Source organism: Toxotes jaculatrix, chromosome 24 (assembly GCF_017976425.1).
Source record: "Toxotes jaculatrix isolate fToxJac2 chromosome 24, fToxJac2.pri, whole genome shotgun sequence".
NCBI classification, from domain to species: domain Eukaryota; kingdom Metazoa; phylum Chordata; class Actinopteri; family Toxotidae; genus Toxotes; species Toxotes jaculatrix.
In genome coordinates this window covers 1,339,187-1,478,586 of record NC_054417.1, presented here as the reverse complement: position 1 = coordinate 1,478,586, position 139,400 = coordinate 1,339,187, and the positions used below count along the sequence as shown (strand labels likewise).

The 139,400-nt window shown below is 44.8% G+C and overlaps 9 protein-coding genes and 1 long non-coding RNA gene across 20 annotated transcripts in view; 7 read left to right on the top strand and 3 right to left on the bottom strand.

Annotated features, from left to right (window-relative positions):
• LOC121177915 (leucine-rich repeat-containing protein 4C) overlaps positions 1 to 11,744 on the top strand; it is a 14,216-nt gene extending 2,472 nt beyond the window's left edge. The window contains 4 exon segments of the mRNA XM_041032352.1: positions 1 to 107; positions 9,824 to 9,928; positions 10,312 to 11,326; positions 11,328 to 11,744. The exon segment at positions 1 to 107 is cut by the window's left edge and continues 28 nt beyond it. Coding sequence (XP_040888286.1) covers positions 10,325 to 11,326; positions 11,328 to 11,465 — 1,140 coding nt within the window. The 5' untranslated portion in view covers positions 1 to 107; positions 9,824 to 9,928; positions 10,312 to 10,324 and the 3' untranslated portion in view covers positions 11,466 to 11,744.
• Positions 11,745 to 12,418: 674 nt separating this feature from the next.
• LOC121177873 (major facilitator superfamily domain-containing protein 6-A-like) lies at positions 12,419 to 22,631 on the top strand. Of its 2 annotated transcripts, XM_041032278.1 has the most exons (8): positions 12,419 to 12,673; positions 13,844 to 15,353; positions 17,300 to 17,397; positions 18,778 to 18,939; positions 19,129 to 19,227; positions 19,418 to 19,710; positions 20,110 to 20,113; positions 21,328 to 21,464. In XM_041032278.1, the coding sequence occupies exons 2-8, from the start codon at positions 13,846 to 13,848 to the stop codon at positions 21,333 to 21,335; spliced, it is 2,172 nt and encodes a 723-aa protein (XP_040888212.1). In that variant the 5' UTR covers positions 12,419 to 12,673; positions 13,844 to 13,845; the 3' UTR covers positions 21,336 to 21,464. The 2 variants fall into 2 exon arrangements, with proteins under 2 accessions (XP_040888212.1, XP_040888211.1); XM_041032277.1 differs by lacking the exon at positions 20,110 to 20,113 and having other exon boundaries at positions 21,328 to 22,631.
• Positions 22,632 to 25,998: 3,367 nt separating this feature from the next.
• On the top strand, positions 25,999 to 29,217 carry LOC121177968. Of its 2 annotated transcripts, XR_005893424.1 has the most exons (5): positions 25,999 to 26,092; positions 26,225 to 26,295; positions 27,544 to 28,174; positions 28,624 to 28,700; positions 28,822 to 29,217. It is a non-coding gene; the product is annotated as an uncharacterized LOC121177968 (long non-coding RNA). The 2 variants fall into 2 exon arrangements; XR_005893423.1 differs by having other exon boundaries at positions 27,544 to 28,700.
• A 12,191-nt stretch (positions 29,218 to 41,408) lies between these two features.
• On the top strand, positions 41,409 to 56,039 carry nab1a (NGFI-A binding protein 1a (EGR1 binding protein 1)). The gene is made up of 8 exons (XM_041032326.1): positions 41,409 to 41,591; positions 47,723 to 48,525; positions 48,631 to 48,764; positions 49,004 to 49,055; positions 49,894 to 50,013; positions 51,547 to 51,715; positions 53,235 to 53,402; positions 53,540 to 56,039. The coding sequence occupies exons 2-8, from the start codon at positions 47,725 to 47,727 to the stop codon at positions 53,614 to 53,616; spliced, it is 1,521 nt and encodes a 506-aa protein (XP_040888260.1). The 5' UTR covers positions 41,409 to 41,591; positions 47,723 to 47,724; the 3' UTR covers positions 53,617 to 56,039.
• Positions 56,040 to 60,196: 4,157 nt separating this feature from the next.
• On the top strand, positions 60,197 to 77,846 carry glsa (glutaminase a). 4 transcript variants are annotated; one of them, XM_041032297.1, is made up of 19 exons: positions 60,197 to 60,566; positions 66,191 to 66,287; positions 66,961 to 67,079; positions 68,497 to 68,626; positions 68,909 to 68,988; positions 69,169 to 69,332; positions 70,249 to 70,307; positions 72,609 to 72,641; positions 72,989 to 73,047; positions 73,277 to 73,343; positions 73,659 to 73,709; positions 73,897 to 74,073; positions 74,164 to 74,295; positions 74,463 to 74,555; positions 75,050 to 75,111; positions 75,208 to 75,284; positions 75,380 to 75,443; positions 75,534 to 75,691; positions 75,863 to 77,846. In XM_041032297.1, the coding sequence occupies exons 1-18, from the start codon at positions 60,298 to 60,300 to the stop codon at positions 75,679 to 75,681; spliced, it is 1,881 nt and encodes a 626-aa protein (XP_040888231.1). In that variant the 5' UTR covers positions 60,197 to 60,297; the 3' UTR covers positions 75,682 to 75,691; positions 75,863 to 77,846. The 4 variants fall into 4 exon arrangements, with proteins under 4 accessions (XP_040888231.1, XP_040888232.1, XP_040888230.1 ...); XM_041032298.1 differs by having other exon boundaries at positions 66,197 to 66,287; positions 75,534 to 77,846; XM_041032296.1 differs by having other exon boundaries at positions 75,534 to 77,846.
• On the bottom strand, positions 77,655 to 85,380 carry stat1a (signal transducer and activator of transcription 1a). 5 transcript variants are annotated; one of them, XM_041032282.1, is made up of 25 exons: positions 85,243 to 85,380; positions 84,093 to 84,226; positions 83,792 to 83,936; positions 83,561 to 83,656; positions 83,389 to 83,475; positions 83,197 to 83,275; positions 82,858 to 82,949; positions 82,370 to 82,521; positions 82,091 to 82,249; positions 81,853 to 81,945; positions 81,609 to 81,668; positions 81,494 to 81,514; positions 81,243 to 81,333; positions 81,087 to 81,128; positions 80,717 to 80,806; positions 80,423 to 80,521; positions 80,178 to 80,313; positions 79,965 to 80,020; positions 79,743 to 79,840; positions 79,517 to 79,656; positions 79,191 to 79,379; positions 78,999 to 79,074; positions 78,825 to 78,921; positions 78,618 to 78,656; positions 77,655 to 78,163 (listed from the first exon to the last, which is right to left on the bottom strand). In XM_041032282.1, exons 2-25 carry the CDS (start codon positions 84,218 to 84,220, stop codon positions 78,134 to 78,136), a joined length of 2,295 nt encoding a protein of 764 aa, XP_040888216.1. In that variant the 5' UTR covers positions 84,221 to 84,226; positions 85,243 to 85,380; the 3' UTR covers positions 77,655 to 78,133. The 5 variants fall into 5 exon arrangements, with proteins under 5 accessions (XP_040888216.1, XP_040888215.1, XP_040888217.1 ...); XM_041032281.1 differs by having other exon boundaries at positions 84,093 to 84,223; positions 85,243 to 85,379; XM_041032283.1 differs by having other exon boundaries at positions 79,743 to 79,837; positions 84,093 to 84,223; positions 85,243 to 85,379.
• Positions 85,381 to 88,096: 2,716 nt separating this feature from the next.
• On the bottom strand, positions 88,097 to 90,223 carry mstna (myostatin a). The gene is made up of 3 exons (XM_041032357.1): positions 89,896 to 90,223; positions 88,799 to 89,169; positions 88,097 to 88,490 (listed from the first exon to the last, which is right to left on the bottom strand). Exons 1-3 carry the CDS (start codon positions 90,221 to 90,223, stop codon positions 88,110 to 88,112), a joined length of 1,080 nt encoding a protein of 359 aa, XP_040888291.1. The 3' UTR covers positions 88,097 to 88,109.
• Positions 90,224 to 91,672: 1,449 nt separating this feature from the next.
• Positions 91,673 to 91,990, top strand: LOC121178226 (small membrane A-kinase anchor protein-like). Its single transcript, XM_041032789.1, has one exon. The coding sequence runs from the start codon at positions 91,673 to 91,675 to the stop codon at positions 91,988 to 91,990; it is 318 nt and encodes a 105-aa protein (XP_040888723.1).
• A 712-nt stretch (positions 91,991 to 92,702) lies between these two features.
• Positions 92,703 to 94,698, bottom strand: LOC121177935. Of its 2 annotated transcripts, XR_005893408.1 has the most exons (5): positions 94,577 to 94,698; positions 93,944 to 94,013; positions 93,174 to 93,801; positions 92,819 to 93,014; positions 92,703 to 92,754 (listed from the first exon to the last, which is right to left on the bottom strand). XR_005893408.1 is itself a non-coding variant. In XM_041032379.1 (4 exons), exons 3-4 carry the CDS (start codon positions 93,736 to 93,738, stop codon positions 92,932 to 92,934), a joined length of 648 nt encoding a protein of 215 aa, XP_040888313.1. In that variant the 5' UTR covers positions 93,739 to 93,801; positions 93,944 to 94,013; positions 94,577 to 94,698; the 3' UTR covers positions 92,703 to 92,931. The 2 variants fall into 2 exon arrangements, 1 of the variants encoding a protein (XP_040888313.1); XM_041032379.1 differs by having other exon boundaries at positions 92,703 to 93,014.
• Positions 94,699 to 96,595: 1,897 nt separating this feature from the next.
• senp7b (SUMO specific peptidase 7b) lies at positions 96,596 to 108,819 on the top strand. Its single transcript, XM_041032274.1, has 22 exons — positions 96,596 to 96,964; positions 97,092 to 97,199; positions 97,576 to 97,652; positions 97,733 to 97,913; positions 98,365 to 98,459; positions 98,732 to 98,895; positions 99,331 to 99,676; positions 99,977 to 100,104; positions 101,181 to 101,330; positions 102,325 to 102,358; positions 102,653 to 102,853; positions 103,892 to 104,106; positions 104,387 to 104,469; positions 104,669 to 104,785; positions 105,048 to 105,164; positions 105,395 to 105,487; positions 106,039 to 106,115; positions 106,918 to 106,982; positions 107,290 to 107,333; positions 107,421 to 107,489; positions 107,600 to 107,750; positions 108,290 to 108,819. The coding sequence occupies exons 4-22, from the start codon at positions 97,780 to 97,782 to the stop codon at positions 108,416 to 108,418; spliced, it is 2,412 nt and encodes an 803-aa protein (XP_040888208.1). The 5' UTR covers positions 96,596 to 96,964; positions 97,092 to 97,199; positions 97,576 to 97,652; positions 97,733 to 97,779; the 3' UTR covers positions 108,419 to 108,819.
• The last annotated feature ends 30,581 nt before the right edge of the window (positions 108,820 to 139,400 follow it).

Here is a 139,400-nt window from a genome sequence, read left to right as displayed (position 1 = left end):
CTCTGTCTCTGCACACACCCCGTCTCCACCCGTCGGGCTGTCAATGTGCATTACCTCCACCCCAGCAGATACCCCTGCACTTCCTCTGCTCTCCCTCCTGCATCAAGGTAAAACACACTCCTTCTCAGTGATAAAAGACACAGGAAAAAGCTCTGTGAGAGGCAACAATAAATAATGGACATCAACTTTATTTGTGGTAGCACTTTAATAGGTACAAAGCGTTTTACAGACAATAAAACATGAATAAATAAAGTTGAAACAATGAAACTGGACAGGAATTCAGGATTGAGACTAAAATTTGAGATTTGGAAAAGAATAGAATTTAAAAAGGTTCGGTTTTAATCTGCTGCACTGCGCAGTGACCTCTGTGAGGCTGCGCACCAGCGACAAACCTCCCTTAATTTATGGCCATCACGTTGTCTCTGCTGCTGAATGACACAGAAATGTCCAGAGGGCCGAGCAGAGCGCAGTGTACGCTGCCATAAAGGTTTAAACACAGAGCTAATGGCCGGTGTTAGCAGGCAGGGGAGGCTTTTAGGGAAGAAACACCCCCCTCTGCCCCCGCCTCCACCTCCACCTCCACCTCCCATCACTGGAACCCAGATCTGAGCTCTGACTCCCTGCAGACTGCTCACACTCAGACACAGCTCTGATTAGAGACAGATCCAGCTCATTCTCATATCAAGCGAGCTTGAGTTTTCACTGTTTCTGTCAGTAATCATAACTTCTCCTGTGACTACAGAGGTTTACTTATTTTCTTATTATTTTACTGGTTTTACTGTAGAGTGTAGTTTTTGGTAAATACTGATCTTTAAATACCTTTATAACTTCAGTATGTAATCCATCATTTTCACTTGGAGGACAGCAGGACACTTTTTGTGCTTTCTGTGACTGAGACTCGGATCAGACCAGATTTTAGTCTGTTTCCTAAAACCCTGCTTCAGAAGTTGTCAAAGTCGACGTGCAGCAAGCTAAAAGGTCACAAAACCTCCAGAGGATGTGTGTGTGTGTGTGTGTGTGTGCGTGTGTGCGTGCGTGTGTCTGCAGGACACTGCAGTTGAATGTCCTGACCTTTCCTGAGTGTCGGTGTTCAGCCTGTGGGCTTCGACCTCAGCGTGACGCACCACAGAGTTTCTGTGTGGACCAGAGTGTCGACTGACAGCTCACTGACACGCCCACCAAACTGTGAGGCTTCACGAACACAGAAACACCATCTTCATTAACACTTCCTCCGTCTCTTAAGGATTCTGAATACATGCACCTGATAAACACAGGTGATGCAAATGGAAACACATTTTCTATCATTTTAAATATCAGAATAAATAAGTGGTGTGTCGTTCCTATGAGGTGGAACTCTAAAAGGACGACAGCCAAAATTTGTGCGATGCAAAGAACAAAAAGTGCAACATATGATTTGTTTACACCGACTGTAAATATGTGGCCATGTAAACAAAGTGATGATGCAGCAGCTGCAGGCTGAGGGACTGTTTACTTTCTGTTGTGATTTTGTTTGACAGGAAAATGTTTCTCTGTGTTTTCTCTCCCTGTGACGCTTCACTGAGCACCTTCACCCGCACGGTTTGACCTTTAACCCCCGCTTTCAAATACACACACACACAGCACACACTCTCCTCAGTGGTTTGTGTGTTGTTGTGGGTCACGAGGCTGATGTTACCCCATCCTCCACGTCAATATGCCAAAACAGGTTGGATCAGGGCGTTTGTTTTGTCAGCCCCAGCAGATGAGGTGGGTGGATAGGTCATCAAATATTGATGGCAGAAGCTGAAAGACACAACTGCTCCCCTCTGACCAAAAAAATGACCCGTTCAACACAAGTTTATCTGATGATTCACTTTGCTTGACTCTGTTTGTCCAAACACTTTTGAGTTTGAAGTGGAAACAGAAAACTTTTGGTTGTGCGGTCGTAAACGCATCTTCTCTGTGTCGTGTCCCGAGAGATTTCAAACAAAGTTTACAGCATACAGAACCTAAAAAACTGTCACTGACATCTGTGTCCTGAAGCTTTGAGTCCAGTTCACAGTGTCACGATGATAATAAGAAAAAGAAGAGTGGTCTAGAAGAATCTAACAACTTTCACAGACGCCACCAGCCAATCAGAAAGCAGCGTTTTACGCAGTCACGCTATAAAACAAATTCCCTGAGCGTGTCTGTAACCAAACAACTGCAGCCTTCGCTAAATCCTCCATGGGTCCAACAGGCGAACAGACTGATGGTTTGTGTTTATAAGACTTAAATAAGATTTCTTTAGTCTCCGGTTGGTTGATGTGTTGACTGTGACCTGATGATGCTGAATAATTCAGAGTAATTTCGGTGTCCTGCTGCTGCTTTTTCAGTTTCCCAGGAAGCTGCTGAAACTCACAGATCTGCCTGACCTAAAAGCTCTGACATCTCAAGGGGCGATCACACACTGAGCTGCCAAAAATACTCTGAGCGTGTGTGTGTGTGTGTGTGTGTGTGTGTGCTCTCCAGTCTAGAGAGCAGAAACACAACCTTGACCTAGATACTGAAAAAACAACCAGAGGAAGGTTCAAGGAGAGGAGGAGGAGGAAGGAGAGGAAGAGAAAGGAGGAAAAGAAAAAGCATGAACGAAAGGGGACAAAAGGTTTCATTCATGATAATAATAGTAGTGTAGGTAGGTTGCAATAGTGGAGGCAGTGGTTATGGTAGTGATAGTATTTTTGCAGATTTAGTGGCAGTTATAGTCGCAGTGGATTTAGTGCAGCAGCAGCAGCAGAGCCTGAGTGGTGCAGGCGTTTCAGCAGGAGTGGTACAGTCACAGTTGTTGTAGTACTTCACCCACGTTTTCCACAGCTCTGAGGAGAGGGTAGACATGCAGGGAGAAGGAAAAGGAGATGAGGAAGAAGAAGGAGAGGAGATGAGTGATGAAGAGAGGAAAGAGGAGGAAAAGATGAAAGGAGACGGAGGAGAAGTGAAGAGATGAGTGTTGGTTTGGAGGTCACAGCCTCCCCCCTGTGGTCTGATGGATCCACACTGACAACCAGAGACCACTGGAGACTCTGTGTGTGTGTGTGTGTGTGTGTGTGTGTGTGTGTGTGTGTGTGTGTGTGTGTGTGTGTGTGTGTGTGTGTGTGTGAGAGAGAGAGAGAAAGATTGAGTTAGAGTACACACACTTCTTTTCCCAGTTTCCCTGGAGGTGTTTTCTTTATTGACTGTGGCTTTGTCTGGAAACTCTATCTCTTACACACACACACACGCGCACACACACACACACACAGAGGTCAGAGGTCACACAGGAAATATTTCACCCCTACAGATGGCAGGTTTCACATCCATCAGAGTGTGAAAGGTCAGAGAACAGCAGCAGAACCCGTAGCAGTGTTAGTGACAGCCTGTGCAGGTTTCACTGTATGTTAGCTAACGAACTAACTGTACCAGAATTGGTGGCAGGAGTTCTTGCAGTTTTTGCAGTAATACTCGCAGCAGTAGTGTGAGGACTGTATTCAGTGATATAATGGGAATATATCAGCTGCTGTGTTTGAAGTAGTATTATAACTGTATGTGCAGAAGCAGCAGTGGTGGAAATGTAGTTTTACTAGTAGCAGCAGTACTGTCATCAGTGGCATCAGTGGCATCAGTGGCATCAGTGGCATCAGTGGCATCAGTAGCATCAGTGTCATCAGTAGCATCAGTGGCATCAGTGGCATCAGTAGCATCAGTGGCATCAGTAGCATCAGTGGCATCAGTGGCATCAGTGGCATCAGTAGCATCAGTGGCATCAGTGGCATCAGTGGCATCAGTGGCATCAGTAGCATCAGTGTCATCAGTAGCATCAGTGGCATCAGTGGCATCAGTAGCATCAGTGTCATCAGTAGCATCAGTGGCATCAGTGGCATCAGTAGCATCAGTGTCATCAGTAGCATCAGTGGCATCAGTGGCATCAGTAGCATCAGTGGCATCAGTAGCATCAGTGGCATCAGTGGCATCAGTAGCATCAGTGGCATCAGTGGCATCAGTGGCATCAGCTGCAGTAGTTGCAGTAGTTGCAATAGTTGCAGTAGTGGCAGTAGTGGCAGTAGTTGCAGTAGTGGCAGTAGTTGCAGTAGTTGCAGTAGTTGCAGTAGTGGCAGTAGTTGCAGTAGTTGCAGTAGTTGCAGTAGTGGCAGTAGTTGCAGTAGTGGCAGTAGTTGCAGTAGTTGCAGTAGTTGCAGTAGTGGCAGTAGTTGCAGTAGTTGCAGTAGTTGCAGTAGTGGCAGTAGTTGCAGTAGCTGCAGTAGTTGCAGTAGTTGCAGTAGTTGCAGTAGTTGCAGTAGTGGCAGTAGTGGCAGTAGTTGCAGTAGTGGCAGTAGTGGCAGTAGTGGCAGTAGTGGCAGTAGTTGCAGTAGTGGCAGTAGTGGCAGTAGTTGCAGTAGTTGCAGTAGTGGCAGTAGTGGCAGTAGTTGCAGTAGCTGCAGTAGTTGCAGTAGTTGCAGTAGTTGCAGTAGTGGCAGTAGTGGCAGTAGTTGCAGTAGTGGCAGTAGTTGCAGTAGTTGCAGTAGCTGCAGTAGTTGCAGTAGTTGCAGTAGTTGCAGTGCGACCCTTCTCCTCTCAGTTGTTTCTGCTCCTCCAGTCGTACTAATGTAAATATTTGTGTATGAATCAGATCCTCACTGACCTTTTCCCCTGTTCTGTTTCCCCAGAGGCTTCAGGACACACACACACACACACACACACGAACTCAGTCACCCCTTCAAAATAAAAGCCGAGCTTTGGGACTTCATCTCTCTTCTTGCTTTTTCTTGTCCAAATCTCTCCAGGACTTTCCAGGACCGGACTCAAAAGTCAAGGCTGTGGCAGATATATCCTGTTTACACTGTCAGTCCTGATTTAACTATACTGAGTCCCTGATGTGCAAGGTCAGTTTGGAATCAGAGGTTGGGAAATCACTGGCTCTCATTCATGGTGAAGAAAGAATGCAGTGTTTCTAACTGTCCCCATCCACTCTGATATTTACTGACGTTTACAGGCGTTCTGTGAGCCAGTCTCTGTACCACTGCTGTGTGCAGTTTCCCCAAATTAACTTTCCCACCATCCCTCTCCACAGTGAGACTGTCTCACCAAAACTTCTGTCTCCCACCAAGTCCAGAATCCCCCTGGCATGCACTGTGGAGGTCTGCATCTTTCAGGTCAATTAACTTCAATTAAGTTGAACTGTGGCTGCAAAACCTGGAGGAAGATCGGCATTGTGCTCTCTCCATTGGATAGAATGGCTTTGCTTTGTGATGGTGTGAAAGCCCTGTGGGTTTTTTAGCAGAGAAAATAAAGTGATGGAGTCATCTTTTTAGACTCAGTACAGGTTAAATAATTCACTTGTTAGAACTGATATATTTTCACATTCCAGTAATGATCTTGTGGGACCGCCGGGTGGGAAACTCAACCCTGCCAAACCCTGGCTGCTCTGGAACAGGCTGCGTTCCTGTCGAGAAATTACCCAGCTCTCCAGGGAAGTTCACAGTGCATTTTATCTCTTTGATTTCTTTCCTCAAAACAGTTTCAGCTCATTCTTTCCTTGGCCTCTGCAGCGTTGTTGTTATTCAGAGCATCGTTAGCTCAGCTCAGCGCTGAAATTGATTTGACAAACAGCGAATACGTGAGTCATAGATGAAATTTCCCACCTTGGCGGAGCTTCGGGCCCCTTCGTTCCTCGACGGTTTGGGCTGTAATGGATGCTGTTATGACTGTGAAGAGGAGGGAAAACACCCGGCAAAGTCCAAACTTTCCCTCTGAGCTTTTTTAATGCCCTCTGCCGTCCTAACCCTGCCAGGCGAGCAGCAGAGTAGCACACTAAGCTAATTTTAGCTGAGCTGTTGTAATGCTGCTGTGGTGTGTGTGTGTGTGTGTGTGTGTGTGTGTGTGTGTGTGTTCATTAACAAGCGTCACACGGTTTTAATTTGGGGGTTTTATGAGCCGATAAACACACAGACACGTTGTATTTACTCTGCCACTCAGGCTGTGTGTGTGTGTGTGTGTGTGTGTGTGTGTCAGGTTTTGGGGGACCGACCCTTGGGACGAACTCCACCGGCACAGACTGTTATTACTGCTGTTATACACACACACTGTGGCTCGTCTGGCCTCTCTGCTCATCTGGGGTTGATTAACATCACCACTTTCCTACACACACACACACACACACACACACACACTTCAGCTTGATTCCTTCACAGGAGTTTTGTGTTTTGGAAGTTGAACTCAACCTTCATTAAAATGAAGACAGAGTGACACTGATGATGATGATGAAGATGGTGACACATGGATGACAGCGCCAACACTCACAGTGATGATGATGATGGTGGTGGTGGTGGTAACGACAGCAGTGATGATGTTTATTCACAGAAATGGGTTCACACTCAGTGAGGAGTCTGTCTCAGAGTGCTGTCCTGTCATCACCAGATGGACGTGTGTGACCTGAGACCAGTTTGTAGTGTGGCAGACTGGAGGACAGGGCTTCAGCTTGGAGCCCCTCCCATCACAAACCTTTGCCAGCGTCTGTGTTCGTGTCGTTGTAGGATCACTGTGTGAGTCTGCCGTCGGTGATGAGGCACAGACGGCTTGAACACTTTTAAAAACACAGAAACTTTGTGCAAACATCAGATTGAAGATGAGAGCCGGAGGAAATTCCCGCCAACGCGCTCTCAAAGGCTTCTATTGTGCTCTGATAATCCACTGAACCTGGACGCTTTGGTTCACGTTTGCACCAACAGCTTCCTGTTTGCTTTACAGCACAGGCTGCAGTAACAGGTTCAGATAAATCTCTGCAGCTGAAGCCCTCAGACATCTGAGGAAGAAGCAGATAACCTCTGACCTCTCTGAGTCTCTTCCTGTCAGAGATGTGAGGAGGAGCGGGAACGAGCCGCCACGCTGTCGCATTCATTAACACACTGTACACGTCTGCACACACCTACAGGTCGACTGTTTGCTGACTGCACTGCTCTGTAGAGCAGCCAAAAACACACTGAGAGCGAGTGACAGAGGGTGGGATGACTGACAGCTGATGGTCCTGTTCATAGTAAAACATATCACAGGGCCACAGCCAGGAAGTCTGAGCCCTGCAGGACTCGCTCAGCTGCTCTGCAGCCTCCTCTCCTCTCTAACAGTCCTGTTTCGCCACCTGCTGGGCGACAGTACAAACTACAGTTTGGATGCTGCACATGACTCATGACACCTCAGCAACCTCAGCAACCTCAACAACCACAGGCAACAGAAAGGATGGACAAACGCTTCTAATCACAAAGTGCAGACTTATTGTGCAAAACTTTTGTTTCTCACAAATGAGTGTAACGTGGTGTGATGATCCCAGGCACAGTAAATCTGTGTGGAATACTTCATAACCACAAAAGTGAAAAATCCTAATGCAGAAAATCAGAGAAATGACAATGAATATCAAAAGGAAACAGGAAGTGAAGTCCATCAGAAGTGAGCTATATGAAGACAGAGTGAGACTTTAATGTTCCAACATGGAGGTAATCCTCATCCACAGGGATTAACGATTAGCGTCTTCGCTGAGACCGGAGCAGCTTTCATTCGCTTCACTGTCAGTGTTTCTGTCTTACTGTAATCCTCCTGCTCTCCCACAGTGTGACGAGCAGAAACACACCCACTGCCCTCAGCTGGTCACGTCTGAGCACATACCACTGGACCAGGGCAACAGCTGCACACAGGACACACACAGGAACACACACTGACCAATTTCTAGATGATAGAAATGAACAGCAAACATGCACCTTTGCCACAGACGTTTGTATTTCACTTGTTCATAGATAAATCATCTCTAATCAGTTATTTAAATGTGTTCTGGCGCTCATCTCTCATGATCCCATGGATCTGACGCAGTGTGGTTTATCACATGCTGACTGAAGAACTGGAGAACAGCAGAGGTAGAAGTATTCATAGATAGATAGAAGTAGAATGAGTGTGAGGAGAAGTACGAGCGCAGGTAATTGAGCAGTGGGGAGGAAACTGAAGCACTTTCCAGCTGCTGTTATTGTTCAGCACAATTATCCAGGTCACGTCAAAGGCCGCTGTGAAACTGGATCCCTGCAGACACCCAATATCTGTGAGAGGAAACACCACTGTACCATCACTGTCCGGAGGGAGGAAGTGAAGGGTCTGAACAAGGCTAGGCTAACTGTTTCCAGTCTTTATGCTAAGCTAAGCTAAGCTAACTGGCTGCTTCATGAAAGTAAATATGCATCCTTCCCAAAAAGAGAATTTATCCATTTAAGATCTTGATTGATTAAAGGATTAAAAACACAGCATTACACCAAATTTACATTATTCACGTTTGCATTTATGTTCTGTGTGACTTCAGTTGCATTTTCAATGGCTGCTGCAAGGAAAGTAAAACTCCCTTCAAGGACTGAAGAAACGCCTGAGATATTTAACTCACTAAAAGCTAAAAAAGCCAAATACAATTTGGGTTAAAAAGCTGCGGGACAAACCGGGCTACGCGCTGTCGGTCCTCGATTAATGGACGTGGACGGACGACGGCGGCAGAGAGTGGTTTATCTGGGCCGGGGATTTGAACGGCATTAGTGTAATCTTTCTCTCTGTGACCAACAGGTCTGCTCATCATTTATCCAATACATCCCTGCTTCATCCTACAGATGAGAATAAATAATGGCACATCTGGGCTGCGGCTCTCTTCTGATATCTGTCAGTAAAGATATTTGGAAATGAAAGGTTGTGTAAACGTTTTCTCTTTGGTTCCACGTGGATTCCTTTGTCCTAATCAACAAGTTTCTCCACTGTTAGTCATCGTTTTTTTTTATATGTGACACCGTTAAACATCTGTCTTTGTAGATTTCTGTCTCTTTATCCAGTGGAGTCACGAGAAAATCACAGGGCACCTAAAGGAGCAGGCCCTGACCTTTGACCTCTTTAATAAGGTTTCTTGTCACGCTGTCAGGAACCACTCTGCGTATTTTAATCCACAGGTGGAGCTTAAATTTTTACTCTTGCACATTTTCTTATGCAACTCTCATCACTTGGAAACGATCAATAAATTGTACAATACAAAAAGCTGCATAGTTTGTTGGTGTTGCTGGTTGTTGTTGGTTGTTGCTGGTTGTTGCTGGTTGTTGTTGGTTGTTGCTGGTTGTTGTTGGTTGTTGTTGGTTGTTGTTGGTTGTTGCTGGTTGTTGCTGGTTGTTGTTGGTTGTTGTTGGTTGTTGCTGGTTGTTGTTGGTTGTTGCTGGTTGTTGTTGGTTGTTGCTGGTTGTTGCTGGCTGTTGCTGGTTGTTGCTGGTTGTTGCTGGTTGTCGCTGGCTGTTGCTGGCTGTTGCTGGTTGTTGCTGGTCAGCTCTAGCTTGCGCTGCTACATCAGGAAGAAAAATACGTGATAACATACAGTACAATGATATAAACAAAAAATAAGCGAACAAAGCAAACATTACAACAAATAAACAAATGCATATACATAACACAATAATGACATAACATTTTTTTAACCTTTTAAAGCTTCTTTTTTTCATTCATCCTGATCAAGACATTATTAAAAACCTGTTGTGATTAAATGTATAAATCTATAAATAAACCTGGGAACAACCTGGAGATAAACACCCTCTGCCTGCAGTCAATCAAATCTGTCCAGACCCTCTAATTCTCAGCTCTGTGGCCCAGTTTGGCTCCAATCTCTTAAAGCTCCCCTCGGCTCTCATAACCCCCTCCCACAACACAACCACAGCGCTGCATGGTGAATAATTGACAAGCTCTCCCTCTCCTCCCCTCCCCTCTCCTCCCCTCCCTTCCCCTCTCTGTGTCTCTTTCCATCACTCTGTCTTTGTGGTGTCGCTCGTTTTCCGGACAGTGACAACCCTCCCTCTCCTCCATCATGTCCAGTTTCCACCTGCTGCCGGCTGCATGTTGACGACTCCCAGCAGGTAAACAGACGGAAACACAGGAGCAGCTGCTGGTAAGACAAGACGCAGAGCGTTAGAGCAGGAGAGGAGGCTGCTTAGAGTTTTAGCTGTTTACATTTTTCAGGACAGTTCAGCTGCTGTTTGTCATGTCGGGAAACAGCAGACACAGCTTTTCCTCCCTTCTTCTTTCTTCTGGACTCTACAGATTATCATCGCGAGCAGACTGGACCTTTATGAGAATATTAAGATAAAATAAAAACAAATCCTGGATTAAAACACCTGAGTAGTTGAGGATCCAGAAGACAATTGGAGTGTTTGATCAGCAGCCTGACAAACTTTTCAAACTTTTATTTTTTAATGAAGTGATAAAACAGTAAAATGATTAAACACTAAAAATGTCCCTAAATATTAAACTGCTCACTCTGGTTGTTTTCAGAGCTGTTGGAGTCATGAAGGAGTTGGTGTTCCTCCTGCTGGTGGTGACGGAGGCGTCCCACAGGGGGTGTGAGAAGGGCTGCTACTGTCGAGGAGACCTGAGGTTCACCATCTGCTCTCGGGCTCTGTTCACTCAGCTGCCCCGCAGAGTCCCCCGCAGCACTGAGCTCCTCGACCTGTCCGACAACCACATCTCCATCATCCCCCAACGCTCCTTCATAGAGAACCGCAAACTCAGAGTCCTCCTGCTGCAGAACAACAGCATCAGCGTGGTGGAGGACGGCGGCTTCTCTGAGCTGGAGTTCCTGCAGAAACTGGACCTAAGCTGGAACCAGATCTCCTCCCTGACTGAGGGTTTCTCCATCGGTCTGGCTTCGCTGCGGGAGCTGCAGCTCGCCCACAACCGCCTGACAACCCTGGACAGCACGAGCTTCGTGCACCTGGACAGCCTCCAGAGGTTAAGCCTGACCAGCAACGCCATCCACACCATCCATGTGAGGTCGTTCTCGTCCATGAGCACCCTGCGGCAGCTCCACCTGGAGGACAACCGACTGACGTCTCTGCAGAGCGGCATCTTCTCCATGCTGCGCTCCCTGGAGGTCCTCAACCTGGCCGAAAACTGGATCAACGAGATGGAGATGTCCGTCTTCAAGCCGCTCATCAGCATGACTTTGCTCAACCTCTCTGACAACCAGCTGTCCACCATCTACTTCAAGACGTTCCAGAGCATCCACACCTACAGCACCCACATCCTGCTGAAGGGGAACCCCTGGAACTGCGACTGCGACCTGCAGAGACTTTTCCGGAAGCTGCAGAGCATCCACAGGCTCTTCCTGGACGACTACTACAACCTCACCTGCAAGGCTCCGCCCGTCCTCCAGGACTACCGGCTGATGGACGTGGACACGGAGCTGTGCATCGCAGAGACGGTCACCGTGCTCATCATCACCGTCACCGTGGTAATCACCGTGCTGGCCGCTATGCTGATGGGCGAGAGGAAGAGGAAGAAGAGGAAGAAGGGGAAGCACTGGACACAGCAGGACGAGCTGTCGGATGAGTCGGACTACTGAAACACGTCCTCCCCCTCTGCTCCTGTCCGAGATGAACCACAGTTCACAGTCCGTCCTTTTTACTCTCTTTACTTTCAGGAACTGAGCGTTGTTGCTTAAATCCCACAGGAACACTCTGCGCGCCTGGGAACAGATTTCAAACACTCAGCATCTGCTTCTTAAAAACTCTTTCATTTTCTTAAAAACTGCTTTATATTTCTGAAGTTGCTCTCCCTTCGTTTGCCTGGTACATGAATGAAAAATGTTTGTTTTCTCAGCTCAAACGTTTGAATGGTAAATATAATTGTATATGTGAAGGGATGTGATGAAGTTAATGCTCCAGATGTGACTCTGCTTTGACAAAACATTAAATCGGATGCTGTGACATGTAACTGTATGAAGTTTCTCATTTAAGACAAAACACTTGTCAGCGCACATCAGCTGTTTACACTGACCTACAGCGACCCCCGCAGGCAGCTTTTTTATGACATTTGATTTCCATTTATTTTGCATACCCCGCCCATCTGGTTCTCTCATACTCAGATGAGAGCTTGTTTCCTGAAAGGACAGAGCCATCCATTAGGGTTTTATATACGATTAATAACCAACAACATTAAAAAAAATAACAAAGCAAATCATGACTGTCATGGATTTCTACTTATTATGATTCTATTTTTCATATAATACCCCTACCGGATATCGACAAAATAAAAGCATAGCACACACCCCGACAGGAAACCTACAACAACGGTGAAGCTGTGTTGAAATGAACATTGAACAACGTGCTGTACCGTTGTTTTCACTATCACTTTAAATTATGTCCAACCAACAGTGTAAAACCCAAACATATTCAGTATGCACATTCATGCAACAACACAGCAACAGTTTCTCACATTCAAGGTGTGGAAGCCCGTTGTTTTTAGTATTATTTTCAGCGTATTTGCTCAAAAGATGGTTAAAACGATTCACTGTTTATTTCCTGAAGTTAAAAATAAGACGACACAAAAACACAATAGTGAGTTTTATTTTGACACTAACCGGAAGACGACTTGCCGGTTGATGGCAGCGTCAGAACAGGTGCGAGCTCCGGTTCAACGAGCCGCCGTTGTTCTGTACACAAAGAGGGCAGAGCCGGAGAAACTCTTCTAATTCACGTTACAATTCAAACGTCAACTCTTTGACGTGAATTCAGACGTTAACCGCGTAACGGAAGTCACGGTTATGATCGGTTTTCTGAGCGACATGTCCCAGCGAAGAGAGAAAATTTCAGCAGACTGCGCAGTCATAGTTTAATGGGAGTGGTGACCTGAGCAGGTGAGAAAATCAACGTGCTGTGCCTTTGAATTACGCGTTTTTATTTTCCATTGACTGTTTTTTTCATATGTTGAAAGATGTTAATTGAGCTTATAACAGACTAAATGATAGAAGCCCGAACGTTAGAGTCGTTTCATGCCCGTTTAACCGGTTTATTTCGTCAAGCAACGACATTTTATCTAATTTCCTTAAATTCTCCTTTAAATGAATTGAGTTCGGTTCGTTTATAGCTGCAGTAAACTGCAGCTTTATTCAAGCTCTGTTATCAAGCACTTCCGCAAAGGATGGTCGGTGGCAGCCAGAGACGGACAGACGGTTTCCAAACTGAGGTGCGAGGACCCCCAGCGGTCCCTGAAGGATCACCTTACCAGTTCAGTTTATCATTGCTGCGTGGATAAGTTTTCAGTAGCACTTTACTCAGGCCAGGTCAGATCTGGGGTAGAATCACAGGCAGACCTCAGAGACTGTTCAGAGCACAGGTACAGATCTGTGGAACCTTTATTCTCATGCTGACAACAGAAAAAGTTGCTTTCAGGACTGTTACACAGTTGTGTTGTTGTGTGTCTTTGGACTTCAGAAGCTAAAATAACTTTACTGACTGTGCTTTTGTTTTCAAAGTGAGAAAGAGGAGGTTGTTAAACATCATTAGAATGACTCACAGCAAAACAACCAACTGCAGCTCATACAATACTAGTTCTTATTGTTCATGCATCATCAGTGGATCATAAATCGAACGATTCACAGATCAGTTATTAGCTCAGTGGGCTGTCAAATGTTAAATAAGTTGAACCTGATCTGTTTCTGTGTAGCAGCCATTCATCAGCTGAGTGAGGGTGTGTGCAGTATTTAAAGCTCAGTGAATGTCCCTGTAAAGACTGATGTATTTATATTGGCAGTTGCATTAATGGCAGAGTTAGAGAGGCACTGATGTTGGAAAATCTCCAGAGTAATAAACCTTTCTGTAGGAAGAGACGGAGACACCCAGTGACATTTTCTTGCACAGGATCTATTCCTGAACATGGTGTTCACAGTGGAGGACCATGAAATCAGGTTTGGTTTCCAGTACAACATGATAATGTTTGGCAGAGTACACAAACCTTCCAGCTAAAGGACGAGTTCAGGATCTGTTCTCCCTGCAGCCTCGCTCACTCTCATTTCCTTATCTTCCAGATATGGCAGCTGACGACAAGGTTGCCATCCTGACAGACGACGAGGAGGAGCAGAAGAGGAAGTATGTGCTGGCCGAGCCGTTCAACACCGTGTCGGTGGAGCGGCAGGGTGGGGTCTCCACGACGCCTGCGCCCACCACGGACGCTCCACCCGGAGAGCCCCCGTCCTCGCAGCCTGACTCCATCGACTGCTGCGAGAGGATGTGCCTTCGCATCAACAGCCACCTCCTCATCTCCAAAGTGTTCTACTTCTTCTTCTACGCCGCTTACGGCTCGCTGCACCCTCTGCTGGCCGTGTACTACAAGCAGCTCGGCATGTCGGCCAGCCGCAGTGGGCTGCTCGTCGGCATCCGCTACTTCATAGAGTTCTGCAGCGCCCCCTTTTGGGGCGTGGTGGCCGACCGCTTCAAGAAGGGGAAGGCCGTCCTGCTGTTCTCTGTGCTCTGCTGGTTGGTGTTCAACTGCGGCATCGGCTTTGTCAGACCGGCTGAGATGAAGTGCGAGGAGAAAGGTGCTGCTCCTGTGACGCCTGTGACGACGACTCTCCCTCACGGTAACATGACACATCCGAGCAACTCCACCAACCACACCAGGACTCGCCGAAGCTTTCTAGATCTCCCTGCGTTTCCTGAACTCCTCAACTTCAGCGAGCTCCACAGACATGAACGAAGCGCTGACGCCAACACGTCACCCCCCTCCAAGCTGGATAACACTACCCAGCTCACACCAAACACCACCCGACCCACCAGCACCACAACCACCACCTCCCCTGCTCCAACCAAAGCCAAGGAGTACCAGATCATCTACAACCAGGACCAGGTGGAGACCATCTTCCTCCTCATCCTCCTCGTCATCATCGTGGGCGAGTTCTTCAGCGCCCCGGCCGTCACCATCGTGGACACTGTCACGCTGCAGTACCTGGGTAAAGCCCGCGACCGCTACGGCCTGCAGAGGATGTGGGGCTCCCTGGGCTGGGGTCTGGCCATGCTGCTGGTGGGCATCTGGATCGACCACACGCACATCACGGTCGTGATCGACGGTGTCGGCTGCATCCTGCCCGACTACCGCCTGCACAACTACCAGATCGCCTTCATCGTCTTTGGTGTGCTGATGGGCGTGGCATTTGTTGTTGCCACTCAGTTCTACTTTGAAAAAGGCGGTGACTACCATCAGGAGCTTCCAGAGGGGGCGGTGGAGCAGGTGGACAGCCCGAGGTCAATACCAGAGTCCAGCTCCTCGGACCAGACTCCCGTGAGTCCCAGTGCCGCTGAGGAGTTCCACTACAGTGATCTGCTGAGGCTGCTCTGCAGCGTGCGCTACAGCTCTGTCCTGTTCGTCGCCTGGTTCATGGGCTTCGGCTACGGCTTCGTCTTCAGCTTCCTCTACTGGCACTTGGAGGACCTGAAGGGGACGACCACGCTGTTCGGAGTCTGCTCCGTCCTGAGCCACGTCTCAGAGCTCGCCGCTTATTTCACCAGCCACAAGTTCATCGAGCTGGTCGGACACGTCAGGTGAGACACATGATCCACAGTTAGCACAAACCTGCTGCATCAAATCAAGTTCAGTTCAGTTCAGTATACAGACAGAATGAAAACACATTTATCTTTCTGTCGGTTTGTGTTGTAAATCTTTCCTTGCAGATTTATTTGACCCCAGTAAATCCTGACGGTAAAATACTTTCTTTATTCATCACAGTAAATAAGTGCTACAGGTTTAAACGGGTAAATCCGTCCTCTGCTCTGCAGCGGCGGCTGCAGTCGGTTGTTGTATCCGGTGTCAGAGCTGTGAAGAGTGAATGTGCCTCTCAGAGACAATGGGGTCGTTGATGCTCGGGGTTTCTGTCGGAGTGAATTGGAGGCCGGACCTCGCGGGCAGCAGGGACATTTGAGAGCGTGGTGTTAGATGTCAGGCCCTGCACAGGACACACACGGCGTCTCTGACTCCAAAACAGCCCCCGAGTCAACAGGAGGGGAGGTGAAAGGGGAAGGACGGGCAGTTTATAACAAGGTTTTAAGTTAATCACTGACGGGATGTTTAATCACTCTTCATCTGTCATTAGAGGCTGAAAAGATAAAAAATAAGTCATTTACAAGAGAAAAGGAAAAAAGGTCATGACCCCTATTTTCGTCCTACTTATATTTTCTTTAGAATAACAGGGTGTATTTGAAAATGAAGTCTGATGTGTGTTATTGCTTTCAGGATTTATGATGTGTCTGCTTTATCAGGCACATCTGTACCATCTAATCCAATCCAGTGCAACTTCCCTGCCATAAAGTGGACTTTTACCTGGCCTGTTATTAAATATTAGTGCTGTACTATTATCCTGTTACTTTACAGTAAAACATGGAATAAATGACTAAAAACACAGCAGCACACGCAGTTAGACACAGAAACTGTAGAGTTCAGAGTGTTGAGGACGTTAACCTCTCGCTGTGTGTTCTTCACGTTGTCGAGTCTTCAGGGTGTGAGGATGTGCCACTCTGCTGCAGACACACTTCCTGTTTTACTGGAACGTAGACAGAAACCAGCTCACGAGCAGAGCAGGCTGCAGCTTCAGCATCCTGCTCCGCTGGTCACTTATCTTTTTATAGCTGGGAGGATGTTAATAAGTCACCTGAGGCTGCAGGTGTCCTCTGTTGACTCTGTCAAACCACCTGTGGAAAGATCACCTGCTGACAAACCAGTGAAGTCAGGCTGCGTCAGCGTCCTCCAGTCAGCGTCCTCCAGTCAGCTGATGTCTTAAATGTAAACATATGTCAGGATAGGGGATTTGGAAGACCTGATGTGTCCTGTTAGATTTCTCCTGAAGGAACAGCAGGTTCCTGATCTGATTTTTAAATGTACAGAACACACGCTTCATCACAGAGTGTTTCCAACCTGTTTTTATGCACAAGATATTCCATTTTCTTTGTCAAGATCTTAAAAGTCTCAGGAAACACAAATTAGCACAAATTAACCTCTGTAAATCGAATCTTCTGTGTGTGTGTGTGTGTGTGTGTTCAGCAAACCGTCTGTTCATGAACAAACACTGAAATCATGCTGTCGGGTGATGAACACCTGGACTGACTGTGCTCGGTTTGCCTGCTCTGTTCTCTCAGAAGAAGCAGTGTTAACACATCAGCTCCGACTCTGGGAACTTGTATCTTCACGTGTCATCATTTTTTATTGTTTTCTGTATTAAACAATAGAAAAGAAGGAAAAAAATCTGACACAGAAGGAGAAAGACGAGCAGAACCGAACGAACTAATGCTCATTCTCAGTCAGCGTGTATTTGTCTGATTGAATATTTAAATGTACAGAAAGTTTCCTCTAATTTTCACTCGGGTTCAGACCAAAGACAAGTTGTACACGTGTCAAAGTGTCCCTCAGACAATGATTTATTCAGTTCAGATGAATGAATGTTTTGTAATATATTAACACCCCTGTCCCCCTCCGTCCCCCGTCCCCTCTCCCTCAGGGTGCTGTACATCGGCCTGGCCTGCAACACGGCTCGTTACCTGTACATCTCCTACCTGCAGAACGCCTGGACCGTCCTGCCCATGGAGGTCCTTCAAGGTAACATCTGTTCATTTCCCTGTCTGCAGGGAGGGTTGGGAAAGCTAGGACCCCGGGGACGAGACAGGAACCTGCCGTTAGTCTAACAGGACGCTTATCAGGCGGCCGTCTTCCTCCCGCAGCCCAGATCACTAACAACAGGATGGGTTTATACACAGAGAGGAAGCTGTAAAATACATTTACATGCTCATTATTAGTGGATAAATCAAACTGAAGGAAGGCAACAAAACAAGAGACGACTTAAAGAAAGAACAGGGAACAGAAATGAAAATAAAGTGGACAGTGAGAGACATGAGTGGGGGCAGCTTCTGTGTGAGCCTGGGTGGTTTGTTTGAGACGTCCGCCCTGAGAAAACACCGACGCCTCACAGAATAAACAAGTCAAAACTCGCTCAGAGCTTTAGCTTCAAGTCCACTGCCTGTTCTCACTGTGAAGCCGAGCAGTGAAAACAGGGAGAAGCTGGAAAGATAGATGTTACTCTGCATTCAGTGTGAGCTGGTAACAGAGGAGACCAGACAGAGCCCAGCTTTCACAGGCCCATTACCTTTTTACTGTTGTTTACATTCAGTGCTTAACGTGTGATAAGCTGCGACCGGCTCTCTGCTAAGGCGTGGTGGTCATGTGACATGTTATGTTTTAGTCAGACAGGAAGCTAGACTGCTGGCAAAATAAAAGTGTTATCGCAGGTTTAGAAAACCGAACAAGCCCTGGTCGAGGTCCTGATCCGACAGTCACGTAAAACCAAGTGGACAGATCAGAGTGAAATAAAATGAAGAGACCAACAAAAGACACAGTGTAAGACAATGAAAAAATGCAGGTAATCTGCTGCAAAAGATTTGAACGAAGCTGTGCACGTAGGCGGGACAGTTCTGCTGATCACTGCCAGTGTCACTGTTGAATCACATTTTACTTTGTGATACGCTGTGATCTCAGTTTCAGTAACCCTGATAAACAACGTGTGATTTTTACTGCTGAAATCTGAGCCAAAGACAAACGTGGACACTCTGCTCGTCTCTCAGAGACGGGAAATATTAACAGAAGACACGTCTGAACAGAACCGACAAGAAAAACACAAAGGAATCAACACTGAAATTAGTTTGACAGATTTGGAGCCGTAGCTGTTTTGGAGTAGCTGATAAATTGATGGACGGTGGAGAGTCTTGTTTAAATGAAGCATCATTCTTAACTTTTTTCAGCGTATAATAATCTGCTGACAGTTCAGAGAAGATGGAGATCGGCCTATTTTTCCCAAACTCACTGAATCACACACAGCTTCCAGTTGATATATAAAACTCATTTTACATTTAGTGTCACAGAAAAGTGTAGTTCATGTCATGCTCCTCCAGCTGTGACCCACACCTGTCCCTGTGTGTCCTCCAGGTGTGACCCACGCCTCAGTTTGGGCAGCTTGTATCTCGTTCCTGAGCGCTGCGGTGCCGCCTGCACTGAGGACGTCGGCGCAGGGGATCCTGCAGGGCCTCCACCTCGGTCTGGGCCGCGGCTGTGGAGCCATGGTGGGAGGAGTGTTCGTCAGTTATTTTGGTACGAAACAAAACCGCGGTGCTCGCACACAGGAGGAGGTTTTAAGGTGCATTATGTGTTTGTTTTTGGCCACACACCGATGGTTCCAGCTTTAAATAAAACCGACTTCTCCCATAAAGCTGAGATATTTATACTTCAGAATGTGAGTAACTCTTCCCACCACTGACCATTTCCCCGTTTGCTTTGCAGGTGCTGCAGCTACCTTCCGAGGAATCGGCATGGCCTCCCTCGTCATCCTCCTCATCTTCTCCTTTATCCAGTGTTTGACTGGAGAGACAGAGGAGAAAGGTGGGAAAACCCTGGTCCCCTCCGTCCAAACATACACTTCACATTTGAGAAAATGTGGTGAAAGATGTAAAAGATATGTCTGGATTCCTAAGGGGAAAGAATCTGAATGAGAAGGCACATATTTTTAAAATAATGTGAATCTATCTGAAAAACAGGATATTTTCTAATTTCCTCTTTTATTTTTTCTCAGAGGACAAAATATTAGCAGAGAACATCCCTGTCCCCTCCAGCCCGGTTCCCATCGCCACCATTGATCTGGTGCAGAGTCAGAACGCCGTCGGTAGCCCGGCCCCGTCCCGCCAGGCCGCCGTCTTACCCGTCAAGAAGACCAAGCACCAGGAGGATCAGGAGGACGTGACCCGGCCGGCCTGGGTGCTGTCTGGAGCCCCGTGGGTCACCATCGCCTTCGCCCTCGTTCAGATCAAAGAAATGATGAACATGGCAAAGACCGGGGGACCGCCACCAGAGACGCACCCGCTGCAGGTGAGCACAGTCACAGCTCACATCATGTTCAGTACTGTCATTAGAAGACTAGAGGACAGGGGGGCACCAGAGGACAGGCTAACATGTTCACATGATAGCATTCAGCCTGTAGCATGACTCAGAGGAGTCTCTTTGCATAATATCTATGATAAATTCGTAAAACTAACATTTTCGATTCAGATTGATGTTTAAAGGTGAGACTCGTGTGTACAGATGTTACATCATCATCATCATAATAATAATAATAATAATAATAATAATAACAATAATAACATGGTGTTTCCATCTGCTGTGTCTGTCTGATAGTTTAATGACTGTGTGGGAAATGTTTCTTTAACTTGAACTAATCTGAGCCTTCTGACGTTTCCTCCTCTAACCTGCTGCCCACACACACTGAAGAAAGGTGAGGCGTTTTTACGTGCAAAGGTCGATGGAAAATTACCGTGTGTGTGTGTGTGTGTGTGGAGGGGGGGGGGTGTACAGGGTTGCCTCTCTGTATATGTGCGTGTGTTACATGTGGTGATAACAGTGACTCATTTATACCTGAGCGTTTGTGTGTGGTATGTGGGCGTGTACATGCATGCATACGTCTCTGTGTCTGTGAAAACTCCCACGCCCCGATCGTGACGTCCTGTGATGTGCATGCATTCCTGAATTATTCCCCAGTGATGTCAAACCCAGTGGACATTTGAGTGGAGGTATTCAGCCACGGAGCAGCTGTACAGATGTGTTGAAGCACACTTCTGTGTACATACTATAGTTATTTAGATCCCAGACAAGAAGAATCTCCTCGTGGTTTTCTGATTTCATTTTTTCGCTCTATGTCTTTGGGACATGTGGGACTGCTGCGCCCCGCATCACCAGCAAAGGTAGTCTGCCCGCGCCAGTTATTAAAAGTATTAAAAGAGCTTTACCCAGAATAAATTAGAAATACCAAAGAGAGTCTGCATGACTCCGTCACGTGGTATTCCCTCTGACTTTACCTGTTCACCAGCAGTGGGCTGTTCAGAGGTGTTTCTGTGAGCCCACAGTGTCTCTGCTCTGAATGATGAACTGTTTACTTCAGAAATCTTCAGTCTGTGGAAGTGTTTGCTTCCAGCTTCCAGTAAATATGTTGTCATCTCGAGCAGACTGTAGACCGTCTGTGAGATCACACACACACCTTTAGAGATGCAGAGAAACTGCTAACAGGTAAAGACATTTGTCTGGGATTATTTTGGGAACTGATCACAAAGTAGCGTACGGAGTGCAGAGGACACGAGTGAGGCTTCAGATGGTCCAGAGTCATGCAGGTCAGTGCAGCTGATGAATTCATTCTAAGCCTGATTATTTGTAAGATTTCAATTATAGTGAGAATTTATCTCTGTTGATCCAGTTAGTGTTCTAGTTAGCAAATCTAGGAGAAGCTAACACTAATAGTTAGTGTTAAAATAAAGTTTTTTTTCTGGTTAGTTAGTTAGCCAGGCAGCAACAGGTATTTCCAGTTAGACCTCTGTTAGACACAGTATTTATGCTAAATACAGTGAAAGACGGTTCTGAAATGTTCCCCGGTGATGGTGCCAGATGTGATGCAGGTTCTTATCAAACACAATCACTGTTTACTCCTCTTGTTGCCAGGCACCTAATGAGCGGGCGTCAGCCGAGTACGAGGTGGTGGTGACGTCACGCAGAAATTCAAGTGATGACGGCACAGATCCACCGCCAGCCATCTCAGAACCACCCACGCAGCCAGACACCGCCCACCCTAACAAAGACCAAACGCACCCGTCCTCAGACAGAGGAGGGCCTAAAGAGAAGCCGGCCTTGGCAGCAGAAAACACACACTGACTTTATGTTTGGAAACTATTTAATTTACTCACACTGAGCTTTAAACTCGGTGTCAGCATTGTATAGGTTTATTGTAAAAACATTTTGCCTGTATATGATCATGAAATAGGGAAGTAACGTCCAGAGACAATTGGAAATGTTACTAGAATTAATTTGTTGATTGAGTTAAATGGTTTAAACTTATTTTAATGAGTTGTTTTTGCAGCTGGGACTTTGGCCTAAATGTTTGGATGAAAGAGAAGGTGTTTGGGGGTTGGTTGCACCTCAGAGGTAACCAAATCCAACACACCTCCGAGCTCTATGCACTATTTGAACTGCCCTTCATCATCTTCTATCCTGGTACTGGTCTGTGGCCTGGTACTGGTCTGTGACCTGGTACTGGTCTGTGGCCTGGTACTGGTCTGTGACCTGGTACTGGTCTGTGACCTGGTACTGGTCTGTGACCTGGTACTGGTCTGTGGCCTGGTACTGGTACTAGTACTAAAATAAAACAGTGTTTTGCAAATTCTTTAAATTAATTTAATCTTATTCCAGCGCTGGAAAGACGTCACTTCCTTGGTTTCAGATTTCATCTCCTCTTTCTTGTCCTTGAAGCCTCAGCGGAGGACGAGCTGCTGTCTGAGGGGGACGGGTGAACGCTGTATACTTGTATAATTTTCTGAGGAGCAAACCGAAGGAGTTGTATGAAGAAGTGCCTCTCTTAAACCTACTGTAAGCCTCTTAATCATCATTGTTGTTCCAAGTTATTCTCACATGATGTCAAGCAAGGTTCCCTTTACTGTAACACTCCTACAGAATGAGCTGTCGTCCTCAGTGTGGGATATCTGAGGGGTTTTTAAAGGTGCATTCCACTGTTTTTGTATTGAAACTGCCAATAACTGACACACACTATATCTCTGATCTTTGTGATCTTCATGCCAAACAGTTCCCAGTATTGATCGTTTTTGTGTGGTCTGAGAAGGAAAACCTGAGGAATAACTGTCATAGAAAATGAAAGCTGTCATGAAGGCCAATATCAGCCCTTTAATGCAGTATCAGTGTAATCTCACTCATGTTGGTAAAAACTGTTATTAAATGTTGTGTTGATAACGTAACACAGATCTGTCCTGTCCTGAATTGTAGCTGGAGCTTCATGTGTCCGTCTGTGTTTCTGTCTGACGTTGGATACTTGAACTGGGCAACTCCAGCCCCTGAAGAAGATCATGTGCTGTGATTGAAAGCTCTAGAACAGTCTCTTCTCTCTGGAGTTTGTTGTGACTGTGAAAAGTTCAGAATCAGGGTTTGAAAGTGCCAGAATGCATTCATGTGCTCAGCTGTTGTACATGAAGTGGAGGAAATCTGCTGGTTTTCATGCAGCTGTTGTGTTTAGAAGCAGACACTTGATGGCAGTAGTGTTCTGAGAGTGTTAGTGTGTCTGAAATGGACTAAACCAGCCTCTATATATATGTGTGTGTGTGTGTGTGAGTGTGGAGGGTTATTGAGGTCGTGGTGCGCCTGCTACTGATGGGTGTGTGTGGGAGGACAGTAATAGGCTTCCTCAAAAAGTAGACTGTGCTGTCGTAAAAAAAATCAAAATAATAAAATCCAAACTGTCTTGGCACACTCAGCCTGTCTGATATCCACGGAGACATTTCAGCAGCCCCTCTGCTGTGGATGCTGTTGCTGTTGTTGTTGTTGTTGTTGATTTGTCTTGCGTGGTCCTCAGTAATGAACAGTATAATAGTGTAGTTTTTCTTTTGAAGGTGTCACGACCATGAGCTGCAGAACAACACTACATATTTCAGTTTAAATGACTCCGAGGGTCGAGGCGTGTCGGGCTCTTTATTCTCCGACACGCCTCAGAAGATTGCAGGGACTTACTGCAGCGCTGACCTGCAGACGTTTCCAATCACCGCAACATATGTTAATCATTGCAGTGTCTTGCTTGTGGGCACTTTGGCAGGACACATGGACAATGTTATGATTTAGCTAAATGTGGACTCATGACTTTTCTTCCACTGGACAGTCTGTTCCTGACCTAATCAGCTGTAAAAATGCCAGTAATCTTAATCTTTTTCTGATAATTAATGTATAAATGTATATTGCTTTAAAATCATTGTTTACATCTAAGGTTTAGAAGCAAAGTAAGGCCTATGTACCTGAAAAGAAAGGACACCGCAGGACATTTTCCACCGTCTCAGCTTCTGAACGTCCTGTTTTTTTCAGCCACCCAAACTAATCAGTCAACTCACGCACAGAAAGATGCTTTTATCCACAACCTCTGCATGTACCTGGGCATTAGAAGGATTCAAATCTGATGTTAATATCCCATCAATGGCACAATCACCTCGTCAAAACACAATATCTCCTCATCCAGAGCCCATTCCGTTAATTGTACCCAATTACCATCAATATTAAAAAGCATGCATATCATGCTAATCATTCACTTCCAGCCAACCGCTGCCCAGATGCAACCTGAAGCTATTTTTAGCCACTTGTTCTTCCCTGTGCCGTGATGGAAAGGCGAGCCAGACACCCTGAAGAAAAAGTGATGACAGCTCCTTGTGTCCTCCCAGTCTCTTGAGAGATCAGCGACCTTTATGAGCTTAAACAGGGCGTCTGTATCACCCAGAAGCACCTTGGGAACCACAGTATACCTGATGGACTCAGTGGTCCAACAAGTGATTGTTCAGTTTCTCTCAGAAGCAGCAATTTGTTCACAGGAAGTTTTCAGGAAACTTTTTGATGAACCGTTTTGGTTCAGTTTTGGTTCTGTGATCGTACTTTGTACACCAAAAACAATGTCCCCCCCAAAAAAAGTAATAAAAAGGAGATAACGTGGCTCATTATCACTAATGATGCTCCTACTCAGCATGTAAATGTGGGATTTGTGGTCCAATGGCTCCTTCCTGCTTAGTGATAGGTAATATTACTGTAACCAGGAGATTAGAAATATTGAGATCATGGGTCTAAATTCCCCCCAGCACAACCACAACCCTGAGAACATTTTCACCGAGGCAAGTTTGCAAAGTTTTGTTTCCACACTTCAAAATGTACCTGTGTGTACGTTTTCACAGTGGGTCACAAACTTATCGGCTTGTGATCTCATCAGCTTCATCTTCTTTCAGTGATGGCAAGGAGTTTGAATGATTTTAGATTCCTGAAAAGGTGAAAATATCTCGTATTTAAAAAGAAAAACAAAGGCTGAAAGGTTGTGGGTATATTTCTGGAATTCTTTTATTCTGTTTTCACTCACTCATTTCGATTCACTCACATCAGTGAAATATAAAAGAGATCAGAATAAAAACACACCATGTGTCACAGCTAACTGTAGAATATAATCTGTTTATCAGGTTGTAAACATACAGGAACAATACAGAGCATATGTAGATAATATAGACATTAAACAGTGCTTATATGATAGTAACTAAGATCACACATGCTCCATTATTTCTCACCAAAGCCACAGACTGCCATCATGTTTTGTTTTGACTGTTCGGGGCTCTCTGTGTTGTACCAGGTGGTGAAACTAGCGTCAGTGTTTACTTGTAACAGGAACCTGCAGACTCTTCGCCCTGCAAGGCGAACTGCTGGAGACCACCGAGCTAAACGGTTTAACTGTGCAGTGTAACCGAACAGACAACAGAGCGGCTCACAGGTTAAAGATGAGCCTCGTGTTGATGCTGTTCCAGAAAACCCCCAGACGACCCTGGTTAGACCCCCTGCAGCGCTGCGATCAGGACCACCTCAGTCAAAGTCTGAGTCAGACTACAGACCACAGCGAGTCATGTTATTGGCAGGAAGCTGCAGACTAAATCTCACATGGCTGCATGCCTCTCACTCTGTTTAGATTGAAAAATTTGAGCCTATTTTAAAACACATATGCTGATTTTAGTTATGAGACTAAGAACAGTCTGGTTAGATATGTATGTTACCACTGCAAATTTCCCATTTGGTGCTCGCCTCATATTTCTGCACAGTTTGTACCACAGTTACACAGTTACATAATCATGACTGCATTTGTAAACATGAAATGCCAAAGACTTGTCTTGTTTGCGTGATTATCTACAGAAAACTGGAACCTAAATCCAGCTTTCATGGGTTTCCCCAAAGTTTTTGTTTAGGCGATGAGATAACTCATCGCACCATCGATTCACAGCCTAGGGTTATAACCATACTCACTAACTGAATATAGGTCTCTTTATTTCATAAAAGTATCTCTGTTTTTTCTAAAGGTATCGAGTCTGAAAAACTAAAAATGAATACTACATGTGTAATATATCATTTTATCAGAAAGGCAAAAATGTAAATTGGAATATGCACAAATATCATACATAATTATTTGTAATTTATGTTTATTTTGAAGCTTCAGACCCCTCTGCTGCTGTGGGATTTACCCCTGAACTTAGCACCTCCTGTTTGCTGTTACAGTAACGTTAACAGTATCTGTGTGCAGAGCAGCTGCAGTGTGAACCGGGTGCAGCAGACTAAGACATATCCGAGCAGACAGCTGTCATGGTCGGTCTGGCATCACCCCACTGGCTGTGTTCTTACAGCCTCTGTTTACCCAGGGAAAGTGAGGATGCCGCACTGTTACCTGTCCGAGTACAGCACAGCTTCATGTTTTATTGGACGCTGACCTAATTGTGCATTCATGATCCTTATTTGATTCACTAATGTTTATTATGACTTGTGTTTTTCGATGCAGGGAGGGGTTTGGACACTGGCTGGAGTTCATCATATTCATGACCACAGTTGTTCCACTGGACCAAATCGATGGTAAGTGTTCGGTTCAGTTGCACGTCATAGGTTGTTGTTGAGTAGCTGCAGGTCTTTATTAGTCAAACGTCCGAAAATTGTCCAGGAAGTCCAGGGTTTCAGGCTCCTGACCAGTTCTCTCATTAGTTGGCTTCGTGACAACAGGTTTGAAAATAAAACTAAAACCCCTCATGTGTTTCCACAGGCTTTTATTGGTTAAGGTTTTACAAGTAATCCAGCCCAAAATACAGAGACAGCTCTTACAACACAGGCCATTGTGTTTAAATGTAGAGCTGTAAACATAAATGGTGATAAAATAATTGTTGTTGATTTAATAACCAAACACAGCTAATAATCTCCTCCCTCACCAGGAAGCAAATCCCACGAGAGCTGTAACGTCTCACAGATGCCTCAAATTACCTTTGTTTTAAAGACCTTTAATCCTGGGGCTCCTCAGGGATCCACCCCAGGTCCCCCTGTGGTTTTAATCTGAAAAACCTTAAAGGTTTCCTTCAGGGCCTTTTATGTTTCACAGTGTGCAAGCATGGTAATGTATTTTAAAACATCTTAAGCACATTACAAGCGTGTTGCACAGCATTCTGTTTGTATAATCACATTTGGAAATGACATGCATCGTTATCAAGGGAGGAAATTAACATTTTCATCCACCGGCCACAATGGCTGGTGCCTTCCAAATTTTGCCAGAGCCTTTGACTGATTCACCAGCCAAATATGATCCGAAAGCAAAAGAGTCTCAGCAGGACGGGAGGTTACCGACGTTCAGCTGCAGGCTGCTGATGTTTTCCTACCTTAAACAGATTAGTGTTTGCAGACAGAGTGTTTGCTTTTTCATTTTATATCATTACCGTCAAGTTAACCAAAAAAATGAAAACTGAGACAAGTCATGTAAAGAAACGATGACTGAGAATTACATAGAATGAAAAACAAACAAAACAACTCAGAATAGAACAACATCCCTTTTCTTGGCATCAGTAATCTATTCATTTGTTCAGTGCTGTGCTTGAATCATGTATAAATACCTTCATAATGTAGATTAGACAACAGAGTGTTCTCCTAATGGACATACATTATTAATCATTAAAAATCCATGAGAGCAGGCGGACTAAAGGCCATATTGTAGCTCTATGATGTGGTTAATGATGGATTATGATGATAATTACCATGAGATGAGAAAGCAGTGGATCCAGCGCGACAGAGAAGTGATGTGTCACTAACCGGACTAATTACAAAGAAATCTCTCTTTCCCAGATGCATCGACACCTGCGGCCTCCAACAGATGCTGCTGTCAGACGGAGAGGACGGGGCTGCATCTGTGAGGAGGAGTTTACACTTCATCTCTGGCTGCAGGTACAGTACACTGAGGCTGAAACCTGGCTGTTTTCCTTCCATCAACCACGTGGTGAAGACTTTTTTCCTGCTGGAACTGAAATACTTGATCTTTGGCTCTCAAGCAAACACACATTTAAAGGATAATTAGTGTTGTTTCAGTGTGAAGTGGTAACACTGCTCATGTTTAATGCCGTGTTAGACTCCATTGTGGTGATGTTGCCATGTTCCCAGATCACAGTGTGACCTGCATTATGAGAAACAGGAATCATCCTGTAAGAATGAACTGGATACCCGTCCAGTCACTTTGCATAGTTTGCCTTAAACAGCGAAGTTGAGTTTTAGTGAATCATTGCTGCGTTTCGGGAATTATTCTCGTCGACATCATAAACGCCTCATTGACTTGGTCCTGGCGACGTTCTGGCGTCTCTGCGCAATTTCATCTTTCTGAGAAGACTTTCATCGATTTTGTGGGAAGAGTCCTGTTTGGTAGGAGCTGCTTTAATGAAGCCGCCGGGCAGAGCTTCAGTGAACCTGCACCTCTCAAACGAAGGTAAGACCAAACTCCTTGGTTCTTCTTTTGTAAGCCATCTGCATTTCAAACATTGTTTCATACATAATTTTACACGTGCCATGAGCTGCAACCCTGTATGTTGATGGTGTTTTATATATTTTAACCAATAAAAAAAAACAAGACTCATACAAAAAAGTAATTCCTTGTGATTGTGATTATTTCACTTACACAGACCTTTTATTTACATTATGTACAGTAAAAAAAGTTTTAATGCAGACTATGAAAGGGTTTCATTGTGGGGCAAATATTGATGTTAGAGGGGCAGCTTTGTCCCATGGCTCCCATGATTGGCTCTGAGCTACTTCTTATTCTGCAGTTATTCTTTATAATTCTGTGTCTGGCTGTGGTGACGTTATCAAACAAACCTGCACACTCGTAGAAAAAAAGAAAAAAATGCATCTTTGCAGTAACTTTTGTTTCTTTAACAGGTTTCAAGCCCAAAATTTTCCAAAACTCCCTCAATGCATAAAAGTCAGCGTCAAACCCACGCCACCAAAAACTGAAGGTACTTTTTTTTTTTCCTCAGCAGCTGATAAACAGCTCAGCCCGATGTGGCTCAGCCGTCATACATATTATAAAGTATAAAAGATGTGTGCTCTGTAGCTGTGACCTTTCCCCCTCTCCAGGCAAACACCTCCACAACGAACCCACAGCAGCAGCAGCAGCCACCCCCCTCCCAACGCACGGCAGCCTGGACTTCAAAGGAGAAAGACTGGCGTGATACCAGAGGCGTACTACAGCACGCTACACAAAATTCACCTGACTGCTTTTTCAACTTTTCCATTTTCCACAGTTGTCTCACCAAACGGCATCGGTTAATGGAAACTTCATGAAAACTGCTAACGTTAGCTGATACATTCATTTAGACATACATATTCATCCCTGATCGTGACCTTTGACCTCCTTGGTTGCTGTTGTTTTTCAGTGGATGTCTGCAGCAGCCATGTCTGCCATGCTTTCTAATGTTAATGTCTTTAACATTAAACAAGGGATAAATTAGCAGAGCTGTCTTTATCCAAGGGATAAAGAATTTTAAGGAGACATGAAACCAAACCAGATGAGGCTGGAAAGGATCATTTAATGCTGAATGGAAGGTAGTTACTGACTGGAATAATTCACTGATTTCTATGATAAATGCACTTAATAAAATACATTTACTGAACAGCTTTGTAATGAGTCAGAGCGAAAGTTTTCAGATCCTGCACTCACAGTAGAAGCAGCACGGTGTGAAAATACTCCGTAAGTAAAAGTCCTGAAAACTTTACACCTGTAAAAGCAAAAACCAACATGTACTCAAAGTATTTAAAGGAAACGTACTAAGAAAAATAAATAGGAATAAAGTAGTATAAAGTAGTATATAATAGTCATACTAAAGGAAAGTACAAGTAGCATTTGCAAATGTGTAAGCCGTTGCCTGAAGAGTGAGTAAGATGAGAGGGGTGGGGGTGCTGTAATATCAGTGTAGTAGTAGTGGAGTGGTGTAGTACAACACTCTTTGCTGCAGTGAATCTGAGCACGTTTTTCTTTCCTGCTGCTGGTTGAGCAGGACAACAGGGAGACTTTTTGTCCTGGCTGGGATCAATCGCTCCATAGATGACGCCCACCCGGCCAGGCCTCTCCGTGGGCGGTCAGCGGCCCAGCAGAACGGCCCGGACCGGCCCCGCCTGGGCCCTCCTCCGGCCCCCGCAGCCTGCAGGGCCAGCACACAGCAGGAGAGCTGCGCTTCAGCTGACACCCCAGTGAACTTTAAAGTCAGTGCTTTCTTATTGTGATCTACTTCCTGCTGAAGGAGGGATTATTCACAACCAGTGGGATGTCAGTGAGACAAAGAAAGGCAATTTGACTGGACAGAAAGGGTAACTATTCAAAAGTCAGTGAGCTTTCCTGAGAAGAAAAAACTTAAATGTATTAAAGAAGGTTTCCTCTGCCACCCAAACTTCAGTCCGTTTTGTGTAGGAATTTTAAGAACGTTCCGACTTCAGGTATTTATCCAAACGTACCGCATATTTCCAGAAAGCCGGCAAAAGAAAATTCACATTTCCAGCACTGCTGTTGTGTGAATATCAGTTCGCTGGTTGACGGAGCTCTAGAGCTTTCGCTCACATCACATGATCTTCATCAGCAGATGGAGATTTAAATGTAGGGTGAGGGCGTTATGGTTAAAACACGGTTTGGACCTTTAAATATTCTATATTGCAGGTAGATCATTTCCAGTTTGATGCATTTGCTGATACTAAACTTACAGTGAATAAATACAAGAGAACACACAGCACACAGACTGTAGCTGCCTACAGTCTATAAACATTTACAGTTGAATTGAATCAAGGTGTCAGCTGAATTCCTCCAGCTTCACGAAGCACCGCACAAGGTTGTATTAAACAGAGATTACAGAAAAACAAGCAGACACAGAGAGAGCAGATGGAAACGAAACACAGCTCAACGTGAGGACCGTGCAGTGAAGGGCAGGCTCTGTGGAAGTGGCAGTTTAGGAGTTTTTCTGCAGCTGATGCTTTTGTCTGCTCTCTGTTTGCACGGTCAGTGTGGATTTTGTTTTCCTGCCTGCATCTGTTGCTGTGGTAACCATATAGGTGAGAGCAGGTATGCTAGCTGATGATATGGTTTGACGGTACAGTACAAGCAGTCACACCTGACAGCGTCACTGATGGCGGAGGGTGATGTGCGTGTGCAGCATGTTTCGTGCTGCAGTCACTAAGCTCTGAATTGTGCTGCGCTGCAGTGGAGGACAGCGTGTGGAGCAGCCAGACCGAGGCAGTCTTCATCTGAACACTGGATTATTTTAGACAGTGTCTGTCAGGGACACAGTGAGACGCTGCCAAAGGGACACCAGATCTTCCAAACCAGTAATGAATGACACAGCTGTGAAATATGTCCTAATATAAAGAGTCATCATTATAGATAAATGCATTGATAAACACTGTGAATGTCCTGATACCTGATGAGAACTACATTACACTGTAGTGTAAATGAACTGAGGCTTTATGCTGAGCGAGCTTCAGTTCCTGGATCACCAACATTAGAATCTAACAACAAAAAGGACTTTTCCATTTCTAATTTAAGCGTGTGCTCGTAGCTGACTCTCTGATCCATCTGACCTGATGCAGGGCGACTTCTAATGAGAACAACATCACAGCGAGCTACACCCACATCACAACCAACTAACACTGAGCACATTTACATTCCAGTGACTGATCCAACGCTGTTGTGTGCAGATTAGATTCACCGGTCATTCACAGTCAGGACATTCACGTTTATATTTGCATTTTACTCACTTAGCTGGAGCTTTTTTACCTGGAGGGACTTCCAGTAAGTCTGTCTCACTTCCTAGATGGCGGACATGACCGGGAAGCAGTGACCGACACAAAGCTGAGTTTATCCTCAGAGGTGAGAGCGAAAAAGGTCACCCTGCTCTGTGTTGGTGTCGCTGAGTGAAAACCACAGAACTAGGACAGGTTTTAGCAGAAAGACAGAGAGGAGGGATGATAGTTAAATTCCTTGTTTGGTTCAACTTTGTCTTTATTTGTGAAAAGCGATATCTTTAGCAGAGGTCAGTTCCACTGCGTGTACGCTGGTTGGTTTAAAGCAAAGCAGACACAGGAAGCAGGACGTAAAGACTCTGCAGTCTCCAGCTTTAGTCCTGAGATTTGTACGTCCACCCTTCATTACCTCCCTGTGTGTGTGAGAGTGTAGCACTTCTATTAACCACAACCACAGTATTTCCCTCAGCTTAACCAAGTCTGACAGCTTCCTAACCTTAACCTTAAACATGTTGTGGCCTTGCACAGTCACCACAGAAAGTCATCATTTTACAAACACTGGCACTGAATGTACAAGGATCGGCCTTGAACATTATCCAGGGTTTTGCAGAATCATCCAGTACTGGCTTGTTCCTTATTTTGTGATGTTGTACTGAAGAACCAGTTTTAGGAGACAGGGTTGCACTGGTGCTTAGTATTTAAGTTTTGAAAAGCCTCTGAAACATGAAACAGACCATCACGAGACTCTAAAACTCTCCAGTGAAACCAAAATGCTCCAAAATCTCTTTCGGTTTTAGGTCATGCTGCTGCCTCTAAGTGGAGCATTAGTTAGAACAACACCACTGACCAGTGAAATGGACAAAGCTCGTGTGCAGAGACGATCAGTCGTCATGTTTCTGCCGTTTCTCTGCAGCTTCACACAGGCAGTAACCACGGCGGATGATATCTGATATTTAATTACAGACAGATAAATCTTTATTTCCTCTGCGTGTTCGGCCCTGTTGTCTCGGCACTGTCTTATCAGTGTGTACATTAGTTGTCAGCATGTCTCTGCATTAATGTCGCCACGACAAATCCCTGTGCATTCATTGTGCTGGGCGATTAAAGTGATGCCGGTTGTGATGTGCTGCAGGGACGTGGGCAGGGCGATGTGGGTACTTGTGCGTGAGGAGCCCTAAGTTGCAGAGGTTTTTTTCTAATTGAGTCAGGGACTTATGCTGGCAAGGTAGGCGTGTGAGTGGGGGGGAGACTAATCCCAAGCTGCTGTTGTTTTTCGTGCCTGCTGGCTTGAGATCAAAAACTTAACAGCAATAATCATGCAAAATGTGTGGCTTCACTTCAAAGCCTGCCTCAACTTTGCTCACACCCTTGTAGCTCGCATTGTTTCATCATTTCTTCTCTTTCCTCTCCTGCAAGCGATTTTTTTTCCCCCTTTATTGTTCAGCACGTCAGCTGGCGAGGTTTGATGGCGATCTGATAGGCAGTCGTGACCTTTCTTCGGCAGCTTCAAATTATTACATTTAACAGATTAATCACACCTTCAGATTAGCTGAGGTGTTTTTGTCATGCACAGACGCACACACATCAGGGGCCGGGTGGTTTCTCTCTGACTGCACTGTGTGGTCGTGGAGGAGGGAGTGACAGCCTCCACCTGGAGATAGCAGACATGTCAGACGTCAGCAGCACTCTCAGGGTGAGGATGCCGTGGGCGGCGAGGGTCGCTGAGGCCCATACGTGGCCAAAATGGGCAAATCCCCTCCACGTCAGCCCACGGCCCGTCAGCAGGGAGCCACAGGGCTTCCCACTTAAGCTTTAAAGGTGCAACGCGTAGCATTTTAAGTCCAGTAAAAACTCCAGCACATTAATGACGCTTGGCCCATTTTTTTTCTGAACCCACAACTTTCACTACACAGCAAATGATGCAGATATGTTCCTGACCTTTTTCTAATTTGTAAAGCAGATTAAAAGAATGCAAATCAGCCATAGTGTTAAAGAGACTGAGGCTTCTCAGCACCGTTTGGAACCTTTATGCACCAAACTGAGTTCAGGACGTCGAGGGTTTTTGATCTTGTTGCAGATGTTGCAGATGTGCTGTTTTGACCATCAGATAAAGCTCAACAGACGTTTTCCTGCAAGAAATGATATTTATTTAGTAGGAGTTCACTTCACACCAGAGGTCCTGTGGTGTTTCCATCTGTAAAGTTGATGATACACATTTTGTAGATTGTAGGTTAATTGGTCAGATCATGATATGTGCTTACTAACAGTCAGAGACGTGGACAGGGTTTTAAAAAATTCCCCCTGAAGAACCCCACCCACGAGCTGCCAGGTCAAACTCTGAGCAGATTTTAGGACTATTTCAAAACAAAATCATATCATTAGATTTTCTGGAAATTTGAAGTTTAAGTTAAAAACTGTCAAATTTTACCATATTTAGAATCAACCTTACAAAAAACTGGACGTATGTAACACGGTGAACAACACAAAGCCTCCTTATGTCATTTAACCCTTAAATCTCCAAATAATACCAGGGACATGACTGCAGAGATTAATTATGATTAATTAACTGTGATGAATTCTCCATCTTAGGTGTGGTTAGGTAATCCACTGTATGTCTGTGGCAACTTTTAGCCATAGCATTGTTAGCATTTTAATATTAGCCCAAGCACAAGCACAGTATTTTAGACACTCGTTTGCTGGGACGACATCCAACAGCTTAGTGTCGGCAAACAAACGTATTTAACGTATTTAATGCTGCAGACCGTGAGCAGGACAGGAGTGATTCAGACTTCAAACAGTTAAACTGGTTTGTTGTTTGACACATTGGCTTTTGTAGCAGTTTAACCTTTCAACTACAGCACAGTGTTTTGAACCACAAGGCCACTGAGCCACACACTGAGCTCACTGTACAGGAGGATGAGTCACTTCCAGCGTGTCAGGCTGAGATAAAGCCTGGATTCTGGCCTTAAACACAACATTTCAAATATTTGGGCGTATATGGACTGCTTCTGCTTCATTCAAGTCATACCATTAATACAATAATAATGCATTCATGTCAGTCTCTTGGTCATGAAACAGCGTAAAACAGCTTCTTATGTCCGTATGTGCAAATATTTATTAAAGTCACGATCATGAAATAATAATCAGAATTATTCCATGATTAATTCCATGGTCTTTAATGAAACATTTTTAATTTTCAATCATATAACAGTAGCAAATAATCCCACTGGAGTTGTTGATTAACTGACTGATTCATCCTCTAATCATTTGACTCGTGGGAAACGCAAACTAACTTTGTCGAGCTCTTCATTTGATATTTGATGCTTCCTTCTCTGACCATGATGTGTCTCTGTCTCTCTGTCTCTCTGTCTCTGCACCTATACGTGACACAAAGTGGTAGTAGATGCGAGTGAAGGCAGCAGATTTCCATGCTGGCACGTTTGCAGGCAGCAGGGCCCCTATAGCTGTTTCTGCAGTCCAGACTCTGCAGTAAAGTTTCTCACACACAAACACACTGCAGGAACACTGCAGTCTCTATCTGTATGTCACATAACCTCCGCCTACGCACACTACGCCCACACACATCCTTGCCCAAAACACCCACATGAGTGTAATGTGTGCAAAGACACACACAGACACACACACACATCGCCCCATACACACTCGCCGCCCACGCAGGCACACACGTGTTCAGTCAGACATAAGCCGCTCATACCATCCCACACTTTCTCAACAGACACAAAGTAAGACTAACTAGGGAGTCTGTGCAAACACACCAGCTTTAGCCCTGCGCATACACACACGCACACACACAAATTCTCCCAACACACACAAGCTGTGGCCTCGTACGGCATCGTAAACTCAAAAAATATGTTGTGCGTTTATAGAAAGAAAACCTGCTCGGCTGTTTTAACTGATTTCACAACATTTTTTTTCCTTCTCAGTGAAGTCACATCCACGCCCAACTAAAATGTGTCTGCCACCCAAAACGGCAACACAACTCTCTGGGTGGAGCCCACAATAGGAGGCACCCAACTCCAGACGAGAGGAGCGTTTGCTTTTTTTTTTCTCCTTATTACTGAAATGTTTTAACTCCTGCTTTTGGCATCACAGTCATGCTGTAACCCATATTCCCTCCAAATGAAAAGGGACACTCCATGACAAGCACTAGCACCGCCTGGAGACTGAATCATGCTGCTCTGTTGTTCCTCCTTTTTTTTGCCTCCTAAAGAGGAACTTGGATGAAAAGAGCTGCTTTTTTAGAGCGCAAAGTGTTGAGGATGTGGGTTGGTGGGAAGGGGAGGAGAGGGGAGGGAGGAGACAGAGGGGAGGGAGAAGGGGAGCAGAGCAGCGTGGGCGCTCTGACAGGGCGAGGGGCTGACAGGCCCAGGCGTGGGCGTGTCATTGAAATGTGTTTCTGCTCGGGGGGGAGGGGGGGGGGGGGGGGGGGGGGGGAGAGGCAAGCCGCTGCAGAAATGAAATGAACAGGCGTCTCCTGAAAAGTGAAATATGAAGAGGCTCCTTGCCAAATGAGATACATCCACTGTCTGGAGGTTTCCGGAGGGGGGGGGTAACAACAAAATCAATAAATAAATAAAAAGTGACGCCTACTCTTTGGGATGATTGACAGGACGACATGAAAGCAGATTGCTGCTGTCGTGTGAAAACCCTGTAACTCTTCTCCTCTGAGGGTTTTTAATGTTTTTAGGACTAAATTGAAGGATGAGTGGAGTTTTTTTTGGTTTGTGGAAACGGTTCAAAACCTGTTCAGATGAAAAAAAAAAATCTCTCCGCTGTGGAAATGTTTTTCGAAGGTTTTCCACTAAGTGAAGTAAAGCTGAGCTGAAATCTGCGTGCACAGTGTATCCTCAGTATTTAGCCAAACTGTAATTACCAAACAAAACAAGTTTTACTGCTATTTAGTTGTTATTTAGTTTTCGGCAGTGATAGCACCCTGCTATATTAGTATATAGTGTGTATATTAGGTAATGCAATTTGGTGCCACTACAAGTATAATGCATTAGGGGGTGGACAGTTTGTCAACACAGCAGCAGCGACTACTTTAACTTTAGCTACGTGAAGTAAACAGTACAAACACAGAGAATATGCACACGGAGCAGTGGGTGAACTTTTTTACCAGACGGTCCTGCCTCGCCCCCACTGGGATGTCTGGGAATTAGCTTTTTAAGCGCCATATCCTCAGCCGCCATCCTGTGTCAGTATGTGGTAATCTTGTGCGTTGCTGTCCTTCAGTGATTTTGAAATGTTGTAGTCTGACCTGGCAGGGTTTCCGTTCAATCACCATGAGATTAACAGGAAGGGGAGCACGTCTGAGACGGGCTGACGTTCGTAGGCCTCACAGTTCTATAACATGCTGCAGTCAGGAGTGTACCATCAGCGTTGATATTGTGTGTCCTTGGAAAAGTTTTCCTGAAGTGTAGACACTGTTCACGCAAATATGTCCACAATCTGATTTATCCTCTTTTGAAAAATGGGAAAATAGGCACAGTCCCCACCATGTCCTTTACCTTTCTACTGAACCAGTAGCCTTTCGTTTCCTGGACATGATGTGAGAGTGGCAGATTTTGGCAAATGAACTTGAGCTGACTTTTGTCTTCTGTAAAAACAATCATGTAAATAAACTCTGTGCAGAAAAGAAGCAGTAGGATTGTTGAGAAACAGGGCAGTGGTTTCACATTTGTTAAACTGGGAAACTGGGACTTGTGGGAACAGGCAGCCTGGGTGTCGACCTACCTCAGAGTGTGGGTGGACATCCTATTTCCTGCCGGCGCTCTCATTTTAATTTGTTCTTGTTTGGTTCTGGTTGCTCGTTAGATTGAGTACAGTGTGTGTTTGTACTGTGTAGGTGAGAGGAGGGGAGGGAAGGGGAGGGGGAGCAGGGGTGAGGTGGGTGAGGAGGTCGGAACAGAGAGATATGAAGCTGATACTCCTTTTCCTCCTCTTTTCTTTCAGAATTTGATTTGATCCCCGTCTGCTCGGAGGCTGATCCATGGGAACGCCGTTAGAAGGTCATATCTGCATAATAACACACACACACACACGCACACACACAGACTCACACATAACACACAGCAGCCAGACGTGGATTCAGAGGCTGAGGGTGGGCGGACTGGAATCCTACCTGCTCCATGTGCACGTTTGGAAAATGCATCATTCATATTTGCATGAAGGTTCATTGTTGACCGTGGAAATAGATCATGTGACTAAACCACCTCGACTCACGCTTCCCTTAAAAGCTTCTTCCTGAGCTTTCAGTCACAGAACATGGTTTCATATATAAATGGGTTTTTGTAGCTTAGAATCCAGCAGAGGGGGTTAAATCAAAGTGAATGTCTACAGCTGCATTTTGGACTGTGACACTGACTCACATGTCAAAAAAAAAGAAAATTGCAGGTGGATCAGTTCGAGTTTTATCGAGTTTCTGTGAGACTAACATGCAGCATGTAACATGTCATTCATGTGTAATTTTACAGCTTCATATGATAAACTTCATGAGGTTAATACATCGTATTCTGTCACCGTATTAACCCTGTAATATTCCCATTGTGTGTGTGGTGTGTTGCACCAGCATCGTATTCCTGTGGGATTTTTATATTTCAGCATAATCTGGAGTTTTGCTTTGATATTTGTTTTAGTTTCCTTCTGAAATTAATTAGAGGATCTGAAAAGCAAGCAGTTCCACCCCACCCACCCCCACACAGACACACACAGACACACACAGACACACACACACACACACAGACACACACACACACACTCTACAAATACTAGTTTTCTCATCATTTGGGCTTTTGATGACACATGAAAGGAGCAGCAGTGCTGACTGCAGATTGTACTTCTTTTATTTTATTTTATTTTATTGCTGCTGTGTTCAGGGTGTAAAGGCGGAGGAGGTGGGGGTGCAGGGTTTCTGGTCTCGTCCCCGGGGTGTTACACTGGTGGCGGCTGGCCTAATTCCCCAAAATAGCTCATTGATGGGGAATCAGGCAGAGTCAAAGCGATCGTGTGGAGATCTGATTGGAGCTGCTCGCGGCCCAGATGAGCGCTGAGGGCGTCGCTCTGCAGCGTGCCAGGACAGAAACGTTTACCAGCTCTCTGCTCACTTTCCTGGGCTTCATCTTACACACAAATTAAAGTTTTACACAGAAGTGAGTGACTTTACTGCAGTTTTTTACTGTCGTTTAATCCTTTTACAGGCTGCAGGTAACCATTAATGACAGTAGAAGTATATGACCTACTTGAATATGACATATTTGCGGTAGTACCTGTGGAAGCTGGTATAGTATTAATAAAGTAGAACGACACTTGATTCCACCTTTTTGTCATGTTTCTCAGAAATGAGTCTTGATCCCAGGTGCAGTCGTGGAATCAGTTGTGGCAGTATTACAGGTAGTAGTGGTGGTAGAATTATTGGTGTGAATAGTGTCAGAACAAGAAGTATTAATAAGTAAAATTAGTAGCAGTGGTGTTAGCAGTTTCTGGCACTCTCTCAGTTTAATGAGCTTTAATGAAGGAACAAACAATAATATTGAGTCCAGGTAGAGGTCGGCCGTCTCTGCTGTGAAAGTCAGATCAGCCAGAGACACAGTCACACGCTGCACAGAGGGCTTCCTGCTACCCACTTCCCTGTGTTGGAAGCCATTTGCATGCCCCGTCACATGGCTGCTGATTGTAAAATTGTGAAATCAGAATTGAGCATTTGCATACAGGCCTGTTTCATTGACGCACTTTTGTGGCTCTCAACTTTACAGACTCGCGCGTGACCAAAACTGCCTGTACAGTTATCAGTCAGTGAAAATAATCACTACAGCATTCTGCTTGGTCACATTCATAATGTGAAGCCGATGCCTCTGAAACACCAAATCAAAATGTTTGGTAGTTAGAAAACACCCTCTGGTAGGAAATTCACCATCACTTTTCTCAGACGTTGGGGATGTTTTGTATTTGTTTTCGAGTTCTGAGAGGTTCTTCCTTTCAAAGTCAACTAAAACTAGGAACCTCAAGATGAGTGTGAACCACAACTGGAGTATCTCCACTTTCGTCTGGTTTTCCTGCTGAAAAAGTGAAGACGTCTTCTGTCTCTCTGTGTCATGAAGCAGTGCCGCAGATTTCTCAGGACCATCCCTCTGGGTCGGCTTCAACTTCAATCTATTATTAAACTATTAAAACGATTATTTTGCTGCACATCAAGTTCCAAAACTTTAATGCCTCATTACATATAGACAAAATATGCACATGGTTCACATATAACAGTGTAGATGTGTAATATGTGCACAGCTGTACATGTGGACACATTGTGCATACAGAATATATACCTGTATACAAACAGAAAAGAAAATGTGCACACATACAAACAAACGCTGTAAGAAAGTAAACTGCTGTCATTTTACAGGTATTCTATACAAATATTTGAACAGATATGCACATGCACGTTTTTCATAAGCAAAATGAACATCTGAACACGCTGTGCATATATAGTATATGTTCAGAAAGGAGATACACATACATGTGAGCACAGTGTAACACAGGATGTTCACATTTTACAGACATGCACAGTGTTTATGAAGGAAAAAGAAAAAATTCCACTGTCCACACAGAAACCTGAGAGTTTAAAGCTGATGCATCCTGTCCTGCAGTGATCAGTGTCAGCATCGATCCACTGCTGCTTCTCATTATACTGACTGTTCAGGATCAAATCATCAAATAAGATCCACAATAATAATTGAGTTTGAGAGCATGAAGTGTGCAAACTGCTGTGTCTCTCTGTGTCTCTGTGGGTGTTGAACCTGCCTGTGTTTGGTATTCCGTGCAGAAAGCCTCCCACGCCCCGTGTGTCCGCCCACGCGCGGATTTGCGTCACGCAGGGAGCAGCGTGGGCGAGAGAGAGAGAGAGGGAGAGAGAGAGGCTCTGTGGCAACCGCGCGGAATATCCCACTTTATTCTGCTGCCGCGTCAAGTGTGTGCGGTGAGGACGCGGCAAACAGGACGCGGTGACAAAATAAGAGTCTTGAGCCAGAATCTGAATGCGCTGACAGTCTGCTTGGAGCGAAGACATCATGCTGGATAAAGCAGTCTGGCCTCCGCAGTGTTTCTAAAGTGGAACCCTTAAAAAAAAAGAAAAATCCCCTTTAGCGTTTAAAATCTAATTAGTTATGCAAATATTAAATAAGCAGAAGGTTGATTATAAACCAACTGAGCCAGTGTAGTGAATCACATCATAGTACTTTGGTACAGTTTGGTACAGTGCTATAGGTACAGCTCCTTGATTAATTCCTTGATGGAGTTCACTGTGTAATGTATACATCTTGTTGTTGTTGTTGTTGCTGTTGCTGTTGTTGTTGTAGGCAAACATGGGACATTGAACTCAGTGTTTTGGATCCGGAGTTCATCAACCCAAAAGGATATGTAACGGTTAAAGTGAACTCTAAAGTGAAGTTTGGCATCGCTGCATATTTAATCTTTGGATAAAATAACATGCACATACACTCAAAAACTTGAATGCTCAACATGCTGCATGCGCAATACCAGTGCTTTTATTTTGTTAGGGCAAGCGGAAGTGTTCGTGACTGTGTGTGCGTCTTGACGCTGGTGAACAGTGAAGGGGAGTGGAGAGACGCTGGGAGAGGACTCAAACACTCACACACACTCACACTGACACACACTCATCATACGCGCACACACACGCAACACACACTTGGAGGAAAAAGACGCACGAAGGTCAGCGGCTTTTTACCGACAATCTGCGCTTTTCTCTCAGCAGCTGGAGAAAGAAAAAGTTTCCAGAGAGAGAGACGGACAGGAGAGGAGTGTCGCTCGGTTTGAGCAAGCAAAGGCAAGCAGGCGCTCTTTGGCTTTTTCTTTTCTTTTTTTTTTTTGCGTCTTGGAATTTAATTTTCAATTTCTTCTCTTGATTTTAGATTTTTGGTTTTACGCGCCCTGCTCCTCCGGTGGGAAACCTTCTTTGCGAGCTTTCTTTCTTTGCACAAATTGACACCCGGGGTTTGTGTTGATAAACAGTGAGGAAGAAGGAGAAGGAGAAGGAGAAAGAGAAGAAGAGGAAGCAGACCAGGGCGGACCAAAGGGGGCCAAAAACTCACCAGGTAGGCAAAATTAGACACGGATTTAATCCTGCACGTTACCTGCTGCTGCTGCTGCTGCTTTATCTTCAACACAGTCAGATCTGTGCAAAGAGAGCAAGCCAGTGGCACCAGTTAATACAGGGATGTTACAGGAAATGCTTTCAAATATAATAATATAAGGATCATTCAAACTCGTGATTTACGCGCTGAAACTCCTTATAGGAACATTACGGCGAGATAAAATAGCTGAGAACTCATTACCGAGCACCATACACAGGCTCCAAGTCTCCGTTTGGACAGTATGGATCCTCTATAACACATGGAGATACCTTAAAGGAACATTAGAGGGAGGGAGAAATAGCTCAAAGTGCCAATATTAACTCAGCACAGACAGACTTTCAGTCTCTGTTAGAATATAGAAATACTGTAAGGCGTGAAAATACCTTACAGCGCATTAATAGTCACCTCTGTGCATAAGAAATGTATATTTATGAATATTACAGAGGTCAAATGTAATGAAGGGTGACAGTTTCATTGTAAACTCACAACTGAGCCCCATAGACAGACTATCAGTCATTATTAGAACCCTATAGATATACTGTAATATACTGTAAGAGGTGGAAATAGCTCAAAGGACAACTGTAGCTACTGCTATGCATGATAAATGTATATAAATGTACATTATATGAATATTATTGGTGTTAAAGTACCATGAAGGGTCAGTGTGTCAGTGAAATTTGGTATTTAACACCACAGAGAAGTCGCTGGAGGGATATTACAGCAATTCTTATATTTATATCTATTTTTTAAATTTATTTTTTCTTTCCACTCGTGTGTCAGTGTCACCTGAGCTGCTCATTTCTGTCATTTCTAGCTGCCATGTAGCCATTTTTTCAGCAGTCGTCCCTCAGTAATTTTCAGATATGATCTTCAAGGGCTATGGACACACACACACACACACACACACACACTCATATGAACTCATGGTCATAGTGATGATTACGACATTATTGTTCTGCACTGAGAAATTGGGGAATTTCTCTTGAATCGCAGTGAAATCAAAGTAGTCCTCATTTCTGTGAGGGAGGGCTGAGACAGCCCTGGACTGCTGTGTGTCACTTCACCTGGAAAACTACACACCAGCCTTTAGATTTGAATGAGTGTGTCTGTGTGTGTGTCATCTAAGTGTGTGTTTTTGTGTGTCTGTGTGTGTGCCATTGTGCCATTGTGCCAGTGCATGCCTTGCTTCTCCAGGTGAAAAGCTGAACTCGCTAAACTCGCTTTGTGAAGCAGGACTTCAATTAGAGCCTGCCACTCACAGCTGCCTATTACACCCAGGACACACACACACACACACACAAAGTATTACTGAAGCTGTTTTTTCCTCCCAAAGACTCAAACAGTGAAGCAGATTAATCCAGAGTGTGTGTTTCTGGGAACACTGAGGTTCCTTAAAGCTGCAGCACAGTGGGATTATTTTATTCCACAGACAGAGGTTTGTCTCTGCAGCCAACAGACAGTTTACTTGCTACATACACAGGAGTCCAAGTTCACACTGCAGCTAAATATAGTTATCCGACACACACACGGCAGAAAACAAAAGCAACAATCTGTTTGTATTATTATTGTATTATTGTATTTAGGGCTGCAGCTAACAAGTACCTCCATTGTTCATTAATCTGCCAAGTGTTGTCTTCTTTAATCAGTGAGTTGTTTTGTTTGAAAATAGTGGAAAATGCCAGTTGTAACATCGCGGAGCTCAAGGTGACAAACTCACAGAGACAGTTTTATCTGAGCATCCGATTTCTTATCACACGTCTCAGAGAAAAGCATCAACTCTTCACATTTAAGAAGCCAGAGGGTAGAATCACTGAGCATTTGGCCTGAAAATGACGCTTCATTCGTTGTCAGTTAGTGATTAATGGATTGTTTAAATATCTCCAGGTTAAACGTCCCTGCACACTGATCTCTAAGGTTCATACTGCACCACGCTGGTGTGATAAACTGCTGAAATCAGATCGTACAGTGGTGATTGAGGCCTGTTGGATGAATTCCTGCTAAATCCTGGTGCTCTCAGAGCGTCAGAGCATCGTAAAGCTTCTGACACCTCCTCCTGTCGCACCTTTTCAAAATCCACTGGCCACTTTTTCCATCTTTATGAAACCGACAATCGCAGCGTCTTAATGCTGCGATTGGTTCGGTGTTCGTAAAATCAATCTTTCAAACTTAAGAGGTGTTTCCCAAAAGCAATGTGACTGACGATGCTCTTAGTAACAACCACAGATGAACGAGTGACTGAGGAAGTGTAGGCTTTTATCATGAACTCCAGCGTCGGCACTTCTTCCCTCTCCTTGCTCCGTGTTTTCTTTCTGTTTACTGTGGGGATGTTTTGTGCCACATGCCTAAATACAGCAGCTCTGACACAGAAGTGATGCCAGAATGACTTTCACAACAGATGACGTGTACGTTCATGAAGCTTATAGGAAGCATCAGTGCTTTATCTTAGGTCTGATGTACCGTCTGCCTGGAGCAGCAGCTTAATCAATAAAAGTTTACTTTATGAAAACTTCCACCCAGCAGCATGAATCATGGAGGGCAGCGAGCTGAGAGCTGTAGACCGTTCACTGCTCACTCTACAGCTCTGAGTGGAAAACATTGCTTTGTGTCTTTAAAACATAGCATAGTTTACAGACAGTTAAATATTCAGACAGACTCTGAAATGTATTCAGCACCATCTCAGCTGCTTCTTGGAAAGCGAGGAGGAATTTAAGAGTGTTGATAGAAACGCTTTTAGAAAACGCTTTTTTAGAAAACGCTTTTTTAGAAAACCCTGTTCACTGCTGTGATCGATTGTTATCGGGAAACAGAGTTTACTCTGCAGAGGTGTGAAAACAGAATTTCTACTCACTCAATCTCGCTTCAGCTTTCTTTTTTCATTCTCCACAAGCGTCCGAACGTCTTTGAGGAAAGACTGTCTGAAGGTGTGACTCCTTAAGTCTCACCTGTCTGTGTGATGGCAGGCTTTCTGCCCACCTGTGAGTTGGACCGTTCAGAGCACCGGGTGATGCTGTCACATCAGAGTACCTGTAGAAGGAAAGGGACCAGCTACGCTCACATCCCTGCCACGCTGTGCACGTTTGGCGACTGGACTTTTGACTTAGTTTGTGAACAGGAAACAAAAACATACGCAGACAGACAATTTCTCATTCATCTTCCAGTGACCATCCGTGATGTATAGACTCTAGCACAAAGCCACACAGTGTTTTTGCTTTTTCCAGTTAGCTGCAACATTCAGCTGAATGGACTAAATCCAACAGAAGCAGAACAGTTACGGCTGCTTGATGTGTGAAATACCTGCGTTTACTTTATTGCCAAAGCATCTGATAGCTGCTTGGATGTAATTGGGAGATTCTAGTTCATAATGAAGATAAATTGCGAGATGAGTAAAAATATCCAGCCTGAGTTTTAATGGGGGTCGTGTTCAGATTTCAGGTTCCTCCCATCATTTGAGTCTGAAATGTGTTGAACTTCAGGAAATGAAATCTTTTTCCATTGGTTTTCAGTTGAGTTGGTTGTTCTTGTGCTAGCTGACACATCTTTCTGCTCATGCTTTACATGTCACTTCCTCCCTTGCATGACTTTACCTTTGCCATATTACTTTTGCTGTATCACTGCTTTCTCTCACAGGTCTCACTCGTAAACTTTGCACTAACTGACGCAGATGTAGATGGAAATTCAGCCTGTTGAGCAACTGAAAAGTTTGTTCTGTGGAAACCGTGAGATTATTTCTTGACTGTCACGTTTTACCTGTGAATTCTAACATCCCAGACGTCTTATTTTAATTACGCTTTGACTTTTGCATATTTTGAATTTTGAAGCAGAAGAAGGATGTGATGCTGTAGCTTTAATGAGCGCCACACGGATCCTCCCAGTGCCGAACTGTCAAACTCCCAAACTTTATTTCAGGACAGTATTTAACCCTGGTTTTTATTTTAGAAGTCTGTGTTTTCAGATTTTGTTGATTCGAGCAGCTAAAACAGAGAAAAAATGAAGTTTCTGTCTTTACCTGGTTTGCTGAGTGACTCTGTTTGGTTTGTACAGATGAGGAGGGTAAATTTAATGTTGTAGCACTGTATTTCATTGTATTTCTGTATTTCAGTTGGAAGCTGACCTCTGTGGGTTTCAGATCAGCATCTGGACATATTACAGATGTGGACATGGATAGACTGGAAAAGCCTCTGTTGTTTGTGAGAGCCAAAAAATGAATCACTGTTTAACTCTGAGCAGATAATCCTGGGTTTACTGTAACGTTTTAGAAAGACAGATGAGGGAAACCCTGAACGAGAGACTGCGTTAAGTTATGGAAACTAGTTTGGAAGTGACCTTTGCCTTTCCAGTGTGTCACAGTAACCTCCATTAGTAGTAGTAGTATTTGTGGTTTTGGTAGAAATGAAACCTAAGGTATTGATGCTATATGTCACTGTGTTAGTCACTGTCCTCTGTCAGGCAGCATTTCGTTCAGGCTGAGTTGAGGCCTGGCTCCCTGGGCTGAGGCTCTCTGGGCCTATTCTGGGCGAGGCGAGCCCACCACCTACACATCCTGCAGGGGTGGAGAGAGGCATGTGGTCCTCCCAGCAACCCGGGCCTGCTGACTGCCACTCCTCTGTTAGCTAGGCTTCCGCAGGGCCTCACATGCACATAGGAAGAGTCAGAAACAAGCCTCTTTCAGATCTCCACAGTTGCTTTCTTTCAGTTTAAGGTGGCAAGTGACAAGAGTTTGGCACGGATCTGAGTGTTTCTCTGCTCTGTAAGCGTCGAGATTGTAGGCAGAGTGAGTGACGGCGTCGCTTTCGAAGATAAATACCAATCTGACGGGCTGTCAGGCCAGCAAACAGCCAAACATCCCAACCAGAAAAGGTTTTCACCCACAGGCTCTGGCAACTGTGGAATCTCATGCATGTAGAAACACAGTGACGGCTAAAATAGTAGATTAAAAATACCACCTTTACTGCATTTTATCCCTGTGTGTATTCAAGCAGAATACAACATTTAAGGACTGAGAGAAATATCTTTCCTCTATTGTAGGTCAGTGCTCTACAGGTATAAGAACCACTGAAATAGCCCTGTTAAAGGCAGTTTTATAGTGTGTACATCATGAACATTTTCATCTTCACACACCTGAAAAGATGTCGATTATCAAACAGGTGCAAAGCAAAAGACTCAAACATCCTACCAGTGCCGTTCAAGCTAAAAATGTTTGGCACTCTTCACAGAAAAGTCGACAGATTTAACCTTTTCACGCACCTGTGGAGGCCTGATAAACTGAAATCATGCATCTGCCAGGAATAGTGTGTACAGTACAAATCTGTGTACATTTTTCGTATGAATGTGTCTCCATGTCAGTTGTCAGTCATAATTTGGCTGCAGAATTAGGTGGGACATGAAATAACTAGTAAAAAGACCAGAGCAGGTTTAGGTTAGTAATTCTAAAATAGAGTTCAGTTTTTTTCCATGTGTTGTATTGTGTTGTATTGTCTTTTAACAGTGTCTTTTTTGTGTGTGTGGAGTTACAGGTTCTGTTGGTTTCTGTGTTCTATCTGTTGTTTTGCAATAATTAAAGAAAATAATCTTTTACCGACAGAGGAACTCAGATGTGATACTCTCAGTCAGTGTCCTGGTTGCATCTCTGCTTTTCTAACTTGTCCATAAAGAACAACTTGGTTTTTTCTCGCCATTTGGTGCTCAGCAGGAGGATTTCAGGCCCTGCAGGCAGCAAATGACTTATCTGACATTTCCACATCTGAAATTTTGAAATGCTGAACAAGTTATTCAGATAAATTGAAGTGCAAACACATATTCCAGTTTCAGTATGGTCAGCTTTGAAGGAATACTACTGGGTAAACTGGGTTAAATGTTCACAACTCCCATGTCTGTGCATTAAATGTGAAGCTGAAGCCAGATTCAATTAGCTTAGCTTAGCACAAAGACAGGAAACAGAGGGAAACAGCTAGCCCTGCTCTTAAATGGCTGCAGGCTGTAGCTTAGAGAGAAGCAAGAGAGTAAATGAGCTTAAAGAACAGACCTGTCTGTCAAGTTTTTGCTCACATTTCCTATTAAACCTAAGGTTTTATCAACATGTTGTCCTCTCACAGGTATGGCGGCGGTGTTGCCGAGAACCCTGGGTGAGCTGCAGCTCTACAGGATCCTGCAGCGAGCAAACCTGCTCTACTACTACGAGGCCTTCATCCAGCAGGGCGGCGATGACGTGCAGCAGCTATGCGAGGCCGGGGAGGAGGAGTTCCTGGAGATCATGGCCCTCGTCGGCATGGCCAGCAAGCCGCTGCACGTGCGACGCCTGCAGAAGGCGCTGCGAGACTGGGTCACCAACCCGGCTATCTTCAACCAGCCGCTCACCTCCCTGCCTGTCTGCAGCATCCCCGTCTACAAGCTGCCCGAGGGCTCGCCCACGCTGCTCAACGCTCAGGACCGAGCCAACACAGCCAGCGTCAAGATGCCCAAAGCCGTCGCAGCCGCCTGCTCAGATCCAGGGAAGCTGGACGTGGCACGGGACAAAGTGTCAGCTGGGTCGCCCCTGCAGGGCAGCAGCGAGGCGCGATTCTGGTCGGGCCACAGCAACGACAGCGAGCACAGCCTGTCGCCGTCGGACCTCGGCTCCCCGTCCTCGCCCAGGGACGCTCTGGAGGCTCTGGATGCTGCAGCTGTCCAGTCGGTCCTGGAGTGTGTGGACAGGATGGCACCTGGACTTCCTAAAACAGACCTGGCTGAGGTTAAAGAGCAGCTGAAGAACAACAAAAAGCTTGCAAAGATGATCGGACACATCTTTGAAATGAGCGACGATGACCCACGGAGGGAGGAGGAGATTCGTAAATACAGCGCTATCTATGGACGCTTTGACTCCAAGAGGAGGGACGGCAAACACCTGACGCTGCACGAGGTGATAAATATCCATTTTACTGAAACTCTTGAAGAATGAATTGATCTTTTGCTCCTTTAGGTTTCTGTTTTCTGAACTAAAGTGACTCGTGTGTGTGATGTGTAGCTGACGGTGAACGAGGCGGCGGCTCAGCTCTGTATGAGGGACATGGCTCTGCTCACACGCCGAGACGAGCTGTTTGGACTCGCCCGGCAGATTTCCAGAGAGGTCACCTACAAATACACCTACCGCACCAGCAAGTAAGAGCGAGCATACGCCTGCTCACACTGAGTTTGTCTCTGTCCGATGTGAACATGGTCTATGAGTGAATCGTGTGTCCTTGGTGTTTTTCCAGAATCCGGTCTGGATTTGTAGTGACCACGCTGCCATGATTGTCAAAGAGTTAATCTCTCTAACAATTCCTGTCAAATAAGATGAAGATGAAGACCGTCAAGTGGTTCTGAGTAATAAAAGTGTTTTTCCTCCTGTTTCTCTGCAGGTCTCGCTGTGGAGACAGAGACGAGCCGTCCCCAAAAAGGATAAAAACAGAGGTAAGACAGTAATGGTTTTACACACAGGAAGTAAAAGTTGGATAGATAACGTGCAGTGTTGCTACAACTGATGTTTCTGCACCACAGTTATTCTCTATTGTCTGATTTTATCCTTTCAGTTGTGAGAATATTCTTTTTTTCTCATGTGATTGCAAACTGAATATGTTTGGGTTTTGGTCTCACAGTCTTTTCTGTGTGACCTTTGACCTCCTTCCTTTTGGCTTCAGTGTTGTGCAGATACCTGAAGCCTGTAAGTGTGAAGAGTCAGTGCAGGCAGATGGAGCTGCTCTGCAGTTACCACAAACAGAACGGACAGAGCAGCAGCAGCCTTGAACAGAGTACAAAGCGATCTCTCAGCGTTCATCTCCTGACACTCTTGGCTGAGAGTTTTCTTTGAGCTCTGAATGGCTCCTCTCAGTTTGTAAACCCATGATCGAAAACATGTGGCGGCCTCAAACTCACACCTGCTCACTAACACGACTCTGAGCTCCTAAAGGACGGAGTTTCCTGCCAGATTCACTTTAACGACGCTGTTCTGCAGAAACAAAACTTCCACAAATTCCAGTTTGTTTGTCAGTTGTTTTATCATCAAAGTAAATTCAGATGTTGTAAATATTTTATATCTACAATTTTATATCTATATCTATCTATTAATAATATCTTATTTTAAGCGTTAAATAAAAAGATCACCCACAAATAAAAAATAAAAAAAAACAGCAACACAGTGATTGTTGATGGAAACAACCCTGAGCATAAGACTGAACTCAGTAACTTCATCTTGCCAGTAAATTGCCCAGAAATGTAAAAGCATGTTCCTCTGTGCTCTCGACACCTTCAGGAGAACTTCTTCGACATCCAGGAGGCGCTGCAGGCCATCCACATGAGGCAGGAGATGCTGAGGGAGCAGCTGGCCTGCGCCAAGTTGAAAGGAGAGGAAACCGTGGGGCGAAATCTGCAGGTGGGCCGACCGATACCAATACCGAAAGAAACTGACGTGTAACTGACGAATAGGCGGATCAATAAATGGGCACAGTCAGTGTAAACGTGAACATCAGAGGCGTGTCTGCTCAGCTGTCGAGTTTAAAGGATCCTCAGCAGCTGATACAGCAACACATATTTCCATGTCAGCAGATGTTTGTGGCAGCAGGATCCAGTTTGATCCCAGTAATGGTCTTTATTGGTTTCCATGCTTCTGCTGTGGCTTGTTCCTAATTAGAGCCAGAGTGTAGGAGGAGAGCTTTATGATAACTCATTACCCAGAACACACATCCATGTGAACTTCATGCATGTCGAACATATGTCTTGTCTCATGTATGTTTGTGTGTGAATCCGTTAGTGTTTGTGCGGCTGCAGTTACACTTGTCATTGTGATGTGATTTCCAGAAATCGCATTCAGAGGAAGAAGCGATTTCATGGCTGCGTTCACACCGCCGGCCTTCTGAACATCCCATAATAATCTAAACTGACAGTGATGTGCAGACTGACAATAACCACACATCACTGCTGTTTTTATTCCCCAACATTTCAGCTCCAGTTTGGATGAAGCTGAGGTGTCAGCTGTTTGTCATTCATCCTCCGTGTTCACGTTCACTAACTGGATTAACTGTTTGTTTCTTACACTCGTTTTTAATAATGGATGTTCTCTGATTGTCAGAAGTACAGCTGAAGCTGTAACACGACTTTTCATTGTAGTGGAGGAAGTTGAATTTTCAATATAAAACTTTTATTTACGTAATACCTTTTCAAAATAGGAGTCACAAAAATAAAAGTAATAAAAGTAATAATAATAATAGAGTTAGAATGAATTAGGATAGCACATCATAAAAAAGATGAAAGGGATAAAAAAGAAAAACAGTTGAAGCCAAAAGCCAATCATCAAAGATCTGAAAGGAACAGACACAAACAGACACACAATCAATAGTTAATGTTATTTACAACAATTAGAGCTTAAAATGAATAAGAACAGGTAATGTATGTAGGTGTGTACATCTTTTTCCTGCCTGTGTTTTTATTTATGCAGTAATTATTATTGATATTATTTATTATCTTTACCACTGTCGGTGTCATATTTATGTGCTCATGTTAAAAAACTAATATGTGGTTTTATTTACCAGCATCATCCACAAACATCCAGTGTGGATTTAGGTCCAGTTCTAGTAGAAAGGTCTCAGCAGTGGTTTGTAACTCCCACTCATTCAGTTCATTTCCTGTCCTATCAGGTCCATGGGTAAAACTGATCAATCATTGATTTCTCATGGAAAGTCACTGAGCTTTGGCTCCTCGTGTCTCCTCGTGTCTTTGAGTCAGAGGACACGTCTTACTCCCCAGAGTCCGTTTGCATGTTTGCTGTTGCTCCAGCTGATTTACAGTGGATATGAAGTCAGACTAACAGCCTGCAGCTGAACGCTCACACGATGCTGAGCCAGTCACAGCATCAAAACTTCAGCTGATGCTCTTTTAATCCTGAGTGCACGTTGTTTGCGTCCGTCAGATGCAGCTGGATCGTCTGCTGGCGAGGCAGATGGAGATCCTGCAGGACGCCGCCGTTCAGGAGCGACTCCAGGCTCTGGACTGGAGGATCCCCCCCGCCGCTTTGAAGTACCTCAACGACGCCCAGAACACTAACGGAGCCACTGCCGACGCCAGCAGAGACAGCCAAGGTGAGAAACCAGCCGGTACAGGTGTGATTCATGTGTGTGGTGGAACAGAGAGTCATAATCAACTGATAATCAGTCTTACTTTACTTTCAAAATGATTGTTTCTAACTTCTTTAGCAGCTGTGGCTTTTCCAGACACAGCATGATGAGGCCGGTGTGTGGACACAAACTTGGCCCTGGAAGCTGCGGGTGCAGGCTTCAGCCAAATCATTGCCCATTGTTTGGTCTTTAATCTGAATCTGAGCCTAATTTGACTTGATCTTTTTGGAAGTGCTGATTTGAGGAGATTTATTCCATGTCATAAATGCCACGGGACGAGTGCACGGCTCCGTGGAGGGAAACATCACCTATAGGAGCAGATTTTCCAAATAAGACGCATCGTTATTCAGGATCTTACTTCTCCTCCGGGCCTCATCTCATTTTCATCCTTTTCCTCCCTCACCCACTCCTGACAGCTCATTATAACACTGTTCCCACAAATCCCACAATGCACCTGTAATTATCACGCCCACGTCTGTTTACCTCCAGCCAGTTGCCTGGAGGGGGGCGTCTCTCTCTCTCTCTCTCTCTCTCTCTCTCTCTCTCTCTCTCTCTCTCTCTCTCTCCTCCCCCTCTTCTTCTCTGCTTTCCTTCGTCTCGTCCCTTTCTTCTCTCTGTCGTTTCTTTTCTTCTTCATGTCCTCTGCTTGTCTTAACCTCTCTCGTGTCTCAATATTTCTTCCCCCTCTTTGTCCCTTTCTCCCTCTGTTTTTTTACTCTCTCTCTCTCTCTCCTTTGTCCTGTTTCCTTGCATGTATTTAGTGCACATGATGCCAAATCACATTATAAAACTAAAACAGTAAAATTCAACATAGCTCAGCCTCACCAGAGCTGCTAACATAGCGTAAACCTTATTGTCATTCTCGTCTCTTTATTACCCGTGAAAAGCCAGAAACCTCAAACGAGGAGGAGACAGAGTGAATGTATGAATGTGGATGTAAACGATCAGACGTCTGAAAAATGTTTTAATCACATAGACAGAAATATGACTGACCTGATACCTGATCAAAGCCAGGGTAAGACTCCAGTCTGGAGTCTGCACATAAACATACACACAGCCTGTAAAATGCAGATTCACCATATGTCTGTCTTACAGTGCTACAGAAAACACAGTTAAATCTTCTACTCTCTTCCTCTTTGTTTCTTTCTTGCTATCAAAGGGAATAAAAAGGCAAACGCAGGGGATCAGCAGCTTCACTCACACAGACACACACAGACACACACTTTGTTACCACTGGGAATATTGAAGATGTAAAACAAAGCCGGCGTTAGAAGAATATCTGGGCTGGTGTTTGTTTTCTTCCACCTGGATTTGCTCCAGCTGAATGCAGTTTGATTCTTCCTCAGTGGATGGAACCAGCTCAGTCTCTGAGCTTCTCCTGATCCACAATGAACTTTTTCAGCCAAATATTTGGATGTTTTTTAAAAAACAGTACGAACATTAAATAACATCTGAAAAAGAATTTTTGTCTTCTGTTTTCCAGATGAACGTCCCATCAACTTGCGGGTGGTTAGTCAAAGCATGCAGGAAGGCGACCTCCCATTGGGCAAGCAGCTAGCCAATGAACTGAAGCGTCATCACAACCACAACAACAACAACCACAACAACAACAACAACAGCAACACAGATGAGACCAAAACACCAGCAACGGGTGAGTGACGTTGGACGCCTGTCTGCAGCTGTCCTCAGGGTTTAGAGTGAGCGTGCAGGCAGAGGACCTTTCTCTGGGACTTCACCACAGGACATTTGTTCTACAGTTACAACTTTGTCCTTTATCTTTGTCTTCAGAAAACGGGACGTCGCAGCGGGCACCCAGCAACGCAGAAAAGAAGACCATCAAGTCAGAGCCGGAAGACTCCACATAGTGCCTCCCGCCTCACCCACGCACCACCCAACCCCCTTGTACCCACCCCCAATTCATTCTACTCACACTTGACAGTATGCAGTTATTACCCGTCAATAGATACTAAGCAAGCACAGCCACAGTAGAGCCTTAACAACCAATGTTGCCTCATGAATAGCATTTATTTTCTTTGATTTAGTCTTTTTGTTTTTTGGTTTTTTCTTTGTTTGTTTGTTTTAAAAGGTATTTGCCAAAGCACCCAGAGAGCATGTGGAGAAGCCCCTCAGTGCTCTGCGGGTCTTTGTCTTTGTTAGATTTCCATGTAATTTAAGAGTGATCTGTTGCAGACTTCTGTGTACTCTTTACCTCTGCCTGGGTCTTATTTTTGTTGCTTTGGTGGGACAGCCGGGTTCCAGGCTGTGATCCCGGGGCTGAGTCTTAACTCAAACGCAGATTCAGAGATGAGACACAAGCAGAAACGTCCACACTGAGGCGAGCTCAGCGTGTTGGTAACACTTTGTATGACTACAGTCCAAAACTACATTGGATGGATTCCTGTTCGATTTTACATCAAAACATTTGTTTATGACCAAATGTCTGCAAATCTAATGACATCTGTTTCAGCCTCATCTGGACACAACATAATAGTAGTCATACAACATGTAACCTAATTTTGAGGTTAATGACCAGAAATGTAATTGTCTGTAGGCTGCCGTGGCTGATTTCCAAAAATTCACAAGCCACTTTCACGACTTCACAAGCCAGATAGAATTTTTGATAATAAGAAGAACAGAACTTATGAGCAACAGCCAAAGACTTAGTGGCGTTTTGCTGGTGGCTTGTGGTCGTTTTCCTGGCCGTCACCTTCTTCTGAGCCTCCGTCTTTCTCCCAAATCTAACTTATGTGTCTGCATTTGTACTGTAACTCAAAGCAAAAGTATAGAAGTACTGTAGGGAGATTGAGTTTGGATTCAGCCCCTTTAGCAGGTTAGTTTTTTTTTTTCACTTCAAATGGGGAAACAGGAGGAGTGGGATCGATCCTTCTTCCTCGCTCTTGTCTTGTGTATATTTATGGGAGGTAATTTAAGAAGAGGATGTATAGGAGCTGTTGTGGAATAACAACAGGGGACCTCTGTCATTCGTCTTGGCAGGATGGCTGGGCTGGCATGCCGGAGGCCGAGCTAATTGGTTCATTTCACTTTGTAATTTAGCAAAACACTGCTGTTGAACCGAAACCATGCATCTACAAACAGGGAGCATTTCAGGAATAAAGACGCCTGTGTGTTTTTTAGAAGTAATCCAACGAGCTTTCAGGAGACCCCACGGGTCGTCGAAGCGCTCAGTATGAAAACTTTCAGCTGAACACCAGAAAATATTAGCGATTGCAGGTTTGTGGTTTTTCAACAACAGTGCAAAAAGCAAATGTCCTGTGTATCGCTGCTCTTTGTGGAGCGGCAGCCTGGGTTCTGTAAATAGTACCATGATAACAAATAGTGCTAGCCTAATCTCTCAACCAGGGTTTTCCTTTGTCAAGTGTAACTTTGCTGTAGATTTTTGGTGTCAATACAGTGTTTATGTATGTAGAGCAAAATCAAAAAAAGAAATCTTAAGTGTCATTGAGGAAAAAATCCAACAGTGTGAAAGTGTCTGGTATATAAAAACATGCTTTACATGATGATAATGTTGATTAGCCTTAGCTCTTAACGGTTTTTAATCCACCTGTGATGGCCATCAGTGCATATTTCAAAGATGTGTTTTTGCTGTTTAGAGGTAGATACATAACAAGTTAGTGTTCACTGTGTTTTTGTGTGTTCTCCACATTGTGTAAATACGTCTGTTTGGTCCAGGATGATGATAATGTCCAGACAATTTAGTCTAACTCTCTCTCCCCCCACTCCCTGCATATAGTTTAGTCTCACTCAGCGTAATGACAGACCAATGCAATATTTATGTAAGTAATAAGTCTATCTGCATCCTGTATGGATCCATCGTTTGGTTATGTGCTCAGTAACTGTATGTCTGTCATCAGGGTGGGAATTCACCTACAATGTGGGAAATGTTTGTGCTGTCTCACTTTCAGTGCACAGAGCACTGCATTTGTATTTGTATTTAAAGACATTGTGCTCTTTTCCATCAGGTTGTTTTGTTTCCAGCAGCCACTGTGGCAAGAACATAACGCAGATCTGTTGTAAAAATCAAGTTCACTATAGCTAAGGGGGGCTAGTGAATTCTGGGAGACGAAGCCATCGTGGTTTGGCTCAAACACTGGCCCAGTGAGTGTGTCTGTGGTACGATGTTTCGGAGAATAGCGCATGTCTGACCTGCCGTCTCACTGATCACCGTTCTCCTCACTGTTTATTGTAAAGTGATAGATTAGGCTTCACCTAGTTATGCACCTGTTTTTTAAACACTAATATATTTTATTTGTTATACAGCACATAAACATTAAACTTTATTTTTTTGAACTCTATTGTGTGGTGGGTTCTGTGATCAATGTCATCTAAATCTAGTTTAAACCAGTGGTTCCAGTACTTGTCATGAGTGTTCGGAGTTGCGTGATCACGACATACAAAACATACACATTGGATTTTTTACATATATATTTAGTGAGAGACTTTACAGTTGGACAATAGTCTCTGGACAAACATTTGACATTTCTGAACTAAAGTTTCATCTTTGTCGTAAATTTCAAATCATTAATATTTTCCACTCCGTCGATGTGAGTGGAGTTTTGATTGGCCAAAGCCAACTCACCATTTGCTGGTCAGATATGAAGTTCAGTGTCTAATGGGGCAGAAAAAGTCTTTGTCGTTCAGTAATAACAGGTTATAGTCTTGGTAACACTATAATGCAGAGACAATAATGTTTTGCTTGATTATATATTTGCTTCCTGCTGCAGGGAGGAGCTGGTGGTGGTGGTGTTCAAAAACTAGCTGGAACGTCCCGGCTGGAAGATCAGGGCTCACTCATCGTCCGTTAACAACGATCAAGGTGCCTTTGAGCAAGGTAGGGAAGCTCCGGCTGCTCCCAGCGTGAATGTGTGGAGGCAGAGCAGAGTGGAGAGTCTTTCCCATGGAAATACAGGTGAAGAGACTCAGGCAGGGTTTGGGATGAAAGTGACTCAAAGGACAGTTTGGCTTCCTTTAAAGGAGCTGTCCTCCGTCCTCGCTTTGTTTTCTTCTTTTTCTTTTTTGTGTCTTAGATGAATCCCTTCTCAGGCCATTTGCATCAGCGTCACATCAACACATTGTGAAACTGGCTGATGACTCACTGTGACGCAGGTCCTTTTCACATACCTCCCATCATCCTCTCCTCTCTCTCTCTCCAGTCCCTCCACCTCCCCGCTACCCCCCCTCCCTTCTACCCCCGCCCTTCTCTCTCTCTCTCTCTCACACACACACACACACACACACACGTAGACAGATTTTCTCTGGAGAATAGCTCAGCTCATGAACACCCACGCTGGTTGCTGTTCACAGTGGCAGCCCTGCTCGGCGCTCAAACGGCCACCCCTCCCCTCCCTGTCCTCCTCCTCCTCCAGTGCAAGTCACTGATGATGATGATGTGTTGCCGTGGCAACGGCTAGATGTGGGCGGCTCCACGGGCGGTGGGTGGAAGCCAGCCGCTAAGCAGCGTGGGAGGGATCTGCCGAGCGCACCCATCACCCTCATTTTGAAAGGAGCAGGAAGCTGACTGCTTTTGAGAAGGTGTGGGTGTTGGTGAATTATCGCCTCTCCTCCCTGCAGCTTCGTTAGGAATCGCCTTGTTTGTCTCCCTTCCTTCCTTCCTTTGTTTTCTGCTTTACTGCTGCATGCAGTGAAAACGCAGCTGCTCATGGGGGATTTCTGCACGAAATTAAACTTTGAGAGCTGTTAGTTTGAAGAAGGGACGTTTTTCTTTCTCCTGTTGTTTCATGAGTAATGAAGGTGTCTCCTGGTACAGGCGTAGAAAAGGCTTAAATTGAAAATACATATTGTTTTTAACCATGAGGTGGACGTAGAGATCACTCCGTGCATCTCTGTCTCTTCTGAGACTGAAAATGTTCATGTAAAACTGAACTGTCTCCTACAGTCTTTCTATTTTCTCCCAAGTTATGAAACTTAATGGCGTCAGGGTCAAGTGAAAATCAATATAATTTGCTCCATCATATAACTTTGTCTGATAAGACTGAAACTACAACGTGATGTGATTCAAACCAGCACAAGATATTCTGATATATTTAGACAAAGAAATACAGTAAAGATAAAATAAAGCAAACTATGCAAAGGTTACTGAACTGTACACAGACAAACAGCCACTGTGACAAGGTGTCTGTGAATACAGGTGAAATTTGACACAATATAAACAATAAAAGTTAGCATAACTCTCCATGTTCCCATTGTTCCCTTGTCAACTATATCACTGAATAACTCCTGTTTGTAAAGCCTGTGATAGGTTCAGAGTATCTGACACCATCGGGTAAGTTAAGGTCATGTGTCGCTGAGCAGCTTTTTGCACCATTCTGCAGCTTTAGCGTACGGTAGCTTCTGGGTACATGAAATGTCAAATCCTATCTCATCTTAAAATAACTCAGGAGTTTGCATAAAAACTGCTTCAGAAAATGTGGACGTGACTGCAACAGAAACCCTCTGAAATGAACATGGTGCGTGCAGGTGTCTGGGCAAATGTTGGTCAGATTTAAAGTTTGAAAGCAGCTGTAAGTGAACTACAGCGAAACCATTGTGTTTTAACGGTGTGTTTAATGCGACTAATTTCACAGCCTTATTTTTAGAAGCTCCCAGCAGTTGAGAAAATGTTGTGCTTCCATAAATAAAACCCTGGTAATTTATCTGCAGGTCTGTCAGTGACAGACATAAAAATAAAAATGCACAATTAAAGTCAATGAGACAGAAACCAGTTAAACAAATACACCCGAAATGTCAGCTGTTTAAAATAAAGTGTCAAGCATCAGTTAAAAGAGAGAAAACTAATCATAGACAAACTGATAAAAGTGAGGTTTTTGCTCCCATTGAGACACCAGAGTGTTAGCGAGGGAGACAGTCAACGTTCCAGTTCATCCCACAGGTGCTGGATATGGCTGAGGTCAGTGCTGCTGTCTTCATGGCTGCATTGTCCACATTCTTTTGGACATGTAGTGTAGCAACTACCAAGCTGATAATCGAGGTGAAGTTACATTTCCCTCCATCTCTGAAGCTCAACCGGTGCAAAAAAGGGATTTTTTTTCTTAAATTAAGATGTGGATTCCTGTAAAATGACAACCTACGTGCACATTTTGTTGGAAGTCCCCTTTATCTCTAGACCTGCTTACATGGAAATCAGAGCTGCAGTGTTTGGGTTTCCTCCAGTAGATTTAGTCCAAATACACCAGTGTTTCATGTTCCAACTGAGGCATTATTAGTCAGCGTCAATTTGTTTGTTTTATCCTACTTGGAGCTCCTGGTGGGTGGAGTTGACTGCGAGTCAGATAAAGTCAGATAAAAGTTGGGAGACACACAAAAGTAAACTGAAGCTACTTTGAAAATACTTTCCAGTGAGTAATTTCTTTTGTAGGTCATCATTTTATGCTAGTGTCAAACTCCACCCACCTGGACTGTTAAAGAGGTCAAAACAAACATTAGAATGCTGTCTGACTCAGGTCAAATACAGTAAGGACAGTTTGTTAGAGACATTAGTTCAGAATTAATCTATACAAAAGGAATTGTACCTGAATTGGACACTTTTGTAAGACAGAGGGTCTGGGACATGACTCTTCTCTGCTCAAGTTTGCCTGGGACACATCCAGATGTAGAGAAAAGAGGCTGCGTGCATGTGAATCAATAAACCAAACAAAGCTTAAAATCACTAATCACTTCCTGTTTTATAGGCTTTTAGACTCGCTCTGTAATCTGCTCCCTGTGTGTCAGTGACTCCCTGCTGCCTGTGGACCAAACTGGAGTTATTTCTAACCAGGAGATGGTGCTGTAACTATTTGTTAAGGCCAGAGACTGCCATCTGCTGTGAAGTCAGTCTGGAGATGTGCAGTACCACAATAATTCACACGGTGTCAGACCAGAACAAGACATTACAGAACGGACCCCAGCATCTGTGCTGGTCTGTGATGAATTAGTCCTTATTATTAGCTCTTTATTTATTAGGCTTAAACAAAAGGTTTAAAAAATCAATACATGGACATACACAAGAACAACAAACATGAGCCAAGATAAATAAACATACAGTTATGGCTATTATGCATTAAAACATGGACACAACATTTGTGCATTGGGAATAATTTTACTTAACTGCGTTTTCTGTCCTATGGCATCCCTCTCTAATCCCATTTCATTTAGTTTGCTTTGTTTTTTCCTTCTAAACTCTTTGTTGTATATTAGCAGTTTTTTTGTTGACGAATGTTCGACTTAAAAACAGTAAAACGGTGAATATCTGTTAATAATGTTTGCTCTCTGAGAACTGATGGAGATAAACGGCTCTCCTGTCAGCGAGTTCTGATGATTGACAGCGCTTCTGACCAATCAGATACGCGCTCTCGTACTCCAATCAAAACTCGCGCGGTGTGAAAGGTAGGTTGTATCCCACTGAGTAAAACCGTTACTCGACCGAGAAAATCAACACTCATCGGGAGCGCGGCTATCATCTCCTCCGGTTTCTTCCATCGGTTTTACTGTGATTCGTCTGTGATCCAGATAGTCTTCTCCACAGGATTGAAATGTTACATTTTCGGTCAACGGTAGCGCTCAAGGAGTTATTTCAGACCCAGCTGAAGCGTCCGTTGACAGGTAGAGTCGGTGTGAAAGCAGCACCTGCGACCGCCGCCTGCTTGAGCACCCTTACTTCGGATGGGAGGTTGCCGGCCAGAGGGAGGGCATTTGCCGGGTGGAGAGCCCCGCAGCACTTCACCAGAAAGCACGGCGTGAGAGGCTTTTGCTTCAAGGGCGACGGCCACAATGAAGCCGCCAAGGACTCTTCAGCGGAGAAGTGAGTAACGTGATCCCCGGTCTGTGGGCAGATGTTAGCCGCTAGCTCCACGGTAGGCCGAATTCCATAGAAAAAAATCACAATTTAATTCCTGGATCATCGCGATAGAGGACCGTGATGACGCCTGAGAATTATTCCTTAAAGTTATTTTTTCTCGAATCAAATCGATATTTGCTAAAAGAATAGATGCCGAATTAATTATTAACTCTTATCGTTGCCTTTATAATTAAAACCTACCAATTTATGTTGTATTTCGTCCATTTGCTAGCTATGCTAATTTTAAATAGTAAATCTTAAGAATGTAATACGGCTTTGAGCGTCTACAGGCGCATCACGCAGAGGGAGCAGCTGCAATCTCAGGCGCTGTTCAGCTGGAATCGACCCATTATCCAGACAGCTCATGGTCAGTGGAGGCTATAATACCGGTTATCTAGGCTGGTCAGGGCAGCAGTGGAGGGGAAAGACCGGAGAGCAGCTCCGTGCGTGCTGGGGGTTAGCGTCAGGGGCGTGCGTGATAGCTAAGTGGCTATAAAGGTGTCGAGATCCATTATCGGACAAACATGCTAGTTCAGACCAGATTTAGCCAATCACAAAATATTGAAGCCCGATTGGAACATTATTTACTGCTTTGCGAGATGAGGGTTTTAATTCCAGTTTCTCTGCGGATTAAATTAAAATAAGCACCTTGGATTTTATTGAGTCCGAAAATGGGAGCACAGTCAGCCGGACATCGTGACTACCAAGTGCTACAGCTTTCCTCAACAACCCAGCAGGTTAAAGCTCAGAGGCATTCAGCTGTGACCAGTTTCTCTAATCTTTAGAAATCATAACAAACAAAGCCTGTGTGAGTTTAACTTAATGCACCATGGTGAGTCTGTCACAGTCTGTCAGAGGCCTCCACAAGCCAAAGTGTCTGGCCAAGCTGACTGTTTAATAGGGGAAATGAGTGAGTGCTGATAGGGTGAGGTGAGGATGAGAGCCCTCTTGTTGATTGATTGGACGCAGGTTAAAAGCATTTAATGACCTACAGTCCTACATTTCCCAGAAAGACATGCACCTCTTACAGAAACCCAATCTGTCTTGTACTGTAGCCTCGTCGTGTCATGGACTGTGGGTGCAGAAGAGTTTTTCTCTTTAAACACGCTCCCAACTTGGAGCTGATCAGTAAACCTGCCCAGTCTGGTGCTGGTTCCCAGTGAGCTGCTATACCACAGCAGTTCTGTCTTGTACTGAATGATTATACTGGCAAACAGCTGTTATCTTATAGTGAGAAACTTTACTAAAGTGCAAGACAAAGACTAAGACAGCTTCTTTATCAAAACAGTTGCACATTCACTCTCTGTTGATTGACTAATGGATTAATTAACCACATTTTGAAGCATGTAAGAATCTTAATACTCACAAGTAAGTTTCTGCCTTTTGTACCATGAAGTACATTTTAAAACCAAACATGCAGAACTTCACTGACAGGTGTTCCAGATTATTGATGCAGATGGACCCTGGTTGTGTCTGTATCCCAGCAGCCTCCAGGCCGATGTGTCTGTTATTCTAATGAGATGTAAATCTGCTTGAAATGTGACACGATGCTTCCTCTCCTCCTCTGCAAACGCCGGAGGGCTGACTGAGGTCTCTGAAAAAGCCCTGCTTTATCCTCTTCAGCTTAGATATTTGACAGCGAGTGGCTCTGGCTCTGCTGGGCGGCACTCGCAGTCAGGCTGGTTTTCTGACATTTGATAAATAGATTATCGTCAGTGTTTGGTCATGTGTTAGTATTCACAGAGAAGTAAGAAAATCCTGCTTTGCAGACTCTAAGGCAGTGCAGGAGTTGCCAGTTTACCGTTGCATTAAGGACAATAATGAGTATTTATCTTTAAAGTGCATATGAAAATGTTCCCAGATACTTCATTTCTACCATGTTGCACATAAAATCAGAGCTTACATCATAGTTTTTCTTCCTTTGAACATTCAGATCAGCTGTGATACCAGCCACCACACCAGCCTGTATCCTCCCTTCACAGAGGTTTCATGGAAATAAAATGCCTTGTTGCCCCTCCAGGCCCGAAGTTGCCCCATTTGTTTCTGTTCACGGACAATTTGCTTAAGCTGTCGGCCATGTTTAGGCAGTCGTTTGCTCAGCTGACTGGTTGTCATCAACACTTTGTTTCCCATGGAGACAAATTTCAGTGCCAGTGAGGCTTTGACTCGTTCTGTTAAATACTGGACATGAGGGTTTAATAACTGTCAACACGCAGATTTAACGGAGTCTGTAGTGCAGCATGAATCACAGTGACTGAGCAGGTTCAGTGTCTTTCTGAAGAACACTGACAGGTGTTGAGGAATGTGTTGGCTTTTCATATCAGCTCTTAGAGGGCAGCTTAAAGATGCTGAGTCATCTGATCCTGTAGGTCCTGTGTAGAAAATAAAATTTAAACTCTATTAATAGTAAATTTATGGTGTTTATATTCTTGACAGCAGGGAGTTTGAAGTCTCAGAGGCCCAGAGTCTGTTCAGCCTCGACACCAGTCTGGTTATGAGGGTCCTGAGGCTGTGCCCTGGATAATAAGGGGTTAAAAATGTTTGTAATGCAGTGGAGATTATCCCGCCTACATCATTTTTCCACGGTTTTTGCACCAAAGCCTGCGTGCTGGCGTGCTGCCCAGCAGTTGTCAGGGCCTAAAGGAGCAGATGAGTCACTCGCTCAGTTCGATTTGTGCAGCGCCGCCTCTCGACGCTCCCCGTCTGATGTCTGCCTCCACCCCACGCCAGTTTGTCATGGCATCTGTGAGGCAGTGAAGCCGGCACCATCGACGGGGTCAGATAGATACTGCAGATACTACAGACAACTCCGTCCAAGCACAGATGTCAGTATGAGCTCCAATAGAAGAAATTTCATGAAATGAATACATGAAATAACATGATCCATAATAAGCAGAGTGGCAGATGAGTGGAAAGACTTTAGGTGTCTGTTTTCCTGCCGTTGTTCATTTTACTGAATCGAACTGGAAGTTAATGTGAAACCTTTGTTTCACATTAAAATGACATTTGATTCTTTGATGCTGTATAAAACTCAAAATAGGAACTCGTGTGTGAAGCATCCATCCATTCAGTTCTCTCCAGATCTGACCTCAGTGTCACTGTCCTCAGGACCAGCTGTCCCGTCAGCAGCAGCTATACTGAGTGCTGAAAAGACAGCAGCTGGCTCTGGCCACCATGTCTTCACCAGGCTAACTGATACCTTCAGAACCACCGATCTGTTCAGTGGACTGAAGCCACTTCACTGACGCTCTGTCCCTGTGTGAGCTCGCAGTGTATGGACAGCAGGAGATCTGTGTGCTTACAAACCAGCCAGGCAGATAGCAAATTTAGAAAAGGATCAAAATTCTACATTGGATATTGATCTGCATCCTGTGCAGCTCGATTCAAAATGGATCCACAGTTCAGTGTTTTGGAGCCGCAGCACGTTGGTTTCCCCGTCTGGACAAACTTTGTGTGTGTGTGTGTGTGTGTGTTGAATCACAGCTGACCTTTAAAAACATACAGAGAGGGGAGGGGGGGTAGACAGACCCAGCTACAGTGCTAATGAGAGCAGCTGAGGTAGATTAATGAGGCGGTCCAGGCTGATCCAGATGTTCCAGTGTCCACCGCTAACCTGCTGGTGATGAGCTCTCTCACAGCCTCGCTCTCATATGTACATTTAATTCACTTAATGAATCAGAGGCAGTGAAGTTTGTTTCTGTTTGCATCAGCTCCAAGGTCCAGGTTTATTTTTAGATTTAGGCCCACAGTGAGGAAAGTGCAGTTTCTGTTTCTCCCATGGATTAAATAATGAGATTTTTCTCAGGTTTATGGAGCATATTCACTGTTCCTGTGCATTTCATTCATGCATTTCAGATTTTCTTATTCATTTGTTGTTCTGGCAGCAGCTATGAATTATGCCAGCGTTAGAACGTTTTGTGCACATTTAGTTTTTTGTCGCTGTTGTATTTGTTTGTTGATGCCATGGTGTGCTGATGTGTTGCTGATGAGTGTACTGTAAATGCCATTGTCACTAATTCAGTATTATTCCCTCTGCACACTCTCTCCCTGTTGTTGATCTGCTTGCTTTGCATTTGTAAGTATGTTTCTATTTTTTTATTTTAGTTTTAGTGTGTTTTTCTGTTTTCCAGTAGAAGTAGAGGTTTTCTGCGGAAAGCCGACAACCGCTTTTACCTTGAAATGACCTCACTTCCTCCCAGAGGCTGTGCTTGAATCCCCTCCCCTCTACCTCACCCCCATCCATCCCTTCATCCCCTCCCTCCTTTCACACACACACACACACACACACACTCTGATGTCTTTTTCTTCCCCACTGGCATCAACCATACATTAATGAGGTCAGAGGTCAGAGATGGACCACGCCAACAAACAATCTAAGGACAGACATGAAGTGGCACTCAGACACTCTGTGCTAGAAATCCGTTAGTTACAGTAAATACAAAATGAGCTCTGAGAGAGGACAGTGAGGACAGAGACTTGGTCCCAGTGTTTCCTCTGCCCTTCTCTGCAGCAGTGGTGCTCAGGACCTACCTTCACTTCTGCTTCTCTTAGACCACGACATCAGCTGACAGTAACACATAAACAAATGTTTTTGATAAAGTTTCTCAAAGTTACCAAGATACGTCCTGAGCAGGACATCTGAAGGGAACCAGTGTATTCTGCTAATGTCTCGTTACAGTTATGCAGTTTAATGAGCTGTCCATTGTCTCTGACAGGGGTTATACTTTCCTGATGCCTCACTGCTGCTGAGTCAATCCAGAGGAAACCCTGTTAGTGCCGAGTCTGAAATTACAAACTGGTAGATTTTTGTCCTCGTGTCTTCCAGGGTCCAAAATCAGCTTTTCTGGTTGGCTGCTGAGAGGAGCCACCTGCCAGCTAAAGCTTTACCTTCAGACATCCTCTCCTAGCACGCAGGCCAGTGGCCCATGATGCATTGCAGGACATCGTGAGCCTGGGCACCTAGAGCTTTGCACAAATCCAATTTGTTGTTGATATGAATCATAGCAGAGAGCCTGCTGTGAGCTGGCCGCCCGTCTGCCTCCTGACACGCTACTAATTTTCCTCCCAGAGACGACTTGGTGTGGAAACGCTGCTTAGAATACCAGCCAGACCATAATACTACATAATGAAGTTCATCAGACACTGTAGTCATGGAGTTTACTTTGTGTTGTAGTCGCATATTACAGGCCTTTCAGGCTGCTGTGCTGTTAATTGGCTTCTTAAACATGTTTCTGGCTGGTATTCTAGCAAAGCAGACCGTTAACAATGTACATTACAGTGGCCTTAATACAGCATATTAACCTCTGGAAAAGTCCATGTCATGATAAAACTCTTCCTAACAGAGCAGAGACCAGGCAGCAGGGCCTCTGTGTTGGACTGTAAAAATCTTTTCCACAGGTTATAACACTGAAGTAAGGCTAATGTAATGTTTTCCAGTGCAGTGTTACAGTTATTACTCACCGCTTCTCCTTGCAGTCAAAAAGCTTTTTCTCCTCCCTCTGCTGCAGTTCCCTCCCATGTCTCTGCCTCACTGTGGAGTTAGTTTTCTCACTTTTCTCCGTGTGTGTTTTTGTTTTTCTTTCCTGCAGGAGAAGGAAGGCAGGCATCCTGCCCAGTCTGGAGGACTTGCTCTTCTACACCATTGCAGAGGGCCAGGAGAAAATCCCTGCACACAAATTCACCACAGTGAGTTATTTCTGAGGCATTAACAACTTACAGAGACTCTGACAGTAAAACAACTGCTATAATAACAGATGCAGAGGAGCGAAGAGACACAGAAACACATTATCCTTCCATTACAATAAAAACTACTGCTTAACTTTTTATTTTATTACACATTTTATCCACATGTTTCCAGGGCTGATGGGATTTTCAAAACACTGACCACTTACACTTATGCATGTATATAGTTGGTGAATGTAAAAGAAATGGAGTTATTTTCATGGCTGTGAAGGTTTACAGTGAACACCCTGCAGCTCATCAGTGACTTCCCATCCTGACTGAGAAATGCTGCTGTAAATTAACTACACTTTTAAAGTAATTAAAGGTGAAAGTGAAGTGGAAAAATAACAGAGGAAACAGAGGAAACGGAGGAAAATACCATTCAAAAGACTTACACGTAAAATGCAACAAGGGACTGATTTATAGCAAGTAAACAAATGTGGGTGTTGTACATAAACTGTCAACAGATTGGCAGTGAATCAGCCTTGTCCCTCAATAGATCTGTCCCTGGTTGAATTATGAGCAGGATAACTGGTCTTGTTAGGCGCTTCAGGAGCGTCAGTTCACGGCTCTCAGCTTTATTGATTTGTTGTCAGGCTGTCCTAATCACGATGTTCCCTCCCTCCTCTCTCTACAGGCTCTTAAAGCCACAGGGCTTCGCACAGGAGACCCCCGGCTCAAAGAATGTATGGAGATGCTGAAGGTGACCTTGAAGACGACCTCTGACGGAGCGCTGGACCGACACCTCTTCAAAAAGTAGGTTTTCATTTTTTTATTACAGCGTAATTTATGTAACCAGGGACATTTCTTTCTGTTGCCTTGAACAGAGCAGCACAGTCTCATTTTTTGTTTTCTTTGTAATACTGGAAAAAGATCCAGACGCACAGCTCGATTTGAATGTCACGGCGGTAAAATCTGTGATCGTAAGGAAGTTGTTTGACAGGTATAATGACTCGTGGAAACAGGCTCACAGTGCATGTCCTACGTGACTGTCACTCAGAAATATTTGCCATTATTTGTGAGTTGGAATCAGTGGGTCCCTTCGAGTAATGCCCTGCTTCCTGTTCCTGTCCCGTTGTCATCAACATCAATCTTTCATCACAGTCTATCAAATGAATTATTAATGCTGGTCAGAGTCCCCTGCACTTCTCTGCAGCATAAAAGAGTCACTGCATGTCATGAACTATTCATCAGCTCTCAGTGCGTCCGTCATCAGTGAGGTTTTCATCCAGCTGGATTCATTCAGGAATAAATAGACACTGAGATAACTGTAGTATCTGGAACCATCAAATATTTTACAGCTTTGCTTCCAAAGTCACTGAAACATGAACCCCCCAGCCCTCCCTGCTAGCACCACTGCTGAATGACCCCCTCCCCCAGAGGAAATGATGCTGAGACAGATCTGGGTGACAGCTTGGGAAGCGGCGACGTGGCGAGTCAGGGCATATGACGGCTCACCAGGCAGCTGAATCCTCACCGAACAGACCCCAGCGTTGGCGCTCCTGGCTGGGATCCATCACATCCGCTCCCCAGGCTTATTTATAGAGCTCAGCCTCACAGAGGGAAGCATGTGAGCGGGCGGTGGAGTGTCGTGTGTTTTCTCTGCAGGGCAGGGATCCCATGCTACAGGGATTAGACAGGGTTTGATGCAGTGAGATAACTGAGCCACAAATCTCTCTGCTACCAGAGGCACAGCTTCTACTTCACCACCTTATTATGTGGAGTTGTGGTCTCTGGTCTTAATCTCTCAAATAAAAGGGATCAGGACAGAGTCTGGAAGCAGTGACAGTGTTTGGGACAAAGACAACTTCAACCAGACATAGTGCCTCTGAAAAATGTGTGTGTGTTTTGTGCCGTAAAGTAATTTTACTTCCACTGATCATTTTGTTCTTTTCACCTTTTATTGTTTTTAGACAAATAAAACCTGGTTAAAAACCTCCCTTTGGTAACTATGAACAAAATGAATGACCTTCATCTTCTGCTGGTTTGACGTGTCAAATGCATCCTGTGCACAAAGTAGAAGCTATATACTTCAGCTGTACGTCTTATTACCAACAAGCATCAGTTGAGTGTGTGAAATGTTATTCACAGGAGACAGGAACATTGATCTAACTCCCCTGCTAGGTTCATCACACACAGGCCTGAGCATGTTGTCTCATGTCTCCTGTCTTAGATGTGTTCAGAGCAACATTGTTCTGCTAACCCAGGCCTTCAGGAAGAAGTTTGTCATCCCAGACTTCCAGTCCTTCTGCGCCCACATCGACGACCTCTATGAAAACGCCAAAAACCTATCAGGAGGGCAGGTGAGTGAGGGCTGCTTCAGAAGTAATACTGTACAAGTCAAACTATTTTTCTAAGTCATTTGTTAGCATAGTCCTGCTGTTTCACCACAGTGTGAAACTGGATAAGGAGATCATTTCATTCTCTTCACAGTCATTTATTTACATGGGGAAAATTTGCTGCCTAGACGTGCACTGCCTCAGCTGCAGGGTGAATCAGGGTGCTGCGGGGTGAATCAATCTGAATTTTTTCAGCAGATTGAGAATGATCATCACCTGCTTGTGTTTCCTCTTGTTCTCCTGTAGGTGGCAGACTATATTCCCCAGCTGGCCCGCTTCAGCCCGGACCTGTGGGCCGTCGCCCTGTGCACCGTCGATGGACAGAGGTACAGTTTCAATCTGTATTCATGCCAGGTAGTTTTTGTTTTTGACATGTTCACATAGTTTCTTCAGCGTTCAGCAGGGTGCACATTTTAGATGTTTCATACATTTACAAATGTGAAGTTGTGAAATTGTGAATTTCCCAGGGTCATGAAAACATCGGCGTGTCTCTGTCTTTTTCTTAGGCACACTGTCGGCGACACCAAGGTTCCTTTCTGTCTCCAGTCTTGCGTCAAGCCGCTGAAATACGCCATCGCTGTTCACGACCACGGCACAGAGTACGTTCACCGCTTTATCGGCAAAGAGCCCAGCGGTCTGCGATTTAACAAGCTCTTCCTGAACGAGGACGGTGAGGAAACAAACACTGCATACCCGATCACACACTCCTTGTTAATGAGGGCCAGAGTGGAATAGAATGTGCTTATGAAGGGAATGTTTCTGTCACAGTCAGTGTTTGTATTGTTTCACAGTTCTAGTTATATATCGACTGGGTTTCCTTTTCTCACACTGTGTAATGATGAATGATTCAATGACTAAAAAAGAAATATGCAGCATACTGAGCACGTGTTTTATACCTAATCACTGAAGCACTTCATGTGAACACACTGACTCACGTTTGGAAAACACTTGCTGAAAGGTTTACATTTTTTATTTCAATCTTGGAAAATCACTGAAAAAGAATAGTGTGTATTTCTGCATGTGTAAATGCCTTCTGCCAGTTTAGCCCCGTGAGCGTGAGGTGAGACACAGACACACCTGCGTCTCATGCAGTTGACTGCACAGCAGGTGACACAGACGTGAGTGAGCTTCTGACTTCATCATTTAACAGTAAAATACAATAGAATCACAGCACAGCCGTCATTTTGTCAGGCGACAAAATCAGAAACATGCTGTTTCAGTCACTGCTGCATTAAACAACAGAATATCTGAGCACAGAGAGGAGGAGGGAAGCAAACACATCAGATCAGTCACAGGGTCTCACTCAGTGGAAGCTGGTGTGAGAAAGTTTTCAGGTTTCCTCTCTAGCAGCTCACTAGCAAGCCAAATGTTCCAGCTGTTTATTTTTACATGTATTTGTTTGAACATTGTTCCATCCTGTTACATAAAAAGATTAAAACACAGAGGGGAAGTCGTGTGTTAAAATATTCTTTTACCAACCTTGTTCTGTGGATGATTCAGCAGTCGTACGTGAGTACTTTTTTAAATTCCCTCTCTCACTGACTTCTTTCTCTGCCTACATTCGCCCTTTCTCCTCTCTCTCACAGATAAACCACACAACCCCATGGTGAATGCCGGTGCCATCGTCTGTACCTCCCTCATTAAGGTAGGCTGCATTTACATACTGCATCATCGTCTGCAGAATGTCTTTCTGCCAGATTACTGTCCACAGGGAGATTAAGGTTCTAGATAATCACGCTGAAAGGGGATTTGGTTGAAAGCAGCATCGCTCAGATATCCTGCACAGACACACTCAGTTCATGGAGTCCACAGAGCGGGTGGAGACAGAGACACCACACCAGCTTTAATCAGGCAAACTGCTCTGTTACCTGAATGTTTCATTACAGATCCTCCTCTGACCTTCAGACACACAGGGAGCTGGTTTCACTCTGTTACAATCACAGGAGCACCACCTGCTGCTTTAAATGAAAATATGATCCTTGGTACTGTTTCACAGTGAGGATCAACAGGAGTCCTTCTCCCCTCAGAGTCCTTCTCCCCTCAGAGGGCTTCTCCCCTCAGAGTCCTTCTCCTCTCAGAGGGCTTCTCCCCTCAGAGTCCTTCTCCCCTCAGAGTCCTTCTCCCCTCAGAGTCCTTCTCCCCTCAGAGTCCTTCTCCCCTCAGAGGGCTTCTCCCCTCAGAGGGCTTCTCCCCTCAGAGGGCTTCTCCCCTCAGAGTCCTTCTCCTCTCAGAGGGCTTCTCCTCTCAGAGGGCTTCTCCCCTCAGAGTCCTTCTCCTCTCAGAGGGCTTCTCCTCTCAGAGGGCTTCTCCCCTCAGAGGGCTTCTCCCCTCAGAGGGCTTCTCCCCTCAGAGTCCTTCTCCTCTCAGAGGGCTTCTCCCCTCAGAGGGCTTCTCCCCTCAGAGTCCTTCTCCTCTCAGAGGGCTTCTCCCCTCAGAGTCCTTCTCCCCTCAGAGTCCTTCTCCCCTCAGAGTCCTTCTCCCCTCAGAGTCCTTCTCCCCTCAGAGTCCTTCTCCCCTCAGAGGGCTTCTCCCCTCAGAGTCCTTCTCCCCTCAGAGGGCTTCTCCCCTCAGAGTCCTTCTCCCCTCAGAGTCCTTCTCCCCTCAGAGGGCTTCTCCCCTCAGAGTCCTTCTCCCCTCAGAGTCCTTCTCCCCTCAGAGGGCTTCTCCCCTCAGAGTCCTTCTCCCCTCAGAGGGCTTCTCCCCTCAGAGTCCTTCTCCTCTCAGAGGGCTTCTCCCCTCAGAGGGCTTCTCCTCTCAGAGGGCTTCTCCCCTCAGAGTCCTTCTCCTCTCAGAGGGCTTCTCCCCTCAGAGTCCTTCTCCTCTCAGAGGGCTTCTCCCCTCAGAGGGCTATATTACATCCATATAATGAGAGCAGACCAGAGGAAGGCTCGTATCTTCTGGGTGTATGATGTCGGACTGATTTAGGAGCGGTATTTGAAGATGTTTGTTTGAGAAATGCTCAGTGCTGATGATGGTGGACAAAGATGAGCATGTGTTTATAATCCTGAGCTGGTTCCTGTCAGCCTGTCACTGTTGATGACTGTTAATAACTCCAGCTTCTATCAGGGACTGTTTGCATGCGTCCCTCCTCCTCTCTACTTCAGATACATTCATTTGCAATTGTTCCTTTTCAAGGCTCGTTGTGTGGTTTTATGTGTTGTTGCATATTTTACAGCATTAGGATCTTTGGGAAATTATGACCACAGCAACAGGTCAATGACATTGGTAATTTTTCCTTTTTTTTGTGCCAAGCTTTCAGCCTTCACATGGCCGCTAATGAATGCTTCAGTGTTGCTTTTCTACTTTTCACCTGCATTCTCCAAACTGTTTATATGTCAGTATTATAAACAGTATAGCTCTGGTTTGACTTCATGCTCCATTCTTCTGTAGACGTCTTTGTTTGGTTTGGTTTTTGGTTTTTTTTTAACTTTAGATTTCAGACTAAACTGATGTGTTTGTGTTTTGCAGTTAGTGCAGATCAGTTCGTTTACTAGTGATTCTCATAAATTTAGTCTTTGTCCAGTCAAAGCAGAAAATCTGGACACCAGTGGAACTCCTGGGTTCCTGCAGTACATTTTCATGCAGTTGTTAGTTTATCTGATGAAACAGGTTCAGCTGAAGATCAGTTTTTCCTTTGATGCTTTTCATTGCAGTTTTTTCTTTTACAAAACCAGAAACACTGAGTGAATGAACTGTTTTATTCCACCTCCTCCATCTCCAGCTAGTCTCCCACCTCTAATCTTAATTCATCTGATGTCATGACTGGTTTGATTGGTCACATAACTGATGATGTTTTCCTGTCATACTTAAATATCATAGAGATGTGGAGCATATATGATAGTGGTAATGTAAAGACGTGGGTAACCTTTAGTGTCAGTGGCAGTTTGATGTTTTTAGACTGAAATGTTCTTTCAGTAAAGCTGTTATTGTTCTCTTTGTGTTTCAGCAAGGGGCAAGCAATGCTGAAAAGTTTGATTATGTGAGTATGACTGCACTGTTGTTAAAGACATACATCCATTATGATACTCATCAATTTCCAAACTGAAATTACAGATGAATTTAAATCTAGATGTGAAACTCTGAGGACTGGTTTCTTCCTCAGTCTGAGGAATTTAGAGCAAAAAGGGAAAAAAGAGGAATCTGTTACAGTTCTGTTAAAAAATTCTCTCATCTTTTAGACTTTTAAAAGGTCAGTGCATTTAAATATTGAGCTAATGCCAATTTACAAATTCAGCTTTTTTAATGGTGGTGATTTTGGAAGCCAAGTCGTTTGGATGTGGTTTATTACAGGATCTTTTTCTCTAAATGTGCTGCTCTGCTCTGCAGGTCATGAACTTTATGAACAAACTGGCAGGAAACGAGTATGTGGGCTTCAGCAACGCCACGTGAGTAAAACTACACATCTCTGCAGAAACAGATCAACATATAGAACAACCTTGTGTTTTACTGACCGTTTATATCAGTGGATATTTAAACAAATGAACGAGTGAGGTGTAGAGAACAGTTCTGATTTGAGCTGAATTCAGGGACACGCAGCCAAACTGTTTGAGTCTTATATAACATGAGCTGAGTCACGGTGTTTAAAGAACAAACCTCCCTCTCTGTGTGTCCCAGTTTCCAGTCGGAGCGAGAGTCTGGAGACAGAAACTTTGCCATAGGCTACTACCTGAAGGAGAAGAAGGTAAGGTCAAAGGTCGTGTTTAGCCGAGGGCTGAGGAGAGATGTTATTTAATCTGAAGAGCAGGAACCTTCTGACAGTTTCTCTCTGAACCAGACTTTGATATGTTTTCACGCCACCAGATTACAAACCATGAAACGGACATTCATTGGTCAGTTTGGACAAAGTGTTCCTGTTTGAACTGACCTGAGTGAGAAGTCACTGCTCATCTGCAGCTTCTGTGTTTGTGCCAGTTAAAATAACGTCCTCACCCCAGAGTCTCTCAGAAGAAAGCAGCAGATGTTATTAGACAGACTGACGGTGGTTTTGTCCTTGCAGTGTTTTCCGGAGGGGACAGACATGACCTCCATCCTGGACTTCTACTTCCAGGTAAATACAGTTCAGGAAAAGTTGGAAAATTCATGGAATTAAGTAAAAACTCTTGAGATTATCATGGGAGAGTGATGCTGATTTAGGTTTTAGAAATGTTAAGAAGAAATAGTCGAGCAAGTTATTATATTTTATCAAACTAAGATTATGGCTGAGTCATGAAATCAAAGTGTGCCCCCCCCCTCAGTTGTGCTCCATCGAGGTGACCTGTGAAAGCGCCAGTGTCATGGCAGCAACTCTGGCCAACGGCGGCTTCTGTCCAATCACCGGCGAGCGCGTGCTGAGCCCAGAGGCGGTGCGAAACACTCTGAGTCTGATGCATTCCTGCGGCATGTACGACTTCTCCGGACAGTTTGCTTTCCATGTGAGTGACTCGTCCGTACAGGGCGACTCAGATCCTCTGGAGTATCAGGAATTTGAGAGACAGCACATCATCATCATCCTTGTGTTTCAGGTGGGTCTGCCGGCGAAGTCTGGTGTCGCTGGTGGGATTCTGCTGGTTGTACCCAACGTGATGGGCATCATGTGTTGGTCTCCTCCTCTTGACAAACTGGGCAACAGTGTCAGAGGCATCCAGTTCTGCACGGTAACCTCAGCCCTGAATATTTTTAGTTTTAAGCCGGTTCCCTGGAGAGCAGCATTCATGTAAACATGTCAGTGAAGGGGTAGATACAGAATATTGTGAGCCAGTGGAAGTTGAACCTTGTCTGTCCCATGTGAACACAGAGTCTTGGTGTCACTGTCTTCTTTCAGGACCTGGTTTCTCTGTGTAACTTTCACAACTATGACAATCTGAGGCACTTTGCTAAGAAACTGGATCCTCGCAGGGAGGGAGGAGACCAGAGGGTGAGTGCCAGCAACATGTTCCTTCATCAGCTTCCAAACATCCTCCTCCTCATTTCCCTCCTCCTCAGTCGTCCCCCTGTTTCAGTCGTACAGCAGCAGAACAGGGTCTGAAGCATTCTCTGCATTTTCTTCTGCAGTTTTCTGGTTAATAAAACATGTGATTCCCACACTGATTTCCCACAGTACTCACTCTTATTTTTCTCTTGTTGTGGTTTATTTTTAGTCTTAAATGTCTCTATCAGTCTGCGTCACGTCCTGCCTCCCCTCCCTCTGCCTCCCCTCGCTCTGCCTCCCCTCGCTCTGCCTCCCCTCGCTCTGCCTCCCCTCCCTCTGCCTCCCCTCGCTCTGCCTCCCCTCCCTCTGTCTTTGTTCAGTGTCCTGGATTCTGAATGACCTTGTCTGTAGGATTTGAACTCACAGCTCCCTCTGCTGGAAAGTCCCTGCACCAGCAGCACGTCTGCTGCTCATTTTGTTTTAATCTGTTTGTATTTCAGGTGAAGTCAGTGATCAATCTGCTGTTTGCTGCTTACACTGGAGACGTCTCAGCCCTGAGGAGGTAAACAAACGCTTTACTGTGTGTCTCCTCAAAAGGCTGAAGGCCGATTGCAAGTTTCCTGAGTGGAGGTTGAATGTCTAACACTTATTTGTCCAGGTTTGCTTTGTCCTCTATGGACATGGAGCAGAGGGACTACGACTCCAGGACAGCCCTGCATGTGGCGGCTGCTGAAGGTAAAACACTGAGAAGAAGAACATTCCCGTGTGTATGAGTGTGATCAGCGTGTTCTGTGTTTGTGGAGCTGATGTGATGTGTGTATGTGTTGTAGGACACACCGAGGTGGTTCGCTTCCTGCTGGAGGCCTGTAAAGTCAACCCGGTCCCCAGAGACAGGTAACGCACAGCCACCAGGAGACTCCCGTGATTCCCGTCTTCACAGAGTCTGAAGCCGTGTTTATATGAATAGTGTGATGGTTTCTGCAGGTGGGGGAACACGCCGATGGATGAGGCCGTCCACTTCGGCCACCACGACGTCGTAACCATCCTCCGCGATTACCACAACCAGTACAGCCCTCAGGACAGCACTGCTGACAAGCAGAACGCAGAGACCAACCTGGACGGTATGCTCTGATGGAAAACACGTAAGAACACGAACACTGAACCTCTGAAAGAGAAGCCGCTGTCCCTCCAGTGTAAAAGCTCTTCATCATGTTGTTAGTAGATGTTGTTGGTTTTTGTATTATATTCATATGTGTATCACGAGTGAGGAAACCTTTTTTATTTCAGTTTTTCCTTCTGTGTTTTGTCGTCAGCGTGGTAGGAAACGACCAGCCATCAGCTGAATGCTGGGTAAATTTGGCGGTGGCTGGTAAGTCGATGGACTCCCCTCATTTTCCTTTAAGGTGTTTTTATTCTGAAAAGCTGAAAAAGAACAAATAGTTTAACTACAGTAATGACCCCATTAAAAAAAACAAACACTCTCCTCACTTCATCATCACTACATGGTGGAATGTATCTCCCCCCAGACACTTGGTGTGTGTGTGATATTTATTTATCTATTTAAGATAACTACGTTCATGTAGTGTGTGTATATTCCTGAGTGTAAATACGTACAGGTGTAGCTTGGATCAGCAGGTGTGTCATTATGCTCCCACCACCAAAAACTGGACTTTTAGATTTCTGTCCTTTGTTGTATTAGTTCCTATTTATTTATTTTGTTGAAGCATGTCCGCCAAAGTTCAGGTTGTTTCACCGCTGAAGTTTCAAAGTTTCTACATATCTGATAGACACTGCCAGCGCGCCGTTAACATGTTTGTTCAGTGTTTGTAGCTTGAGGCTCGGTCGCACTCAGCAATGGGAAATATGTTTTATTTATCTCCACTGTTTGGTGTCGTCTTCTGATTCATGTGCATTATTATTATTATTGTTATCTCACGCTAACCTTTTAGCGAGTCCTCTGGAGAGTTTCCCTTCACATGTTGAGACGTACACGTATGTGACAATTATGGAATCTTGTATTGTGTGTTGGGCTTCGCCGGTCAGCCGGCCAATCAGAGTGCCAGCTGCCGACAGACACGTGAATGGAGTCCGGTCCAAACAGTCAGATATTTTCCTTTGTTGAGTGAACGAGTTTGTTTCATTTCATGCTTTTAATACAGACATGTGAAGTGTTGACTGCGTGATGTATCACATGAATTCTGACGGTTTGTATGTAAACACTTGTTCGTGCGGAGGAATCAGGAAACTAAACTGGACGAGCTTTATGATCCGGATTGTTTGGATTTCATCCATAAAAGAATCTGTCACACATTTTAAAGAGATTGTGCCGATGTTGTTTTTCCAGAGGGTTTGAGTGTTTGCATGTTGCTTCTGAACCACGTGATCAACATGTATTAAAATTCAAAGTCCAAACTTTGTTGAACGTTGCAGCAGTGGAAAACAAACACGTCTGTTCCTCGGGTTGGGATCAGTTCATTCAGTTAAACTGCAGCTGCAGTGCTGTGGAAAGAGTTAGAGCAATGGTTCCACGATGAACAGGGCGACCGTGGGTCTGATTCCTGTGCTACGAACTGAACTCCACCTGCAGCTCCGCCCACTCAGCTGTCGTCAGTGAAATGAGGTGATTTCTGATTGAATATTCTGAATGTCACGTGTTTGGTGTCGATCTCTTTCTTCTTGTACATTTATGCTGCTTCAGCTGACGACTGTCGCAGGCAGTCCAGATATTTATTCACACGTTCAACATGTTTAATACAAGTTAGGAAAACCTATGGGATGAGGATTTCATTTCAGCTCAGTAATAACGTTACAGCAATGTTATGATGAGTGTGCTGAAAGAAAGGTGTGGTGAGGCTGTGAGGGGCTGGTCAGAGCTGGGGTGTGGCCTGCCCAGTTTTTATCTGTTTGTTTGGTTAAAGCTGCTGCAGATTGCAAACCTAGAACCTTGTTGGTTGGACTTTGCCTGCACGGCTCTGACGATGGAAACCTCAGACGCTGGACCCTGTGGCTCGCTGTGGTGGAGGCCTGGGTGATCATTGCTGTTAGTGAAGAGTGAAGCCAATGATACGGTTTCATAAATAAATGGAATAGATGTTTATACCGTTCACAGACATAAATTCTTACTTTAATTCACAATTTCCAATGAATCAGAGTGTTTTCAAAGTATTTCTTCCACAGCTGAAGATTTTCAGAATCACATTGTTAATTTCCACAGTGGGGATTATTATGGAGTTTAAATTTCATTTCACAAAAACAGATGTATGTACAAAAATAAAGTGACATCCTGCTTAAACGAGACTGAGGCTCATTGGACTGGATGTTTGGGGTGAACATCATCCTCGGGACGAGTTCTGCTGTGATGAGGAGCAGTTTTAAGGAGCTGCATTCTCCATGGACATGACAGACAATGATACACTGAATTATGATTCAAGAGGAAGATTTAAAATCAGACTAAAATTCATCTCACACAGCATGTTTGCCCCCCCCCCCCCCCCTCCTCGTACTGTTAATCCTGTCCAAAGGGACCTTCAGTCTCTGAAAATAAGTACAGTGGTGTGTGATGAGGAGACGACACCTGTCCAGCTTCAGTTTTGGTCGGGAAAGTCTGCACTCATCTGAGGAGAGGAGGACAGGACAGTTAGTGTTAGGACCTGTGTGGTGTGCAGGGTTAGAACGTATATACACAAAGTAAAGTGCAGAGAACAGAGCAGAGCAGAACACACACTGAGAAATTTAACTTTAAGGAAAACTCATGTGACAAATGATTGTGTGTAGCAGAGGATCTTTCTGTGCATCATGTGTGGATAAGGTCCCAGACTGATTCTGATGCAGTTGTTTTTTCTCTGCTCTTTGTATTGTTCTTCTGTCCATGTAGGCAAAGTAACAACCTCAGTAATTCGTCTGGAATAGACCAAACATTAGCAACCAGTCTGATGCTTTAACGCACGGAGCTGCTCCAGTGATTCAGGATTCAAACTGAGCTCTGTGTTAAATCAGTGGAATGTCCCTTTAATGAATGTGGAGGGAAAGCCACAACATTTCTGAGCAACAGATTAAAGCAGAATCTACCTGAACGTCAAACTCTTCAAATCCAATCAGATTGCTGGCCTGAAAGCAGAGCGAGAGGACAGAACAGACAGACAGAGCGAGGTTTGAGCCGGCAGACGTGAAAAGTTATTCCAGCGTACAAACCGATCACGTGATAAACCTGTCCTGAAACTGGGCTGTGTGGGACGGTGGACAGCAGCACACAGAGTTAATCATCACAGTTCTCACCACAGCGTCGATGTCTCTGGGTCCCACGTACTGCTCCAGAGCTTTGAAGTCGTCAGGAGACATCGGCATCATGTTGTCCTGCAGTCTGGACGGATGTCTGCACCAGAGGAACGTGGACGTTACCTCTGTTCAATATGTCACGTCATTCATCATAAGTATATTTTCTCTGCTTACACTTCAGAAACAGATATGAGCTCCGTCTTCATGTATCCGCTCCTCTCTGTGTTCTCCACGTCCATTGGCTCTGGAGCTGGAAGCCAATGAGAACTCTGATTAATCTTTGTATAAATGTGTGTAAGCTGTTACTGGGTAAACTGAAAACAGCGTATGGTAAACAGCAGGGTGGAGCCCGTCTGGGCGTCTTACTCTCTGTGGGTTTGGGGTAGTACTTCCCAAAGGCCTTGTCTTTGGGGATGTTGGGGTAGAGGAAGCGGAGCGGGTTTTCTGGGATGTTCTCGGCGGCCATCACCTTGTACGTGCGGATGATGTCGGGCAGAGAGACGGCGCCCAGCTCCTTCTTCGTGTACGGCTCCACGGAGTGGAAGACCGGCTTGTCTGGGTGGAGAAAGAGAGACATGTTGCATCGATCTCCAAAGTTGAGACACTGTCCTTAAACTCCTCTGGTATAGTTTGTCCTCAGGATCCATCGCATCGAATCAAACTGTGACTCATTCGTGTTGCCTCTGCTTTACCGTGGACGTCGTGTTCGATCCAGGTGAAGGTGATGGCTCCTTCTCTGCTGCTCTCACTGAACCTGAGCAGGAAGGTGCCTGGACACTTATCGCTCAGCAGGGCCTTCTCCCTCTCCTTACTGATGAAACCCATGATGGAGCTGCGACACGGCCAGAAAAATAAACCAGATTTATCCTTTAAAAAGTCGCCCAGCAGCTGCAGTAGCAAGATCACACGAGTACTCACCCGTCGTTCCAGAGGGGAAGCAGGTGTCTTTTAATCAGGTCCAGGATTCCTTCGATCCACAGCCAGAAGGGAAAAGCTTTCTCGTTGGCGCTTTGCTGCTGGACAAAAGAAAAGTAGTGTGGTTCAGAACAGAAGATGTTCAGAGGCAGTAACACCACCTCAGTATATTTCAGGTGTGTGTTTCCTGCCTCTACATGATGACTCGGTCTGACTGCGGCTCACCTTGCAGAACTTGGTCCAGGGGATTTGTCCCTCTGGGTTCCTCTGGGCTTTGGCTCCTGCACAGAAACACAATAAGAGTTCAAGCTTTTTGTTCTGGACTTTTCATGACGATGCTTTGACCGACGTGAAGCTGAGAAGCAGTCCGTGGCTGTAGCTGTGAGTGTGTGGTTTGTTGTGCGTTTTTGCAGATCGGTTGTGTGTTGTGTTTCTGACCGAGCAGTTTGTCAGCCAGCATGTTGAGCTGCTCCTGGTTCAGGCCTCGTTTGGTGACGGAGGAGAACTGCCAGCTGAGAACCTCGGACAGCTGACACCACTTGGCCGGCGGAGGAGAGAGGAAGAACTTGAGGTTCTGAGGATGAGGAGGGGAAAGGAGACAGGAAACAAACAGCTCCATTAACAGGCGTACGGCCTGCAGCCCTGTCAGTACATACGATATGTGAACCTGTGTGTGTCCTCACCTTGGGCTCAGTGGTGAGCATGTTGTACCAGAGGATGGAGGCCCAGCCGCTGGGCAGCTGACAGACGTTAGAGATGACCACCACAGGCAGAGACATGGCCTACGACCACAACAACGGCGTAAATAAGAATTTCTTCTTCCATCATTTCTATGTTGCTTCTTCCAGGAAAATCACACGGAGATGAAGCAGCTTTACTGGCTTGTGTAGCCTGTTCAGCCTATTCAGTGTTTCACCTTTTCTCCTTTATAATCCCACAGAAGTCTCTCTGTGTGAGTTTCCATCATCTGGTCTCACCTCCAGTTTGATGTCCAGTCCCGACTGGTTGAGCTGCAGCTCGGACTCGAAGCTGAGGGAGTGAAGCTCCTCGGTGACGATCAGGGGACCCTGAAGAGACACGCAGACAAAAAGCACCGTGAATCTGCACTGATCATAACAACACTCAGACTGTAGTTACACCTGCTGCAGTCTCTAAAACCCAACCATCACACTGCACAGTTCAGTTTTACATATTTAGGTTTAGTGAAGGTCTGAATGCACAGCAGCTAAAAATGAATGACACCAAAAATACTGTAAACTGAGCCAGTCTAAATGAAACAAACTCGAGCACATAAAAATCTTCTTTTTACCTTTTTATAGGTTTTTACTGTTGTTTTTTTGTTCTTACCTCGTTTGTTCTGTTCCCAGCCACTTTCTGCTCTTTCAGTTGCTGCGTAGAGAACGACATCAAGTTAAGACGCTTCAGTTTCAGAAAAACAGCGCAGCAGGTTTAACCCAGCTGCACCTTTACTGTACTCTTTATTAAATAATCACAGAAACTCACCAAATGTCTGAACTCTGCTGCCAGGCTGCCGTTCGACTCCTCCATGTTCATGACTTTGGTGTTTGTCCCCAAAATGTTGAACTTTCGAAACCTGATATCGGACAGATCATCAATAAATCAATCAGTTTTATATTTTCTGACTCACCGTCAATAATAATAATAATGTTAGAGGTAGTATCAGCAGTAGAAGCTTCTGTAAACACAGGATAATCAGATCTATGGCAGTGGCAGTGGCAGTGTATGACACTCACCCTTTCTTCTCTGTAACATCCCTGAGGAAAAATGAGATTTATTCAGCAACATGTTCAAACACATCAGCAATTTTAAGCAGAAAAATCAGCCTCTGTGCTCATCAGCACAGCTTACTTGTCAAACACAGCCTTGACTTTGAGTTGGTAGTTGAACTCCTGCAGCTTCACCAGGAACCTGAACGAAAAGGAAACAGGAAGTTGATACTGATCTGCAGAGATCTCTGCACATATCTGCCTGTGAACAGGATCTTCAGTCCCCCTCATCACTGAGACAACACTAAGAAGACAGAGTAATCACATCTGTACCACATCTGTCTCCGGTTCAGGATCACTGTGACTCATTCGGACTTGTTCCTTACCGGAGTTTCACAGTGAACTGGACGCCGGTTTTAAGCACCAGGGGCCTCTGTGGGTGGGTGGGCATGCAGGGCTGCCTCTCCACAACCAGAGAACTACACACACACAAACACACACGGAACATTACTGCATGGCACATTTTGATTCAAAGACTTGAGCTTTAAAACAGGATAAGATCAAATTCCTGATTAATAATCAATAATAAGACAATCAGTAGCTTGTGTGTGAGGGGTTCGTTACTTGGAGAGGAGGTTCTTGAGGAGCTCCAGGGCTCGGGCCTCCAGGAAAGCTTTCTTCTGTGTGATGGGGTCGCTGTCGTAGGTGAACTTCTGCTCCAACTCCTGCAGCTTCTTCAGGTGCTGACGGACCTGCTGGAGACTCTCTGCTACTGCTGTGAACCTGCAGGAGGAGGAAGACAGGTATGGTAACGGTGGGTATTAGAAATCCAGTACTGGCCTGCTGTGGTTTTGTTTGTCTGTGCGTGTGTGTTAAAGGTAGTGCGACACTGAGGAGTCTCACCAGTTCTGCAGCTGGTCCACGCAGGCGTTGGGCGGACCCCCGATGCAGGCGATCTGCTGCCGCTGCTTCCACTCCGGCAGCTCCTCAGAGATCAGGTCTGACAGCAACGCTTGAGTGACGTTCAGGAGGTCGGTCAGCTGGGTCACCACGTCCTGACACACAGCAACAAACAGTAGAGCTTACATGTGTTTTCAGGACGTTAATGCCCCCACCACAGTCTGAAAGTGGGGTAATTGTGGTGTTATTGGTCTGAGGAACAGGTCGAGCAGGTTTTCAAACTGTTGGGGTGGGGGGGCAAAATTAATCAGTGATTCACAGAAAGAATGTTTTTAAAAATCTAAATAAATCATAGAAACAAGCTGAATCCCATAGAACTTCCTGTAAACCTAAAAAATATTTGGTCGTGATCAAATTCATTTTTCTTTATTTCCACAAACGTTTCCCGTGTTTCCAAAGTGCTGGGATCAGCATCATCTCCCTCTGCTCACCTGTCGTTTGGCTTTCAGCTCGAAGCACATCCTCCCGATCAGCATCTTCTCTTTCTCCAGCTCCTTTTGTGTCATGCCGTTCATTTCATTCTCTGCAGAAGCAGGAAAACACACAACAATTAAACATGATTTTAATTTTGCAGACTCTTAGACAGTGATGCATTGATCATCACAGGCAGCCAAAGCTTTTCCTATCACGCATCCAAAACAACTGTAAGACAGCAGGACGATGTGATGTGCTCGGAGAATACTTGGTGTGGACGTCAGATTTCCTCCAGGTCTGTGTATTTGTAGACACAGAGACGCCTCAGACGCGCTGTGTAGATGAGTCTGTCTCACCTCTGTTCTTCAGTGTGTTGAATTTGAAGTCGTGTTCGTCCTGCAGATCTTCGAGGTTCTTAATGTTCTGATCCACAATCTGAAGAAAAAGACAGCAACTTCATTTGATTTCAAAATAAAGTCTCACCTACAAGAGTGTTTAAAATACAATTTACCTTAAATATTTATTGACTGTACCATCCTCAGTCCTACCTGGACTCTGTCTTTCATCTCCTTCACTTTGCTGTCCAGCTTCTTTTTCTCCACCACCATGGCCGACACCATCCCCTCACCCTCCTGCTGCAGAGATAAAGGAAACAGTTCATTCTGTTCCTCATTACCTGTGTAAAAGATGTTCTGTCCTTCTCTGAGCTGCAGGTTTTACCTCGGCACTCTTTGCGCAGGCCAGGATCTTCTGCTCCTCCTTCAGGTTCCTGGAGATGATCATGGCCATGTGGACCGGATCTTCCTGGAAACGATCCTGTAGAAACAAATCACTCTGGATTTAAAACTATAAATTACAGCTGCGCCTTAGACAAAGAAGAGAACCTCCTGTCTACGGTGTGAACTTTAGAGTGGTGAGTCTCGATTCAAAGCATGATCTCCAGAGTCTGACCTGCAGGTTCCTCTTGATCTTGCGGATGTTGTGCTGCAGCAGGAAGTTGTTCTCCAGGGCGAAGCGGCTGTGTTGGTCATCCAGCTGAGCCAGGAGGTCGTGGAACCGGACGGTAGCCAGCGAGTCCTGGATCGCCACCGTGTCCCTGAGGATGCAGAGATTATTTTCATTATCAGGTGACCTCGAGTTCCAGTTAAACAATCCTTCTGTACAATGAGGGAAAAAAGTGAAAAATAAAAAAACACAAGTTTCCAGAGGTCACGCTGACACATTTAACTTCATAACTCCTCTTCATTCTTACCAGTCGATGCTTTCGATCCATTTGCTCAGGTACTGTCGTATATCCATGGGGAAGGAGTCATCGTACAGCTGGTCCACCTGCTCCAGGTACTTGCAGTCCAGCATCTGAAGCTGGCACCACTGCGCCATTTTCTGCTGAACAAATGCAGCTTTGTGAGGATTCAGGGTTCGACTGATGCAGGATTTCTGAGGCCATATCAATATTTAACCATTTAAAGAAGCTGATATTGATCCAATATTTGATTTTTAAACAAACACATGATAAAGATTTTTGATTTGGACTTCTTGAATATGAACTGAGCTCAGCAGTGTGTTTACAGAGTGAGGAGCTCGGAAGTCAGAAGTGCTGACTCCATCATTACCATGGGCCGTGTTCCTCCTCCTGCAGAAATATTTCAATTAGAAACTAAAACCAAAAATCAAAGCCAGGAAGTCTTCAGTCTGTGGAGATGAAGGTCAATTTAGCTTCAAATTAAAGGTAGACAAATAATTCACAAATATGGGCATCCTGAAAAAGAAGGGCATGGATTTGATGGATTCTCAGATCATCCTTACAGCTGAAAAGCTGCAGTTACACAGATCTACTTCAAATGGTTAATAACAGGTGATTCTGCAGCCGAGCAAGAAGTCTGAAGGTTTTTGTTGCATCAAACCTTTTTATCATTTAAACTCAACTTCATTATCTTTTCGTACTGAAATCTGGCAGAAATGAAAGCAGGAGCTTGTCACCATAGCTTTCATTTCCCCAGCAGCAGCAATCTGCCTCCAGCATCAGCCTCATGGGTTCCATCAGTCTGCGTGTAAAGACATGCACTGAAGTCTCCTACTGTCTGTCCACAGTATAATTAAATGTTAGTTACTCTATGTGACCATTTAACCACCCGCAGCCCATCGAGCTCTCCTAATCCTCGTCAACCAAACTCCGTTCAGATAATTGACTTTTAAAGGTTCTCTACTATTTCACCATACAAACCTATTGATTAGAATATGATTGAGCACATTATCTGAATGATGATGTGAATTCAGTCTATGTATAATTAACCTGGTGTTACATATAAAGTACGGTTTCCAGTAGGATCGGTTTGCAGTCATTGCACCGGATGTGGGAGTAAATAATGCCGCTATGACAGGAAGTAAGTCATTAAACTTACCTTTAACTGTGAGGAAACGTGAACAGCTTTATTTCCAAAAATCCAAAAATGTCTTTCCAAACTTGTGCACCCAGTCCGTCAGGAAGGATTTCAGCCTACTCCGACAAATGTAGTGTATCTAACTGCGGAAACACCGTCAGCCAACCACTGCTTGGTATTCATGGCTTGTGCCCGCCCTCAGGCCTGTGATAGCCAATCAGAACGACAGCAGAGCGGCTGTTGTGTCATTGAGCCGGCCACCCCATAACAGCAATTTTATACAAAGTGTTCATTATATAAACTAACTCATACGAACACAAACTAAACAACAAACACAAGCTTTGGTTTTATATTAGACTCAGAGCTTTTCACACTCTGTGTAAAATCTATTTTAAATGATTCAAAGTAGGAAAACTGCGGGTTTTCGATGGAGAGAGGCCAATAAACAGAACAGCTTCCAGGGACCACGTGTTTTCAGAGAAAGAGAAAGTATTGCAAACACCTACGTCTGTGAAACCGAAACTTAACGCGCTGTACGGGGCAGTAGGCACAGACAGGACCCTGATAGATCTGCCCCGAAATCAGGAGGAAAGATGATATGATTGGAAAATAAGACTCTAACCTATTTTACTGTACATTTTATTCTACCCAAGGAGTCAGAGATAGAAGTGAGATGTTTGCAGGATGATTAATTGGACTTGGTTCTAATGGTTGAAATACAGCATTGTGTTTTCTCTGTGCCTTTAACATGACACACTTCCCTCATGCCATAATTTACAGAGTATTTTATTCTGCAGCACAAAAGAATAACGCAATCATGTCCCAGCAACACTGAAAAAATCACAACTATTTACAAATTTATCCACAAACTGCAGTTTGCTCTATAAACTGTGATGAAGCAGGTGCTAATATTCATATTAATGCATAGAAATTAGTAATAACTCCTTATCTTTCCTCACACCCTTCACTGTATTTCTAACAATTCTGACATTTACTGTGCATTTATCATTATTCATGTATATGTATAAACACCAGGAGACACATCCAGAGCTCACACCGATGCTTCAGTGAAAAAGGCCAAATATGAAACTTAAACCTCAGGTACAGTGAATTTTGGTGCCCCCGTGTGGCGGAAACATGTAACTCATTATATCTGAAGAGCTGCGTTACCCAGAAACTTCACGGCACCTGTGTGGAGCAGATTTCACACTTCCAATAACACTGACTACCAATCTGCAGGAACTTTAAACGACTCCTTTAACAACAACAGAGATATTAGCATTAAACATCCACACTCAAACGGCCTGTTCTTTACACACTTCTACTTTTCATCAGTGATTTCCAAACAAAATAATCCACATATTCAACTGGTTACACATCTTTACATATAAACACATTTGGGGGTCGTGAGACAAAAAGGTTGGAAACCAGTGCTTTATATTCCCACTGGTAAATGGGAATGTAAAGCAATGGTTTCCATTTACATTTACCACTGGTAAAAAGTTATACTGCCATTTACTTTGGAAAACAACCAAACTCACAGGATCCTTTTCATAGCACATATATTCAGAATGTAAGTGAACATTAACAATCAAGTCATTCTCACTTGTGTGAAGATAAATAGCAACAAATACAAGATACAAAAAATATCCATCCAAATACACTTCTTTCATTCCTCCTCTTAAATACATTTATCATCCTCATCATTTCTTAAAAACAGAATATATCAAGTATCCACCATAGCATGATGTTATACTGAGATTATAAATCTTACAAAGAGGAATAAAGCTGCTTCACTGACACATTTTTGGAGAAAAAGCAAAACAACTGACTTAGATGGAAACTGCTGCAGCAATGTGACTATGTAAAAAAAAAAAAAAGTTAACTCAAGTTCACTGCAGAATCTCAAACGTGAGTCTGTGTCACTCGTGGACGTTCTGTTCCAACAGCAGAACAAAGCCCCCCATGATGCACAACAACAGTCGGGACATCTGCACTCAGCTTCAGATGGAGATGAAACCTCCCTCTGAGACCAAGCTTTCTGCTTTCACGTTGTAATTTCGACTATTAATCAGGTATCAAAGCCAACATGGCACACAGTCCGTCACAAGCAAAATCAGAATTGGCAGAATAAAATCACACCACTGAACGAGACACCTGTAACAACGTCCTTAAAAACACGTCCCTTTCCCTCTGTTGCTGTGATGCTGGAGAAGGGGTCACAGCGAGGAGTTTGCAAACAAGCGTTGGGACAGAGAGGGGCGACGTGTCGGCTCAGAGTCACACGGTTCATGTTTTTTAAAATAAAGACGCACATGGGAGACGTCCTGCTGGGTTTGTTCTGGTTCAAAGCTCAAATCAGGACACGTTTTCATTGGCCAGGGGGACAGGAAGCAGCAGGAGTCTGTCTATCTGTCCATGCGTGACAGATAATGGTGACTGAGCCTTAGTTTATGTGAGAATATTTTATGTTATGGTGGATAAATTTATATTGGAAATCAGCTAAATCATCACATTTGATTACCTGCTGAAAGTGAGATATGAGTGTTTCCAGAACAGACCATGAAGGCTCAGTTTATCATTTACCAACATTTACCAACACTGTAAAATTCAAGTGTAGGTGAAGTAGCATGGATTTTCTGAACATATGCTTCAAGGAGTTTTCTTCATATCTAGTTCTGGTGTTCATTACTGAAAGCTTTGGTTCAAAACTAAAACATAAGCTTAGGGGTCCACTCCCTGAAGAAACTCCTTTCATCTCTCTTGTGGATGATATTTTAATATTCTGAAAACCTGTTTACTGGCTTCTTTTCAGAAACTAGTGTGTCCGTGTTTGGAAATGAAGCCTCTGAGATGGAGCCTCAGTCCTGCAGGATGCCCGGGTTCCCTCAGGAGCAGCCGCAGTGGTCGACCACCATGGACGGGATCTTTCCGTAGATGATCTGCTCCTTGCGGTTGAAGTAGAGCATGTTGATGGGCGACATCTTGGTGGGTGTGCAGCAGGGCCCCGCAGTGCCCCGTGGGTTGGCCTTGTTCACCAGGTGTGCGTGCGGGTACTGCTGCAGGTGCATGAACTCACACTCCCCCGAGCAGTAATTGGCCCGGTAGCGTTTGGGCGCGATGATCCAGTCCCAGCCGAACTCCTCAAAGTCGACGGTCAGCGGGTAGCGGCAGCAGCGCGTCTCTGCAGATTCCTCATCGCAGTTGAGGCCAGAGTCACGACGGGATCTCTTAGGGCTGTCGAGGATCTTCACTTCAATGAATGGTTGCTAGAAAGGAAAGTGTAGTACAGGTGGTCAGTGGCTTTAAAGCTTTTGAAATTGGAGGCCAGAGAAAATGCACAGATTTCAGAGTGCACTGTTGTGAAGAGGCAAACTGATAATGAGCAAACAATTCACAAGCCACTGCCCAAGAATGAGACAGAACTGCAGTTAAATAGGAACCAGAAAAGACAGTGTCCGAAGGCAGAGGTTCCTGGAAACAGCAGAATCATCAAAAGCTCCAGAACAAGCACGGTAAGTGGACCTTGAGTGTGTGTGAGAACTGGACTTAATATTTGGGTTTGTTGTGAGCTCACCAGTCCTTCCTCTCCGGGCTCTGCAGAGGTGACAGCCAGGTCTTCTCCTCTGGAGTCGTAGGCGTTGATCTCGATGCCGTAGTTGGTCTCTGTTTGACGCAGCCAAGCCTGCAGCAGAGACTTGATGTCGACGCTTTGCCAGGAGCTGGCGCCGGCGTCGGTGTCGATCTTCAGGGAGCGGACGCGGACACGGGTGTTGTTTCCCTCCTTTCCAGGTTTGAGGTGGGAGATCTGGAGGAAGACGGTGGTGACCATGTCGGCCGGCCGCAGGTAAACCCACAGCTGAGCGCTCAGGATGTTTTTGGGCTGGATCTTTGGACTGAGGCTGAACAGACAACAGGAGGACAGCTCGTCCTGGGCAATGGGATTGGCTGGAAGAAATCATTCACATAAATCATACATACAAAACGTCAGATTATCTTGTTGCATACAAACGTTTGGACTGTGCTCTGTCAGGGCTGGGTGAAATTTGCTGTTTTAGTCTGGTGACCCCTGACCTTTCCTTTACCACCTCCAGTAGGACACAATAACTCAACGCTCTTCCCCAGTATACGCTGAAGTTCCCCAGTATACGCTGAAGTTCCCCAGTATACGGGGCAATTAGTGAATGTGTGTGCATGTTTATACTGGCCTGGGTTCAGGGTGAGGGACTGGACTGGGGTTTGTCATGGGAAACTGCAACCGCAGGTTTTACTCCACTGATCTTTGTTATTTACCTTGAAGTTAAATACAAGAATATTCTGATATATTTAACAACACTTCTATAATAATATAATGCTGTATATAATAATATGAGCCACCATATGGGCTGTGTTGTTTTTATTCTTTAGTCTTGTTAATTGTTACAATACTGCTCAACAGCTGATTCTCTATCAGTGCTCTAATGATATAATTCTATTTAATGTACATTACACGTATATATTCGTTTTCAGGCGTCACAGATATAAATGATGTCTCCTGTTTTCTGGGCGTTTACTTGGAAACTTTACGCGCAGAATTTACGCGCGGATTTGGCTTTTTACGCGCAACGTTTAGAAAAGATCCTGTTGCAGATCAAAACAGAAAATGTAAAATGTTTTTTGCTTTGGTTTAGTTACGCTTGGTCGCCATGGTGATGATGGTCTCCGTCGTGGCGTGATCTTCGTCCTCCACCCGCGGGTCGTACTGGTCCAGGAGCTGCGTCAGAGGAGGCGCTTTGGGCAGAAGCTGGCGGATCATGTCCCGGCTGATGTTGGGCGCCTGCTCGAGCCGCAGGATGCTGAGGATCTGGGACTTGATGCTGTGGAGCCTCATCTGCTTGCTGTGCTCCCTGAAGTCGCAGGCCGAGCATTGCTCCCCGCTCTCCGCCAGCAGCTTGGAGGTCTGGTTCGTCTCCATGGAGAAACCCACAGAGAAGAAGACGGTCAGAGAGAGCAAGAGGAGCATCCTGGAGAGAAGAAGAGGTTGGTACAGTGACGCCGGCTCATATGAGTCTGTGCCCGGACCTCAGGACTTTATGATTGGCTGCAGGGAAGATTTTTTTTTTTTTTTAAATCGGAGAGGAGATTTAAAGAGGTAGCAGGATTTCATGATCAATACTGTCCACTTTAAATGAGACGTGATTAAAGACCACGATCTTTCTTCAAGAATTTGTTCTACATTCTACAACTGATTTATAAACTGTTGTTTAAGATAAAAATAATTATAATGCTATTTATGTGTGGAGCACTTTTCCAAAGCCAGTTCAAGTGCTGACAAGTCATAAATTCATCAGAGAGGAGATGATTCCAGACACTTCAGCAGGTGTAAGGTTCATTCCTCTGCAGCTGCTTTCACACTTCAAGAACCAGCTTTGTTTGTGTGTTTCTCTCTCCCTCGGATTTGTAAGGTTAAAGAACCGCAGCTCTTTGGATCAGAGACCAACTTCTTTCTGGGACATCATCGTCATTCATGTTGCCACCAGATGGACCAGACCTGCATCTGCCCTGAGAAATGCTCCCACCCTCTGCACTGACTGTGAAGGCACCATCACCTGCTGACCTGAGGACACACTGTTTTTTCCCTCAACAGACGCTAACTTTAAAGGTACAACCCCTGAAATCAAGAACAATGAAAATAAGACTGTGTGATTAAATACCTTTAAAATCTTAGAGAGAGAGAGAGAGAGACTGATGCTGCAGCGTGGAAGAGATGAGAACAGTTTCTGTTGATTTGATTATTGATATCTAGGGGATACAATGATGTGTTTTGGCTGGTGCAGAGCAAGCTGCTCCTCCCACCACCCACCCACCCAGCAGCAGGAGGAAACGGGTTCAGCTGCCTGTTGATCAGCAGCTCTGAAGGTCGTGGAAACCTGAAATTAACGTGCTCAGAGTCCAGGGAGGAGCCGGGACACAGAGCAGAGGGTAAACGATTCTAACTCTCAGTGTTCAGACATAATATTTTGTCTTTATCCTGCTGCAGTACTGGATTTAAAAAAGAAAAATCTTTCCAACTTTTAGCAAAAGTTCCTCAGATTGGACAAGTGATGTTTTTTGACTGGTTATCATCCTGTGAAAAGTCTGTAGATATTCTTCTAATTAACCCAGGTAATGTGAAAGCCAGTGGAGAAACAAAGTCTGTGGTCGACAACTTTCATAGACTATGTCCTCCATATTTCATTATTCATTCATGTTTTCTTCTTTAAATGGACATACTTTTCTTAAATGTTTGGTGTGTTATTGGTTAAACAGAAACTTACGTCTTTGTCCAAAGGAGACACACACAGTCCTCTTCCTTGTGGACGAGTTTGAAATATACTTTTAATGGTTCTTTGTTTCTTTCCACAGTCATTGAGCTTATTGTCAAATGCTTGTCCTGGTAAAAAGTCGACTGTTCTCCCGGCGTGTCTGTGAAATGGGAAGTAATGAGTCGAGATGCTGGTCTCCGTCCTGCTCAGACAAACAGAAGGAAGCTGTCGTCAACAAACAGAGAGACAATGAAGCAAAAGCCTTCCTCGAGGACGTGAAGGAGACTAAAAGTTCTGTCGGTCCAGAGGAGACGGTGGCTGATGGCTGTCCTTCTGTCCTCCCTCCAGTCAGCAAACCGATACTGGACTTGGCTCAGAAGATGTCGGAGGATATCGTTGCTCAGGCTCTGCAGCTCTGCTGGGAGGTGGAGATCCAATACAGGGACCTGCCTTTCATTGACACTGAGTGTGATTATGTGATATGAGCAGAAGTCAACAACATCATGAAGTTTTTGACTGAACCAGGACTGAAAGAGTGTGTTTCAGCTGTTAAACGAGCCATTAGCCAACAGGTGAAAGTGTTGAAATGCTGTCTGATGCTGTGATGCTGGAGGGATGTGGCCCCTCCACAGCCAAATGCTTTCATGTTGATGTTGAATAGAAGAAGAACTGGGAACAAGAGCGTAGTGAGCAGATTATCATTACCCAGAACCTGCAAAGACTTTATGGACACGCCTTTGTCTCCTGATGATTGTATTACCTCCAGTTTCTAATCCTTCTCCTGTGATCACAGCATGGTCCAACTGAGGAAAATCACCAGCGATTATCTGCCTTCCAAATCTGGTTTGTTTACACAGGCTGTGTTCTGTTGATTAAAGCACAGTTGGATCATGTTGTTCAGTATCTCTGACACGAGTGAGCTGCCTGATCATTTTCTGCCTCTGTCAGAGGGAAAATTACACGTGTCAGACACCTGTTCGACAGGACGACCTCGTCATTCGACATGTTTACCGCACAGGCTGCACCGTTTCTGTGAAAACATAACCAGAGGTTAGTCAGGGTTAAGTCGGTGTTTCCTCAGCCTTTCATGTCTGTTTGTCACTCATCTGGAATTTGGACATGAATCCACAAAAAAAGCACCATGGATCTGTGAAGTATATATTTGGATTCAGTATAAAGAAGGACTCTGTAGGAGAGTTAGTGTCTTCAAAACATTTTATTGAAGTGCAGAAATACAGCATCAGCCGGTTTCACTGCTGGTGTACTTTCCTGCTCCCACTCTGTGCAGCACACAATATTAACTATATTACTTTCTCAGTTTGGTTCCTGCAGCCGTCATGTCGAGTTGTTGCCGACTGTCAAAGGCTGCAGGCAGGTCGACACGTACTGTACTGTGGGTTTATTATGAGCGGATGGGAGAAGACTATCAAACACTGTGTCTCTTAATGTTTCTTTCAGAGGGAGAGGACAGAGGCAGGTGGAGTCTCTGCTGGTCAATGTGTCCACCGCCTGGAAGTCAAAGTGAGACAAAGCAGAGAAAATTCAGTCAGGAGAGAAAGGCTTTCAAACTTTTCCACCTGTGACCCCTTAAAATGTGAACTCTGTGGAAAACACTGATCCAGCTTTGGCAGGAAACATGTTCATGTAAGAACCATGTTTATGTCTCACCTGTATTTTCCTTTCTACCAGTTTCCACCCCCTCGTCCATGCCCACGCCCACGGCCGTGGCCGTGCCCATGACCGTGACCGTGCTTGTGTTTGCGCCTGTGTTTTCCATGGCCGCCGTGCTCATCTTCGCTGCCGCTTTCGCCACTTCCGCCGCTGTGGCTCCCACGGCGACGAGGGCTGTGGTCACGTCTGTGTTCACGGTCTCCATGTCGATCCCTGTGGTGGTCGTGGTCATGGTCAGGGCTGCGTCTCCGGTGGCTGTCATCATCATCTCCATGGCGATCATCTCCATGGTGATCTCTTCCATGGCGATCATCTCCATGGTGATCTCTTCCATGGCGATCATCTCCTTGGTGATCATCTCCATGGCGATCTCCTCCATGGCGATCATCTCCATGGCGATCTCCTCCATGGCGATCATCTCCATGGCGATCTCCTCCATGGCGATCATCTCCATGGTGATCTCCTCCATGGCGATCTCCTCCATGGCGATCATCTCCATGGCGATCTCCTCCATGGCGATCATCTTTTGCATTCCCACCTCCAGACCCGTGGCTTCCATCATGACCTTGATGAGGCCCCTGGTCCCCTGGCTTGGGGCCCAGGTCGTAGCCTGAGGGGTGGCTGTCTGTAGGAGCATCAATTAGAAAATGGAAATAAGGACATTTACTTCAAGAATAAATCTGCAACATCTGGAAAAAAAACAGCTGTGACAACATAGCTTCACACCGTTTGTCCTAAAATGACCTGAGAAAGAAACGGTGTCCTACCTGAACTGGTGCTGAACATTTTCTGTCTGCAGCGTCACGTCTCTGTCGCAGGTGATTCCTTTATGATACACTACAATAAATGAAAGACAACAGGGAGGAGCCCGATCAGTTTTCAGTTGAACCAGTTTGACCAGACAGAGGGAAGGTTATGGGCTTGGCAAATGGCGCCGCATTAAGAAAAAACCCAGCAGTATATTTTAGCATAAGATGAAAACTTAATACCCAGAAAATATCAGCCGTTCAGAAACCTATGAGTCGCCTTGTTTTTAGCATTTTTGAACTGAAGCCTGTAAGTTTGGAAAACGCTGCAGAACTTTAACAACCATACAAAGATTCAGCCTTTCAGCTGAAGTTTCAGAGCAGTGCTGGTTTGCTTCTTCTCACACTGAGTCCTGTAGGTTTCTGGGAACAAATCAAAACTTTCCTCCTGATTTTGACTTTGAATTTGACAAGAAGCTTCAATGATAAAGCAGAAAATATTTCCGCTTTCCTCTGCAGGAAACACCTAATCCAATCAGCATTCTTGTTTTATTCGATTAGATTTCAAATGCTGCAAAATAGTTTGAAAAGTTTCACCTGAAAGAGCGATTCCTCCATGAGAAACATTTCTAATGACAGAAGTCTTGTACTTACATGCTCCTGGATGGCAGTCAAACACTGGGCCTTCTGTCAGTGTATAGAGGATGCACTGTAATTAATAAAGCCTATCTCGCACAGCTGCATTCTTGTCTCAGCACGTCAGCGTACAGGGCAGGTGGAGAGAGAGGCGGAGACTTTTACCTGAGAAATTTAAATTCAGATGAAAAAGGCACCAGCAGCTTTACTGTTTCCCCTCAGCTGGTTTCACTCTGAGGTTTCACTGCTACACACTGCCACAGAATAGAAACTGCAGTTTTAACATTGTTCTGAATTTTCTTTGTATTTGAAGGATATTCATTGTAAACACGTTTGACCCGTGGCATAGGCAGTATGTGACACCCAGTGGTGTCTCTCTTCAGATGTGCTGCTGAGGTATCTGAATGGAAATGACTGTAGCAGGTGATGAGGAGGTGATGGTGTAGTTTATAGGTCATTCTAGTTATTGCAGTATTAAAAACGAACCACTAGGGGTCTCTGTAAAACCCCTTTTCTGTAATCTGGTTGTTGCGTGCAGGTATACTCAATACAAATTGTGCAGTTATTTAAATCCTTGTTGTGTCAGTACTGGGTTCTTTAATGTTTTTTTGTGCAGTGCAGTGTAAATTGAGGGTCACTGATTAGAAATGCTAATTTTAATATGAAGGAATCCAGAGCTAATGTTTATTTACTTATTCTATATGATGTCATTTATTCACATTACCACTGTAACCATGGTTACCGCTGAGAGAGATGCACACAGGTGTGTGTGAGAGAGAGAGAGAGCAGTGTGACAGATGAATAATCAGAGCTGCAGCAACAAGGCCTGAATTTACACACATGCTTCTGTACACAGTTACACGCTCGCTACCTGTGTGTGTGTGTGCAGACAGTAGTGTTACCACAGTGCCCCCTGCTGGTCACAGTCAGCTTGTCCTTCAGTAAATGAATATATACAGTGTTTTTTAGTTCAGATGATTTTAGATCTCAGGTCCGACACTGAGAAGAAAACAAATCCTCTCATTTTAAATCCAAGTAAACAATGATAATTATTCACTTATCATTTGAAACTTCAGTATTGCTCACAAGTAGTTTGGAAGTGGCAATACCAGTGGTGGGAAGAACTTTTACTATATAATAAAGCATAATTCAATATAATATAACAATAATATAACAATATAATATTATATAAGGGCTCTCAAGGTTTGTTGTTTTGTTTGACAGACTAAACGAGCTGATGTACGAGCGAACACTGGGAGGAGCTGATACGCTGCTGACACACCTGCACTCTGAATCAAGCTCTGTGATCTCAGGTGAGTTTAACCATCCAGGTGACTGCGCATGGTATCAAGCGAACGGACAATTCAGGTAGCCTGAATTCTTTTTAATTCATATTTTTTCAACTTCTGTTTTTCATCTTTGCTCATAATCACATAGGATAGGATAGGAACTTTATTGTCACTTGCACAGAAGTACAGGTGAAATTTCGTTTAGGAGTATAGCCTCCGGGCCGCAGCAAAATGTTTGCGCCACCACACGCTTTCCTGAAAGTTAATTTGTAAGTTGCAATACATACATTTGACACACAGTCACATCATACATTATGACATCCATCCTCTGTCATGACATCGCGTACTGAACATAATCAGCAGCACAAAGGTTGATCAGTTTTTAAATCTCTGTCCACCTGCTTTGCTCTTTATTCTGTACACGTTAATCTCTCTGTGTTGTATATTAAATTACTGTCCGTGGAAATATTCAGTCCAAATACCAAATAATTCAGGCTTTAATGGTGTTACCAACATGAAGAGAGAACATTTACTTCATTGCTAATGAGAAACACCTGACGCTCTGAGAGGGCGCAGGGCTCTCGTCCGGTTTTTAGAAGAATTGGATGTTAGTGCGGTGGAACTGTAGTGATCTACCATCCGGTGCAGAAGGGGGCGGTAATGCGTCCAAAATCTGTCTGACAACCGCCATTAGACGAAAGAAGAAGCCCGTCAGCTGCTCTCTGTTGGGTTGTCGTTCGTACCGAGTTTTTGATGAGAGCTTCTCCTGCTCGGACCGGCAGCGCACAAAATGACAGGAACGTGGTCTTAAAATAGTTTTTTTTTTTTTGCTTTTGCCAAGCGGACATCACGTGCTTCCCACCACATGAAGGCCGGAGAGTTTACGAGCGTTTAACAAGAAGTCGTGAAATTGTTTTTGTTGTCGCTGTTTTGTAAATGGTTATTTTCTGTTATGGAGGTCTGCCCCAGCACCTGCATATGGAAACAGCTGCTTATTAATCCAGCTCAGGTCTCAGTTTTGTTCATCAAAAGTTGTTTTAGCCATGTTTTATGAAATCCAGTAAGATCGCATTTTAAAACCACTTGTTTTTGAATGGAGTTTGGTATGACAACCATGGTATGTTGCATGGTCTCCATACAGCCACCAGATGGGATTGTTGCAGCAGTTTTTTGTGCTTCTTTTTTTTCTGAGTTTCTTTACTGTTTGTTTGTTTGTTTGTTTGTTTGTTTGTTTGTTTGTTTAGATGCAATCACCGTTAAAAATCCCAAAGAAGAAACAGCCAAGTGAATCCACCCACCTGCACCTGCAGTCACCACTGTCCCACCTGCGGAGCCCTGCCTCACAATTTAAGGTGGTATTACTCGACTATCTCTGTAGGGGGTCTGTGCAAACTGTGGTGCCTTTTAAAGTAATATAGCTGATCTGTTTGAGTTTCTGGGAACTTTAAGGTGGTTTTACTAATGTTTGAGGCAACACAATATGCGTGGTATACATGATTATGGCGTGAAAGATCTGTTGAATCTGTAAAGGTTGTATGGTATTCTTTTATTTGTTGGTCCATTTAGATTCCATTTACAGCACATGCTAACTAAGGTGGTATGCTGCATTTGAAGAGGATGTAAGAGACAAATAAGAGATGGTTTACAGATTGAAAATATCTGTGTTGGAGAGAATCTGGAAGTTTGGAATCTGTTTTCATTCTGATCTGTCTCGTTTTATCTGAGCAGAGTTGTGGAGATCATCCCAGCAGAGGGGGAGCTGACAGTACGCATTCTGGGAACACACAGGGCTCACACAGACGGAGGTTTGTAAAACACTCCTAGAATCGGCAGAGCTACAGAGTTCAGGCTGAACTTGATCTGCATTAAAATGCTTCTAATGAAGTTCGTCTTTCTGTGAGCACACAGTGTAAACACCAGCCCAGAGACGTGATGAAAACGCCGGCGAAACGCAACAGTCCAAACAGGTGTACAGCGTCAGCAGCCAATGACAGATCACCAGGAGGCTTGAGGAGCGAACAGCTGTTACAGACAGCACTCACGTTCTCAATCATACCGCTAAACCGGTCAGTTCACACATGACACTAAATTTAATAAATTAAGATGAGACATCACATGATTTACATTTAAGGATGTGGAAAATATGAGAATGAAAAAGACAAAGGTGAAAGAAAGGAAACATTGAGGATGAACAAAGGAGATTTTGTTCAGTTCTGATAAAATTAATTAGTGTATATATATATATATTTAATCTCTATATGGATTAGGTGTGTGGAAATAAGTAAGAAAAAGGTTAAATAAAGGGAATTAAACTTGTAAAAGTAGGTAAATAAATTAAAAAAGCATTTGGATTTAAATGTGTGACAAACAGCTCTTTAAACCAGTTCAGGCCGAGGCGTAACTGTGTGCGTGCTCAGTTAGAAATTAACTTAGAGGAGAGTTAAACCAAATGGAGATTTCTGCAGTGAGTTTTTTTTTTTTTGTTACTGAACTGCCATCTCTCATTTCGTCCACCAGACGGCCGCCCAGGAGGTCGTCAGGCCTACTGCCGAAGCGTGTGGTGACCTTCACGCATCTGTCTCCAGCACAGGAGAACAGTGTTGAATCCTCCGGTAAAATATTAATTGGAAGCTTCATTAGATCAGAGTTAATTTGATGTGCACAGCTGAAGAAAACAGGTTACAGTTTACACACAGTTTGTGAGGTGTGTTAGAGCTGAATTCATTATTTGTGCAGACGTTTTCTGTAGCACGTGTTTGGAAATGCATGATTATAACATTATTGTTGATTATCTATCAGTTCTGATCATACAGGACAGGCGTTACCTTTAAAAGCCCATCAACATGACACTGATCCTCACTCTTGTCTATGTTTTTACCTGCAGGTTCTCCCTCGTTGACTGACGCTGCCTCTATGCTGTTGATTGACACTCTGCTAAAGCTGTATCCTGAAGAGCATGCTGGGAGTCCTTTGACAGAGGGAGTGAGAACGCCAACGAGAGTCGAGACTGGCGCAGGTGTGGCGAGACGGGACCCTGCTGAAGGGAAGGTAAGGGTTAAAGGTCATGAACAGGATTCTGAATGCTCAGGGTGGGCGTGGTCATTGCTCAAAAAGCATATGATTGACAACTTTGTCCTCCAGTGAAACACCAGCATGAATGATGTGGGGCTGTCGGCAGGTTACAAACTGCAGAAACACAAAATCTTTAAAAACTGAGATTTTTCCTAAAGATTTTTCTGAAGTTTGCATTTCAGCGTAATCATTAAATCATAACGTTAAATAGAAAAAGGAGTTAAAGTTTTTTTTAAGATTTAAAAATTGAAAGCAAATCAAGATGTTTAAACATGTTCAGTGATGACATGTGATTCAGTGCAATATGAGAGAGAAAACATTTACCCAACATCTCACGGTGTTAGAAGTGGCTCCTCCTCTGTGTAGAATAATAAACTTAGAGAATTTCTCTTCTCTCGTTTGTTGTTCCAGAGCAAAAGAGGAATCTCTTCTGACTCTTCTCTGAAGCCGAACAACAGCTCGACTCTCTCGAGTTCAGATCAGATGTCAGATGCGCCCAGAACTGTCTTCCGGAGACCTCCATCCTGCTCGGTGAAGACGTTGAAGACAACGCCGGACAGGAAGCGGAGTCTGGACAGGACGGTGTGGATGGCTGCCAGCAGTAACCTGAAGGAGGATGTGAGGGAGAAGAAGAGACAGAGGTGGAGGGAGTTTGAAAAGAAGAAGGCTGTCCCGCATCTTCGACCGAAGAAACACAAACTGAGTCCAGCAGAACCCAGTGAGTACGGCCAGAACCCGGAGACCAGGCTAGAACCAGGTTTTAATGTCAAACTGTATCTACTGTGATGTCCTTAAAGAGTGGACAAAGCACTGTTGACCAGATTTACAGAAAGTATAGTTTCATGGTTAAAGAGGAAAAGCTGCACAGTCTGAACTCCTGCTTTTCACATCAGAGACGGTTTGAAATGGAACATTTCAGCTGAATCTGTCAACAGTTTGAGTTCCTCACAGATTTGTCTGCTAATTAATATCAGCACAAAGTTCTCACATGCCAAAGTAACTTGCTGTGCCTAAAGATGCTGATTGAATTTATTTGTGATCCTCTTTTCATTTTCAGTTGTGTTGAGTGAGGACGAAGAGGAGAGTGAGGAGGAAGAGGAGAGTGAGGACGATGGAGACGATGGAGACAGAGCGATGGGGACGTCACAAAGCTGCAGCAGTCTAAGAGACCTGGAAAAGAAACAGGTAGGAGACACACCTGAGCCAAACAAGACTATGGCAGTGCTTCCTGTTCGGGGTGATTCGCAGGACAGAAAAGAGAAAACATATCTCAAACTCTTCACTTTACTCAGACTTTCTCTTCGTCAGCGTTTATCCATCAGCCTGTGTCACTGTGGGTTTACGGTATCTGCATCGTCTCCTGTGAGCAGGAACAGCTCCTCTGAACAAGAAGAAAACAACAGCTCATAAACGTGAATGAGATCATTTTTTCACGCAAGTTAGTAACTTATGTGAAAAATATGAAACTAATGTTTAACTTAATATTATGACTGTGTCCACACAACTTTCAAAATAACTAGAGCTTTGATAGAAAAATGACAAACGACAGCCATCTGATCTGAAACTGGGCTGTGGTCTGGTCTGCTTCCAGCTCATTTTGTCCTCCTGTCTTCCTGGAGGACTGACCTAGTTTGGGTCTCAGGTCTCTGTGTGTGGACTCTGCTGTGTGTTTGAGGTTAAAGTGAGTCATGTGGTTGGTTTGGAGCTTTGCAGGCCTGTAAACAGTCGTCAGACCCCCGGTGGGACTGAGCAGAGCCAGATTGGATCTGAATAGACTGTTGAGTGTTTGTTTACTGACACTGATCCTGAAACCAGCTGAGAAGCTTCGTAAAAACAGGTTATTGTCCCATCACAGGAGGAGTGCACGGGCTGAGTGTGACCCACATGTGGTTCTGAGTAAAGGTGATGTGTGTCCATCTGCTGTCCAGTGTTGAGAAACATGTTTATTACTCACATCCAGTTACTGTCAGACAGTGCTTTCAGTGCCTGGTGTTTAGTCGTGTCAAGTCTTTTTATCTTGTCCCGTCACACGTTTCTTTACACGACTCAACGTTTTGCTTGTAGAAGCATGAATGAGATCATGAATGAGATGAGATGAATTATCTGAGTGGCTGATGCCTCATTACTCATGTAGAAACTGCTGCGTCAGCTCTGCTCCTTTAGCTGGAAGAACACGGGGAGACGCTGTGTCCTCAGGCTGAATGGTGAAATTCTGCCGTCTCACCCAGGTGTTGACTGTGTACCTGGGTGTTGTCTGACAGGGTCAACAGGCTGGGAAGCCGGTTTGTGACTCCACTGATGATGAAGGTGTCGACTGGCCGCTGACACGGATCCCGTCTGCGTTCCTGCAGCTGGAGTTCACGTCGCTTCACGATGGTCTGACACATTCGGAGGCCAATGGAAAGATAACGGTGAGTACGGCGGACGTTTCCCAGAGTTCACTGCTCTTGCAGCCACGCACAGCTTTCTGCTGGTGACACTCTCAGTACATGTGATTCCTCTTCATGTATGGACACACGTATGTTAAATGTATGTTCAGGTTAGGAAACACTTTCAGAGGTGTGTTTACTGCTGTTGGACATTTCAGCGTCTCTGCCCCAACTCCAACACTTTCACCTTGTTTCTGTTTTTCCATGTCTTGTTCCAGATCTCTCACACACACACATACACAGACACACACACAGAGACACAGACACACACACAGAGACACAGACACACACACACACACACACACTAGATTGGCCCATAATTGTATTCTGCTGGTTGTACTGTAGTTTTAATAATTTACGTGTTTTCCAGTGTTCTCTCATTACACTAGTTTTTTCTGTTTGTTTTATTGTGTGTGAGTGTGTGTGTGTGTGTGTGTGTGTGTGTGTGTGTGTGTGCGTGCATGCCTGCACTCTTAAACTAAAGTGTCAGTATAATGGAAGAATAAAAGTAGAAATACGAACAAATGTGCAACAAGTTGACTTTGAGCCAAAACTTTGACAACTTTGGATGAACTCAGGAGTCGATGGAAAACACCAAAGCATCGTCATGGCAGCAGCAACAGAAAGCCCCTCCCACAGCCCTGCAGAGGTGATGCAGCGGGAAGCGAGTCAAACTTTAGTGTGAAAGCAGAGAGGCTCCCCGCCGAGGCTGTAAAACGTTAAAATTTCAGTCTTTAACGAGCAATTGAGTCGTAGCGTGAGGTCTGGTGGCGGAGTGCCGTCTTCAATTAGCGCACCGTAAAAAGAAGGAGAGCAGGAGAGGAGGAGGTTAGTGGGTCAGCACGTCAGGGAATCTGCCTGAAACTTACAAGAAGAAATATGTTTTCTGTGTTTTGTGTTTCTGCCCCGGACCAGCTGTGTGTGATGATAGTGAACACAACATTTCCACTTTAACGTGTGTCTCTTCTCTGTGTAGATCACTAAATACGGCATCACCTTACCTGTCAAAGGTAAAAACACCTTTTAATGACAGATTATTATTATTATTATTATTGTATTTTTCTGGTAAATCCCTGTAGAACTTTCTCCTTTGTGTGTTTTGACTTTACTCTTGAAATGTTTTGACCTTTTCTCTCTGAGCATTGACTGTTGACTAAGCTAAGGTTTGTTTTCCACAGTGAAAAGTTGGTTTGATCTGAATAAACTTAATCCACTGACGAGTTCATAACTCTGAGTCACACGTTACGTTCCACTGCAGCAGGAAAAATCAAACCTGTTCTGTTTCTTCACTGTCTCTGTGCCAGGAGTCAAGGAGGGGAAGCTGAGCATCGTGGCGTCTGAGGTTCGGGGTTATGGTTTGTGGGATGGAGGCGTGGCTCAGGACGGGACTCTGCTGGCTGGTTGGAAAGGTCCGGCCCCCTTGCTGCTTTTCCTGTGGGTGACGAACGCTCAGGCCAACCTGCTGCGGAGGGAGCTGTCGGCCATCCACTGCTTCACTTTCTCAGGTGAAGAACGCTGCATTCATTCACATTTCCCTGCTGAAACGAGACAACTGAAACAGGCAAGAAGAAAACACGCTTCAGCTCCTCTGTGTTTGACGCTCAGTCCCACAACAACGAATATTTAAACGTACGTTTGACGTGTAATATCTACAAACACTCGCCTCACGTCTCTTCATGAACTTTGGTGTTTCTGTTATTTTATTTTACTGATTTAACTTTTCAGCTTGAACACAGATGAAAACAAGTCGCTGTGCTTCTTCTGCACACACTGGTGAATAAACAGATCAGTAATGTGTTGGCACAGTCAGTTGCTTGGACCTTAAACACCAACTAAAGACAAAGTTCCTGAATTTCATTTAAAAAGAAGAAGAGAAATAATGAGCAGTGGACCAGCAGTGACAGCTGACCGGAAGCTGAAGCAGCAGACCGTACAGCACGTGCTGCTGCACCGTGTTCCCGGCACCGTGTTCCCTGCACCGTGTTCCCTGCACCGTGTTCCCTGCACTGTGTTCCCGGCACTCCAAAAATCAAGATTTTCTCAATGAAGGCTTGACTGGAGCTGTGAAGCTTCATGGAAAATTTACTTTTGACGACTTCTGCATCCTGCGGCCAGCGCTGGGCAGGAACCAGACAGCCAATCAGACGCCTTCTCCTCAGCTGCCGGCCAATCACAGGGACTTAGAGGGTGGGTTTCTGGTCCGGCCACATTTAGGATCAAGGATCAAGGAACTTTATTGTCATACCAGGACATTTGCATGTTATGGTACGAAATTGGTATTCAGGTCCCAGTTTATTGATTACGGCTGTGAAATCGTCTGTATGAGGAAAACACAGACGGCTGCCAGCAGCCCTGTGGGTGGAAACACAAGACAAAAGGAGGAGAGAAGCATCCACGTGTACAGCTGGGCAAACTGGGCCAATATACAACCACAGACTGGTTTAAATTGGGAAGACTGGGCTGATAGATGTCCAGAGACCAGATACATGTAGAGAGTGGTCACATTGGTCCAGTTCTAACCCTTCTCCTCCTGGTCTCTTCAGGTCCGTTCTGTTCCTTACTCCTGCTGGTGTTGAAGGAGCAGCTGCAGGAGTTCCAGGAGGCTGTGTTGGCCTCCATCCTGGACACGGAGGAGTACAGGAGGGGATACTCTGGTGGGCCGACCTCCCCTCTGGACTGGACCGACGGGCTGCTGCTCCTCCAAAGCTGTCCTCCTCCTCTGGACCAGTACCTCCTCAGACTCCTGGGTCAATCTGCAGTAAGACTCCTGCCTCCTGCCTCCTCTCTTTCAGTCTCTTGTTTCCTTTTGTCCTTCCTTTTTCCTTCCCTCTCTTTCTCTCCTGATTCCTTTTCCTCTTTCCCTCCTTTCCTTCCTTCCTTCTCTCCCTCTTTCCCTTGTCAGACTCTTCCTTCACCTCCTCTGACCGTTGTCTGTGCCTCTTTATGCTGTGAAAATCTCCCTGACTGAGACTTTACCTGTTGTTGAACAGTAATTATCACCTGAGTGTCAGAGTAACATCTTCTCTGTCTGTCTTCAGCAAACGTCCAGTCAGGTGAGAAGCAGTGAGAGGAATAAGAAGTGGCGCCTGAGCTCTGCTGGGCTGCAGCAGCTTCCTACCAGGTAAAAGCACCAGAGCTCGTCCCAAACATTCACCTGAGCTGAAAATAATCAGCAGCTGAAATCATCCGATTCTTCATCGAAGATCTGGCAAAGTTTTCAAATCATGACAGTGGAATTAAAAGGAGGTTTACGAGCAGCTTCTTTTGGTTTGTTAACCGGAATCAGACTTTTCTGATTTAACCCTGTGTTTGGTGTTCAGGTTGATCCAGTACCCTGCTGCGCCTTGTAAAGGCCAGATCTCGGTGACAAAGGAGGACCTGGCCTGTTTGGACGATGGCGAGTTCCTCAACGACGTTATCATCGACTTCTACCTCAAGTCAGTCAAACAGATGAGGACATCAGATGTCTTTATGTTTTCACCTGTTCTGTCTTTAGTTCACAGCCGTGAAAAGATTCTGTGTCGCAGAGAAAGATTTCCAAATGTCACGTTGTAGTAATCTGTGGCAGTGGTTAGAAATCTGTGTGGTGACAGTGAGCAAACCTCAGCTCCACTCTGAAACCTGAAGCTTCAGTATGTGTACAACACTCAGTCACCACTAGAGGAGGTCAGTGTCCTGAATCGTCTCCTCCGCTTGCAGGTATCTCCTTCTGGAGGGAGTCGGCGGCTCTGTGGCCGAGCGGAGTCACGTCTTCAGCAGCTTTTTCTACAAACAGCTGAGCAGACGTAGAGCTGCCGGGGAGGACGACTGTGTCCCGTAAGAAGCACGGACCCTAACCCTAACCCATTCTCAGTTGAAATGTTTTACTGATACTGATGTGATGCCCGTTAGATCCCGTTATTTAATTATGTGAGTTTTTGAAATGAATTTAGTCAAAGTTGAGAATTGTGTGATTTTTAAAGCAGTGGAGGGAACTTCATGACCCTGTGTGGACTCGGACTCGGACACAGTCACGTAGCGTAACTTTTGTTTCATCCTTTTTTCAGTGATTGTCACATGAGGCATCAGAGGGTGAAGACATGGACTCGCCACGTTGACATTTTCGCCAAAGACTTCCTGTTCGTGCCTGTCAATCAAGGGTAAGAAAAAGTGTGGATTTCACTGCGACACACGTGATGTGATGTTTCATGTTCTAAAACCGTATATAAGCTGGTTTTCATGACTTAAGTGGAAGTGGTTTTTACCCACTCTGACCCACTGACAGATTCAGGAGCCCACAGAGCTGACCTCAGCTCTTTGTCCCAGATTTAAAGACGCCAGTTTGTCCTCTGTTGGGACATTCAAATAAAAACCCTGTAATTCTACTTTCATTCAAGCACTTCATCAGTGTCTCTACCTGCCAACGGGGGAACACACTGACTCACGTCACCTCTGTCGGATCATTTCTGATGCTTGTCAATGATTTTACCAGACGCTGCTTCTCTCTGCCGTTTGGTTGCTGTGTCACTAAACTCTCATCTGACCAGAATCAGAAGAGCTGAGTTTTACAGGTCTGCTGTAAAGAAAGGATCCTGCTCATTATCAGAATGGTCGGCAGTAGTTTTCCAGCTGATGCAGTTATAGATCCAGGACTGTGTATTGAACCTAACAACATGTTTGCACTGACTGAAATGTTGTAATTATATTTCAGGGCTCACTGGTTCCTGGTGATGATATGCTTCCCGAGTCGGGAGAAAGTCCGGTACGAGGTCTTTCACAGTCGAGCGGGTGAGCTGCTGCTGCTGGTTTACACTTGTAGAAAAAGTGTTTGTGGCAGCTTCAGGGTGTTGTGCGGCCTCAGTAATGCTGAGCAGAATGTCTGTGATGGTCACCAGACGTGTTGGTGTTGTTTACCATCCCTCAGGGGCAGTTGTGGGGTATCTGGGGCAGAGTGTTCCCCCAGCTCTGATTGAAACTACATGTTGGAATTTTTCACACCAAGCATTAAAGGATTAAAGGTTCCAGATGTAAATATCTTCTCCTCTGAGGACACGAAGCTCCAGCTTTTGGTGGTAGACTTCTTTTTTTTAATCACTTTTATCTTTATTGTCTGTAATTAAACTTATCCAAAGAAAGGAAAAAGTTTGTGGAAAGTACGGTTTTATTTTTCATCACCTCTGCCCATTTTCCCTTCATTGTTTTTCTGTGAACATCCAGCCATCCCCATCATCCAAACGGCTTTCTTCATTTCCTGTTTGAAATACAGTTTTTCTTGGAATCTATACTCCAAAGCTTTTATTGTGAAGCAGCTGCAGGAAATGTCGAAGAGGTTAATGACCAAGAAAAATAGTTTGAAAAGTTTTACCCACGATGCTCAGGGTAAACCGATGCTGTGGAGAAGAGGAAAAGTCACAGGTGCCTCAGTTTGTGTTGAAAACAGTTTCTGTTCTCATCTTATTTGGAAACGTGCTCATTATTGATCAGGTTTTTTATTTGAAGACAAAAAAGAGAGTGACGCTGCAAACAGGCTGAGGAGGTTTGGTGTGTGTGCGGGTCAGAGCAGAGAACTCAGGGTCTTTCTGTGTTTCAGGGAGATCTGAGCGAGCGGCAGGAAAACCAAACCTCAGTCTGAGACCACAACCACCACCACCACCGGTAAATATAACAGCTCATAACAGTCACACAACTGCAACACAAACCAGAGATCAACGTGCAGTTTTCTGTCCGGACAACGTTTCCTTTAAAACCTGTTCTCTCTCAGTTTCACTGTCTTTTGAAATTTTACACTTTGCATTTAACTGCTAAACAGCTAAATGAGGCTGAACCTGCCTATAAACTGTACAAACTGAGCGACAGCTGCTCACCACAGTTTTTATCCTGGCCATGTGTGGTCCTGCTCTGTGGCTCTTCACACTCAGCAGGTGGGTTTTGAACCTCAGGTCTCTGTGGTTGGTTTTTGTAGGTGGTCACTCAGGAGGGCTGGCAGAACGACACAGTGTTAAACAGGTGTGTTTTCACTGTGGAAACAGATCCAACTCTGACCTTTGCTTTTATATGTATGAGTATAAACGATGATCTCTTCGTCCCTTCCAGGCCGTGCATCCTCATCATGGACTCGATGAAGATGACGCACGATGAGAGCATCGCCAGACTCCTCAGAGAGTGAGTTTACTGCTCTAACAGTCACTGAAGACAGAGAGATGGGAAACTGTCTGAATGAAAAACCAGTTTCTCTTGAAGGCTCCGTGTCTGACCCCTCCTGGTGTTTTTAGCTACCTGCAGGAGGAGTGGCAGGTCCGGAGGGGGACGCCTCGGCTCTTCACGTTTTACAACTTCAGGAGCAACACCTGCAGAGTTCCACAGCAGGACAACTGCAGCGACTGTGGGCTGTACCTGCTGCAGTACGTGGAGAGCTTCCTGCAGGTAAACACACACCTGACCTGTCACTGTTTGAGTCAGGGTCGTCTGGGGAGGGTGGGGGTCAGGTCGGGGGTCAGTGCTGTGTTAGAGGGGAATAAGAACAGGCGGAAACTGTAGATGTGAAGTTAGACTGAGTGAGCTCTCCTCTTCCCCCCGTGCTTCTCCCGTCATGAGCCACAGCTGGGTGCAGTGACGGGTGAAGTGATGGGGCATCATCACCACAGTGTAAATTTAACCTGGCACATGGCTGCAGACATTGGTTGTTTTCATTATCAGTGTTTGGTCTTTAAAACATGAGAAAACAGCAATGAATGTGGACCAACAGGCCACAGATGTCCAGCTTGATAAAGGCTGAGACGAGACATCCTTACAGCTGATGCCTCTGTCCAGGTGAAACTGTTTCATGTTTTCACCCTGAGATCCATCCACTCATTTATCCGTTGAAGATTTTGTGGGGGGAAAACTGTGACTCCACATTTTCTCCAATAATTCTGACACATTTTGGACCCCCCCCACCCCCACCCCTCTGATTGGCTCTGCAGAACCCCATCGTCCACTTTGCCTTCCCAGTCAATTTGGGCGGCTGGTTTCCGCGGCAGCGAGTCAATCGGAAGCGGCAGGAGATTCGAAGCCTCATCATGAAGATGCACAAGAGTCAGCAACATTTGTAGGAGCCATGAATTTTTTTTTTTCCTATTAGTAAGGTTAAAGGATATTGTTTGTTTGGTTTTTGTTTTGTTTATTATTAGCTGATATCACTTGTTGGTTGATTGAACATTTACACATGTGCAGTAGTGTGGCACATAACACTCATTTATCCCAAAAACAAGCTGCTGCTTCTTCTCCTTTACAATATAAACCTTATTTATGTTTATTATTAATCAGTCTCTTTTCAGAGGAGCACAGCTCTTATTTTGAAACCTAAACTGACTTCAAACAGGATTTCAGTTTTTGTTCAAAGAATAAGTTCAGAAGTCAGAAGAAGCCAAAATGAAAGCTTCCACTCCTTCCTCTTCCTGACTATGATCAATGTTAAATTGAATAGTTTTTCTGTTTTGTATTTATTTCTAAAAAGCAATGGAAGGAAAAAATAAAACACTTACAAATCACTTTCTACCCTCTTCATTTTCTGCCTGAAAAACCTTTTCCTCAGAGGAGGGTGGCTCTTATTTTGAAACCTGCTTTCAAACTGGATGGAGACTTCCACAACATTCAGAGCTCGTCCAAAAGAAACAAACGTTCCTGTGGTTTTGGAGGGAAGGCTGCTTCATGTCGGTCTCACAGAGAGCCGAGTCGCTGCACAAGTGTGCATTTCACTGTAAATAAAGCAGCAGTTTGGTTTTTCACTGATGGAAAAACTGGATCCAGTTCACAGCGAGCAAACGCTGTAGAGAAAAGAGGAACTGATCTATGCAGATAAAAGCTTGGAACAAATTACACCTCAGGAATCTGATCAACACTTAAATATGATAAAGCACAACATCCTGTCAGGTAAAACCAGGGAGGACGTTGAATCAGTCTTACTCTATCGAGGACACGTCCTTCGTTCCCACCGGGAAATCTGATTGTAATGAGTCCAAGATGTGCAGCTCTCCCAGATCACAGCACGCTGAGGCGTGTTCAGCCCACTGTGGAGCCTCTGATGTTCAGTAATGAAGGTTTTGTATTGGACAGCATTATATTCCATAATAATAATAATAATAATAATAATATGAACAGTGGTGGTGCAGTAGATAAGTCCATCACCAGTATTAACACATAACATTATTGCTGGAGCTGCAGATATTGAGAGAATCAGTATAAAGTGTTTTCCTGATTAACGAGGCGTCTGAAGTGAGGAGAGTGTGTCCTTGGTGTTTGTCTAAGCTGAGGTCAAAGGTCACTGGGTTACCATCAGCGTGCTTATTGTTAGTGTTCTTCCCCGTGTTTATTTTCCTCCTCGTCTTCTCGTACTACACAACATTTCCTGTGTGCTTTGCGTGCATGCAGCTGCGTGTGTTTGTGTGTGGGCTGCTTTGGTAATCTCGGGGTTTTATCCGAGGGCCCCCCGCTGAGGACCAATCAGCTTACAGCTCATTAACTGGATCAGGCTGGAGGGGGGTACAAACAACCAGTGCCCCGGCTGTGATCAGCAGAAAACATGCAGTGATGAGAATATGGAGCCTCTGTAATCACATCAGAATCAGAGTGGCTGTAAGCTCATGTCGACATGTCGGTGTCTTTGATGCAAATAACCCTTCATTCAATTTAATAATTCAAATATTAATTAATTCCCATATTAACATTTCTGAGCTTCAAACTGATCAGCAAGAAACATAAGGAACAAAATGCTGAACTGAAGATAAGAGACAAATTTAGTTTTTAGTGTTATTATTAGAGAATTCATCATTTTTCAGATTAACTGCAGTTATCTTTTCCACTGTTCAGGACCTGTTCAGGACCTGGGTCTGGACCCGGGTCTGAGAGCAGACAGTGGTGAGGCCAAGCTTTGCCCTGTGGAGAGCACTAATCTGAGCGGTGGGAGGTTCAGATTAGGCTGATTTAGGGCCTTTCTGAAGTCTCTGTCCTGAAGATGGAAAACTGATCCTGATTCCCTGCTGGACGCCACCTGTGAAGTGTCTGTCTGGGAAACAGGAAGTGTTTCAGTACTGTTAGTGTGTGAAAATACCGTAAACAGTTCTAGTTCCAGATCAACATCAGAACTTCTTTACTGACACGTGCAATTGTGGAGTAAGAATTCCTGCGTTATCGTTTTCCTGCCTCTCCTCGTTCCCTCTTCTTCCCGTTAATCCCTTTATCCAATAAAAGATGTCCGCCATTGTTGACTCTGTGATGGAGGGAGGAGAAGCGGGGCGGGGAGGGGGGGGCAGTCTGGACGAGGACGAGCCTAATTATAGAAAACTGCCTGCGTGCAGCAGTTCAGTTTCTAATTTCATGATCCGTCTGGTTCTGAACATCTGATCTGAAAATCAGTGTTGGAATAATAATAATAATAATAATACAGATTCAGTCATTGAAAATTATTATTTATAGTACATACTGAAGAAATGTTTCTCATTCATAACTATTAATTGATTTAATTGACATTAACGACCCAGATACCATATTAATGTTAATATATTAAATAAGAAGAATAAATGTTTTTCTTTTATTTTCTCAAATTGTTTAAAAGTCCTAAAAAAAACAAACTTGTTAAGTTTTTTTCTTTTTTTTTTTTCTCCCCTTGAACAACTTTGTTTTCTCCCCACTAATCACAGGTTGCAGGTTTTGTTTAAAATGTTTTGACCAATCAGATGAAGGATAACTGTCTCAGTGATGCTGAACAGTTTGTATTTCGTTGTTGATGTTGTTGATGGAACCTCTCTCTGTCCAGCCTCAGCTGTTTGATTTAGTTATTTAGTCAAATTTAAAATGATGTAGTGAAAACAGGAGAAAAGCGTGAGTGCATTGCAGCAGATAATTGGTGTATGAGGTCGGACACTCCATTATCACCTTTGACCTTTTAATGCTTAATGTGACCCCACAGTGTGTCCAGGTAATCCACTCTAATCAGTCTGCTGCAGGGACCACCTGGCTGGACCGTGGACGCAGCTTTGTCTTACTGGAAAAGAGACGCAGTCCCAGAAAGGTTTTCTGTAAGCAGATACAAGGACGTTTTCAAATGTTTACTGCTGTAAAGTGTGTGTCAGCAATTCTAACTTCTCATCTGGAGACAGAATTGATGTTATTCCAGCTGTGTTTTACCAGACTTCTGTTCCTCAAAGGTTCATACACTTGTTTAGTTACTGACCACTTATATCTGCTTACCTACATTATGGTGTTATTAACAATTTATTGCATAATTACTGATCATAAATGCTGAATATGGGGATTTATTTAATATTCACAATGGAATCATGGGAAATGAACCTTTTAGAGCTGTAGCAGGGCCCAGGTAAGAACATGCTCGTCTTACTTGATGTCTGTTATATTACGTCTGAGTTTAATTCAGCTCTTTGAAGCTGATCTGTTGAACAAACTCGAACCTTTTCTGTTCAACATAATCAGCATGTTAGTTTGATTTCCTCAGAGGAAGACTGACCCGTTGCTCCGGTGCACCGTGGCTCTGACACTCATCCACTCCAGCAGCTTAACAAATAGGATTAGAGCAAAGAGAAAAAAAATCTCCACCAGCAGCAAAGTCCCATCTGCTCACCTGAGAGGGAGCAGCGGGCAGCCCGGAGACGCCACGTCAAGACCGTCCCGAGGTCTGGACAATATCCCTCGGTTTCCACTGTTACGTTTTCTGACAAATGCCATGCAGAGCAGTGGATGGATGACTGTGAGAGGGAGCCCACAGATGAGCTGAGGACGTGGACATAAGAAGCAGCGAGTCTGGGGCTGGAGCTTTGGAGGAGATTATTCAAGAAATGGCTGGAAAGTGTAGGAGGTTGGCGCTGTGGGCGCTCGGGGCCGTGCTGCTTTCAGGGTACATGTACATGGAAACAGGTTTGTATGAAGTTTGTATGTCATATTTATGCTTTAGATCCTTTACACTGATATAAAATACTGCAGTACAAAGGTCCTGCATCACAAATCCAATTAAAGTAAAAGCAGCGTATCATCAATGTGTTGAAGTAGAAGGTGTCACCTGTGTGTTGGATATTTGTTGCTGTTATTTTTTTGTTGCAACATTAATCAGTAATGAAATGAATGGACTGTAGCTGTAAAATAAATATAACAGAAGTATAATATACGTAGGGAGAGTTGAGAAACCTCAAAGCTGTACCACAGGTTTCCACCACAGCTTTGACTCACTGTTCTTCTGATTTGTCCTGTGTTTTCTAGAAGCCACTCGTGACAGGAAGGTGGATTCAGAGGACGGCGGTGGACACTTGGTGGCGCCGATGGTGGACTCAGATCAGCTTTTATACAGACAACATGTTGCTCTAACTCGGAGAAAAAGGAACATCTTGTTTCCCAGCGGTGTCAAACTTTGCTCTCAGGAGACATTTGACCAGGCCGTGGCCAACCATCTCGACTACTTTCACCTCAGAGGTACGCCTGCTGGTTTTGGATTTCTTTACACGGATCTGTCAGAGTCCCTTTAGCTTCCTGGTTCTTTTCTGTGCCTGGTACCTGAGATCAGAAATTCTGTTGTGTGTGTGTTTTAGTGTGTCAGGAGACCGTGTGGGAGGCCTTTAAAATCTTCTGGGACCGGCTGCCGGAGCGGGATGAATACCAGGACTGGGTCAGCCGCTGCATGGACGGCTCTGTCACCGTCATGGACATCGGTAGCTTCTTCAGCCAATCAGAGGAGCACATGGACCTCATCAGGAGTGTGAGTGCACCACTGTGTTTAGTTTCACATTTATATTCCTGTGCTGATGTGCAGCTTTTATATTATACACTATTACTTATGGTAGTGTATAAAATAAAATATGAGGTGATGCTATGAAATATGGTACAAAACTTAAAAGAATATTAATGTTCATTTTATATGATTCTGTACGAAGTTCTTAGAATTTTAAAAACTTTGCATAAAATGTAGTAAAACCAGAACTTGGTGGATGTTTGTGGACATTTCAGTGAACATGCAAATCTCCGTATATTTGCAGTCTGTGTCAATGTCCAGGAAACATACATGTCACAAAAACCCAAGACAAATGTTTGATGTGAGAACAGCCAACATTAGCCTTGGGTAGCCTGTTAGCATTTTTTGCACAGCTGTCCATTCTTCCTCTGCTGCAGCTTTTGTTTTCATGAGCTGTAAACTTTGATCACTTGTCTGTGCTGATGATGTGTTTGTGTCTTTCAGAGAGTTGCCATGGCAGCTGCGATGAACAGGTCAGTGTGCGATGTGTCACGTCTCTAAATGGAGTTTTCTTGTTGGTTTTTCTTTTCTGAAACTCTGAGCTTTAAAACTTCAGATAGAATCATTCTGAGAAAACTCTTGAACTAAATTGGCTTCTATTGGAAAGTGGCTGAAATATTTGTTGTAAGAAAATAAGGTTTTTAGGGTGTACACCCAGAACTGACATGATACCTGAGACTTGTGTTGAACACTCAGATTAGTCATGTGACAGGTTGGTTTGTGTTAGAGGAATGTTCTCTCCCTGTCAGCCAGTGATTGGAGGAGAGAGAAACAAAACTTCTTTGCAAAGTTACACCAGCTATGATTCACTCAGGGTATAGAGTGAAGGTCTCTGTGGTTGTGTACTGACACCTGTGCTGTGTTTCATCACCTGCTGCAGTGTGCCCATCACCTCAGGCCCGCCTCCATGCAGGTAGGCCTGTGAACACCAAACCCCCACCTACAGAGCTGGGCTGGAGTCAGTTCACCAAGAAAAACAGAAACACACAGATTTACTGAACATCACTTCAAATCTGAAAATCTCATTTATGTCTCTTCACATCCAGAACATGTTAGTCACGTGTGTGTACACAAAATATTTCAAAATTTCTTTTATGTCCAATATATTTTTTGCAAATAAGTAATATATATTCTAACTACAACATAAATGCTGATATAAGTGTCCAGCTGGTGGGTTTAAAATGCTTCTTGCTTCTTAGTATGATATAATATAGGATGATATAGTGTTGGATTATTATTATACTGCATGTCCATATATTTAAAACTCCAGGGAAACTGGACTTGAAGAGTTTTGACTCCATCCCAGAAACAGAAAAGTGTCAGAGTGCTTTGCTGCTGTCGCCGCGCTGCGCCAGGCGACATCTTGTTTTTGTGTTTGCTGGAGCCAAACTCGACTGTTTGTGTGTGAGAAAGTTGTTTGTTGTTGTTTCTTTGTTTGTTTGGCTTATTGCAGTTTTTACAGTCGTGTGGTTTTTGTTAATTCTAACTGTGAAAATGCTGCAACCCAGCTGTGTTGGAATGGCTGCTTTTTAATGAATTTAAAGGGGAATGCCAACTATTTTAAGGACTCGCAGATGTTTTCTCTATCAGTTAATGAGACTCCATGTTTGTTTGGAGGGTTTATGTAGAATTTGGTGGAACCAAACTTTTGATAGATATAAGAAATCCAACCATCCAAACTTTGTTTTGATGTCTCTGGGATTTCCTTTGATTTTTAGAGCTTTGAAATCAGAAACACAAACTCAGACTTGTTGGGAAACAGTGAGAACACACAGGAAATCTTAGCTGGTGAAATTCCCCTTTAAAAATCACAGTATTATGCTTTGTTCTGCTTCTGCTCCTCAGCACACAGCGACTGATTTTGCTGATGTTTCTTTAAAAACCAGCAGCGCTCGTGTCCGTTGTCATCACTGACCTGTAAAAACCAGGTGTTAGCAAAAACCCTGGGGCTGTATAATGATTATTTTCATTATCCTGATCAGTATTTTCTTGGTTTTACTTCAGAAAAAAAGCAGTTAAATGCACATTTATTAAATCAGCTGAAGCTTTATATGAATTGAATCTTAATGAGGATTCGTTTTAAGCTGAAGGAAAAGTAAACTACAGCTATTATTTTAATTACCTGTTAATCTACAGATTTTTCATTTGAGCTCCAAAATGCCAAAGTAAATATGACAGTGTGTATATATATATATATACACACACACACACACACACAGAGAAAGCTTTTAGATTTGTTGTGTTGTTGAAATCAAACTCACTCATCGAGCTGCTGATTGATCGATTGATTCTCTGTCTCTCAGTCTGACTCCTGCTGAAGCTGAAACGTGTCTCAGTCTCTCGGCTGCTCCAGGTGTTTTGCTAACAGCGTTTCTGTCGTCTGTCATTTTCCTGCAGCTCTGACACATCAACCGTCCAGACTGGAGACACGGGGACGGAGACTCCTCCAGGTGAACACAGAGCTGAAGCTCACTCTGATTCTTTTCATCTTAGCATGTTCAGTTTGAGACTTTAACATCCAAACTACAGCTGCCTACAAAAACTTAAATAAAAGCAGAATGTTCTGTTTATCAAAGTTTAAATCTATGATGTTTTTTCAGCCTATATTCGTTTAGCAGATGATTTTATCCACAGAATAATAATTATTATAGTAAATAGTTTATTTACAGAAAAGTTCATTCTCATAACTACTGCAGCAATCACAATGTTTGCTTGAGGTTAGAATTGAAATCTTTAACAGAATGACTTTACCAGCAGGGAAGCTGTTTTACTGCAGGACTTTAGCTGACAGATGGGCAATAGCATCTTATCAGTGACCCCCTGGTGACCCATTGAAAGTCTTCCATGATCCCCTTCATAGATGACGACCCAGACTTTGAGACACAGTAGTTATACAAACCTAAATCTCCTTTCAAGTCCCTCACCTTACACCCCAGGCTCTTATGTGAGGGAGGAGTGGGTGCAGCAGGCTGATTCCCGTCACACGCTCTGCTCTCAGAATAGATCTGTAAGCCTATTTACAGGCAGCAGTCTGGTCAATGGAGGGAGGCTGAGCAGAGCACCAGCAGCAGACAGAGACGTGACTGAGTTGCTGCAGGACAAGCATCAGGGTTAGATCACAGCTACAGGTGATGGAAATACTGCTCCTGTATCAGTACAGGGCTGGAAGCAAAAGTCTGATGTCTCTTAAAATGTCTTAAATGTCTCTTATGTCTTCTTACAAAAACCCTAACAAATTATTCATCTATGACACTTTACAATCTGCAGGAACATCAGGCTTCATATCCGTTTGCAGACCACTGACAAATGGTGCCTGAACTGTAGGAGTGGCTTTGCAGATTTCATTTTGTCCAGCCACTGTCTAACACATCACTTTAGAGCTGAATTGTTTGTGACCCAGAAGCTTCTGTCTTTATCCGGATGACATGGAAGATTTCCAGTGGAACTCTGTGCAGCGAGTGGAGTCCTGTTAGCTGACATGATACAGCTGCAGAGATTTATTGTCCTTATTCTTTCTTTGTTTCTGTTTGTCATTTGACAGGGGAGGATGTTATCATCATTGGATCGGAGGCTATCGCAACTGACCAGCAGAATCTTCCACCAGGCTCTGAGGTCACTGCTCGGACCCCTCCACCCTCTCCAACCGAAGGGCCAGTTCAGGAAGCTCGTGTAACATCCTTTACTGAGATTCCTGTGGATCTGACTTCTGCGCCTGCTGTCGCTGCTGTGGCAACAGACAGTGATATCCAGGAGACTGGAGGCAGCATCACTTCAGGAAGTCCACCTTCTGTCTCCACTGACCATGAGATTCCCACAAAGTCTGAAGATGAAGATGCTGAGGATGCTGTGGAGGTTTCCAAAGAGGTTGTTGATTTTGTTACCAACAAGCCGTTTGATAAGACAGAGGACAGAACCATCCCAGATACAACAAAAGTACAGACTGTAGACTTTGGAGAGGAAGATGACAAGATACTCGAGTTTGTTCCTGAAGATGTGGATGTACCTGATTCAGATGTGATTGACCAAGTTACCTCAAAAGGTCAGGAGCCACCCTCAGAAGCTGTGGCTGAAGAAGTCCTCACAGAAGCTGCAGTCTTGGTTCTTACAGAGCCCACTGCAATACCTGCTATAGAAACTGTCACAGTGGAGGAATTAGGGCAGGGAGTATCTCCAGAGCCTGCAGCTGAGGCTCCACCCCTACCTGAGACGGAGAGTGTCCCAGAGACAACTGTCCACGTCATAACAGAGCCAGAAGTTGAAGAGATTCCAGACAATTCTGTGGATATCCCCCCAAATGTAACCTTGACTGATAAGGTTTTAAAGGACGATTCAGCAGAGCTAATCACTGAAACACGACCAGATGCACCTGATCCGGCTGAGGCACCAGCAGAAGAAGACCCTTCAGAGGCTGTTGTAGAAGTTAACCCAGATGAAACCAAAGTCAGCACAGAGCCAACACCAGCTGTATTCCTGATAACAGATCCTGATTCAGAAGAAGAAGTTAAAATGTTCAGAAATGTGACTCCAGGACAAGAATCTGCCTCAGAAGTAGAAACAGAAGTTCCATCCCAGGCCTCTGTTCTCATGACAACAGACAAGACAGGGATACAAGTTAGTGAGGACATCGGAGAAGACAAACCGACACTAACGGCCGAGGATCCCTCTGAGCCTGTTGTGGTGATCTTACAGGATGACAAGGATGATGACACCTCTCATGTCACTGAGGAGACACCACCAAATACTACAGGGGAAGAGACACATGCTGAAACTGCCAAAGAAAAAGTAGAATTAGATGCAGCGGAGGAGTCAGAAGAGGAGACAGAAGTGGACGTCAAACACGAAGAAGCTACAGACAAACCTGCTGAGTCTGTCATTGAGTCCCCTGAGGTAGCAACAACAAAGACTGATGAAAAAGAGAAAACAGAGACTGTTGTTGAAGAAACAGCCAAAGAAGAACCAGCAGTTCAAACAGAAAATACCAGTGTGGCACAAGGGGACATGGTGGAAACAGCAGAAGCCGAGGGGACAGCAGTTTCTGTGGAGGACACTATAGAAGCTCCAGTTGACGTCACAATAGAGGAAGAGCCACTTGAAGCTGTAATAGAAACAGCCAGTGTTGTAGAAAGGCCTGTGACGACTGTAGTTTCAAACAAAACAGAGGACGGCACCACTGAGGCTGCAGGAGAACCAACTGAAGAAACACCTGAGGAACCTGTAGAACCTGTAGAGGAAGAAAGAGGAGAGGTAATCAAACCTGCAGTAGAGACTAAAGAACCAGAACCTGGAGGAGAAATAGCAGGCACCATAGAGACCACAGAAGCAGAACCTGCACAAACAGAACCTACAGAAGAATCAGAACCTGTAAAAGACATTACAGAAAAGACCACAGAAGAACCAGGACGAGATGTAGAGCTCGTAGAAGAGTTAGAACCCACAGAGGAACCAGTGCAAGAACCAGAATCTGTAGAAGAAATTGCAGAGGAGAAGAAACTGACAGGAGGAACTGCACCAGAAGCAGAACAGGAAGTCGTACCAGCTGAGGATAAAACTAGTCTTGGTGTTACATCTTTGGATAAAACACAAAAAGCAGTCAGAGGACCATCAGAGGATGGAGAACAGGCAACTTCTGAGGAGGTAACAGAGGAAGTTGGTTTGGGTCAACCAGGAGCAGAAGGAACTAAACCAGAAGTTACAGAGGAGATCATACCACACATCCCTTCAGAGTCTGATGAGGAGATCACTCCAGTTGTTGTTACTGTTCCAGAAGACACAGAGGGATTATTGCCCGGGACTGATGTGGAGGAAACACCTGAACCAGAGGTAACGGTGGCTCCAAGTGAAATTTCTCCAGAAGCTGTGACTCCCACCCATCCAGGGACCACTTCAGAGGTAGAAACCCCTGAGGAGGTCACCTCAGAGTCCCCTGCTGCCCCAGAACCTGTGCTTGAGGAAGACAATGGAACAAGTGAGGACAGCATCCAGGTTGTTCCAGCAGAGGTTCCCCAGGTGAAAGGTGAGGGGGATTCTGCTGAGGCTGCTGCAGAAGATGTAGGGCAAGTTGTGACAGAGGCTCCAGCTGAGGTCCCATCTGAGTCCTCAGACAAAGTCACTGCAGAGAGTACCCAGAGTTCTGCCACCCCTGGCACTTCTGTGGAAGTCACGACCAAGTATGTAGTGGAATACAACAACGGAAACTTCCCTGATCTGACAGAGAGGCCTGATGACTTAGATGATAACTTACTGGGAAACAACGGCTTTGGGTTGGAGGACGAGGAGGAGAACTTGGTAAGGAAATATGGTTTAGTGATAGAAGGCTCGGGCATCGATGAACACGTTTCAGTCCCAATGCTGCTGAAATACCTGACTTTCAGTACCAGTTACCAAATCTACATCTGTATGATTTCTGTGTATGTTCCTGCACATTCAGATTGGTAATGAGATAGACGACACCTTGTTGCGGCCCCCGAGGCCCCTGAAGGACCAGGTGGTGGAGCTGAGCATCAAGCTGAGAGGAGAAACTTACAACGACGCTCTGAGGGACCCGAGCAGCTTCCAGTACCAGCAGCTGGCCAGACTCTTCACACGCAGGGTGAGACCATGTTTACACGGCCCCTGCTTTATGAGCAGGACTTTTCTTTAATCTGTGAGTCTTCATTATAATTACCAGCTGTACAACAGCTAAGAGCTGTGGCTTGTTCATCAGTCAGTCACTTTCCATGGTCCTGGTGGTTCCTGCCACACCTCCTACTCCTTTTCTTGACTCCTTCTGTCACTTCTCCTCTCTCACTCCTCTCTCTGACGTCCAGGATGCACACTCATTACCAAACTGACTTGGTTTGTGGTTTCTTACAAACTGCAGACTCAGGAGCTTGGCTCTGCTTTAAAGGCCTCGCCTGTTTTTCACGCATTAGGGATCTTCACGCTTTAAAGCTCAGTTTCCTCGGCCCTGCCAGCCATCGGCTATACGAGCCGCCGAGGCAGTGACAGAGCTGGAAAACTTCAGAGGACATGCAGTATACGAGCAGTGACTCACTTTGAGCTGGTGGAAAAACTGCTTCTGCCAGGAAAGCAGAGAGTGCCGGTGTGTTCCCGTACCGCCGGGAGGTTTTCAGGCTCAGTGACGCGGGAAACCAGTTTATGGTTCGAATGTCGGGGTCAGGGTCATTAATGAGGGAATATGAAGTGGATAACAGGGCTAATAGAAACAGCAGGAGCTTGACTGCAGCAGAGAAACAGAGCAGAGGCAGGGGAGTGCAGCTACGGGCCACTGAGACCTGAAAATGGTTTTTTAATTCCAAATGAAGGACATCAGCGACAGATTTCACCCACTAACACACGTCTTCTGAAGACACATGTAAATTATTCCAGCTGTTTATCATCATCCTGCTCTGCACTCAGTGCTAATTCTCCAGCTGATAACATCTGCATTGTATAATAAAAGCAGCATAAATCTTAGCGTGCTGAGTGTTAAAGCTCCTGCTCTGTGATCAGCTCACTGTGTTTTCAGCCTCCTTAATTCAACGTGTTGTTGTTCCTGCTCACAGATTTGTCTGTCGTCACACACTGAATCAGGAAGAAAGAAAGTTATAAGTTTATAATGGAGTCCACTCACTGTACAAACACCAGTACGAGCTGTAGCTGAGTGTGTATGAGTGTTTGACACTTCTCACATGTTGGTGTTTGACCAGCTTCATGTGGACGTGCACCAAACTCTGCTTAATGACTGATTTTTTCTCAGAGGGAATAAAGACGCTGCAGTTGTCCAGTTAACTTAGAGCTCACTGTCCCTCCTCTCTTTAACTTAACAGATCGAAGACGCCTTTGAGAGGCTGCCGGGCTTTAAGAACGTCTACGTCGTCGAATTCAGGTGTGAACTCTGCTCAGCTCAACTGTCCTGTTCGTCCTCAAATGACATTTAGGTCATTTAAGAAAGTGATGAAAGTGAAGTTTGTGAGACTGATTCTGTACAGATATATATATAACAGTATATGATAACATCGTCTGTTTAATATGTCTGTGTTGTTTTGTTTCTGCTCTCAGGCCTCAGAAGGACCTCGAGCGGTGAGTCTCACAAACCTTTCTCAGTTTTACCTCATCCACCTGATGTGTGAGGGAGTTTAGGCCCTTTCCAGAATCAGTTTTATCTCTGAGTATTATTAAAAAATGATTGAACCGTAAGCTTTTGTACCTCTATGAGTCCTGGTAGCTCTGCAGTGTAAGTTTCTTTCTGTGGTTTCTGTGGACCTCACAGATGACTCCTAATGCTGATAGTCACTGTGCTGAAAACATTTGGACAGAAAGCTCTGACACTGACACTGAAGGACGTGTTCGGAGGGATTTCCTCACCTTGTGTCTGTGTCCTCACACCCTGTCTCCCCTCTTAAAGCCCCTTTCTGCCTGTTGCAGTAAATAACGCCTCTGCTGCCACTCTGCTCTAATTTCCCCTTAATGTCCTTAACAATAGTCAATCAGCTCTTAAGTGGGATAAGTCGCTCGCTGTTCGCCGGCCACCTGCAGCCGCCGTAGGATTACTGTTAAAGGTTTACGACAGGCTCCCTGCCCTCCCCCTCCTGCCCCCTCACTATCCAGGAAAGCCCCCCCACCCCCCTCCACTTCAGTTAGTCTGTTACTGTCTGACCACACTGATAAATTCACTTTGCAAGCTCAGAGAGGCTCTTAAACTCACCTGAACTCTGCAGAGTGGAGACAGGACAAGACGAGCTCCGAGCTACAGGAGGAACATGATCCGTCCGTAAAACCCACAGGTTCTGGTTTTCTTATACACTCGCCTCAGAAGATGAATGTCAGAGTGAAGGATCGAGGGCGGTGAGATGTGAAATGACAGACAAGATGAACGGATGTTAAACCGCAGGACGGTCATTGTGAAGTCAGGCGTCCTCTGTAGGGACTGATGTGGTGATTTGCAGGTTTAAAGAACTGAAATCATTTGATTGTTTGATTTGATCCCTGAAGTCTTCACTGGTTCCCTGGTAAATGTTGGAAGTCTTGACCACTGACTCGTCCTCTTCCCTCTCAGGGGCTTGGTGGTCCTGGTACACTACGCCATCATTCTGGAGGTCGACAGCGGTGGCATCGCCAATGACACGCTGGACTTCATCACTCTGCAGAACAACCTGGTGGAGAAGAATTACCCCGGAGCCGCTGAGCAGCCCACCGTCGTCTACACCATCACCGACTTCCGCAACTACATCACAGAGGCCCTGCACAAAGACAACTTCATGACCAACAGCAGCCTGGAGACGCAGCCCGACCGGCTGCAGCTAGAGAACGGTAGGAGAGCAGAGACACACTGCAGAGTGGGGTTTTAATGTTGTTCACAGAGCGGTGAAATAAGTTAACAGGCTGTAACCGGCTGTGACTCTTCTCTGCAGCAGAGAACTTGTTGCCCTCTGTGAAACCTACGAGCCGACCGGCCGACACCTACGACAGCATGGTGAGTGGGACTGAAACACATGAAGCATCAATCAGCTGATCGTTTCCTCGGTCACAAAAAAGCAGCTGAATCGGGAAAAAAGGAAAATTTGGAAACACCTCGAGGCTGTGGACAGAGTAAAGTTAGAGTAACTACAACATTTCACCATTAGAAAGACAAGACTCAAACTAAAACCACTGGAAACAGAAAAACATATTTACACATGCTCAAAAATATGATATTAAACTATAATAAATATAATATCTGTAGACATGTAAAATAGAACATTTTGAACTTTCATATAACATCATATTTTATCTTGAAATGTAAAATCTGCAGAGTAAAGTAGTGGTTTAAAAACTGCACCAAAGAAACAGTCAGTCCCAGACGTGTGCAGTCAGACAGAGCTCCATCAACAAACGAACCCAATCTGTTTTCAGGATAACGTGCTGGCTGCAGAGAAGCCTCCCGACGCTCCGAGCCATGAGGCGGACAGCAGCGACGTTTTCCTAAAGAAGGATGACTTCCTGTTCGACCCCTTCGACCAATGGAAAGTTCCTCAGAGCGGGGGCGTGAGCGAGAACGACGTCTTCATGTTCGACCAGAGCACGGCTCCACCGCCTCCTGCCGAATTCCACGAAAAGACGTCAGACCTGGAGCCTACGACTCGAGACAGTGAGTAAATTTTCAGCTGCATAGAAAAGTGACAAGTGACAAAGCAAAAAGCTTCATGTACAATGAGTCATGCTCCATCAGAAAGTTAAATCCTTTTCATTCTTCCTGTTAGAGTTTGTTTTAGTTTGTTGTGAGGACAAAGATCCCGGCCGTAAATCTTTACATGTGTTTTTCTGCTTCACAGATGATGAAAATATTGAAGACGAGGGTTTTCTCCTCAGTAACGCTCCCGGCGCCGGAGCTGATAACCTCAGAGGGGACCATGCAGTCCGTCCTGGAGGCTCTTCTGCTGTCCCCTCTCTGCCAGCGAAACCTCAGACAGGCTCTGAGAACACGTTGGACGATGGATCTGGCTCTGGTTTCTCTGGAGATGGCCAGGGAGCTGATCTCTGGTCCTGGCAGCCCACTGTGACATCTGATGGGACAGGCTTTTACAGCAAGGGAGATGGCAGCCTGGAGGTGCTACCGCCTCCTGATCTGGAGGAGACTGAGGATGAAGACCAAGATGAAGAGGGGGTTGCTGTTGTGTCTCCAGCCACTGAGAAAGAGGATTTGATTGCAATGGGAGAAGAATTCACCACTGTTAACCCTTTACAGACAACAATTCCTGCTGAAGACTCAGTGCCTGGAGACACTGAAGAACCTTTTCTGGATAAAGTCCTGGTCACGCCGCACATCAGTACTAACCCGCGGTACTCAACCACAACTCAAGCGCCTGTGTTTTCACCCAAAGGAACCTTGACTGTTGAACTTTCAGTTCAAACAGTCGAAGCATCTGGCATCTATGATGACTACTCCTTGACAGAACCGCACTTGATCACGGTGCCAGTCACAGATTCTCCTGAACCTGCAGCCTGGACTCGAGGGGCCCCTGTATTTGCAGGACCAACTGATTTGGCAGTCAGTCTTCAAGAAACCACTGAAGTGGTGGAGGTAACTACTGCAGCAGCAGAGCTTCCACTTGTTACGGTCGTATCAGCAGAAGATGCAGCCATGAAGGAGGATGTTGAAGTCATTCTTGCACCTGAAGTGCCTGAAGTCCCTGATACTGAGACCTCCTCAGCCGAAGAGTCAGCTACCATTGTAGAAGTCCAGGCAGTCACAGTCAACGAATCCAGCTCTGATACCATCACAGAAGAGCCATCAGAACTTGAGGTACTCACAGACAAACCCAGACTGCTGCTGCCAGAGCCTGCAGATCACGATGCTGTTGAGATTTTGGAGGAGCAGCACATGGGCGCCATTTATCCCACAACAACAACAACAATGCCGGCAGCTGAAGCCCTAGACAGAGATCTAGCTGTGGATGAAGTCATGGTTGTCACCACTACCACTGCTGCTCTGGTCCCAACTTCGTCCATAAGCTCAGATCACAGCTTAGCGCTCTCACCTGAGAGGGACTCGCCATTTACTCGAGTGTCGGATTCAGTGCCGGAGGACGAGGAACCGGTTCATCACGAGCACCTGAACCATGAAGATGTTGACGAGCTTGCAGTAAACGCTCCATCCTCAGGTGTTAATCAGTCGACACCGTCAGCGGTGATTGCAAATGAAACAGAAAGTGCTCCCACAGATACTGCAGAAGGGTCTCTGGGTGTTTCAGTGCAGGATGAAGACCTGGGCACAGCCTTGATGGGTACTTCGCAAGGGAACTTGGATACAGATATCCTCCAAACATCTACTTATTCAGTTCAGAAAGTCAAAGACAGCACTCCGGCTGCCGAGATCCGAACCTTCGAGCATGATTTCTCAGATGTCCCGAGCATCGACGTCAGCTTTGACGTGTTCCAGTATGGCACCGTGGCGACCGAAGGCGACAGCAGTGGCTTCTCCAGCGGGGCTCAAGGGTCAGAATTGGATGCCATTGCATTACCGACCCGACCTGGCAGGGCCCTAACTGTGTTCTTTAGTCTGCGGGTGACAAACATGGCGTTTTCCATGGACCTTTTCAACAAGAGCTCCCCTGAGTACAAGGCCCTGGAGCAACGGTTCCTGCAACTGGTGTGAACTCAGAGAATTTGGTCTCAGGGCTTAAAACCTCTAGATTCAGATGTAATGTTCTTCACGTGTCTTTGTCTTCACCTTGCAGCTCGTCCCATATCTGCAGTCCAACCTAAACAACTTCCAGAACCTGGAAATCCTCAACTTCAGAAACGGCAGCATCGTGGTGAACAGCAGGATGAGGTTTGGTAAGCCGGTTCCCAGAGGTGTCACCAACGTCGTCTACCTGATCCTGGAGGACTTTGCCAACACTGCCTACCAGACCATGAACCTGGCCATTGACAAGTACTCACTGGATGTCGAATCAGGTAAAGAACTGACTGAAAACAAGTTGATTTCTCTTAGAAACAGGTTGAAATCTTCTGTCTGCACTGGTTTTTACTTGTTTTGGGAAAATAAAGGTTTCAGATAGTATGACAGTCTGCTGCAAAAGGTAAACAATCATACAGCAGAGAAGAGAGGGATGTCAAAGCTTCAAACAGAGAATCATTTTTCTTTACTCTTGGTTCAGCTCACATACTTCAGCTTTCAGCAGAATATTCTGGTGTGGACCTTCAGGTAGTGTTTCTGGAATCTTGGTCATCTCAGCCTTGTTGTAAGAAGCTCCTCAGGCTCAGCTGAATCCTGTGTATCTGCAGCGGCTCAGCAGCTTGGGCAGTGTTTCTCCTGTCAGGGCTCTGATCTAATACCTGAGATAATCTGTCTGGGAGGAACGTGAGCAGCAGCAGCACACACTGACTCACTCTGATGAATCAACATCATGGCAGCGGTTTGCCTTTGTCTGTCTGAGCCTGGACACCGTGTCTCTGCCCACTGTGGTTCTTTATATGTGTAGCTTTATGTGGTTTAATCCTGGTCGTTACTGTGACTGAGGCTGTGGAGTGGATGAAGCTTCTTCATCTGATATTCAGCCGTTAAATCTAAGACTGCGTCTCCGCCTGGTTTTAACCTGTGATCTATATCTGATCGTTATCTCCATGGTGATGTCTGGTCACATGCTTTTGCATGTATACCTGGTGTATGTTGTACCTGAGTGATGGAGTATGAGATAGAACTTTCTACAACACACCTGCTTTGCCTCTGTTAGTTTATCATTCCCAGTTTTTCTGTCTCGAGGCAGGATGTGCTCAGTGTTGTCTGAGGAATGACAGTGGTGCACAGCAGGATGGTTTCTCCAGCTGAGACGAAGCTGTCGTGGGAGATGTACCGTTGTTTCCTCCAGCACGTCCATCCCTGCTGAGCTGCAGCTCGTTAATCTGTCTGAGCCAATCAGAGGAGCTCCTGACAGCCTGATAACCCTAATCTACAGCAGTGAGTCACCGTGCTGAGGACTCACTGTGCACATGATAATCAGTTTACTCCTCATCTTCACTGCGCTTTGAGGGAAGGTCGACCACACTGAGAGCGACTGCTCCGCTGCTGTGTCTGTCATCACACATCTGCTTTAAAGGTGGACACGTCTCACATGTGGCAACATCTGGTTCATTCCAGCCCTTAGAGCTGAAGACCAGGCCTACAGATAAAATGTAAATTACCTGTCAGTGGCAGTAACTGGATCTGTTGGTAAAGGCTCTGGAGGAAAACACCAGGCTGAGAGCTCAAACCAAACTTTAGTTTGGTGTTTTGATGCTTTTTAAGATGAATGATCTTCTGTTCATTTCTTGCTGCTCTTTCCTCTCAGGTGACAGAGCAGATCCCTGTAAGTTCCAGGCCTGTAACGAGTTTTCCAGGTGTATGGTCAATCAGTGGTCGGGCGAGGCCGAGTGTGTCTGTGACGCCGGGTACCTGAGCGTGGACGGGCTGCCGTGTCAGAGCGTCTGCGAGGTGCAATACGACTTTTGCCTAAACGACGGCAAATGTGACATCATCCCCGGCAAGGGCGCCATCTGCAGGTCAGAGGAGTACATATCGTTAAATATTATCATCTGTGTGATGGATCAATGACCAATGTAAATGCTAAAGCAGAGGACCTAACCTTAGAATGAGGGACACCTCAGTGCGCTGTGTTTGTGGTGTCAGTGGGAATCAAACCTCCTGTCTCCTGCAGATGTCGGGTCGGAGAGAACTGGTGGTATCGTGGCGAGCACTGTGAGGAGTATGTCTCCGAGCCACTGGTGGTGGGCATCGCCATAGCCTCAGTGGCCGGTTTCCTCATGGTGGCGGCTGGTATCATCTTCTTCCTGGCGAGGACGCTGCGAGAGCAGTACGACGGGGAGGACACGGAGGACCCCCTGAGGTGAGCAGAGACACCAAACGTCATGTCAGTTCCAGCTTAGTTTGTGTTTAGATCAACCAAGACCAGGTCTGAAGAAAAACTTCAATGTTTTATGAAAAAACTTTGAATCTAAACATTTCAGCTTGAAATGTTCCTTTTTGCAGACGTGGTGACAGTGTGCCGACGCTGGAGCGTGCCACTAAGTTCAACCCCATGTTCGAGAGCGACCCGGTCACCGCCCAGTACTACCGTCGCTATGAAGACGACGTTCCCCAGTACTACCGCCGCTGTGACCCCGGCCATCCTCAGTACAGCAGCTCTGCAAGCGTTGACGGCTCCAAAGACCTCAGCAGCGACGAGATACGACACATCTACCAGAACACAACGCTCACTAATGAGGTGACAACCCCAGCTCGGTGCAGCTCGTACACACTGACGGCAGCTGAAGGTTCATTCTCCACCAGCGTGTTCAGCTTTTCAGAAAGATGATCACAAAGTGTCCTGGTGGTACTGGATCAGGCTTTTGGCTCTTTGTCTGTGCTCCTGCTTTACTTTCTCCTTCTATGGGGAGACTTGGCCTGTGTTTGTCAAACCACAGGGAGTGTTTACTAAAGTGAGTTTGACTCTTTGGACGGAGCCGACAGGCTGTTGTGACACATCTTTGGCTCAGTGGTGTTCAGCCTCAGCAGGAGGTCTGTACTATGCAGTATTTTTACCCGCAGGACCTCCTCCTCCTCCTCCTCCTCCTCCTCCTTCACTTCTGACCTCTCAGACCAACTGTTACATAAACATGTTTTCTCTCTGACCTCTGACCTCTCTGCAGGAGATCCAGGAGCGTCTGAGGATAATCGAGTTGTGTGCCAGGGATCAACACTTTGCAGACTTTGTGCGACAGACTCAAGTGTGAGTGATTTAACGTGTCTGTGAAGTTAACCTGCGTGACGCCTGCTCCAACCCAACAACACCTGAAGTGACAGTAGCACATTAACTCTTAACATGCTGGGGACAGATGTTTTCTTCGTGATAAAATAAGTAAGCTAATGAAGAAATATAATGGAATCATCATAAATAAAAATAAAATAAATGATAGTAACTAATAAAAAATGACATTTAAAATAAATATAGAATAAAATTTAAAATTTAAAATACAAGGAAAAATATTTACATTCAGTATAAACATAGTAAATATAATAATAACGAGTGTTTTTATGTTTATTCTAACACTGTTGAGTCGTGTGGGTCTCTATGTTCAGGTGTTGATTGGCTCTGTCCCTGACCAATGAGAGCGTCCCAGCCTCCCGCCGCCTGTCCTCACAGAGATTATAGACTTTTCTGGGGGCGTAAAGCTGAGGGGTGAGACAGGATTCAGACAGCACCTCCACCTGTCTGCTTGTACCTGAGACAGACGGGTTTAAGGCTGAGGGACATCTGAATGTTTGTCTGCTGTCTCACAGTGGATGGCTGTTTGTCCTCTGAGGCGTCTTCTGATGAATTTCATTTATTCATTTCTTATCCATCTCTTTTTGCTGCAGAGCAAAGTATCTCAGCATCTCACCAGACTGTGGAGACGTTTGCTCTCCTGCTTTAATGAGCTCCTCACCTTTCCTTTAAGTCCAGTGAATTATCTCATGCAAGCCCGAACACTCTGAGCTGTCTTTGTTCAGGGTGGAGGTGTTGTCCACCTGCTCCAGGTGTCCATTTCCAGACAGAAACGGGACCTCCAGACAAGCAGACTTCCTCTGCAGATGGAAATTTGCTAACGTGAAGGACGAAATGAAAGATGAGGAAGCGAATGTCCAGACCTTTGATGAATTGAGTTTTAACTGTCGAACAGCAAAAGGAGCATGAAGGAGATTCTTTGTGTTTCTGGTCTTTTAGGGACTTAAACTCTTTAACATTTGGCTGATCCTGGAGCTGCTGTCGATCAGCCAAAAGTTAAAGCATGTTTTTCACTTTCTTTTCTGCGTAGTTTTGATTAGAGTAGATGACTGGTAGATCGTATCTTCCTCAGCAGATGGAGTTAGAGTTTCATCCTCAGTGTTTAAAATAACATGGACAAGAAATCCATAAAGTTCTCAGACAACTAGACACTGCATCTGCTGATGAAGATCATGTGATGTGTCCAGAACAGCTACTAAATGGACCTTATGGAGATTTGTCAACTGCTTTTTAAAAGTTCCAGAGTGAACTTTTAATCTCAACAAGCGTTTTAGTTATTACAGTATTTCCTGAGATCCTGAGGTTTATCTGTTTATCTTCCACTGAGCAATCACTGTCAGTCAAGCACCAAACTACAGCTGAAATATTCAGCACGCAGCTCGAAATATAACACAGTGTCTGAATCATCAGGATCATTTTATTTTGAAAGGGGCTTAAATTTTGGATCTGGCGGCAACGATCTTTCATCAGATGTTTTTCATGAAGAAACAAGTTCATCTTGATTGAACTTGGAGTTTAGTTTATAGGAAATAATCACAATTTAAATCTCAGTGTCAGTTCTGCTTAGAAAATGAAGAACTAGATATTCTCTGCACAACCTCCAGCCCTGTGCTGAACACAGTATGAAGCTAAAATCAAACAGCATCTGTAGTGGTTTAGGTCAAACAAACAGCACAATTGTTACACAGAAACCTCACAGAGTCCAGCTGTAAACAGAATGTCCACCAAATAAATCTCCTGGATCTGGGTCTGGGTCTTTGTGCTGCAGGAAAAAAGAAGGAAAGATTTAAAGATAGCAGAAAGGTTTGGAGATGCTCCAGCAGCAGCATCAAAGAACCAAACCCACGGCACTTTGACCTAAAATATGCTGAAAAACACCAACAACAATCTTCCTTCCTTTTTGTTCCTCATCTGTTTATGTTTGGGGTTTTACTCTGAGGGGTTTAGAGGTTTGGACGTCGCCTGTTTGTGCCACATCCCTCAGCAGCCAAAACCACCAAACTAATCCAATCTTCTCTTGTTTTGTGGAGCAGATTCCTAGAGAGGAGAGGAAGCTCCACCACATAGTGAACAGCAAGATGGCGACCTGCAGGTACCAGTATCACTCTGCTCTGAGACACGTTTTTATCTCCTCCTCGTCATGTCTAACGTGGCATGAGGAGCCACAAGTCCCCCCGTTCTAACCTGGCACTGAAACCCTACATTACCCATAAGCCTGTGACAGTGGTTTGTCTCAGTGTGATCTGTCCTCAGACGCTCACCTGTGTGAACACCTGTGTTTCCCTTCAGACACCTGCCTTCGTCTCTGACTTGGGGAAGGACGAGGAGTTTGTCTTCTGTCACCTGGCTGCTTCTGACTGACCCGACCAGAGGTGAAGGTTTTTGGGAGTTTATTTTCTCAGGGCTCTTTCTGCTCTGTGGGACGGGTTTCCTCTTTGTGTGACCCTGAACTTTGACCTTTGCGTGGTCGCCTGTTCCTGTTACCTTTACCTTCTGTCTTTCCCTAAGTGTGTAAATACCTGTGTCGTTTGTTTTCATCCTGACTTTTCTGTTTTTGAATAACACTTCAGTCACTGTTCACTGCTTTCGATGTTTTCACTGCTGAGTACCTCTGTCTTACGCTGTCTGACGGGTTTCATGGCTTTCATCTTTAGCCTGAATTCAAGGGCTTCTGCTTGTGTCCCAACCTGCACGTCATTGCTGTCGTAGAAAAAAAAACAGCTGACTTTTTTCTGTTTGTGAGGTTGTTGGAGTTGACTGAGTTGATGGACCTTGGACTGGTCGTCAGTGAGAAAGCTCGTGTTCTTGTTTTCATTCCGATGAATCGTTTGAATTTTCTTGTTTCATTTCTTCGGTTTTACTCCGACATTTTTCCGACGTGGTTTTTCCTTTACATCTGTGACTCCTCCTCATCAGTGCCTTCACCGCTCTGTTCACCATTTTTTGGGGGGGGATTTGTTGTGTAGGATCTCTGAGCCCTTGATGTGAAACCAGCATATTCCTGTAAAATTCCTGTAAACTGGACTCCGATCAGCAAACCACCTGTTTTCTCTTCTGTCTTTTATTCGTCCAATCAGCTGCTTACTGAGCGCGAGCCAACACGCCCACGGTTCACACCAATGTTTACATTTCTCAATCAATGCTGGAGTGTTAACTGATGTGTAGTACATGTGTAGCCTGTCCGTTTCTGTATGTGCATGTTTTTGTAAGTCCCACCTGTTAGCATGTGGTCGCCCAGCAGGGAACTCCGGAGTAAAAGTCCTTTAAATTTTGTTGACCATGTTGTAATGTTTCCAAGGTGTCAGCCTTTAGATAATGATCCTTCATGCACGTTTTCTTCTTTGTGCAAGTTATTATTCACTCATCATCTCTTTCAGGGATTCGTGCTCCTTCCTGTTCATAACTTGCAAGAACAAAGTAATAAGGCACATTCATGTTGACATGTTTTTGACACTGGAATTAAAAAATAGACTCAATGATAATTTAAATGAAGTTATCAGAGTACTGAAACCTGAGCAATAAAACCCCCAGGACAGCCGGAAACATCTCTCCTAACCTTCCTTCTCTTTTTCAGGACTTGAATCTTCTTTCTTTGTTGCATTTACTTGAAGAGTTTCTAGTTAAACTCAACTTTCTGGAGTGTAGTTGAAATATTTCCAGTAGGGAAACAGCTTTTATTCGTTGTTGTGTGTTTAGACACTGAATCTGTAGAGACCCCTCAAACACAGTACAGTTACAAACGTCCACAGGTCCAGCAGCATCCAGGGACTGTGTGCAGGTGTACAGGCTCTCTGCACTGTGGGGTTGTGTATAGTGTTTTCTATGCTGTGCGTTCAGTTAGAGAGCGAGGAGGAACTAACAAAACTCTGATGTGTAAGTGCGAGCTGGCACACTCACGCTTTTCTAAAATAAAATCAATATTTTTTACAGAATCATCTGTTCGACATGGTACGTTTGTTTCACGAGAAAAATCCTGATAAGAGATTTTTTTTATCATAAATGGACTGTGTGTGTATGTGTGTATGTGTGTGTGTGTTTTCTGTCTCGTGGAGGAATGTGACCAAGTTCAACAAACATAGAAATCATAACGTGACGACGGGATGACAGCAGAGGGGAGTGTAAATAAAGCTTTGAACAATGAGAAGATTTTATGTCTCCGTCAGTCAGATGTGAGGCAGAGGTCACTCTCCTCATCTTCATCTTCATCTTCATCGTGTTTGTTTTCCTTTTTCTCCTGATGTTTTTATTTTCCTTCCTTTTATACATTTAAATTATTTTCTTTTTATTCTTAATTTTCTTGCATTTAAAAAAAAATCTGTTTTATTTCTGTTCATTTATGATAATTATTGTATCTGAAAGTTTTCTGAATCAGCTGTGACTTTAGGTATTATTATTATTATTTATTACGTTAATTACTTTAATATACTGGGGTGATTTTTTTGTTGTTGTTTAATTTTCATGACTGTTTTTCTCGCCCTTATGTTTGAGCCTTTTGTGTTCTGTGCAGCTGATCTGAGAGCTGCTGGCAGAATGGTGTGATCCACCTTGTGTGATGCAGATCTCATCACCTGGCCATGCTCATGCAGGTGTTGACAGGTGTCAGTTGTCGTCGAGCGCAGTCAGACGGACTGATGACAAACAGCCGAGGAGCAGAGGAGGTGTATTTATGAAGCTCTGCTGGAACGTGTGAGGACAAGAGGGTTTAAAACCACACGTCTACAGCCTGTGTGTGTGTGTGTGTACAGGGAAAAATGGCACCAAACCACATGGTGGCGCTACAGAGGGAAATGTGGAGACACTCATTGGAACAGTTAAACTGTTTTGTCCTCTTTCAGCTAGTTATCAGACATCACCCAAAAGCTTCTTTTCACCTGAATGCAGTCGTGCTTTGGTTTCCCTGCAGCTCACTGCGATTAAAACTTTGGACTTGGATTGAAAATTTAAAGGTAACCAGAGGTCGATGTCGTCTGTTATGGAGCTTGTTTGAATTTGAATTGAATTGGAGTTGAGCACCTTTCAGTAACCTTCACAGAGGAAGTTATAAAAGTCTACATTTCCTCCCAAACATGTCCAGGCTTCCAGCTTCAGACACGATGTCGTCTCCAGGCTTTTATTTTGCAGACTTAGGAGACAACACAGATCAGAAAGACAAAATAAAAGATTCCGATTGGACACGTATCAGCTGACACTGTCCTCTGCCAGGCCTTGATGACCCCGAGAACCAAACCGGTTTAAGATCCAATCCAGGATCTGAGCTGCAAAATATAACGTCTGACAGGCCTGTGATCAAAACCAGTTGCTTTATGTGGGACTGATCTGACCTCAGATCAGATTCTTCTTGATGTCTGACTTTAATCCAGGATCAGCTGAAGGCTACAACACAAAATCTGCCTCCAGCTTAGTGTTTGATTTGTGTTTCTCCTGGATGTAGGAGTGAAACCTTTTCACTTACTGCCACAAACTACAGCCGTAAAATTATATAACGTTCTGATGCCGTAGCTGTTTCCAGGTCAGTGATGGTGTGAGAGATCAGTTTTATTGATCACGCACAGTTTTACTGCAGCAGGAGCAGAAATAGATGAACCTGAATCAGAGCTTGGACTGAACTGCTGTCAGAACCTCACTCAAATCTGAACGTCTTAAATCAGATATTCTCCAGCAGACATTTGAAGATCAGATCATGACAGTAGCTCACAGTTTGATCCTGCAGAGAGTGAGGGATTCTGGGATGCTGTTATCATCTCCATCTGTTATGTAACTCCAGCGAGGACGCATCTCTTTTTTTGTTTTGGAAGTTTGGCAGAGTGACAAGTGTCTTCATCACCTTTCCACTTGAATGAATGCTCTGGCAGTCAGGTGTTTCCAAAGGGTTTTTTTCCCCTGTGTTTTATTACCCACAATGCTCAGCTGCTGTTTGGGATCCTCACCATGGATGCGGTTATGTAAGATCAGACCTTGGATGTGAAGAGATGAGATTGGCAGCTGAAGACTTGCTGGATGTGAGAGGAAATGTCATCAAACAGCAGAAGAAGGCGTCAGTGCGACAGAAACACGTCACATCTGCAGAACTAACCAAGCTAAACGACAAACCACTGCAACAGATCAGAAATGTGAGGATGTGACTCGGAGCAGAGACTCCTCTGCAGCTGGGAAACCAACAATCCCAAAATCCTGTGTAAAATTCAAACAGGATTTTATGCAGATATTATTCTGGAAAACTAAATGTCCAGTGCAATAAAACAAAGAAAATACTCTGCAACATTTCATGAAAAATAAAACTGAAAATGAAATAACAACAGAATAATGTACCTGATACTAACACTTCTCATTTTGTGCTCACACTTTGGCTGATTGCAGAGTCACAAATGGAGCACAGACGTAGAAGCCACTTTGCTGTCAGGTGCTGAGTGTTTCAGAGCTTCATCTCCTCCGTGGGCTGTAGTGTCCCAGATGTAGAGTATTAATCTGTGATTGTAAACATATAAACTTATATATAAAGATTTAGAAACAAAGGCTTCACAGTCTGAGCGTGTGCTCAGAAATCTGCGTGAGTTTGTTTTCAGAATGGCTTTCACAGTTGTTGTACTCTGGGATTTTCACTGAGACCAAATGAAATAGTAGTAAAGTGTGTGTGTGTGAGGGAAGCCACAGGAAAACCAGGACACACTCTGCTGACAGTTAAATCAGCTCATGAAGAATCACCGGCTGGAACAGAAGACGACTTTTTACTCATTTAAGGCTGAATTATGAATCCAGGGGTTTGTTTTGGTTGGCGTCTGTGCTGTGGTGAAACCAGACCACTGCACGACAGCGCTGCAAATAACAGCCTTCGCTCAGAGCGGATCCGGTTTGTTTTCTGTTACAGGTGGTTCTGTGTCGCCCTGTGACGGACGACTGGACGTCTGAACTGACAGCCTGGCGTTAAAGTCGTCCCAGGAGCCAACAGCAGCCTCAGACCGCCACGTATTTACAGGTACAGTCAGCTGCTTACTCCCCTTTAACCTGCCTCATCCTTTCTACTGCACTGTGGGATTTCCTCCATTTCCCAGAATGCCTTTCCTGGGAAATGGAGGAAAATATTCCTGTTGACTGACGTGACTGTTTGGGGGTTTGACTGAAGTCTTTGCTCTGCAGCTTCTTTCTCATCTTAGCAGTGATTTCCCAGCTTGCTTTGTGTCGCGTTATTGATACCAGGCTGCAGCCGGTGGCAGGTGGCTCACACATGGATGTCAGAGAACATGATCTTTCTGTTCTCATGAGACCAGCAGGACTGTTGTTTGACTCTGAGCTGATGGTGCCGTCAGCTTCAGGGCCGGAGCGTTGCACAAACCAGGGTTTTCTTACCTCTCTGCGTGCACGTGAGCTGGCTGCACACAAGCATCGAGTGTCAAAGCCGTGACCGTGAGCCAGCGTTGTGATAATGCATCATTTCCAGGAGGAAGAAAATGTGGAAGTTGAGCCGAAGTTAAAATCATTTTTGTTTTCTCTTTAAGACAAAACTGCATTTTAGTTGTGAGGGAAAATTACTGAGCTGATGGGGGGTTCACAGAGGTTCTGGTCGGACAGGTGCCTCTTTGAAAAGTTATCTTGCAGGGACTGGAAAGTATCTGTACTTGGCCGTGTGGAGGTTTAATGGGAAACACAGTCCTCAGTGAGAACAAGTGCCCCTCTGATTGTTCCCCTCCTCCGTCTGGACTCAGACTCCGTCGACCTTCCTGTCAGAGGTGGTTAGCTTCGGTTGCGTAACCGCTTTGCAAGAAGAAAAAAAAAAACAAAGACCTTGAAACGGTGAAATGTGTGTTTTGTTTTTTTATTACAGTTTCAAGGAATCAGTTTCATCTAATAGGAGGCAGCTTGTGTTTCATATACTGGAAAAAGCAGAAGTCAGGGATTAAATTACAGTTTGACGTCACTTCAGACTGCAGCTCGACGGCACAGGTGACGTCTGGAACACCTGAGGCTGTCAGGAACTTGAGTGAAGACGACAACAGAGTTCATAGGTCACAGGTTAGGTTCCCTGAGCTGCAGTGTTATGTCATTTCCTGTACTGTGAGAGGGACGTTGGACAGAGAGCTGCAGTGTTTATTCTTCACCTGAACGGTGAACTTTATTAGGTGCACGTAGCTAAAACTGTTTTAAAAACACCTTTATGATTTATTTATTTTGGTTTGTGAGAAGTCTTTCACATATTTCGTCCACCACATCGAGTGTGAAGGATGACATGTTTCTTTTTCTGTCAGATGGGTTGGATGCAGATCTGTCAGCTGCTCTCAGATCTGATGTTTCTGGCTTTCACTCTCTGACTCCAGCCTTTAAATACACTAAGTTGTTCCACTGCCGCTGCCACTCGCAGTTCTTTGTGCTGATCACGGTGACGAGACACAAACTGCTTGATTTGTCACTTTGACAGTGAGAACACAGAAAACCTGTCGTCTGCAGCTGGATGACGCTCAGGAAAGTTCAGAACCCTCAGACGTGATGTTTTCAGCTTGTGTCCAAAACAGCGTCTAAAAACTGCACAGAGCACATTATGGTTAAACGTCTGAGTCATCTCAGGACTCAGCAAGTTGGGGTTTTTTCACAGGAACATCTGCTGCAGTTTCTAAATATTGACTAATTTCTGCAAGAAGCAAAACATTTCCAAATCATTCACACAGCTTTTCAGTGTGGGAGTCATTCTCAGCGCGGGTGTGTTCACGGAAAAGTCCATCATCATGGGGAAGAACATTTTTACGTTTTTACATCAGAGATTAATTTCAGAAGCCTTCAGTTTGATTCTCATATATTTCTAGAAACACTGAGGAGTAAAACTGAAGTGTTTCTACGTTTTGCACAGTCTCAGTGACAGGTCACAGGTGCGTACACTCAGAAACTGCTATCTTAAAAAGAAACCAGACAATCACACACAGCGTCCACACTCACTGTGCTTTAGGACAAACAGAAGCAGACGTGTGAAGTCTACAGGCTGATGTGAGTCCAGCTGATGGACAGTTTTACTTACACTGAAAACACCACGCCGTCTGCTGCAGCTTGTTACCAGCTCGTTGTTACCTGTTGTTAGCCGACCTCTCGTGGCTGCTCAGGTCGGAGGACATGTTGGCGTCTCCGTTGGTCAGATCCTCAATCTGAGTTCGGTCCGTCTTTGTTTTCTGGGCTGCGTGTTAATCAGGTTTGGTTCTCCACCAGGCAGCTCCAAACAGACCCATCCTTACAGGACTGTAAAGTTAGCTGCACAGTGAAATCCATCTGGTGTTTTGGGGGATTTCCTGGTTTTCTTTATGTCTCTGTCTGCCAGCTGAAGAGGGGGATTATTTTGGTAGAAACTCTCTGAGGAGGCATTTGCTCCTCTCCAGGCCTCACAGAGCTTTTTCTTCATGTAAGCTGGCATGGAAAATAAACCATCCTCTTCTCCGCTCTGCTTTCCAAACCTGAGACGTTCCAAGTGGGGGAGCTGACATGGTGGCGTCGGCCCGCACAGGCGACATCTGCAAACACTTTCCAGATCACTGCACCAGCTGAGCGGGGAGAGGAGAAGAAGAAGGCAAACCGTGGTTTCTAAAGTGATTTTTGGAGGCCTGTGCTCGCAGGCATCACATCGTTGTGCCCTGGTGTATCATCCATCTTAAGAAGCATTAGGTGAAAGCCCATTATCCTCTGTGTTCATGGCTGAAGCCTTTTGCAAGTTTCATGGGGTGAAACTTGCAGAATTTCACCGGTGTCATTTCCACCTTAAACAGCTCTTTTAAATGTGCTTACAGCGTCTCTCAAAGACGCCAGCAGTGAGGAACTTTGCGTTAGCTTGTTTTCAGATCCTCGGAATCGCAGCCCACAGCGGGGACGTCCTCTTCCTGTGCCACAGTTAGAGAAATGGCAGCAGAACATGTCAGCAGTGGAGCTGTGCAGGATGTTTCAGTTCTCAGCCAGTGTTTATTAAACTGACCTGACAAACGGTAACTGACGCTCTGTTTTCCAGACATGCTAATGAAAGGAATGAAGCACAGACTGATCTGTGGCTTGGACGTGCTGTCCGGGTAGCGTGATAAAATAAAGGACTGTTGTGTGTCCAGGCAGAGCGTTTGCATCAGCCTGCTCATGAACGTGTTTATCTCCGTCCAGATTTATTGAGAAAGCTTTTTGGACCAGATTAACCTTCATACAGTAGGATCACTGTGGAAAGGCCTGTTTATGTTTTCATAATTCAGCTTCAGTTCAGTTTACTGTTTCTGCAACGTCAGAGCTGCGAATGCATCGGTGGCCTTGTGGACCTGTTTGGTGTTTCGCTGCAGATCGAGGTGATAAGACAAACAGACAGAAACCTCAGAGTGGCTGTGACCTACATAACCCACCGAACCACATCCAGAATGGAAAAAGCACCGAAGTCTTCCACCGTGATGGATTGAGTTAGAGCTGATTTATAGCTCCATAAGAGCTGAACATGGAATTAGAGGTCTGCTCCTCCACAGTGCAGCCTCCTCTGGGTTTAGCAGGAGTCAGGATTTATTTAGAAAGCTTCTTTGTCTTTATACACTCGGTTTTCTTAGAGCTACAAGGTCAGAAAAACTTTTCTCCCGTCTGTACTGCTGCAGATAAATTTACATGGATGGAAGGTTGTTTAACCTGCTTCCATCTGTCCCTCCTTCCTCCAGCCTCACTGTGGAATACGACAGGTTTCTATGCTTGTGACTGAAATCCAGGTAATATTAGTAACTTAGCAAGTAAAGATAATTAATCTAAGTAATAACAGAAGGTTAAAACAAAATGTTTTAACAGTTTGGTTCATTATTTCTATCAGTTATAAAAATATTACTCCTAAGCAGCCAGGTGATCAGACAACAAACCACAAGCTTATCCATAAAGACCTGAACCACCTTCTTTCAGTTTATTAATTCAAACTGAAAGTGTCTGTGCTGTCTGTGAACACGTGTTTGGTTAACCATCTCCATCATCATCATCTCCAGCACCAAACCTTTCTGTCGTCATTTCCCTCGTCTCTTTTCCAGTTTCCCAGCTGCTCCTGAACGTCGCACAGCCGAAGAC

What these genes read in the sequence shown, in the direction of transcription:
- LOC121177873 (XM_041032277.1), top strand. Translation starts at nt 13,846, where the DNA reads ATGGCAGCTGACGACAAGGTTGCCATCCTGACAGACGACGAGGAGGAG. An exon ending in GCCCATGGAGGTCCTTCAAG is followed by an intron (nt 17,398 to 18,777) that starts GTAACATCTGTT and finishes TGTGTCCTCCAG; the next exon opens with GTGTGACCCACGCCTCAGTT. An exon ending in TGGAGAGACAGAGGAGAAAG is followed by an intron (nt 19,228 to 19,417) that starts GTGGGAAAACCC and finishes ATTTTTTCTCAG; the next exon opens with AGGACAAAATATTAGCAGAG.
- nab1a (XM_041032326.1), top strand. Translation starts at nt 47,725, where the DNA reads ATGGCGGCGGTGTTGCCGAGAACCCTGGGTGAGCTGCAGCTCTACAGG. An exon ending in AACACCTGACGCTGCACGAG is followed by an intron (nt 48,526 to 48,630) that starts GTGATAAATATC and finishes TGTGATGTGTAG; the next exon opens with CTGACGGTGAACGAGGCGGC. An exon ending in CGCCAGCAGAGACAGCCAAG is followed by an intron (nt 51,716 to 53,234) that starts GTGAGAAACCAG and finishes TCTGTTTTCCAG; the next exon opens with ATGAACGTCCCATCAACTTG.
- glsa (XM_041032297.1), top strand. Translation starts at nt 60,298, where the DNA reads ATGTTACATTTTCGGTCAACGGTAGCGCTCAAGGAGTTATTTCAGACC. An exon ending in GTGGGCTTCAGCAACGCCAC is followed by an intron (nt 73,048 to 73,276) that starts GTGAGTAAAACT and finishes TGTGTGTCCCAG; the next exon opens with TTTCCAGTCGGAGCGAGAGT. An exon ending in ACTACCTGAAGGAGAAGAAG is followed by an intron (nt 73,344 to 73,658) that starts GTAAGGTCAAAG and finishes TTGTCCTTGCAG; the next exon opens with TGTTTTCCGGAGGGGACAGA.
- stat1a (XM_041032282.1), bottom strand. Translation starts at nt 84,220, where the DNA reads ATGGCGCAGTGGTGCCAGCTTCAGATGCTGGACTGCAAGTACCTGGAG. An exon ending in CAGTTCACTGTGAAACTCCG is followed by an intron (nt 81,669 to 81,852) that starts GTAAGGAACAAG and finishes CTTTTCGTTCAG; the next exon opens with GTTCCTGGTGAAGCTGCAGG. An exon ending in GACTGGACATCAAACTGGAG is followed by an intron (nt 80,522 to 80,716) that starts GTGAGACCAGAT and finishes TTGTGGTCGTAG; the next exon opens with GCCATGTCTCTGCCTGTGGT.
- mstna (XM_041032357.1), bottom strand. Translation starts at nt 90,223, where the DNA reads ATGCTCCTCTTGCTCTCTCTGACCGTCTTCTTCTCTGTGGGTTTCTCC. An exon ending in CATCACCATGGCGACCAAGC is followed by an intron (nt 89,170 to 89,895) that starts GTAACTAAACCA and finishes GATTTCTTCCAG; the next exon opens with CCAATCCCATTGCCCAGGAC. An exon ending in AGCCCGGAGAGGAAGGACTG is followed by an intron (nt 88,491 to 88,798) that starts GTGAGCTCACAA and finishes TTTCCTTTCTAG; the next exon opens with CAACCATTCATTGAAGTGAA.
- LOC121178226 (XM_041032789.1), top strand. Translation starts at nt 91,673, where the DNA reads ATGGGAAGTAATGAGTCGAGATGCTGGTCTCCGTCCTGCTCAGACAAA.
- LOC121177935 (XM_041032379.1), bottom strand. Translation starts at nt 93,738, where the DNA reads ATGATGGAAGCCACGGGTCTGGAGGTGGGAATGCAAAAGATGATCGCC. An exon ending in TGGTAGAAAGGAAAATACAG is followed by an intron (nt 93,015 to 93,173) that starts GTGAGACATAAA and finishes TTTGACTTCCAG; the next exon opens with GCGGTGGACACATTGACCAG.
- senp7b (XM_041032274.1), top strand. Translation starts at nt 97,780, where the DNA reads ATGAAAACGCCGGCGAAACGCAACAGTCCAAACAGGTGTACAGCGTCA. An exon ending in GACTCCTGGGTCAATCTGCA is followed by an intron (nt 104,107 to 104,386) that starts GTAAGACTCCTG and finishes GTCTGTCTTCAG; the next exon opens with CAAACGTCCAGTCAGGTGAG. An exon ending in GGGGAGGACGACTGTGTCCC is followed by an intron (nt 105,165 to 105,394) that starts GTAAGAAGCACG and finishes TCCTTTTTTCAG; the next exon opens with TGATTGTCACATGAGGCATC.